Source organism: Lytechinus variegatus, chromosome 1 (genome assembly GCF_018143015.1).
Source record: "Lytechinus variegatus isolate NC3 chromosome 1, Lvar_3.0, whole genome shotgun sequence".
NCBI lineage: Eukaryota > Metazoa > Echinodermata > Echinoidea > Temnopleuroida > Toxopneustidae > Lytechinus > Lytechinus variegatus.
The window spans coordinates 74251175-74386505 of record NC_054740.1 but is presented as its reverse complement, the minus strand read 5'-3'; the positions used below and the strand labels follow the sequence as shown (position 1 = coordinate 74386505).

At 35.8% G+C, this 135331-nt stretch overlaps 5 protein-coding genes and 1 long non-coding RNA gene across 13 annotated transcripts; 3 read left to right on the top strand and 3 right to left on the bottom strand.

Annotated features, from left to right (window-relative positions):
• Positions 1 to 15059: 15059 nt before the first annotated feature.
• On the top strand, positions 15060 to 36229 carry LOC121422796 (serrate RNA effector molecule homolog). Of its 6 annotated transcripts, none has more exons than XM_041617999.1 (20): positions 15060 to 15222; positions 18180 to 18227; positions 18859 to 18987; positions 19179 to 19328; positions 19881 to 20078; positions 22605 to 22774; positions 23141 to 23267; positions 23756 to 23894; positions 24283 to 24366; positions 24695 to 24869; positions 25504 to 25727; positions 26066 to 26206; positions 26533 to 26886; positions 27330 to 27515; positions 27927 to 28080; positions 28836 to 28944; positions 29842 to 29995; positions 30368 to 30587; positions 31341 to 31434; positions 34234 to 36229. In XM_041617999.1, exons 1-20 carry the CDS (start codon positions 15101 to 15103, stop codon positions 34298 to 34300), a joined length of 3045 nt encoding a protein of 1014 aa, XP_041473933.1. In that variant the 5' UTR covers positions 15060 to 15100; the 3' UTR covers positions 34301 to 36229. The 6 variants fall into 6 exon arrangements, with proteins under 6 accessions (XP_041473933.1, XP_041473947.1, XP_041473940.1 ...); XM_041618013.1 differs by having other exon boundaries at positions 31341 to 31454; XM_041618006.1 differs by lacking the exon at positions 18180 to 18227.
• A 2689-nt stretch (positions 36230 to 38918) lies between these two features.
• Positions 38919 to 70735, top strand: LOC121422774 (nicotinate phosphoribosyltransferase-like). 3 transcript variants are annotated; one of them, XM_041617961.1, is made up of 15 exons: positions 38919 to 39026; positions 46321 to 46663; positions 50204 to 50414; positions 51003 to 51133; positions 51605 to 51720; positions 53203 to 53399; positions 54726 to 54866; positions 55161 to 55245; positions 58906 to 58941; positions 62634 to 62714; positions 63463 to 63565; positions 65141 to 65226; positions 66261 to 66332; positions 68234 to 68341; positions 69633 to 70735. In XM_041617961.1, the coding sequence occupies exons 2-15, from the start codon at positions 46354 to 46356 to the stop codon at positions 69708 to 69710; spliced, it is 1755 nt and encodes a 584-aa protein (XP_041473895.1). In that variant the 5' UTR covers positions 38919 to 39026; positions 46321 to 46353; the 3' UTR covers positions 69711 to 70735. The 3 variants fall into 3 exon arrangements, with proteins under 3 accessions (XP_041473895.1, XP_041473912.1, XP_041473903.1); XM_041617969.1 differs by having other exon boundaries at positions 38944 to 39018; XM_041617978.1 differs by lacking the exon at positions 58906 to 58941.
• Positions 70736 to 72297: 1562 nt separating this feature from the next.
• LOC121422790 lies at positions 72298 to 73567 on the bottom strand. The gene is made up of 2 exons (XR_005971189.1): positions 72982 to 73567; positions 72298 to 72374 (listed from the first exon to the last, which is right to left on the bottom strand). It is a non-coding gene; the product is annotated as an uncharacterized LOC121422790 (long non-coding RNA).
• Positions 73568 to 82940: 9373 nt separating this feature from the next.
• On the bottom strand, positions 82941 to 103665 carry LOC121422765 (pyrroline-5-carboxylate reductase 1, mitochondrial-like). Its single transcript, XM_041617949.1, has 6 exons — positions 103508 to 103665; positions 89910 to 89974; positions 87964 to 88143; positions 86208 to 86420; positions 85279 to 85371; positions 82941 to 84833 (listed from the first exon to the last, which is right to left on the bottom strand). Exons 1-6 carry the CDS (start codon positions 103581 to 103583, stop codon positions 84633 to 84635), a joined length of 828 nt encoding a protein of 275 aa, XP_041473883.1. The 5' UTR covers positions 103584 to 103665; the 3' UTR covers positions 82941 to 84632.
• Positions 103666 to 107027: 3362 nt separating this feature from the next.
• LOC121406546 (BTB/POZ domain-containing protein KCTD17-like) lies at positions 107028 to 113183 on the top strand. Its single transcript, XM_041597557.1, has 3 exons — positions 107028 to 107347; positions 108292 to 108439; positions 111232 to 113183. The coding sequence occupies exons 1-3, from the start codon at positions 107160 to 107162 to the stop codon at positions 111658 to 111660; spliced, it is 765 nt and encodes a 254-aa protein (XP_041453491.1). The 5' UTR covers positions 107028 to 107159; the 3' UTR covers positions 111661 to 113183.
• Positions 113184 to 114293: 1110 nt separating this feature from the next.
• LOC121422755 (galanin receptor 2b-like) lies at positions 114294 to 118423 on the bottom strand. The gene is made up of 2 exons (XM_041617937.1): positions 118176 to 118423; positions 114294 to 115695 (listed from the first exon to the last, which is right to left on the bottom strand). Exon 2 carries the CDS (start codon positions 115650 to 115652, stop codon positions 114345 to 114347), a length of 1308 nt encoding a protein of 435 aa, XP_041473871.1. The 5' UTR covers positions 115653 to 115695; positions 118176 to 118423; the 3' UTR covers positions 114294 to 114344.
• Between the last annotated feature and the right edge of the window lie 16908 nt (positions 118424 to 135331).

The following is a 135331-nucleotide window of genomic DNA, read 5'->3' as shown; positions in this document are numbered from 1 at the left end:
AGATCAGTCACAGAGCTTATGTCCTGTTGGCTATTGGGATGTGATAACCATTTAGTAACTTCTTGAAAGACTTAACCTATGATGAATTTATCCAGTTTAAAATCATTCCTCTTTTTTTTTCCTATGATTATTTGGATTTGAAAAGAAAATATATCCAAACAGTTTACACCCTTTTTAAATCAGTAAATCATTATCATCTTTTACCAGGAATCCAGGATTTCTTGTGTGTAAGATTTGATTATAAGTCATACTTTTTGTTCTTCAGAACTTTACTTATCTTGTTACATGTAACTCATAACCAACACAAATCCTCAATAAACTCAAGCAATTCTTTAAATGTTGTTATCTACTTCAACATAGTTTTGTGCAGTAAGTTCATGACATTATTCATCTCACCATTTTGTTATCACCTCATAATTGTTTGATTCAGTAGTATTTTTTATGAGCTGCATTTTGTTCATGGTTTGTCCTTTATATGCATATATATTTTGTGCTATGATTTGCTCTTTTGCAGCTACAATTCATATATATTAGATAATTTTGCTCCATAGGTGAAGCTTGCAACAATATATATTTGTATAGAAGCACTGCATTTTCCTTATAATTGAAATATTGAATGTATAAACCTTTAACACATACACAATGATTCAGAAAAATGTTGAATATTACCCCAAATTTACTCTAGTTATTTACTTTGAATATAACAAGGAATGTAACCATAAAAGTTTAAGGTATCTTTTGTGATTTGAGTATGTTGACCTCCTCCCTGATATCCTAATGTACATTTGAAATGTAAATGGCTGAGGTCAAATAGAAGATTTATGTCCTAATCTAGTGCTATATATAATTGAGATTTCACATTGTATTGTCACTTCCACATCTATGAAAAAAAGTGATATGAGAAAATGTGTTTTTTGTATTTTGATGTACTTTGAAGATTTCCAAAGCCAAAACTACTTAGCGAGTTCTAGAGAGTTGTATCAGTTCCTTGTCATGGAGAAAACAGAGATGTTGATATTAAAAGATAATTTGTATTGAGTTGTTTATTAGCTCCCAATTGTATTTAATGAAAGCCACTGGCCTATTACCAGTACATTGTATTGTTATGAATGTTATTATATAGTGTAATAAAAGACATAACTCAATTCATGTGCAAGAATTGCAGTATTTAGCAGTCATACTTTAAGTTGAATGAAAACAGAAAAAAATTAGATGGAATCAATAGAGGTTTACAGGTCAAGAAGGGAGAATGGGAGATAGTCATGAGAGGGGAGAGAAGGAAAATGGAATATAGCCTAGATATCAGCAAGGCCAAGAGTGAGAGAGGAGAGAGAGAGAGTGAGGGGAAGAGTTTAGGAGTGAAGAAACAATAATAAAACAAAAGAGCATGGGCTGTAAGTATGATGCTGGTCAATTTTCTAGTTGCATATATATCATTCGGAAGGTTGTTCCACTTTGTGACACCAGAAAAGGGCAAAGAGTTGGAACATCTCGGGCCTTTTAAAATTATTTTATTTGACTACCTAGAATTTCTCATCATTAGTGTGCTTAGAAGTACACTTCTGCATGAAAATATAGTATTGTAGTTGGGGCAAGTTTATGAATTAGTTTGAACCACGGGCGTAAATCCAGGGGGTTTGGGATACATCCCCCCCAACTTTTCAAAATAAAAAAAAATCAATCATCAAATGGTTCATACTACTGTTAATGCGTGGATTCGTCTAGTCAAAGTGCTTGAATTGGCCTAATTTTGCATTCTAAAAATGCAAAAATTTCAGAGAGGGAGAAGGCATGTAAAATCATCCCCCACGCACACACACTTTTCAAGATGAAAAAATAAAAATTTAAATCACCAAATGGTTCATACTACTGTTAATTCGTGGATTCGTCTAGTCAAAGTGCTTGAATTGGCCTAATTTTGCATTCTAAAAATGCAAAAATTTCAGAGAGGGTGATGGCATGTAAAATCATCCCCCCCCCCCACACACACACTTTTTCAAGATGAAAAAAATGAAATTTCAATCATGAAATGGTTCATACTACTGTTAGTGTGTGGATTTATCTGGTCAATGTGCTTGAATTTCCCTAATTTTGCATTCTAAAAATGCAAAAAATTCCTAACGCGGTCGCTCCGCTCCCGCGCTCAAACTATTCTTACAAGAATTCGGCCTTGTTAAGCCTATTGCAAAGGTTAAAATAAGTCCATTTATGAATATGTGATTCCAGTGATTTTCAAATATGATTACAAATTTTATCATATTGCTTTCACCCCCACCCACCCCTCTGCTCGGACCGGATTTACGTCAGTCGTTTGAACATTGTGTAACAAGCAGTTTTCCAAAAGAGTTTGCCCACTGTTGGCCAAGACATTTTATTAAATATTTCTATGGACGGGGTTTCTAATAAAGTTAAGTGTGAAGTTAAGTATGCTGCTCATTTATGGAGGCGATTAAGGTTATTGTAATTGACATCACTTTTTCCTGCCCATTACAACAGTGGAGAAAGTAGGGCATTATATCCCCAGTAATGCTGTGATAATTATTGTTCTGCGGAGAAGGTAGATCTCTTTTTCTTTGCTTTCCACTCTACCTTTCATTTCTCTTCCTTTGTATATTTTTTTACTCCTTCCACTTTTTTTCTTTCCTGTGCCCCTCTCCCTTCATTTTTTTCCCTTTCCCTCTCTCCCTCTTCTTTTCCCCTTCATTCCTTTTACTCTTCCTTTCCTTCCCTTCCCTTCACTTCCCCTTACCCCTGCTCATTCTCTACCTCTTCTTTTTTTTTGGGGGGGGGCCGGTGCAATGCCCCTTCGACCCCTCATGGATAAACGCATGTACCCCCCCCCCCTGGATATCGTCGGTAAATCTACAATCCAGTCGGGGGGGGAATGCAGAAAAGAATAGAAGAGGAAGGAAGGAGGAAGAAGACAGAAGAAAATGGCTGATAAAGGAAAGGGAAAAAGAGAAAGAGGAAAACAGAATAGGAAGGAGAAAAGGTGTATTTAGGCGAATAAAGGTTTGGGGTAATCTGCGCATATGTCGGTACAATTAAAGATGAGATGTTGTCCGTTTGAAGAAAAACAAAAAACATATTAGCGCACGACTGTGGGACTGCATGACGCCTGTCAAAAATTGATAAATTGTCGTTTCACACAGGGTTGTTACGGTTGATTCATTTATGTATTTTTTGCTCAGTCTGAAGATAAATGTCAAATTGCACTCTTCTATTTTTTTGTAATAGTATTTATTGAAATCATTCAGTTCAAAATCATACAAGTGATAATATATTGTAAAATGTTACAAGCATGTCGCAATATCAACAAAAACACAAAAGTCAAATAATTATTAATAATAATACAGAAAACTGTACAAAAATTACAGAGTATAACATTCAAATCATTAAGAACTAGGTATATACCCCATACTTAGACTTAAAAATACAAAATATAACAGAAAATGAATTTACAGCAACGCAGTGGAATCAAATGAAACTGAATGAGTAATAAGGAAACATACACCCTCCCACCCAACCGCCCCCCCCCCTGCGGCGTAACAGGGGTCGGTGGCCAGGGCCGGGCAAGAGCCAAAAATTTCCCGGTCATATATGAACAGGCGTAATGGTGTAATGAGGCGACAATTTTGAGAGGGCAAGATATTGCGTATCAGGCAGAATTTATCTTTAGCAAAAAAGTTGCGAGCGAGCAAAAAAATTACATTCTTAATACAAAAATCCAATTTTGTGATAGATTTTGACATGATATCCAAGGAATAACATTTTTCACTCTTCTTTCTTTCCATTCCTCTTTTTGTGGTCTGTATGCCACTGTGAACATGATTCTTTGCGAAAGTATAGCGTGAAGAGCAGAAAAAAAATACGAGGGGCACAGTATGTGCTAAAAAGCTGCTTAATACAAGTCCCAAGCGAACGAAGCGAGCGAGAATAAGAATCACATTTTCATGAGAATTTAACTTTGAGATATTTTTTGACATTATATTCAGTAAATAAAATCATGTCCTACACTTTTCCTTTGCTTTTCTTTCCTCCTTTTTTTCTTTGTTGTAGAACTTTTTGGGACCATGGCCCAACCTTTCCATACTCATATACGGCATGCAGTGCTATGGAGTTGGGGTCCGTCTGGAAACCCCGGAACTTCTCGATATCAAAGCCATTTAAACCTCGCAGATTACCGCTATGTTTAATCTAATCGCGGGTATATACAGAATATAGCTTTTACTCAACACATTTATTTAACCCAGTTGAACAAAATATTTTGAGGGGGCAAAACATAGCAATGTGGGAAAATTTGTAAAAAGTCGCCAGCGAGCTAGCAAAGCGAGCTGGAAAAAAAATGCCTATTGAAATTAAATTTTAATTGTGTGATAGATATCCATAATTGATTATAATCAGGAATTAACATTTAATTGTTTCAATTCATTTCATTATACGTTGTCTCCTAGAATTTCTTTTATTTCCCCACTCCCCCGTGCCTGTATACGCCAGTGATTGAACGTAAAGCTTAATGAAAGAAGGGTCCCTACATGGTGGGGACGTTATAGGGTCATTTTGAAGGTTATAGATCGATGAAGAGCCCCTACTGCGTGGGGTCTGGGGCAAACCCCCTGTATAGCTAATTTGCATAATATTTAGCAAGCTTATAGCAAAATGTTGTATGCAGTCCATCTTTCCTCCCGCTTTTTATTTTCTATCCTCGGCAGCCCGGTCATATCAAGTTTCTTGTCCCTTTTCTTTGTTTTAATTCCAATTTAGCTTTTGACTAATTCTATTCTACCTTCATTTCCCGCTATTGTTTACCATTTTGCCATCTTTTGATTTAATTCCCATCATGCTATTACATTATAGACCTATTTCGGAATGATTTGTTCTTTCGTTTCTTTTCCCGCTTTCCTTCCTTTTTTCATTAAAAATATTTTTTTCTTCTTCGTTTTCTTTTCACTTTCCCTTTCCTTTTCCTCCTTTCCTTCCACTTTCCCTTTCTTTCTCCCTCCCTTTTCTTTTTTTCTGTTTTTTTAATTTTCCCGGTGAAATTTATCTGCCAGGGGGCGAGCTTGCCCCCCCCCCACGCCTTAGGGGCCGTAGAACGGTTTTCAAAGTGGGGGCTGAGCCAAAAGTGAGTGGGGGGGGGGGGCTAACCATGCTAAAAATCGCAATCATATAGTCATTTTTGCATTTTTGTACATGGTTTTGGAAAAAAGTGGGGGCTGAAGCCCCCCCCCTGGTTCCGCGGCCCCTGCTCTATCATTACAAAAAAAGTTCACGTTGGCGTAAAAGATTCAACAAAAGAGGCTCAATTACAAAATCACGTAATAAAACACAAAATATCCACCGATTCCGCGGCCCCTGTTACGCCTCATGCCCCCCCCCCCCCCCCACATCCCATCCAAGCACAGGAAGCGCGGTCTGCTTCCTTCTCTAAACCAGCGCTTTGTAACTTTTGAAAAAGCGCTTGATAAGAAGGAATTTATTATATATTTATTATTATAAACCTATACCCCAATCCTACACTCGATCGATCCCTTTCAATCTGCATTCTGTAACCATGGATCTTACCATGATCTAACTTGCTGTACCTGAATCTTCACCTCAAATGCAAAAGAGCCAACCCGGTCGCCAATCACACCCCTGCCTCCCAGCCATTCTGGACCCATATCCCTCGAGAGCGCACATATATATATTTTAATTTTCACTCCAGATACAATTTACACCACGACCGCCCGATCCACTCCAAGAGGAATGCGACTTTACCAGACCAGCTCTATATCGCATTTAGAGTTTTAATGACTGTATACTTGAACTTACTTTGCCTCAGCATCCCTAGAAAATAAAATTGTCCCATTTTGTAAAATAGTTGTTCCCCTTGTTCCTCTCTCTGTTTAGCTTTTTTTCACTTTTAGTCTATCTTCTTGTAGACCTATATTCGATCGGTAGATATTTTGTGTTTTCTACTATTTTTTAAAAAATCATACTTTAGTAGGATTATTACGTGATTTAGTAAGATCCTCTCTAGTTGAATCTTCTACGCCAACGTGAACTTTTAGAGCAGGGGCCGCGGAACCGGGGGGGGGGGGGGGCTTCAGCCCCCACTTTGAACCGTGTACTTAAACGTAAAAATCACCATATTGTGATTTTTAGCATGGTCAGCCCCCTCCCCCACTTCTGGCTCAGCCCCCACTTTGTAAACCATTGCGCGGCCCCTGTATGAGGGTTGAAGCATGTTCCCACATTCTTTCCGTAGAGTTTTTATCTTATCACATGAAAAAAATATATGATATGTTTTTCTCCTTTACTTCAGAATGAACGTAAATCATCTGTTGTCATTTTAAACAAATATATATATTTTGTGTATGGTATATTTTCTAACATTTTGTATTGAAATTATCTGAGTCTACTGTTCAGAGTGGCTTTCGTGGTTTTAGAAAAAATCTTTTTTTTATTGTACTTTTCCTCAAGCTTTGCAAATGCTTGGGGGTGTCTTGCAATGAAAATATCCTACTCTTTAATTGAAAATCCAAAATCAACTCACTAGGGCCCTATATATTGTCATTGTATCCACTTCCGGGCTATATGCAGATAGGGTATGCGTAAATCCATATGAGTAACACATTAAATGGGACACTGTCAGGAAATAGGCCTTTTCAATGCATTTCTTTGTGCTTGTGTGAGTGTACAGGGTGTACAAATATGAAACAAGGAACTTGAAGGTAGCTATTTCTAAAAAGAAAATTCATATCATGCATTATAGGTTCGATGAGCCTATAAGGCGGCCATTTGTTCGACCCAACCCCATTCGATTTTTTTTCAATTTGATATGGCTGATTGACAAAACTGAATATGATTGAAAAATATCTAACACTGATTCTCGAAATGGTAACTACGGAGGACATGGTATATCGGACATTCCATACCTGACCCCGGCATGTCCTATCCAATGGTAGTAAACAGTGGCGTACCTAGGATTTTTCACAGGGGAGGCAAATTCGTCCGCCCAAAAAATTGACAACCCCACAAACCCCACCCCCCAAAAAAAACCAACAACCAAAGGTCTTTAAGCTCGTCGGGGGGGGGGGGGGCAGGGATACGTACCATCTAATTTCACGTTTATTTTTTTTTTAAGTGACACATAAGTCTATGGGGAACATAGTATACATCTCTATGGGGCACATGAGAGTAATTCAACCGCGCGCAAAGCATGCCGGACAGGCGTAAATAAAGATCACATGACTTTATTAATTAAAATAATTCATTAAAAATAGATCAAATGTTTGTATATCAAAAGAAAAACGATAGACATAATGCTATGTTCATACTCTTTCATAATCAAGGCGTTTGGGGAGGCTAGACTGCATTTTTGTATTTCATTTTAATTATTATTACCCACAATGCAGTTCTGGTTTTTGTGGCAATGAACTGGCCGAAATTATGGTTAGTCTTATTTCAGGCCATTTAACTTTTGATTGAGCTGGTCAAGTACCTGATTAACATATCAAGTCTTAATGTACTGTTAATTGTGACTAATGTCAGTGAATTAAAGCAAAATCTATCGAGGGATTGATTTTTAATGATTTTTTGATGAGCTATGATATAACACGTGAGTGAATGGGGGTCTGTAATACTCATGTGTGCCCTATATCGCGACTACACTTCTACACTGTCGTTGCTATGGCTGGGCGTCGTCTGCTAGACATCGGTGGTGAGAATGCTTCAAACAGTTTCATGCAAAGTGATAGGTTATGTTTAACAACATTTGATAAGTATGTAACTCGGCATTTAGTGCATTTATCGACTACGATGCTGAAATGACGCTTTCAAATGTATATTCAATGCTTATCATTTATCATGCAGAAATGCGAGTTTCTACTGCCAATATAGGAGATCTGGTCGGTTTGAGAGTGTGAAATGAAACAAGTACTAGAAGGAACTTCAAAATGATAAAGAACTTCTAATTATCATCAGGATTCCTATTTTCAATATCTAGAGCACGCAAAGAAAGAAAGATGAACAAAACATTAAAATACATAAACTTGTCTCAGTCAGATGTAAAACATCATAGATTGCGCACTTGAATACTATTCACTTCGTTGAAAGCTACAGGAGGGGGGGGGGGGGTGCTGAGTCGGGGTACATACCCCCATCCTCCTGGCTTGTAAGCAGGGCGGGGTTGATGCCTATAACACCCCCCCCCCCTTCTTCCTCCAAATTAACGGTTATAATAGGGAAGAGAGGCGAAATGAGCAAAAGAAATGCTTACACTCTTTGTTTGTTATCAATTTTCTTTTATTTACTTTGTTTATTCTTATGCGAATACATAGGTAATAAACCACCTCGAACGAAATTAAACATGTAAACAAAAAGTTGTAAATCCACACAATACATATTTAGCCCATTGATGGACATCAAGCAAGTAGAACTTGTAGCTGCAATACCATAGGAAGCGCACAAAATATATGAATGGAACATTGCATTTTTACATTAAAATGAGGGGTGTCTAATGAGACGTTTTCTTTTCTTTTAACACGTTTAGTCAGATTAGGTATTGAATGCAAGGTATCAATCTCTTCAGGAGAACCCACTCTTTCTTTTGAGACCAAAATGTTCAACTTTTCGTCATTTGACCCACAGTATAGGGCACACGAGAGTAATTCATCTGCGCGCAAAGCATGCCGGACAGGCGTAAGTAAAGATCACATGACTTTATTAATTAAAATAATTCATTAAAAATAGATCAAATGTTTGTATATCAAAAGAAAAACGATAGACATAATGCTATGTTCATACTCTTTCATAATCAAGGCGTTTGGGGAGGCTAGACTGCATTTTTGTATTTCATTTTAATTATTATTACCCACAATGCAGTTCTGGTTTTTGTGGCAATGAACTGGCCGAAATTATGGTTAGTCTTATTTCAGGCCATTTAACTTTTGATTGAGCTGGTCAAGTACCTGATCAACATATCAAGTCTTAATGTACTGTTAATTGTGACTAATGTCAGTGAATTAAAGCAAAATCTATCGAGTGATTGATTTTTAATGATTTTTTGATGAGCTATGATATAACACGTGAGTGAATGGGGGTCTGTAATACTCATGTGTGCCCTATGATATGATGGGGAATGCTTTATACCCCCATCTCACTAGATGGCGATTCCGCTGCGATCGTCAAAAATCGACAAAGCGTGGTATATCGTAGCTTGAACGTGGCTTGATCTTTTCAATCTTCTCCGTCGTACCTTGATCTTTTCTGAAGCGGCAAGGATCGCCACCATCTTCCTGGTCGCCACAAAATTTTGAACATGTTCAAAACTTACGTAGCGAGATCGCGGAGGTGCTAAAGCGCATCATAATCGAGTCAAGAGCGTATTACAAACGACATATTCGTAGCTGTAACGAAGCTCCAACGCACAAAGCGTAGTAGAAGCGCATTAAAAGCGGCATCGATCGCCCGTGTTTTTCAGGCCCGTTCCCAAGACAATTCTGCTACGCTGCTTCCGTTTACGAGGCGACTGCCTTGCGCTCGACACGCTTCACACCGTTTCCACCACGACGCTTTCCCTTTGGGTGGCATGTGGCACACGTTCTCAGCCCGCTGCAGGCATTCGCGTTGCGCTTTTGCTGCGCCGCTGATGACTGGCCAGCGATTGAGCAGCGACCGTCTGCGCTGCTATGAACCAACGTGCCGATGGTAGGGGATTATCACATTTTCAACAGATTACGAGGCGACACCACGACGTTTTCAAATATACTTCCCAGAAAAAGGACCAAAAAGGGAAGCTGCCCAATCTGTTATGCCGGCGGTCCAAGAGGAAGCGAACAAGAGGTTATGGTGGTGGTAGAGGAGGAGGAAGAGGAGGAGGAGGAGGTATAGTAGGAGGATGAAAATCTAACTGCTGAGCCAGCTTGAAAGAGAGAAAAAAAAGACGCTCGCATGTCTTGATGACGAAATGGGTTACCTCCGCAAAAATATATAAATTGAATATGTTTTAAAAATAGAATGAATTCTAACTACAGTGACAGTAAACAATATTAAAATTTTAATGATTCGATCACTGATGTATTGATTGGGAAAGCACACTTTATGGGGATTCTGGCATTGTGCCCCCCCCCCCCCTTATGAGTGCTCTCACATCAGTAGACTACTTCTTGAAAGCAAATTTGAAAGGAATTTACCTAACAATTTTGAGTGACAAACTTTTTGGGAAAAAAAATACACAAAATATAAAACATTTTTATGCTCTTTTATGAAATTCTGGATGCATCCCTCATATTAACTTTTAGGCTCATCGACATCTTTTGAGTGAAATTTTAATATATATTGTATATTATGACTTAAGTGACAGCCAGGATCGGACCCAGTATCTTTTTGGCCTCCTCCTTCTACTGTCCTCGTATCAGGTCCTCATATACAACTTCTAATTGAAGTTGTTGTATAATACTAAGATGTATAAGTCCAACCAAATTCTGGACATCCATCTTGGTCGGAGGTTGGCAATCGACTGAAAAATGTCTCATGTGCCGCGATCAATATGCCGATTGCTTGAAATCGTTTCAAGAGCCCATCATGAACGTAACACAATCGTTCCATTCGTACCACCACCGTACCGAGGTCCTAATTAGCGTATGGGCCTCGTTGTACGGTCGCTTTGATCGCAGAAGCAGCGCATCACATCTGCCTCAAATCGTGGCAAGAGAGTGGCAGCGTCGTACTACCAGCGTATTACCATCGCCTTCAGCGCAGGTCCGTCGCAGTGAAGTTGTAGTGCAATCGCCTCGCAGGCTAAAAATAGAATTCGAGGACGATTCTGCTACGCTTTGCGGGATTTAGACAGATCGCCATGGTCGCCATGAACGCCCATCCTAGTGAGATGGGGGCCTTACGCGCGTGACACCTCTAATCATCGACGAAAGAGGGCGACGTATCAAAGCAAAAAACAAGAACTGTTATAACCGCGTCCATTTTGATTGAGGTGAGTGATGAAAAATCGCTTATAATTTTAACGGATTTGTTAGATGTTGATGTTTGTATTCTTTGAGAACATTTTCATGGTGATTATAATGAAGCTGAAACTTAACTCTGGATCATGCTGTTTTGCCATTTCACTTTGCTTGGCGTATTTTTGATTTGACATTTTTCTACCTCGAGCGAAGTTCGTGCAGAGTGCAGGTTCCACTGCACTGCACTCCACTTCACTCCCGCTGCATTTGGCATGCACTCTACGCTCCACCTACGCCTACGGTACCCGACCTTCGTTCGAGACCATGAACTCGATCTGATATTCCGAGTGACAAAAGGTGGGATTTTAGGGGGAGAAAATATAAAATTCGTGCAACATCATGATCTCTAAGGTATGAGTTCGGCATAATCGTCATATGCATCCCCTACTAAAATTGAAATTATTAATTAAAAACATGATGGAGAAGGTTCAGAATAATCACTCATTCATGATTGTGAGTCCAAACGTGAAAACTATGTCTTTGCGCGGGTCCATACTTCGCAGACGGTCATTTATCTCAAAAACTAGCCAATATCCTTAAAATCTGACATCATCAACGTGAAAAGCGACATAAAATTTTTAGTGTAAATTTATTAGTTCAGTATTCATGAAATTAAAAATATTGGCAAAAGATCGGCAAATTTGTCACCGCTAGCGCCCGTTTTTAAGAAATAAACAAGCATCACGATATCACCATTTTACAAGCAGAAATCTAAAAAAATGTGATCAATCTGATGTAAATATTTCACTTTTTGTTTAAATTTCCACAAAAGCTTTGGTGCGCGAAGTTAGGTCACACTTTTCTGAATGGTTTTCCAGCACAGCCCGCATTCGCCGATCGGAATAGAATTTTGAGATCGCGATAACGGCAAAACCCCTTGACCTACATTTTCGTCCATGATTTTATAGTTTACGATCTTGCCGTCAATGTGGTAACTAATTCTTGAATGGTTTTGTATAAATTATGAACATTTTGTGAACAAAATTAAGCCTGATGAATATTTTTGAAAAGTGTGCGAAGTTTAAATTACTATTTCCTCATCTTATGTACATGTATATAAATTTTCTTTGCCAAAGTATTCTTGCCTATACACATATTTCTCATGTCAGTTTTTACAAAGTTTACTGTTTTTTAATGTTTGAAATATGTAATGAGTCTTTTTATTGTTTTTACTTTGTATACATGAACAATTCAGCCATTTGGCTGCGACTCATGTTTTTAATAAACCTTGAATTGAATTGAATTGTTTGGACACCCCATCATAACCTTGTTCTCAGTTACATCTCCATGTGTGACAAAATAAGGGTGGCAATGTTTGGCTTATTTTCTTTTTTTTATGGGACAAATGCTTGATTTTCTTACACTGTCAGTTTTCATTACACCTATTCATCATATAACTTGGCTCTTAAGAGTCTTATGTAAATTTACTTTTTTAATTATTTTTTTCTGAATTAAAAATAAAGATTGAAAAATGAAAATTTTCTTGCAATATTACTTTCCACCAATAGAGGGCGTGCACAAAAATATGCCCAAAATTCAAGTTTTTGAGCGCTCTGGTGAATACAAAAATTATTCCCAAGTTACTAATGAAAATTAAATTGCAACTGTTTGGAAATTAGTAATTTTGGTCACAAAAGTGATATTTTAATGATTTTTTAAAGTGTGCTCAATACAGCATTGGCATACCATAGTCCTACCTGTGGATTCTCCACAGGCAGGATAGTAGCAGTGAACAAGTGAGAATAATATATGATGGTGGGCCTAGCCAGGGAGGAGGCTTCTACTAGAGAGTAAAAATTATTTACTAACGTAAGGTTACTCTCATACGAAGCCAGGTTTTCCTTTCTATACATTTGTGTGTACCACCAAAAAATAAGATTTCTACTTTCTCTCTGAAAGATCTAGCCCTAAATCATGTACATGGGATACAACTTCATTTCCGACATTTCTACGCTATGGATTTTATTTTTAGACAAGAATTCATCAAAAAAATGAGAAAAATATCATGAAAAGATGGAAGACACTTGCCCGATGTTTACGCCGACATCTTGTTTTCTATTGTTCTTCACCCACGATATGGACGAGCTCGGACCCTCGCGCATGTGATGTGTCCGCACACTATATATTTGAAGCCTTCTTTTTTGTCTTTGACTTTGGATCACACTAAATATGATTATGAATTCAATACTAATAGTAGATGTTATCAATATCATCTTCTATTAATTATGTTCTCTATATATTTCCAAATATTTTGTGTGATGGGGGGACATAAATCTATGCACTTTGTTTTCAAATGATAAAAGCTATGTTAAGTGTAATATTTGAACAAATTGTCTTTAACTAATTTGTGACAAACATTCTAAAGATCATTAACCAGGAAAAATATCACAAAACTCACTAAATATGAAAATGCCGCCTTGTTTCCCGAACACCTCTTGATTTCGCCACCTGATGTAGAAGGGGCCCTAAAGCTACATGTACGCACTTGATTTATCATGAAAAAAACTAGTATTTCCTGTTCCTCAATTTCTAAAATATGTTCACATTAAAAATTGATGAAACTTAGCTTGTAAATTTTTCCAAACAACTTATCGAAAATTGATCGTCCGGACACACGACTGGGCCAGTATGGAAGGGGGTCCTATGGGTCCGAGAGTCGGAGTAAAGCTACATGTACATGACGTACACCCCACTCATTGGCATGCAGTTTCAATGGCAAAATGTACATTCTGCTCAATCTGCTGTGTGTGAACTTGTGCAGCTGTGATTAGGGCTCTCTCTCAAAAAAAATTTAATCAAATTTATAGATTTAAAAACTAGATTTTTTTTTGGAGAACTTTTTAAATCTGTCAATAGATTGAAAAAATTAGATTTTTATTTTGAGAACCCTAATCATAGCTAGTTTAAAAGCATTAAAAAGTACCTCATCTGAATCAGCACATAGAACTTTCTCCAACCATGGGCCATAGCATCGCAGTCGACAGAATCCCTGCATGCTGATCGTGCAACCCTCTTCCCTTCCTCGTCTAGCGCTGTGTGTGAGAATCTTTAGTCCGCACGTACCTCAAAGTGATGTTTACAGTAGGCTCCACTTCACTACCACTACACCTACCCGAACATAAAGGTGGTGAACTCTGATACTCCATGTGACAAAGGTGGGGGAAATATAAGACTCGTGCACCTACGCGATTTTAAAAAGAATAAAAAAACTATATCTTCCTATTTTCATTCTAGTTTCACTCTATATCCATCCTTAGGTTAGTCTCAAAATTGGTGATTTAGAGCCAGTATCCCCACATGTATTAATTCACTGCCGATTCCAAAACATAGCAAGCACAAATTGTGCATGCACGGAAATCGCAGCTCAAATTATGAAGAGAAATTAAGAGAGCAGTGTTGGCTCAGTCGGTAACGCGTCTGCCCGTTGAACCAAAGATCGTGGGTTGGAGTCCACCCCGAGCGGATGACTGAAGCTAGTGCGTTGTGTGTAAACGTCTCTCCCATGTTTCATAGATGCAGGCTATGTTACAATGGAAAATACTCCGTCCCTCGGATAGAACGTTAAATGGAGACCCCGTGTAGGAGAGAGTCACCACCTTTGCACGTTAAAAACCCACTGCACTTTTCGTATAAGTGGGAGGAGAGACCTGCGGGTCGTAGTGATTCAGTTCGCTTTTCACCTCCCAGGCACAGGTGACGCCCAAACAAATAATATTCATGATATGATTATAGATCGAGATCTGTGCAAATGCGAAACGATCCCGATTTAATAGTCCTCATTTTAAGTATATTGGGGGTGTGACATCATGAGCCCACCGGATGAATTCTCATGAAGACATGCCTAATACTATTTCACCAGAATAATGCAAATCTTTCAATGGGGCAAATGAGGCCCTTGTACTATTTTGTATAGCGATATTAAAAGTGAAAATCGTTCAGTTGCTTTGATACAATCACTGAACAGTAACATTCACTGGGTTAAATTTTAGTTATGTGTAGGCCTAATTAATTGTGTAAAATGCTGAATATTTAAAGTCAATTTCTCTCTCTACACAGATTGATCCATAGCAGTAGACCTGCGCTGTTTGAAAATAAAGATGGATAGTGATGAAGAATTTGATCGTCGTAGACAACGCCGTGATAAGTTCCGTGGTGAGCGAAGAGACTACAATGACAGACGAGAGAGGGATGACAGGAGAAGAGATGATTGGCAGGATCGGTAAATCTACTTTATTCAACTTCTTTGATATATTCCTTGGCTAGGCAGTTCCACGGTTACAGAGTGACATTCAGAAACAAATTTTTAGCATTCAAACAAAGATACCACCCATATTTAAATATGATAACTTTATTTGCAAAGAAATGGAAGGGGTATAAATGGTTTAACCACTGTAAAAAATAAAACTGCAAAAGTTATACATCTGGAAAAAAAAGTGAAAAAAGTCCTTCTCAATAATTTGCCAAAATGTTGGAAAAATTCACATTTCATATCAATGAAATGCATTCCCAAAGTAATTACTTTCTTAGGAGTGGTTTAAGAAGTCATTTATAGACAAGAAAGAAAGAAACTGTCCATATATTTTTGGCTGGAAATGCACAGCTTCAAAAGACCAAGTATCAACATACATACAAATGCACATGTGGGACTGTGATGTACTCGCCTGTATGTTTTTATGTGTATTCATTTGGAAATCAGTCTTTTGAGTCAAAAGAGAGGTCATAATTCCTCTTTTTAAAGGGGAATGAAACCTTTGGAACAAATAGGCTTGTGTAGAAACAGAAAAATCAAAGAATAAGAATAAAGAAAGTTTGAGAAAAATCAGACAAATAATGAGAAAGTTATGAGCATTTTAATATTGCAATCACTAATGCTATGGAGATCCTCCAATTGGTAATGCGACAAGGATGTGTGATGTCACTGATGAACAACTTTCCCTTTGGTGGACTATAAAATACCCTCAAAATGTCTCTTTTTGCTTTTTCTTATGATGATACAAACTCTCTATCCATGATGTATTCTTAAAAAAATATGTATTACATGCCCTCATGTAGAAAGAACACATGATCTATGGATAGATATGATAAAAGAGGCAATTCAGGTGAAATATATACTAAAGTAATGGGGAGAGTTGTTCACAAGTGACATCACGCATCTTTGTCGCATTGCCAATTTGCTATCTCCATAGCATTAGTGATCGCAATATTCAAATGCTCATAACTTTCTCATTATTTGTCCGATTTTTGTCTCACCTGCGAAGCAAAGTGAGACTATAGGCGCCGCTTTTCTGACGGCGGCGGCGTCAACATCAAATCTTAACCTGAGGTTAAGTTTTTGAAATGACATCATAACTTAGAAAGTATATGGACCTAGTTAACAAAACTTGGCCATAAGGTTAATCAAGTATTACTGAACATCCTTTTAGAGTTTCATGTCACATGACCAAGGTCAAAGGTCATTTAGGGTCAATGAACTTAGACCATGTTGGAGGGATCAACATCGAAATCTTAACCTGAGGTTAAGTTTTTGAAATGTCATCATAACTTAGAAAATATATGGACCTAGTTCATGAAACTTGGACATAAGGTTAATCAAGTATCACTGAACATCCTGCATGAGTTTCACGTCACATGACCAAGGTCAAAGGTCATTTAGGGTCAATGAACTTTGGCCGAATTGGGGATATCTGTTGAATTCCCATCATAACTTTGAAAGTTTATGGATCTGATTCATGAAACTTGGACATAATAGTAATCAAGCATTACTGAACATTTTGTGCAAGTTTCAGGTCTCATGATTAAGGTCAAAGGTCATTTAGGGTCAATGAACTTTGGCCGAATCGGGGGTATCTGTTGAATTACCATCATAACTTTGAAAGTTTATTGGTCTAGTTCATTAAACTTGGACATTATAGTAATCAAGTATCACTGAACATCCTGTGCGCGTTTCAGGTCACATACCAAGGTCAAAGGTCAATGAACTTTGGCCGAATTGGGTGTATCTGTTGAATTACCATCCTAACTTTGAAAGTTTATGGATCTGATTCATGAAACTTGGACATAATAGTAATCAAGCATCACTGAACATTTTGTGCAAGTTTCAGGTCTCATGATCAAGGTCAAAGGTCATGTAAGGTCAATGAACTTTGGCCATGTTGGGGTTTTTTGTTGAATAACCATCATATCTCTGTAAGTTTATTGGTCTAGTTCATAAAAAGTGGACATAAGAGTAACCATGTATCACTGAACATCTTGTGCGAGTTAGAGTAGTATTCAAAGTCAGCACTGCTGCTATATTGAACCGCGTGATGCAGGTGAGACGGCCAGAGGCATTCCACTTGTTCTCAAACTTTTGTTGATCTGTTTCTTTGATTTTTCTGTTTTCACACAAGCTATCTTGTTCCAGTGGTTTCATTCTCCTTTAATGCTTGCAAATAATACACCAGATTTGAGTAAATATGGACTGTAGAAGGGCATTTCATTGGTGTAAAATGTGACTTTGACTTAGATTTTCACAGTTCTGAGGAAGAATTCTTAGCAGCAACATTACGTATCGTACATGTAGCTCCCTGAGTCTGAATAGGCTGCTATCACACAGCTGCAGTGGCTTCATGCAAAGCTCACTCTAGCCGGCCGGGATAATAGCTATTGTATGCTATAGCGGTACATACTGTCATGAATATGCAAATTTTGCATGTGTGTATTTGTGTGTAGATCAACAAAAAAGGCTTGCAATTGCAATTTGTACCATTAAAAGTTGATAAATGCGTGCAAAACAGGAGAAAAATTGTGCTACTTTGAAAATTATTGGTTGCCCGATTCGGGCCACCAAAACTTAAAATTTTTTCAATAATGGTTGCCCGAGGTGAATTTCTGGTGGCCCCGGACCACCGGGCCACCGCTAATGTCGAGCCTTGCTGTAGGAGTGAAACCATGCTTACTTTTAACATACACTACACATAATGATAGCTTTCTTGTAAACTTCCAAGGGATAATTACTGATGTCTGACTGGAGGGTGCATCTCCAAAATATGAATGTTCAGATCTTTATAAGACTTCTATGATACATGTACATGTACAAACTTGTTCCTCTAAAATTGGAAATGTGGAAATTTTTTGCACCCTCCAGCTGGGGAGGCATGGAGTTGTACCTTTGATAATTTCTCTTCTCTTCCGTAGGCGAGGCCAAGTGGGTAGGATGTCTCCTACTCAAATGAGAAACAGAAAGTGAGTAAAATAGTGTGTGCTAGAGCAGTGAGCCAACTGCTCAATCTTTATTGGTTCAATTGTTTGTCTTTACTAACTTTAAGCAAGGGATGTCTCAGGTAGAAAGAACAAATTTTGATTTGAAAATAGTACGATGTGATAAGGAATGAAGGTGATTTATTTTCTGTTTTTCATAACACTGTATTCATTTTCATGCCAAAGTCACCTGGTTTTGATCAATAAGTAGAGTTAAAGTTCTTGGAATTTTAGAATTCTTCACTGAAGTAGTATTGCCTGAGTATTTACTGGTATTAACTTGAGCTGATGATATTGGCCAGATACCAGCCTGTATTATTTCCATATTGTTGCCTGCATAAATTACAAAGGTGTATACAGGTAAACCTTAAACCATGACTTGGTTTGAATATGTAGATAGACCTTTTTAATTTATCAACATAATTGAGGTGTTCTATCACGATATGAAACCAGAGCTCCAGTATTATGTACGGAACTACATGTATGAGCATCGACAGATTTATTTTGGTGATCAACAGATTCAGTTACATGTATATATATGTCATACATTAATTAAAAAATAATATGGAACATCTGTGTTGATTAAGTTGTTTATTTTTTATCTCTATGCATACAGTCGAAATTTCAGGAATGAATGGAGCCGCAGGGATTTCCCAGATTATGACAGAGGTCGGCAGGATAGATATAGCCCACCCAATAGGCGTCAGGACATGAGCCCTCCAGCTAAGAGGCAACGACGAGACTGGTGAGAGAGTATTTTATAAGAAGTCTTCATCAACTTATTCGGCTGTATTGGAATATTTTGTTGATCCTTTACCCCCTTATCTTGAGAATCCTTTTTATTATGTTTTCTGCCGAAATACAAGAAAATGTGTCTTTGCAGGCATATTCTTTCATGCGCATTAATAAAGATGGCATTATGTTTTTTATTTGTAGGGATGGAGGTAGCTATGGGTATGATAGTGGGCATAGCAGTCAAGGATATAGTGGATATCATGGAGGATGGAGTGGAGGAGGAGGAGGTGGTGGTGGAGGTGGTAGCGGAGGTATGAGAGGTGGTAGAGGAGGCCAGTATCAAGGTCAAAGGTGAGCTTTAATAATGAATGATCCAATCCTTTGAAGCAACAAGATTGTCTTATATTTTCAATCTTTAATAAAGCTAATTTTTTAGTTTCACCAAAGTCAATTTGATAAAGGGACTGATAATGTGTTGTAATGGAAAAAAAAAAGAAAATTGTTTTGTTTCCTGAATGTAGGATGGTTCCCTGTAATGTTTCCCATTTTACAAATATATTTACATTTTTTCACTTCATGCAAAAGATTGTGTATATCCCTTCCCAGCTTATTGTTATTTTTGCAACTTCATTATTTCTATTTCATTTCATGACTGACATTTTTGCGTAATGATCTTGAAGTTCACAGGCAGATTCTACCTGAGATCTTAAAAGTTATTTTTCCTGCAAGATATGAAGCAACTATTTTTCCACCTTTCTCTTTACATTTTGGTGAGGGAATGGCTTGTAATATCAATTTTTTTCACTATCCCTTCCTGTTTTTTTTTTTTGAGTTGATTGAAAGGACTGCATAATTTTTTCATAATTCTGAACATGTTTTAAAATATGGTTCAAATATTCCTAGTGGCCATGGCATGGAAGGGGACTCCGGTGGTCGAGGAGAGAGCAGTTCCAATCAAATGCTTAGTTTTAAGCAGTTCTTGGCCAAGCAAGAAGACTCTATTGATGACCAAGAGGCAGTAAAGAAGTACAACGCTTACAAGCTGGAGTTTCACAAGGCCCAACTTAGCGAGTTCTTTTTGGCTCATAAGGATGAAGAATGGTGAGTAGGGCTGGTCCCATGAATAGATATTGATGTATTGTATTAAGCTTTAGCACAGTGAGTTATTAGGTGTAGGGTTAATCACTATCCAGGGAGAAATAGTAGTGTGTATTCATTTGTGAATTTAAAAATTGTAAGGATAAGTGCTAGTGATCAAATATTCATTATGTTTTGATTATTGTGTGATTTTGATGATGCCAAAAGTCCATTTAATGCAATGTAATGCATTTTGCATTGTTGTAATCACAAATGTGTAAGTCAGCATTTCAGATGTTTAATGAGAAAACAAAATACATGGACCTTGAATATATCAGGTTTTATTTTTAGTGGAAAAATACTTTGGGCTTAAGGCAATTTTGCTTGTGAAATTCCAAACTAGCCTATTATGATGCAAGCTAGGGCCCATAAGTCAGGGTGAGGTCCAAGAAAAATAGCATTTTATGTTGAATAATACCATGAAAAATTAGCCCCATATATGAAATATTAATTGCTCCCAAATAATTCATGTGTATGCATGTTTCTGTGGTATGAGAGTTTGTGTTATTAAATCACAAGTGGGACCCTCTTAATAATGCCAACCAATTTATTTATTTACCAGTATGTACTGAAATTACATAAAATGAATGAAAACTGCATGTCCATGAAGAGATAGTGATCATTGATAGGAAGAAAAATATGATTGATAGAAGATTGAATGAAAATATGATGAATATGCTGAATTAGCTACAGTTAACTGTCTTATTATATTTTAATTATTGATTATTCAGATAATGTAAAGAAATGTTGATATGATTGGAATCAGAACTACAATGTTATAAAAACAGAAATAGATTATTTGTTATGATGTCTAACCCTCATACTCCACAGCAAAAAAAAGGAAGAACCATTCGTTTGTCTGGATACGTTAATAGATATGGCTCCTTGTACGACCCACGTCTTATGCTTTCTATTTATCTGCTTTGAGCCACCACTGTGAAACAATGCAGTGGAGCGTGGCTTCTACTCATATGTGTACTACTCTTCTACAATACGCGTACTACCCCTACTTCTACTATTTAACGCGTACTACCCATTCATAGTTGCGTAGAATCACACCGCGTTATGGTTCCGTTTGAATTGTTTAGTCACCATCGACGTTGCCGTGAGACAGCATGTTATCTGCATTAGCGACATCGTTTATATTGTTATATCCTACCACGATATTAGACACCGTAGAATGTTCGACAGGAGTGTGAATAAAACAACGTCAGGCCAGCTTCTGGGAGAGGGTTCATGTGAACTCCGGCATGGTGGTGTGTTTTCTTTTAATTTCAGAAAAATCGATTCTGTGAGTCATGTAGTGGGCTGTGGATTTGCCAGAGATGGGGATGCTGGTGGAGGAAAGCATAAGGTTTGATCATCACAATGGTTTAATTTAAGCTGCAAAGTGAACCTTGAATGAACTTGGGGTTTTAATCCTTTGGGAATTAGAGCTTTATACACAAGGGACATTACATTCATCAAGCAAGCAATGCTATGGGGTGACAATAGCTGTCCCTGTGCGATGACATATGTAGTAGATTTTAATTCATCTTTTAGATTTTTGACTGGAGACCTAGTTGACCTAGTTTTTTCTTGACCTCTACACTGTAATGACTATTTCATACCGACCTTTATAGAATATATCTGTACATGTATTTCAAACCAAGTAATGTCTTATTGTCTTCCAAAAGGTTGGGGTTAATATGATTAGGAGGAAATACTTTTTCTAAAGCCAGGAAAAAATGATGTCTTTGTCTATTATTATTTCTCCAGCAAGACTTGTCATATATTTTGTTCAAACAATGGTATATTTGAAAAAATACTTGTATATCTATTATTCATTCTAAAAGAGCAAACATTGATGTGTGTTGAAAATGATATTTGTAAATTCAATTGATATACTGTGGTATCCTTTCAGAAAGTAAAAGATACTGTGCTGATTATTTTTGCTTAAGCTCATTCAGCCATGATGTTACAAAGCGACAGACTCATAATGTAGAAAACAAAACTTGTAAGACACAAGATTATGACAATATCATGAGTTTGATTTTCGACAGACTTTTAAAATAATAGCATATAATGCAAATTCATTTAAATTCAGTTATTTTTCTTACCATGTATAAACACTCTAAAACTGTTTGTTGAGCTTTGTTGCAGTGTGTCTGAATGAGTCTTTAATGTCCTCAGTCTTTTCACTAAGCTTTTTGGTCACAAAATATCTCAAAATGCTGCTGAATACTGACATGGTCAAATTTTTAACAGACCCTATTCTGTGCAGACAGAAACAACTCAAACCTGTACTTATATTTTTCTGTTATAAATGAATAGCCCTAATTCTAGGTTGATTTGAGCATGTCTTTTTCAGTGCCATTTTTAGAATGCCATTTTTTCAAAAAAGAAGAAAATTGTTGATTAAATATCACTGTTTCTTCTATCTTCAGGTCCATTTACATGTACCTTTTGAGGTACTAATCCTTATGATTATTCATTTTTCTAAACATACAGGTTTCGTACAAAATATTACCCTGATGATTGTGAGCGGGAGCAGGCTGATGTTGAAGAGGGCATTGACAGACGTCTAAGAGTTTTTCTGGAGATGTTGGACAGGGGTGAAGTCAACAAGGTTACTCTTCAGGCTGATAAATCAGAAGGAGTCACTCGTCTTTTGGATGCAGGTATAAGATAATATTACATTCTTCTGTTAGATGTGCAACAGTATTCAGGGTTTTCTGAACTGACACCTGGTGTTTGACAAATTATTTTCCTTTCCCTTTACTTTCTCATAACACTTGTTAATGTACTTTCGTATGGTCCTTTATTTTTTTGAAACTGTTTAAATTTTTTTTTATCCTGAAGCTTTGCTATTCATTCTTGCTAAGTCCAACAGATGTACTCCAGGCTGAAAATAATTATATCTAATGAATTAGATAATTAGTGAGCAAAATGCTGAAAATTTCTTTATTTTTTTCATCCACTCGCCGTAATTATGGTCATGAATGTGGCATAGAAAACTCAAACATTTCTTGTTATATTCCTTTCAGTTGTGATTAGATTGGAAGGAGGTAATGATTTTGACCTCACCATCCTAGATCAACCAGAGTCAGCAAGATCCTTTGATAGAGACCGTACAATATCAGAGTCTCAACGGAGCAACAAAGGAGATGATAAGTAAGTAAAATATATGTCTTCATAATAGGTAATGTTCAGATGTAAACATTGGTCTTGACTTCATACCTTTCTTAAAATTTAAACTGTTTTTATAAAGCAATGATGAAATCATAGTTGACATGAAAATAAAAGAAAGGAATTGTTAATTTCAATCTTGGTGAAAAATTATGAGCTCAACATATTAAGAGTGCTGGATTATGAAGCTTATGGTTTGCAAAGAGCAATTCAAATGCTGTCTGTCATTAATTTGATATTAGTTGTCTTTCATGTTGTATAGGTATGAGGTGGAAAAAGTTGCAATGTTAAATTCAAAGTAAAAAGAATTTCATATATGATATCTCTCTTTTCCTGTGACATTCTGTTTGTTTTTCGGGCCTTATTTATGTATGCAATGTTTTTTTTCTGTGCTGCTGTGAGTCATCAGAAATTAGAAATCAATCAAATGATGAGCATTGTCCTGATTTGCATAATGATTCATTTTATATTAGACACCAAGATGACAAGAAAGAAGAAGGAGAAGAAGGTGAAGAGAGAGATGATGATGATAAGAAAGATAAGATGGAAGGAGACGGTGAGATAGTTGACAAATCCACTGATGATGAACCTGTTCCACCACCACCTAAAGATGTAAGTGCTATCAGAAGAATAACTTTATCAGTATTTTTACTTTGTGAAAACAGGGCTTGAATTGATCCAAGCCCATCCAAGTCTTTGCTATAATGCTCTCAATAGCATTTGAAAATCCTGGTGTCTCATTGAAATGTTCCCAGGAATATAGAAAAAATGACTTTGCCCTAAAAATATTGAAATGTACATGTAGGCTTTGGGAATTCGCAAATTGTCGAACTTTCTCATCTCTTACTATATCTCTATCCGAGCAATATACCTTGTGTATAGAGCACTAATTTGTTGAAATCCTGAGCTGTCTGAAATATCCTTCGACTTATACTTCTACCCCCAAAAGTAATTGGAGATTGGTGTAGCTTTTAATTGTTGATTTTATTGTTTATTCTAGGATGACAGCAAATTGTCCCTGCCAGATCCAATCCCTCCACCACCCCAGGATGATGAAAAGAAGGAAGACGATGATGAGGGAAAGGTAAGATGCTTATTGGTATCACATTTAATTTGATGCAAGTTGTATTCTTTAAAGATTAGAAAGTAATTAAAGTTTGTATAATTTTGCTCTACTTTGCTTCAGGGATGTTTATTTAACACTACCCAGAAGAACCATTTTCAATTATTTTAAAGCAAACTTGTTCTTGCCATCTTGAGAGTGTATGAGAGAACCTGATTTAGCTATGGAAAATGCAATGTAATTGATGAGTCAAGTTTTCAAATTGTATTAGGTATGAAGCTGCAAAAATCAGTTTTATGGAAAGCAAATCTTGTTTAATTGGCAATTTTGATGTTATTGTTATTTCCAGAATGGAGAGGTGGGCCGACAAGGTAAGAAAAGAAAGCGAGGCAAGAAGCGCAAGCATCGAGAGCCAGATTACAGTGATAGTGAGAGTGATATTAGTAGCAGTTCAGGTAGTGATAGTGAATCAGATGAATCAGGACATGAACAAGGAATGCTGGAGCCAGAACCAGCTCCTCCTGGTAAGCATTTGCTCATTTTCACCACATTTCCTGTTGTTTGTTTGTTAGAAAAAGCTTAAACTCTTATGTCTTTTATTGATTTTGACTTGAATATGTATATGCTCAGAATGTCAAGATGAAAATACATGATACGATTATCTGACCCCCAAGCCCAGTGTGCTTGTATCCAGACCCTATTTTTGCTGCGCAATTTTTTTTTACTGCGCCGCTCACTGAGTTACAAGTCTTACGCTTAACTTATGGACCCCCCACCCCGGCCATATGAACTCCCAAAATACCCCGGCCTAGATAGGGTTAATACTCTACTTAGCTATACAAATTACCTTGAATATATTCTTTCATAGTACGGTTAGTCAATGCCGTTTTTTAAAAATTAAAATAATGTGAAGTGACACATTTCAGATTTTTTCATTTAAAATTGATGTATCAATTAATAAATCATTCTTTTTGATGTGATATAAGATTTAAAGGGTTTGGCTAAATATACAAATTGGAGATTTTTCCAACTGAGTTTTATGCATTGAAAGTTAATGTTGTTCAAATGATAGACATTTGATGTATTGCATGATTACTTACAAAAGAGAAAATGTTTTTTAGACTGTATGTAATGAATGATGTTTTTTTTTTCCTCCAGGCTTAGAGAGTAGTGGTGAGAAGGGTGCATCAGAGAGTGATAACAAGCTTGAAGAGGGAGAAGCAAAGGAAGAAGGAGAGGAAGGAGAAGAAGGAGAGAAGGGGGAAGAAGAGGAAGAAGAAACAAAAGATCCAGATGAACCTAAACCCAGAGCACTTCATAAGACCTACTCTATTTTCATCAGGAATGTTGCTCCCATTATAAAGAAGGAGGAGATAGTTTCGGTGAGTTCTTAGGATGTTAGCATTGAACATTCTACACAGTTTTGGGCATGTGTTTCGGAGAATGTGTAGCATCATAAGACTAAGACCATCAGGACCAAGTATTGTAAAGGGGAAAGGGTTGAATAAACAAGATTACTATTCTATTTTTTGCATCCCAAACCACCACCCCTGAAACCACAGCTTGCCTAACAATTTGCCATTTGACTTGCTTATTTCATGTCCAACATCTTTAAATTCACTATCTCATTTTTCATATATTTTTGTAGCCCACACAAATCATAATTACCAATGTTTAATTGACACATCAATACTCATTCATTAATGAATGTTTTCTACAGCTGTGTAAGCGATACAAGGGATTCATGAGAGTTGCCCTAGCTGATCCTCAGCGTGATAGAAACTTTCAGCGTCATGGATGGGTTACCTTCGACAGGACAGTCAATATCAAGGAAATCTGTTGGAACCTTAGTAGTATTAGGGTAAGTAAAGGAGATTTGAAAACAGAATAGGAAGAGCCGACACAGGCATTGAATTTCCTTCAACATTTTCATTCTGATATTTTCAATGTGTTTGGTTTCTAAGTGTGAGATCTGAGTAAAATTTGAGTGATTGACAAGCTAAAAGAGAAAAATGTAAGAATGCAAATGTGTGTAGAGATAAGTGTGGACTGGATTAAATGGCAGTCATATTTTTGAAGATAAATGCAGGAAAGTTTGGTATTCCCCCCCCCCCTTTCATGTGACTTTCCTCTTTCCTGTATTTTCAAGACCTAATTTAACATCGTTTATTCTCATTCCTCTCCTAGCTAAGAGACTGTGAACTGAGCCCTGTAGTTAACAGAGACTTGGCCCACCGTATCCGTGCTGTTAGTGGCATTGCTGCACACAAGAACATTGTCAAATCTGATCTTAAATTGGCAGCACGCCTTGTTCAGCTGATGGATCAGAAACATGAGCTCTTCACTGGCGAGCCTGGATGGGACCTGAAAAAATGGAAAGTGAAGAATGAGAAGAGGAAGAAGAAAGAGCAGGAGGAAAAGGAGAAAAAGAAAGCAGAGGCTGCAGCTGCCGCAGCCGCAGCAGCTGATGGAGATAAGGGAGAAAAAACAGAAAAGACAGAAAAAACTGAAGAGGGAAGCATTGAAGAGAAAGAAGAAACTGTAAGTTTCAAATCAAGTAGAAATGCTTCTGCTTCTTGTAAAGGATATGTTAGTTAATGAATGAATATTCAATATTTATACTACAACATTGTTCCTGGTTTTGGTTAAAACTTGACAAAAGGTAGTGTACTTGCTTCCTACAGCCATGAGGGTTTTTTTTTTTTTGGGGGGGGGGTGGATACTATTTATGCAGCTTAAATAATCTTCCACTAATGTGAATTTGCATTCTTGCTTTTATTTTTTGATAATTTCTAAATAGTATACTGGTAGATGTAGACGAACACTGTATGTAACTTTCTCCTGGATATAACTTCGACAATTTAAAAAAAAGATTCTAATTCTATGCTTCTTACTTTGAATTTGTCATCTTACAAAATAAAAAAAAAACTTATGAAGGAGAGTCACTGGAAGTATTATAATTGAAATATTTATGATTCTCCCAGACACCTGAAGAGGAACCCAAAGAACCATTGCCAGCAAGGAATCCAATCCTTGAGAACATCACAGATTACCTTGTAGAGGAATTGAGTGCTGAGGAAGAGGTACTGCTTGGAATGAAGGCTGATGGACAGGAAGAGGGTCAAGAGATAGGGGATATTTCCTTTGAGAAAGACGATCATTTATGCAAGGTATGATTTTATACAGATCTAATAGAAATAAGTGACATATCAACCAATTTTTTCCTTCATATTTTATGTACATGTAGTATTCTTGTCCTTTTGGCTCTCTGGGGCTACTTGTTCATATATACCTCTTTTGATTCATAATAATTATGCCAGGTATTAAAGACATGAGGTACTATTGGCTTTATTGTAAAACTTTGCTCTTTTAGAGGTAATGCTTAGGTTGTCAGAGAGGATAGTCTCCATCAACAAAAGCTGTTAGACTAGACGTTATGAAATGCCTGAGTGTATGGTCTGTATTTGATTAAATATGAATTGGGACGAACAATTTCATTTTGTCTTCTTGCAATAGATATGTTACCAGAGTAACCTCTACGTACATTTCTACTTGTTTATCCTAATTGTTTTTAATTTTAGGTACTTGATCGTCTGTTGTTGTATCTTCGAGTGGTGCATTCACTGGATTACTACAATGCATCCATGTACAAGATAGAAGATGAGATGCCTAATAGGTGTGGTATCATGCATTGCAGAGGACAGAATCCACCCAATCGCCTCTCTCAAAGAGATGGTAAGTTTCCAGCCGCAAATTCAATCTCATTTGAAGATTGAATAATGCACAGAACAGTACCCCCCCTGTGGCCTTTGGATCAAACGAGCCCTTACATTGTGGATTCAGAATCTGGCATAGGAGGGAGTAGTCTCACTATGAATTGTATTTTAGGGTATTGGGACATAATCAGACTTGGCTACTGGCCAGTCATTTGTGAACAAAGATTACAAGGATTTATTATTTTTTTAAACAGCACGTTTAGATATGTGATAAATATGCATTTGACAGTATTCAATATAATAGTGTTAATGTATTCTTTGCCTATCTATGTTTTTTTAATGTTTGTATGATAATCGCACTGAATCAAAGTTCATTTAAATATGATCATGACTAAAGCAAGACAAGAGGGAATAGGTTGTGATCTCACTGTATCATATGTATTGCCTACGTGCAATGAGACAGAAATTTCAATAACTGCAGCCTCCACCTACATTATAGGCTAATGTGATCTAGACTTGATTCTGAATTTCAATTTTATTGCTTCATCCATCATATGTTGTTACGGGAGGCGCTAGGTTTTGGGGTCATTGTTCCTTTCTCTTTGTTTGTCTCCTTTTTTTTGTGATAACTAAAGATTAGTTTATGGATCAACTTCAAACATGTTGAAGTATGCTTACCTGAGTGAAAATGATCAGAATATTTTAATGGTTATCAACAGTGAAAATGTACCAGAAGTAGAAAGAACACCCCTCTGTTGTTATTTCTCTTTTCAGTGGATAATTGGCAGACCAATTTTGAGAACAAGATTCAACCACTTATGAACCTCAAAAGCAAGATGTCAGATGAAGAACTCAACAAGCTTGGGAAGAAAGACCAGGAACTATATCCTTTCAAAGCAATATATTCCTAACTTCCTACTCCTAGGGTGATTTCCTTTCTTCTTGGTGTTGTTTTACTGTGATGATGTTTGAAGATTTGCAAGGTGGTATGGACAATCACTAACGTGGTTTACAGTTTACCATCTAGTGAGTCCTGGAAGGATTAATAAAAGTTGGTAGTGGTAGAAATGAAATGGAAAGATCAGAAAGTTGAAGGTTTGCAAGGTAGAGTACCAGGTATTATTTTCTGAATGAGTTTAGTCCTTAAAATGGCTGTGCCGTCTATATTGGCAGTGCAGCTAAACCCGGGGGGGGGGGGGGTGATAATATCACTTTGTATCCTCAGGCAAAAAGTGTTATACAAATCCAGCTATTATTATTAACAGGCTTGACTAGTTGGAGAGACAAGAGGAGGCTGACTTGTTTTAGCAAGAGAAGTTGTAAAGCAGGAGAGAAGACTCAACTGTTGAAGTATGGACAGTCAACCTGCCCAAATCGTTGAGTCTTTTCTCCTGCTCTGCAACTCTTCTCGCTGACTCAAACCAACCATCTCTCATCTCTCCATCTAGTCAATCCTCTCAAATTTTTTGTTCACAATCCTTTTAAGGACTTGACTCATTTCAAAAAGAGTACCCTACCTTCAAACCTTCCACTTTCTCACCTCTTCATTTCACTTCGAACTATTGACTTTTCTAAGTCCCAGGATACACAACATGGTGCACCGATACCACTTCCAAGATTGTTGTATTGATTGGCATTTTTAATTGTATTCATATCAGGTAAGGTAAATAGTAAACAGAATTTTTATTAAGAAAAAAAAATGAGTACAAATTCTGTCTCAGTATTTCTTTAGAATTTATAATGAAGCGGATCTTTTTTTCCTTGACTTTTTGGTATGTACGGAGGTGGAAAAGTTCATCAAGGCCAACACCAAGGAACTTGCTAAGGACAAGTGGCTTTGTCCTCTCAGTGGAAAGAAGTTCAAGGGACCAGAGTTTGTCAGGAAACACATCTTCAACAAGCATGGCGACAAGATAGAGGCAGTCAAGAAAGAGGTTGGTCAAATGTGATTAATTAAACATGGAAACCAACCAATAGAAACTCAAATTTTATCTTTATTAATTTTAACAGAGTATATTGTATGCCTACATATTAATCCTTTGTAGGTGGGGAAACAGAATTTGCAATGGATTTGTAGATGAAATCCTGTTTTTGAGCAATTTTTGTCTCACATGCACTTACGAAATGTTAAGTAACATCACAACTGCCTACCCAGATCCAGTCATCACAAAATTGGTCTCAAATATTGCGCAAAAGGTAGTGAATGCTTTGTTAATGGTTTCTTGGGTTGTTTGATACATAAAAACCATATAAACCATGTTCTTTGATTTAAGTGACTACTTAATTCACCATTTGAATGCCTACAGGTGCTGTTCTTCAATAACTACCTACAAGATTCAAGTAGACACAAGGTTGTAGAAGCTGCTAAGCCGAAGCCAGTACAGTCTAGTAACAATGACAGTCAAGGATCAGACCAGGGATACAATGGTCAGAGGAGTAGTAGTGGTTACAGAGGCTACCAGCAGCAAGGAAGCTACGATGGAGGAAGAGATAGGGGCCAACAGGGTTACTCACAGAGTAGTAGAGGTATAGACATAGTGACATACTGTTACGAATTCTCATTTCCTTTGCTCTTTCCTTTATATTGCTCTTGTGTGCCCTTGCAAATCACGATATTTCTGGTTATTTTCATAAGAGGGCGAGACACAAAATTGCTTTTGCCTTGTTTTAATTTATTTTATTGTTTTGTAAATTTTTTATGTTAACATTTTTTTCTTAGTTTTCTCATTTTCTGTTTTTTATCTATTGTTTCTTTAAATGGAAATTGTCAGGGACTTTATTTTGACCATTAACAAGATGATTTTAATTGATTTTAATCAGTAAAAGGAAAATTAATGATGCATTCATGAATTTTGGCTAAAAACACTACTTGCATTGGATTTGTACACGAATTCACATTTTTGAGCAATTATTAGTCTGCATGCACTTACGAAATGTCGAGTAACTTTAGAACTGTGTACCCAGGGGTCACAATTTTTGTTCTGAAAAGTTGCGTGAGACTTCAAAGTAAAAAATCAGTGAGTGACGTGGTAAAAAAAAGTTGCGCAGCTGATTTCTTGCGAAAAATGTTGAGGGTTCTAATTAGGGTTAAGCTGCTAAAATGCCTTGTATTGGTAATAATGACTATTATTTCACTCAAAGATTCAATTATTATCCCATTACTTGCATCAGAAGAAGTTCCATAGGGCATGGAATATTCCTCCAGTGCTTGTATTGAATCTATGTAGACAACACTATTGAATGAATCAAATAATATTCTGAAACTTGTTTTTACTTCAGGTTTCAATCAATCTGGACGTGGAGGGTATGATCAGTCATATGGAGGAGGTGGATATTCCAGTCAAGGTGGTAACCAAAGGAGCTTTCAGCGAAGGTGAGACTACATGCTTTGTGGTGAGAATAGACTAGGAATATTCAGTTGTCTTCATCTATCGGACAGTATAGCTCAGTTCGGGCTGAAGATATTTATATCTAAATGAATATAGTAAAATTAACAGAACAAAATGCTGAAAATTCCATCAAAATGGGATAACAAATAAAGTATTTACTGAAGTTTAAAGATGTGCATTATTCCTATGAAACAGTTCTAGGCATGCCTTAATGAATATTCATTAGGTGGGCTGATGATGTCACATCCCCACTTTCCTTTTTCTTTTGTTATTACATGAAATCATAATTGTTTTTATTTTTCATAAATGTGTAATTGATGTGTCTCCATTATGATGAGATAAGTTGCAGCAATAAATAACTAATGCACTAATCAGTTGTCAGTCCAATAGTTATATTTCTAGGTCGAAATTTTTTGAATAAACCTAATTTCATGTAATAAAATATAAAAGAACAAGTGGGGATATGACACCATCAGCCCATCTAAAAAATATTAATGAAGACATGCCTAGAACTGTTTCACCAGAATAATGCAAATCTTCAAAATTCAATAACTTTGTTATGTTTTATCAGATTTTGATAAAATGTTCAGCATTTTGCTCTGTGAATTTTGTTCTGTTTATTGAGATATAAACATATTCAGCCTGGAGCATCCTTTTAAAGTATATGCTGAACAGCTTCCCCGATTGGAATGACAAGATTTCGCTCTGTGGTTTTGATTTATATGATTTTTCTAATCATTAGTCAAGAAGAGCAAAATGCATGTAAAATATGTTGCTGATATACTGTATTTTAAAAAGGTAAGGTTGATTTAATAACAAAAATATATTATGTTTAGTTTTTAAAAAACATTTAGATGCAATTAATAAACAGGTGGTTAGGGTTAACCACTGAGGTAAAAAAATGAAAACTTTCCCCAAAAGTTGCTGAAATTTCATATTTCACATCTTTATGTTCATGAAATGCCCGTCTATTTTCCATACCTCCTTGAAATTGTTTAGATTTAGTTGCAAACTATTGAAAAAATGAAGAAATATTCCCTTCTTTCTTGACTCTGAAGAGAGTTTTCGTCTCACCTGCATAGCAGAGTGAGACTATAGGCACCGCTTTTCCAACAGCGGCGTCAACATCAAATCTTAACCTAAGATTAAGTTTTTGAAATGACATCATAACTTAGAAAATATATGGACCTAGTTCATGAAACTTGGCCATAAGGTTAATCAAGTATTACTGAACATCCTATTAGAGTTTCATGTCACATGACCAAGGTCAAAGGTCATTTAGGGTCAATGAACTTTTGCCGAATTGGGGGTATTTGTTGAATTACCATCACAACTTTGAAAGTATGTTGGTCTAGTTCATAAAACTTGGACATAAGAGTAATCAAGTATCACTGAATATCCTGTGCAAGTTTCAGGTCACATGATCAAGGTCAAAGGTCATGTGAGGTCAATGAATTTTGGCCACATTGGGGGTATTTGTTAAATTACCATCCTATCTCTGTAAGTGTATTGGTCTAGTTCATAAAACGTGGAAATAAGAGTAACCAAGTATCACTGAACACCTTGTGTGAGTTATAGTAGTTTTCAAAGTCAGCACTGATGCTATGTTGAATCGCGTGATGCAGGTGAGACGGCCAGAGGCATTCCACTTGTTTAGTTCATGTCACGCTTGGTCTACCTACATGAAGGTCTAGATATGGACTACAATATTTAGTCCCACATGTAGAATTTTATGTAGGAATACGGAGTAGACCAAAGACGATGTTTATTTTAAATAAACTGGTAATTTGAACAGTATTTAAACATTTGACTTGGCCCTTATATTAACCCTATCTAGGCCGGGGGGGGGGGCCTCGGAGGCCCCCCCTCAATGAAACGCGCGATATTTTCGCCGTGCGAAATTTTTTTACCACGCTGCTCGCTGACTTTTACTTTCAAGTCTTGCGCAACTTTTGAGATCAATTTTGCGTCACCCGGGTACGTGGTTCCGAAATTACGCAACATAATGTAAGTGCATGCCAGACCAAAAATTGCTCAAAAACGTGATTTCGTGTACAAAGTCAATGCAAATTGTGTTTTCAACCAAAATTCATAATTGTATGATTATTTTTAGTTTTGCTAGTATAAATGTATTCATTTTATGCTTTTTATGATCACAGAAGAGTCCCCAACAAATTTCATTGAAAAAACAATGAAAAACAAAAGGTCAAAAAAACAGAGAAATACATAAGAAATTGCAAAAAACAATATAATACATAAGAAAATGATTTGATATCACAATTTTTTTCATGTACACTTGCTAAGGACACCACAAAGAGTTTCTATACCAAAAATTAGTACATTTGGAGCTCTATTTAGGGAGTTAGAGGAAAAAGTATGATTTCGCATACTAATTACGCATAAATTAGCATAATCACTTAATAGCGATTCGCATGAAATAAATTACTATACAACCTTGTAGATTATGTCCCAGGCAAGCCACGTGCCAATTTTCAGCGCGATTGCGCGGTCGACGGCCGAGTTCTTAGGGGGGCCCTGGGAGGCCCCCCCCCCGCCCATAGGAACTCCCAAAATACCCCGGCCTAGATAGGGTTAATGTTTAATCAACTACCAGTAAACAGGTTTTTGCGATTTCTCCTTGCCTTTCACAGGAATGTTAGTTTACCTCCTGTCAATCTACAACATTTAAGGTGTAGTGTGTGTAAATTTTTTAAATCTTACCACATTAGTATTTCAGGCCTCTTTCACTAATTAAACATACTTTTGTTTGTTATTTTTTCCAGGGGTGACCCACGTTCTCTTATCCAGTACCGGGACCTTGATGCCCCTGATGACAGTGATATCTTCTAAACCTCTTTTCATCTGTCTCTTTCTTCCGAGGATCACCATGTCAATTGGCCCTATCTTATTTTTGTATATATATCTGCTTCCTTTCTGTGTACATTACATTTATGATGGCATTCTCATGACCGTGTTTAAATATGAAATATAATTTGTCAAATATTGTCAGTTCAATGGTCAGTTATTTTTTCAGACACTAAGGTCAATGCTTTCCAGTTGTGTAAAGGCAATTGTCTTTGTAGTATTGATGATCATAGAGAGTTATGTGTTTTGAAGCATTATTGGTTAAGTGTTTTGTTTGGTGAAGTCTATGGAGTTACCATTATCACATTGTTTTACTTGAAGAAATATATATCTGCTTTTTTGGTAGAATGTAAACAAATCAAATCAATCAAATCATTTATTTCCACAATGATGATATGAAAAAACACATTACAAATATGAACAGCTGTCAGCTGTGAGTGGGATATCACATGTTTTTATTTACTTTTATCTGGAACACTCTAAAAATCAAATACAATTGAATAAAAAGAATGATATTACATAGGGTATTATCAGATAATTATCACCTGATCATCACTTTGAGTTGGTATATTACCATTGCTCTTAGGTTTCATTGCTTACCGTATTTTTTCTGTGTAAACATTAGCAGGTATCTCTTGCTGCTATTGTTTCCTGTTACAAATGTAATGACAAAATGTTAATATAAGGAACTTCTTTGATTTTCTTTTGCCAGATTTACTGCATTACTTATCTATTTTTAATGGCAATTGATAAGATTTTGGAACTGTGTAAAACTGCATACCTTAAATATTTTATCATAACACTTTATTTTGTTTGTGGATGGGTGCATTTGAGTTCTTAGAGTTTCAAGTAATATCAAGGAGAATTATGGAATTATTTCTTATCCAATCTTACCTTATACATCCAGATGCCACTATTGATATTTTGAAGAGTTGGCTAGCTACCTTTCTCTGACTTAGAAAAATGGCAAAAGTTGAATATAACACAATAGTGTGTCCGCCCCTTAAAGTATTTCAATTTTTATTATGAACTAGATTTACTATGATTTATGGAGGTTAGTCTTGAATCAATCACTCCATTGATGAATACACACCCTAAGTAAGCAATTGATCATGGTTTACATATCATGGTATCTCCAAGTAAAAATGTAGTTGGTATTTGATACTTGTTGCGTTATCCTCTTGTAGATGTTCGCCTAATTCTTGGAAATGTACTTGTATTGTGTTCTGATTTGTTTTCCATCCTGTTTGACACTTGAATCTCCATTGCTTTATGAAAGTAAACCTCATGTGTTCTAGTCCAAAGCCTTTATTCGAATTATATATGCAAGTTAATATTAGTTCAAATTTTGTTTTATATTTTTCGTAAAAAAAACTTATGTATGTGGATGAATATAACCCATCCACCATGCATAAATACAGAACCTTTGCATTCAAGATGCCTAATTTCCACTCAAGACTATACTTAAATATATGATGTTCTTCATATCTTGTCTCATTGGCTCACATAATGCAATACCATGGTCATCATTATACTTAATTTGACTTCATCTGTGTTGAATTGTTATGATTTGATGATGTTGTCTTCGGGGATTATATTGTACTAAATAATTGAATATGGGCTGTGATGTTCTGAGATATCAATAATTTTTAATTGTGTAGTTGTCCAGATGAAATATGCTAATGCTTATTTTTTACATTTGAGGTATTGTACATAGAAATTAACAGTGAATAGTTCATGCCTCAAAAAATAAACTCAAAATAAGTCTAAATGTTGTAATTGAGGAATGCATTGACAATGGAAATATCTACTTTATTCACTGAAGAGGACGTGTACATTAAAATCAATGCAGCGATATCATTCCTGAAAGAAAGTGAGTAAATTTGATGATAATAAAGTCAGTGATGCAAGAAATGTGTGAAGTATATTGTAATTTTATTGTGGATATACAGGTTTGAAATAACATTGTTTTCTTGTTAAAAGCTCTCATAGAAAATGTTTTCATTAGTTAAAGTCAGTTATAGAACCTAAACTCAAATTTTACCCTAATCCTGATCCTAACAACCCTGTGTCTTAAGAGAAATAAAAACTACTATTGCAGGAGGAAAAGCTCCTGTGGTAATGTTCTCTGCAGTTTTTGCAATCTCAGTGAGGGTGAAGAATGGACTGTTCATTTGCAAAAGGGAGATTTGTCTTTGTTTCAGCAGGCTTGACTGATCAGTCACCAGGTCAAATTTTGGTAAGGCCTTTGCGCAAGATTTATGTCCATGAAGCCCTATATTGCATGTGTTCTGTGGAATCAGAATCCAATTGGCACACTTCTCTGTTACACATTTCGCATTGAGGTTGCAAAAACAGTCTGTAAAAAGGGGTGGTATTCTGAAAATTGTCTGAATTTTTCTTGTAACTTGTAACTCAGCAAGATAACAGCTCGCTAAAATTCTCTTAAATTGGTATTCTGAAAATTGTCCTCTCTGTAAGGACGTCCCCTATTTTATCTCTGACACACCTAATATTTTATCATCAACCAATCAAACTTTTTATATGTTTCGGTCAACCAATAGAAGCGTCCCTTCTACAGAAATACTTAAGCGCAATGTTGACATTTGTCGTAATTTCCTTTGCGCCACCGACGCTTATGCTTGTACGCTACTGTGCTAAAATACACGTGGCTTTTCTCAGTGTCTTATTTTCTCTGAAGAGATTCATCATCTCGAATGCCAATTTTCAATTGCTGAAAAGTCTACCAATCTTCTTTATATACATCTTTCGAATGTCTACTTTTGTAAAACATGATGTTCTTGCGAGATGCAGCAAGAAATTATTGTTGACCGAAAAATATCGCATTCAACATTAAGTTACGATAGCCCCCTACCTCTTGTAAATTTTCTTGTATTTAGCAAGGAAGTTAACAGGATGCAAAGATAAGAGAAATTTTAGAATACTTAGTATACGGCCCCAGAGTTGTTCACTCGTGGATGTACATGTAGCTCCTTGCTATCTCTGGGTCATTGAATGCTCTGTATGTTGCAAGTTGAAAAACCCTGGAATAGAATTGAAACTAGATGTGTGCAAGATGAACGAAATGTAGGAAGGAGAGAATAAGAGGAGAGGATAGAAAGATGGAGAAAAGGATGGACTAAAGAGGAAGAGGTAGATAGATGAGATTTGGGCAGAGAGGAGAAAGAAATATTTGATTCATTTGACTAATGCGGTTAAGCAGTTGAAAGTATTGCTTTTGATCAAACCAAATCATCCATGTTGTATGGTACCAGTATTACCCTGATAATGATTGTAATGTTCTGAACTTAGTTACAACAGAGTCTAACTCCCACTTCCCTGGTTACAATCAATCTGTCAAGCCTAACACTCTATACAGTAATAAGCAACAAAATTTGACTATTCTAATTAAGAATAATTGGACTAATGTGAGAGCTGAAAAGACAAAATTATTGTGGTTTTGGGGGCCATTTGACTCCTATAGTTTGGACAGATCAGTATTTATTTGTTACTGATTTTTCATTATCGATGACAACACAACCACATAATATAATCATTGCTTTTTACTCTTGTTGAAAGTGACTGGCCATCAGGTAATAGATTGAAAGTAATCATTAAAATACATGTAATAATTTTCAATTCCATGGGGAGGAGCTAGAAGAACACAATTAGGTCTGGTTTGTGAGTTGCTGTGCATGTATCGAAAATGCTATTAAAGGTAGTGCAAAAGGTATCAAATTTTTTAGGAAAAGAGGGGAAAGGAACGGGAAGAAAAAAAAGTTTTTGAAAGTTTTAATCTCATTAATGACCGAAACAACCGTGCAGTGGCAAGAGTTTGAAAGGGTGCCATTTCAGCAACTGACCCTTTGTTTCACATGTTGGAAGGCAGAGCTACCAAGTCTCACGCATTATGCGTGAGACTCAAGCATTTTGGACTCTTGTTTATCCCCTAAAATCTCTGTCTCACGCAACTATCACAGCCTATCCCCATATACATTGTACACAATGTCTGTGATCTCACTCAGATTCACAGAAAATCTCATGCATAGCTGGTCTTTGAACTTGGCATCTCTGGGAAGGCCCCAAGTGCTCTCTTGACACCTGACTGAGCAAGTGGATGTTAGCATGTCACTTCATGATGTTTTTTTAGGGAGGCAATTTTAGGAAACTAATACTAGACCACATGCATGCCTTTGTTCCGAGCGTAATTGGCACAAGTAGATCTAGCGTTTTATTGTAAATTTATTGTTGGCAGTAGTGTATTCAAGATCCAGGTAATTTAGTTTTAATGTCCACCATAAAAAATACCTTAATCATAATTGCCATGATTTTTACTCGTCAGCCAGTTTTAAGAAAAAGGATTTTTGTTTTCATTTCACCTCAGAGTGAGGAGTAAAGACCCCCACCCCTCCCTCTTTTTTTTTCAAAATAATTTTCGCTGATACCTTGCAGCAGCTTGCACAGTCTTATTTGTTATGTTACATGCAACCTCTGGCTATAGTCGATACCATACTAGTACTCTGCTCAACATAGGTAGCTAGCTTAGTAGCTAGCGCAGCTAGCTAGAGGTGGATAGAAGTCTCAATCTATCTGCGCTGCGCCGCTGAGCTAGCTGCGCGCGTGATCGATCCATGTATTTGGAACCTGTATGGCTTTACGAGTGGGGGTGTAAACATTAGTTGAAGTCCATCCAAAATCGCCCGGTAAATATGTGAGTATCATCTTTTCTTCAAAGAGTGAAGGAGTGATGAATTTTTGTAGACATTCTTTTTATTGTTCAGAATGTTAAGTTTTATGAAATGATGGATTTAGAGATCTAGATCTAATGGTATATAAAAGGGAGCAAGGAGATCAGCCCACGGCATCTGCTGGGCTGCGCCTCACGCACGACTACCCCGGAGCTTCCCGTAGTTTAAAATTAATGGATCCCAATTAATGGCAGAGCCAGAGAGTCCAAACATCGCGCGGGTCCATACTTCGCGGACGGTCATTATCTCAAACACTAGCCAATATCCTTAAAATCTGACATCATCAACGTGAAAAGCGACCTAAAATTACCCTTTTTGGTGCAAGTTTCGTTAGGACGAGTTCAGTATTCATAAAAATTGACAAAAGATCGGCAAGTACCGGTATGTCACCGTGGGCGTGGCGTTTGGCGTTGGCACAGCCGGCCAGGAAGGATTGGAGGCGTCTGGGGAGTAAAAGCCTACTGGTACTCTACGTATAGCCTATAATATAGGGTACAAAACGGGTACAAAAGTAACAAAACCTGAAACTTTTGCCCCTGAGATTTCTACTTTCCCTCTAAAAGATCTAGGCCTAGCCCTAGTGCTGTAGCTCGGATTGTTTACCGGGCTGAATCCCGCCGAGTTGGCATTGACCGGCTCGGAGCTTTACGGGTCGGGTTTCACTTTGAATCCCTCGAACCCGGAAAATAAACCCGGATTGTTTGATAATATTTGAGGTGTCATTTGTCACCGCAATAAAAGTAGTGAAACTATTTTTAACAAGCAATCCATCCACCTAGTGTGATGGTCGAGGGGACAGGTCAAAGGCCAACCATCCCAACCTTATTTTCATTTTTTCCCCATCATGATCGGACCTCCTGTCTGAGTTATGGCCTTGTGTGTGAGGGATCGAGATGATATAGCTAGCGCTAGCCAGCTAACGGCGCACATGTGCAGTACCTGCCATGTGATATCGTCTGACTGGTCATGTGATTGGCTGAGAGTAATGGTTTCACTGGGTGAGAATGTCCAATTTGTTTACAAGTAAAGGCCAGTTGGTCCATTAGGCATGGTCATAACTCAAGAAGTTTTCCATTTGATATTATGACTGTGATGACATGCAGAATATTTCTCTCTTTTTGGTAAAATAATCTGTCCAGTTTATTGAGATATCTTTTATACCAGTTTTTTTCTGCTAACCATAAAAGCCCTCCCCCCCAACCCTGTTGTGTTGACATTTTCCACAAAGTCGGTGATCCGAAAATAATAGCTCAGCTGGGAGTGGGTGCAAAACAATTTGATTCCCATTTAAAGGATACATTAAAGAGGGCGCACGAGACGGACGAGAAGAGGAGGGTGCCGTTACCAGGAGAGAGAGAGAAGGGGGGGGGGGGCCGGGTATGTGTACAAGAGCAAAAAAACAAAAACAAAAAAAACGTGAGAGATGACTAAATGGATGATATAGGGGTAGGATGATATTGGACCGATTGTCAAAGTTTAATATGAAATAAAAATGTATTTTGATTCATTTTATTATTTAAAATATTTTTATTATATTATTACTGGTAGCTGAAGGCTAGAATCAGACAGATAAAAATAAATCATACACAAAAAATAGTTTGAGTAAAATATTCTATTGCTTCAAAGCAAATATGAAGAATGAAATACACTCAGAAATTAACTCTTTCTGCCACCTCCACCCCTCCGAAAAAAATCTGCCCTATGATAGACAGAAACTGTGAGAGCCTGTTTGAAAATTGGGTCACCAGAATGATAACATAATAAACAATGTGGTTTGTAGTCTGCCTCTTGATTTCACACACACAAAAAAAATCATCTCAAAGCACATGTTTCGTAGTAAATCACTAGCGGTGCACAGACTGTGCTGTTGACCGCTGCACTGGTGATATAAGCATGTGACGAATTTGGCCTTGTATTGTCTCCATCCCCTCTCTACATTACTACTGGATGATATAAACAGTGAATTAAATATTTTGGGGGTTTGTATCGTCTTTTGAGAACAAGGTCAGAAGGTGATGTCGGTCACAGATAAGAGTCAAGTAGGTCAAAACTTTGTACTTTTGCATGGACATAAATCAATTTTAGCCGGACCGGGTTACCGGGCCTCTCCGGGTCGAGCTATGATTCTGATAAGATTTACGAGCCGGGTTCGAACCGAGTTGAAGGAAACGAGCTACAGCACTACCTAGCCCTAAAACATACATGGGGTTCAACTTCATTTCCAACACTTCTGCGGTATTGATTTCATTTTTAAATAAGAATTCATTAAAAAAACGAGAAAAATGTTATGAAAAGATGGGAAGAGCTTACGGCCGTGTTTACGTCGCCATCTTGATTTCTTTGTCTTCTGCTTAATGCTTGGCGACAGCACGCAATCGCGTGCTGTCGCCAAGGGAGGGGGGGAGGTAAAAATTTAGTAGTAGGGCCTAGAATTTATTAAAATTGTTTTGACTAGGCCTAGACCCGAATACCGACGAAAAACAGTTCATACCAAGAAATCTGATAGGAAACGGATTTAGAACAAATATCCGTCATCATCGAATCATATGCCGGAGCTCGCAGTGGAAGTAGTGAGAGATAGGTAATCATTTAGCATGTTTTGGAAGAGTAAAAAAAATATTTCTCCTCCGCGACAAGAATCAGCCGTAAACTTAGTGTATCGTGGGTGGGTGGTCGGTTTCAAAAGAAGGCTGCAAATGTATTCGCTGTTCGCCGATACGTGAATTGAATCGGAGTTGCCCATCGAAACTGAATATGATCTGCTCAATTTTCATCACAAATGAGATGAAAACTAGGTAAAACTTATAAATATTTTCACAGATACAATGATTAGAAAATTAGGTGGTCGATAAGGGGTATAGTTCCAACCATACTGTAACCCAGAGAGCTCCGGTTAGTGCTGTAGCTCGGATTGTTTACTGGGCTGAATCCTGCCGAGTTAGCATTGACCGGCTCGGAGCTTTACGGGCCGGGTTTCACTTTGAATCCCTCGAACCCGGAAAATAAACCCCGGATTGTTTGATTATATTTGAGGTGTCATTTGTCACCGCAATAAAATTTGTGAAACTATTTTTAACAAGCAATCCATCCACCTAGTGTGATGGTCTAGGGGACAGGTCAAAGGCCAACCATCCCTACCTTTTTTTCATTTTTCCCCCATCATGATCGGACCTCCTGTCTGAGTTATTGTGTGTGAGGGATCGAGATGATATAGCTAGCCGGCTAACGGCGCACATGCACGCAGTACCTGCCATGTTATATCGTCTGACTGGTCATGTGATTGGCTGAGAGTAATGGTTTCACTGGGTGAGAATGTCCAATTTGTTTACAAGTAAAGGCCAGTTGGTCCATTAGGCATGGTCATAACTCAAGAAGTTTTCCTTTTGATATTATGACTGTGATGACATGCAGAATATTTCTCTCTTTTTTTGGTAAAATAATCTGTCCGGTTTATTGAGATATCTTTTATACCAGTTTTTTCTGCTAACCATAAAAGCCCTCCCTCCCCCCAAAACCCTGTTGTGTTGACATTTTCCACAAAGTCGGTGATCCGAAAATAATAGCTCAGCTGGGAGTGGGTGCAAAACAATTTAATTCCCATTTAAAGGATACATTAAAGAGGGTGGACGAGACGGACGAGAAGAGGGTGCCGTTACCAGGAGAGAGAAGGGGGGGGGGGGGATATGTGTACAAGAGCAAAAAAACGTGAGAGATGACTAAATGGATGATATGGGGGTAGGATGATATTGGACCGATTGTCAAAGTTTAATATGAAATAAAAATGTATTTTGATTTATTTTTTTATTAAAAATATTTTTGTTAAAAATATTATTACCGGTAGCTGAAGGCTAGAATAAGACAGATAAATCATACACAGAAAATAGTTTGATTAAAATATTCTATTGCTTCAAAGCAAATATGAAGAATGAAATACCCTCAGAAATTAACTCTTTCTGCCACCTCCACCCCTCCGAAAAAATCTGCCCTATGATAGACAGAAACAATCTCTGTGAGAGCCTGTTTGAAAATTGGGTCACCAGAATGATAACATAATAAACAATGTGGTTTGTAATCTGCCTCTTGATTTCACACACACAAAAAAAATCATCTCAAAGCACATGTTTCGTAGTAAATCACTAGCGGTGCACAGACTGTGCTGTTGACCGCTGCACTGGTGATGTGAGCAATTGCGATTTGGCCTTGTATCGTCTCAATCCCTCTCTACATTACTACTGGATGATATAAACAATGAATTAAATATTTTGGGGGTTTGTATGTCTTTTGAGAACAAGGTCAGAAGGTGATGTCGCGGTCACAGATAAGAGTCAAGTAGGTCAAAACTTTGTACTTTTGCATGGACATAAATCAATTTTAGCCGGACCGGGTTACCGGGCCTCTCCGGGTCGAGCTATGATTCTGATAAGATTTACGAGCCGGGTCCGGACCGAGTTGAAGGAACCGAGCTACAGCACTAGCTCCAGTCCGCGGCAGCGAAGCGGGCCGGAGCCCAGGAGTCATCCGTGTAATAGTCAAACATAACTCTCCAAAATAGGGTAGAATGGGGTCGGAATAGCACTTCAAAAGGGGAAAAAATAAATTATGCACTTACCTCGATTATATGGATGAAGGTCTATCGTGACACAGCTATCCGGACATCGAGGCACAAACTGGATCCTTAAAATAAGGAAAAGATAAAGACGTCTATGAACTGTGTCGCGTTAGTTTTGGTACCTATCGGCCATTTTTTTTTAATTTTGACAGAAGGAAAATGAATGAGACAGAACTTTTCCTTTCTTTTGAGGGTCCAGTTTGCACTTTGTGCCTCGATGTCAGGATATAATTATATCATGTTATGCATTAATTTTAAGTTTTGTTTGTTTATTCTTCAAATTGTATCTTCAGCAGATGTAATAAATTTTCATTTGCTAACTTATGTCTTTTTTTTTCACGTTAGCTGCTTGTTCCGTCTAGTCCCGGGATATTTGTGTCTTTTCAATATTTATAATGCTCGCTCGTTAAGCTAAAAAAAGTTCTATCAATCGTTGATGGCACGGTACTGGCACCATAGTACAGCCGGCCGGCCGACGGTCGACAATCATAGATCTACACCACACCTCGATTAACATTTGATCGAAGGCGTGTACGAGATTGAAATGAAATTTGGTATATATCAGGCCCATGTTTCTGTCAGAAAATGGATTGTTAATGTAAAGCTACATGTATGTAAAAGCATTTTCTGTAATTTTAGAGATAAATGAATTTAAAAAAATTGATTTTTTCGCATTGTTTCTGCAATTTTGTACCATGTATTGGTCTGTAAAACTGACCTGCGTAGTCCTACGGTACAGAATTGTTTTTGTACGCAGTTATATGCACGTCCGGATCATGGTAGTGTCCAATAATTTACAAGACTACATGTACACATATAGGGGGCAATGAAATGCTCGAAAAGAGCGCCCCACAATGTTGAGTAAGTAAACCTTCGCCAGCCTCTCGTATCGCCATTGTGGGATGCGTACAAAACATATGAGGGAAATTGTGTAGGTTTATAGACAATTTTTTTCTCCACTCTCTCATTTCCCCATATGTTTTGTACACAGTAGCGTGCCGATTTGCATTGTAGGTTTACTTATTCGCGCTAGTGGGCACCCTTCCCCATGAGCATTAACTGAGCATTTTGAAAAAAGCCGAAGTGCCCGATTTTCCCTTGTAGTAACTTTGCTGTAACCCAGGATCTAAGGATTTAACAGAAAATTGTGATGACATACCCTTTACACCCCCAAATACTTATAAATGGAAAAAGTTATTTTGGTAAAAATGCCAAAGATCTAGATCAAATCTACAGTACTTAAGCAAGTATTACAAATTATCACCCCCTTTCAATTCAAACTACATGTAGGTTTTAACCAAATATCACCTTTGATATTTACACCATATAGGTAATCTAGTTTTCCACAGCAATGTTTAAAACAAATTTCAAATGTGTTCTCCAATTCTCCGTAAAATAATCTGGCACAAATTTTGTGTCAATTAGGATAGCCATATGCTATGAAATCAATGTCTCCAGAACTTGTCCTGATTATACTTGTACAAACTGGTGCTATTGAAAATATGACTCTATGAATTTATGTGATAAAAAACATTTTTCTATATAGATACTCCACTTTCTCCATCACCCCTGCCTCATGAAATACATTCTGATGCCTATTGATTATCTTTTTAAACTATTAAGATTTCTATTACATGATATTTTTCACATTACCGGTACCGGTAAGTAGCTTTGTTGTTTAGATTTGAAATTAGATGTAGTTGACTAGGACAAGGAAGTAAATTGCACTACCGGTACCGATTGTTTTCATTGTCAGCTTTTGGAATAGAGTAATTCCACCACCCCTTTAGAGGTATAGGTTAATAATGTATTGTATTACTGGACACTATTATGATTCCGGATGCGCATATTACTGCGTACATAAAAAAACAGTTTTGTACAGTAAGACTACCGCAGTTCAATTTCACAGAGCAATACATAGAACAAGATTGCAAAAACAAGGCAAAAAAAAGCAAGTGCAATGCAAAGAAAACGCTTGATAGATATAAAATAATTTTATCGTATTCATAATTTTCATGGTTAATATTTGGAATAGCAAGTGCAAATTTTTCTTTATTGTATTTCCTCTAGTTGTCATTTTTAAAGCACTGAAATAAAGGTGTCTGGCATTAGGATACTCTGCCATATATGTACATGTGTATGCTCATGAAATTGGACCATTACTGTTTTTGTGTATCGCAATTCGTCACATGGATGAAATTTGCATTCTATTAAATATTAGTAGTAGATTGCCAATGGCAGTCTGTACTCAACAAGAAGATCTCAAGATCTCGGTGAAATGGTCTATGATGTATGATTTTGCCATTGGCGCAGGGTTGGCAATGTACTACATGGTATGTAATACTTATAAATGTTTGGTGTTTATAATATGAATCATTATGTATCCAGTCCTGCTTCAACAAATGTGAGATGGAAGATGGGGCATTCTTCCTTAGATACATGTAATCTTGGATTCATTCAGAGCTTCAGGTATATTTCTTTACTGCATTTTTTTAGGAGAGATTGATGTGGGCCATTTGCTAAAAAAAAAAAGGGTGCCCTTGTCTAAACTCTTGGGACCATGATTTCGTTTGCATTTAATAGGCCATAATAGTGAATGCAGTAGATCTAAACTTTTGTGATTACTCGGCCTTCTTTTTCCCATCCAGCAAAATCTAGGTCTGTCACAGTGAGAACCCAAGATGTCTGGGGATGCAAACCCCAACACATCCCTCAACAACAGCAGCAGCAGCAAAGATCCTGTGATGAATGGCCCTTCAGCTGCTGAGCTGCGGAGGGCAGCCAACTACCCCTATGGACTTGTCCAGCCCTTGCTCACAGATCAATACCAGGTGACCATGGCCTATGCTTACTGGAAGAGTGATCGGAACAATGCCAGTGCTGTCTTTGACTTCTTCTTTAGGAAGAACCCATTTGATGGAGAATTCACTATCTTTGCAGGACTGAGCGAATGCTTGAAGTTCCTCCAGGATTTTGAATTCAGTGATTCTGGTAAGTTGGATTATCTAAAGTTGCAGAGGTGTAATGTGCCCAAACTTATTGAGGAACTGGATATTTTATGCTCTGCACTTCTTAAAAGTAAAGAAGTGAAGTAAGCCAGAAAAAATTCCCATAATTCTGAGATAGATTTGTAGGTGTTGTTTGGTTTCACTTTTCTGAAGTTGTAATGAAGAGAGGGGATTTGTTGGTTTGCTTTACCCTCCCCCCCATATTAGTGGATGGATAATGAAAAAAAAAATGAAAATATGATACCGATAATACACAAAATTATGAGTGAAAAAAATAAGAGGAAAAGAAATGATTCCAATCCTCCAAAAATTCCAGGAATATTCAATCTAAATAGTGATTTTGAAATCTGATGCTAAATAATGATTTACAAAAAAGTTTCTCTCTCTCTCTCTCTTGGGATCAAATGAACTTCTGTACACTACCTAGTAATTTGCAAATGTTTTTAGATCCTGTATCAGTTGATAAAGGGTTGCTAGATAAAGCCCAAATATTATAATTGCATTACATGTACAATACGTGGAAGGTGTCAAGGTGAACAGGAAGCAATGATATACAAGATAAGGCAAAACATAAGCATCTGAAAATTGAAAACAGATCAGCAAAATGAACATATACATGCATCTAAATTTGAAAAATTAAAGTTTTGGTGTGGGGTCAATTTTAAACATTCTAATGTAGCTCAGGCTCATTGATTGAATCTTAAATAAAATTTCAATCATTTTAGTGCTCTCTCTCAATAATATTATCTTCCTCAATATTATATGAAATTTTATCAGAAAATAAAGATTGTTTCTAAATTAAAAATGCATTTATTAATGCCAACGGATCTGTGAAGAATATGATTTTGAACTTATAATTTATGCCTTTGAGCTACTTTTCTTGATTTGAAGAAAAATAGATTGTACATGTACATACCTTCAAGATGGATCTGTACATGTAGGCCATCTTGGGTAAAAGCAAAAGTTACTCTGGTCTACTCCATCTTGATTGAAGCTGAATATGAGTTTTGATAAAAAGAACCTAAACTCACAATTGTTAAAATAACTCTGATCTGTTTTAATAAGTTGAAAATACTGTAATTTTACCTTGATTATGATTTTATGATTTAATATAACATACAAATATAAAAAACAAAGGAAAGAAAGTATCATGGTTAGATTCAATAGATTCTTCTCGAACTATCTATTGGCATAAAATGTATTTAACTTTTGAAGTCTGTAAGAATAAAATTATACTTTGCTTTGCCAGAATATGCCATTTACTATACTGGTCCCACAGTGTGACATTACCTGAAGTCAATATTTTGGAATCAAGAATAAAAAAAGGATATAGCTCAGTTAATTGATAGCTTCCAACAAAAATAAAAATGAGATTAAGGTGGTAAAAAATAAAGATTGGCATTTTGCAAAAGAGATGTTTGAAATATAAGGATCTTTGGGAGGAAGTTTCTTCTTTTTCCTTTTTTAGTCTACATGTATGTACGTTTGGCAGGAAAACATTTTACACATAAACGGTCCATTGAGAGGCAGTTAAATGTTTTGATTCAGCCCTTATATTCAATCTTGATTGAAATTTACTTTGTTTACTTTACATGTATTTATGTTTTAGATATACAGGTATAGGCCAAATTCTTTGCAAAGTGATTCATTTTGTTATCCTGGTTAGTTTTGTTATTACATGTAGACCATAAAAGGTACAAAATAGAAAAACAAAACTTTTCATAACAGGAAGTACAATTTCTTTGTAGTTTGATCTGTTGTGATAACAAGCCACAAAAAGGTCAAGCAACTAAAGCCCTTTTTATGATTTGTCGGTTATTTTGTGAGACATCAGAAAAAAAAATTCCTGATTTCATTACCGGTATTTTATATTCAGGCAGCAAGTTTAATAAAGAAATAAACAACATACGAGGTAGATGCACTGTACAGCCAATTATGTGAGTTGAATCACACCTCAAACAACAACAACGACAGAAAAGAATGAATCTATAAACTCATCATGTACATACATGTACAAACATCTAGTCTTTACAGAATTCCATGACAGCAAATCAAGAACTGATGAAAAGAAACAGCATTCTGTGAAAAAAATACATTGATTGGCTGTATCATTTCATCTCCTGCCTCATGAAATATTCTGTCAATTGCACTCATAAACACCATTGAGTGTCCATGTCCATTTTAAAGGAGCTAGATGAAAAGATAAATTTTGCTTAATAGATTAATTAGGCTGTTTTAAATGATGCAAATTAGTGCATCCATTCTTGAATTAATTTCAAATTTGAATTTTGCTTTGCTGCAAGTAGATTCAGTAACTCTTTGGCTACATTATCAGAGTCATCATTTTTACAGTACATGTATAAAGTCAAGGATGTAATTTTGACATCCGACCATGGACATTAGCATTGGGACATTACCCCTATTTAAAGCAAGTCTGTTTTGCATAATTCATGGTTGTTTATTTTCAGACTAATTTCATTTTTATCTGTATTGATTTAAATGGAGTTGAGATTTTAGATATTTATCATGAATTCATTTGAATTTTTTTTAGAATTGTTTTTCTTGAAACATGTCAATTGTCAAAACACACACACAAAATCATTGGTTTTGTAAATTATCAAGGATCATTCTATGAAGTTTAAGTTTCATGTTAGGGTCAACTAGAGAAGACGACATGTACTGGTGTGCAGATGGAAGGGGGAGGATATTTATACATTTCTCTCCTTCCTTCACATTATAATGCCTCTAAATTATTTGATTCATTATGCCACCTACTAAAATGTATTTCCCTCTATACAGTGAAAAAATAAACTTCATGTGGGCCTCCATATTATTTCTTTTCTTTTTAAAGTGAATGTGTTTGGCACAAGAGTGTACTGTGCATGATATTTGATATTATCAATATCATGCAATGTAATTGAGTCAGGAGTCTTCATGATGATGGTTTGAATTATTAATCAGAAATTGATTAGAATATGGTCGACTGTCATTATGTACACATGGCTGCAAAATTATGCACTGCTATTGCCAAATAATGGCATACATATAATTATTATGGGTACACAATGTTTACACAGTTACCAGGTAAATGTTTAATTTCATGTACATTTAATCAATCAGTGATCACTATGACTCACATGGTCAATGCAGTACATGTCTCAAGTTCTGTCTTTAAAACTAATATGATAATGAGGTTTCCTTCCTACATATTTGTTCATATTTTTTGCTTTCATTTTCTCTCTCACTTTTCATTTGCTCTTCTCTTTCCTTTCCTGCCTCAGCTGTCTCCCTTATGTCCTCGGACTTCTTTCTCTTTCTACCCTCTTATCTCTCTCTGCCTTCTCTCTTGCTATCCTTTTCCCCACCCTCTCTCTATCTCTCTCTTGAGTAGTGTGATTTTCCCTTGGTATGTATTTGTTTTACATCCAGTGGAAAAATCAATGTACACACTGATTTCTTAAAGCCCTTTTATTAAACCTTTCTCATTGTTTGTACAGTACTTCACTTTTTTGTGTTGTTGCAGACATTGCATACCTGAAAACGACCCTACCCCCTTCAACAGAGGAGGGATTCTTTGAATATCTTAAGACCCTTGATTGCTCTAACATTGAAGTCTATGCCATTCCTGAGGGGAGTGTTGTATTTCCCAGAATGCCACTGTTACGACTTGAAGGACCTTTGCCCCTTCTGCAGTTGATTGAGACACCACTCTTGACACTTATCAATTTTGCAAGGTATGGATTGTCGCGTTCAGATTTCTCTATAAATGTAAATGTGTGTTTTCTTGATTGCAGACTCCATTATCATTCTATATACATGTAGTTGTTATTACATTTACATTGAGGTTTAGATTTTGATAACATTGCCTGCACTATGAAGGCTACAAAAATGTGTTTTGTTGAAGCATTGAAGTAAATATCGTAATTAATGATGAGACAAATTTACTGCAATAAATACATGTAAATTGGAAAAAATGTAAGTTTTCTGTAATATACAGGTGTTTTCACCTGTCTAAAATAATTGTTACTGTTTTTAATATTAAAGAAAAAATTATTTCAACAATAAAGATGATGGGATTCTCTCATCATTTACATATAGTTCAATAACAGAATGGAGTGCAATAATAAATATTTAGCTGTTGAAAGATTCAATGTTGAATTCAAATTTTAGGCAAATGTAAAGGGAAAGGGAGGGGAACCAATCTATTCTGAATTGTAGGAGATAAACCCAACCTTTATTTTTATCTCCAATTCAATTTCAAAATTTGAATATCATATGAACCTTTTATACTTGATCCTTTTGATCCCTCCCCTCAAACATAGTTTGGTAACAACCAATGCTGCAAGATTCCGGTTAGCAGCAGGTAAAGAGAAGGTACTATTAGAGTTTGGTCTAAGGAGAGCTCAAGGGCCTGATGGTGGACTATCAGCATCAAGATACTGTTATATGGGAGGTGAGAAAAAGTATCTTTGTCATTATATTCTAATCCTGATTTTTTTTCATGTATTAAAGAAAATGAGTTAGTTTGGGGAATGCTGACCAGACTTTAACTTTGAACGTATTTTATGTTATGCATGTAGGTGTTGTACTTGTATATAACAAAATGTATGAAAATTTGAAGTTCAATGTGTACTTTACCATAATAGATGATATAGATGACATGGTACAACTAGATTCTGCTGGCAGTCTGTGTACCACAAATAACATGCTTGGTCAGAGCAAAATTTGCTATGCATGTTTAAGTACATGTATGAATTTGTCTGTATCTTTAATACAAAATAAATCGAAAGTGAATGTAAAGGTCCTTGTTTCGCTATTATTTGGCAGTCTTATTTTCTGCTTGAGGGCCTGAATTAAAAAGTTTGCATACTTTGCTTTTCTGATGGAAATGTTGATTATTGTTTTGATTTACTTTAATACACAGGTTTCAATGGGACCAGTAATGTACTAGCAGGAAAGCTATTTGGCATTCCAATCACTGGAACTCATGCACATTCCTTTGTCATGTCATTTGGTGGACTGAGTGAAGTCAAGAATAGGGTATGTACTTATAGATGCATCTTAAAGGTACATTTTACCCTAATGATGAGCCGGATTAAAAAAAAGTTTTCAGAAAAATTTGAAGAAAAAATTGGTGAAGGTTGATGAAAATACATCAAAGAATAACGAGAGACACAAGTTTTTGACCTATAGAAATTGTGCCATGAAATGTCAGCAAATATTGTTCATGGTATGTTAAAATTCTGCATCTCAAAAGCTTATATCTAATTACCCTCCTCGCACCTATCTGTCACTCTTGTTATGACCCACTGCCTCAGATACATTCCTAAAATTCATCATATTCGCTTAGAGAAACTACATGTACTTCAACACAACAACCAACCTGCGGATAGCCAGTGATCCTCGAATACCGGGGGAAGAACAACAAAGAAGAAGAAGAAGATTGTAAAGTTTTGACATAATTGGCAACATTTTTTTGCCTAGAAAGAGTTCTGTACAGATATTCAGACAATATGAATTTGCCACCATTCTGAGCTACCTTCAAAGTTTTTTTAAATTTCAAAATATGAAGTTTTAATACCCAGCGATGATATTTCTCTTATTATTTAATGGCGTATGATGACCAAAATTAAAAGCAGAAAAATTTGATGAAAAAATCATAGAAGCATGTATGATAATTATGTGTCCGATGATTGATGCATTGAATGAACAGGTACAAGTATTCTCACTTTTCTGAGAAAATGGTATTTTATGGAATTAATATCACAAGACATTTGTGGGAGCTGCCCGAGTGTTGCGTGGCAAAATTAGATCCAGTAATATCCTTTGACAGATATTAACCAAACCTTCATCAGTTTTTCTTTGGCCAGAGCATACATCACAAACGTAACCCAAGCGCAAGATTTATACGCGTTGAGTCACGGTATGTGCGCGCCATGCATGATGCGCGACTACAAGGTAACAATTACGTCATAAATGTTTATTAAGGGGTACTTCGCCAAGGTCGTGAATAACCTGAAATCAGAAGTAGTGATAAGCAAACAGGCACATAAATTGTTACAAATAGTAGCTTGAATTATAAATTCTTCAGCCTTAGGTAATAATAATATTGGCTAGCTTTTCTTTTGGGAAACATGAAATATGTCGCCCTTAAAAGAACCATATTGCCCTCGTCTAAAGACTCGGGCCAATAAGATTCTGTTGCGGACGACATATTTGATGTACCCCTCAAGGCCAGTCAATATTAAATAATGATTACGACGACGATGATGATGATGGTGATGATGATGATAATGATGGTGGTGGTGATGGTGATGATGATGATAATGATGATGAAGATGATGATGATGATGATGATAATGAATGATGATAGTAGTGTTGAAGATGATGATGGTGATGATGATGACGATGAAGATGATGATGTTCGTTATGATGATGATGATGACTATTATGATGCTTATGATGGTGATAATTTAAGTGATGATGTAATGACAATAACAATTGTGCAAATCCTTTGTGCAGATGATTCAACCAGCAGATGAAAGCAAGACACCTGTTGACTTTGTAGAGATCTGTCTCCGATGTCGTAAGAAGATCTGTGATGTCATTAATGTTCTCCAAGAACAGACAAATGAGGGCGAGCTTGCTGCATTCATTGCATATGCAGTTTCCTTTCCTACAGGTTTTTTGGCACTTGTGGACACATATGAAGTACTCAAGTGAGTAAAAATGAAGAGTGACTTGACTATTCATTAAAGTAATTCTAGTTTTTTCAAGCATAGGAGGGATCACAAATCCAACATTCAAAATGAATTTCAAAATCTGGCTGATTTCTGAAATCATAATTTGTGTCCGATGACATTTTCATCGATCCTTCCTTTATAGCTGGCTCTGTGATTTAAAAAGACACATTATTTCATTAACAGAAAAAAGAAAACTTAGTCTTGATTAGACCAAAAGCTTCAGTCTCTGTATTTTGGTTGTTCCGCTGAACTGCGTTGGCTCACTCACCAATACATAGACTGAAGAGCTTGGAGGCCTGTACGTATAGACAACGTATTAACAGTATCGATAGATCTAACATTCGGTGGAAACCTGATTTGCGATCGTTTTTTGTACATAAAATGTCACATTATGAAAAAGAAATCACATCCACGTTTACGAAAAAATGTTTAAAGTTCAGAAATATCGTACATTAGACCGCAGTTACCGCTGATTCCTTCCAAATTATGATCGAAACATCGTCATCTTCGATCTCTTCATTGGTCAACGTAAGTTGCCATCTTGGATGACGTCATCATCCTACAGACTTATTTACCAGTCGCTATATATCGCGATTTTGTGCCGCTGCTTTGCGCTTGGAGAAGTGCATGCGTTCGGAACTTGTCGCTCGCATTGATTGGCCAGGATATCAAAAATTTAATCGGAAAGCCTTGATAAAAGCACAACTCGTTGACAGCTGCCATTTTTTCCTCTCTGGCAGAAAATTGAAAAAATAACCCGGGAAATAACTCATCGGTAACGTATATTTTAGATATTTTATAGAACTTACATAGTATCAATAAAAAGATTAGAGTCTTGCGAAAATAGTGAGCCTTCGTTCAAGATAATATAATGTCATTTAGAATCTAATAGAAATTAAAATCTGGACAAAACCCGTCTAACTAATTGCCGACCAGATTACACATGCAGGCTCGCACTAACACACTACCATCGGTGAATGGGGATCATAGTAAAATGTCAGAAATTGTTGAATAAATCCCCAGAAACAGCGGTTATTCCTGTCTAAGTCTTGATCTGCTCAAATTACTTAAACTTTAATACACAACTTTTTAGAACAAAAAGGCTGTACATGTACTTCTTCCTCTAATCAACAAATTTTGCATCCAAAATTATATGGTTTTGACTTAAATCTGATTCAAATGCTCCTTAAAAACTGTAATACTGATGTTTAATGGAATCTATTCAGAGTGGGATCTTCTTCCCTTGATGTGTGTTCACAATATAAATTGTTGATCTTTACATGAGTATTTTCTTGTTTTCAGGAGTGGAGTTGCCAATTTCCTAGCTGTTACATTAGCCCTTGATGAGGTAGGCTATAAGGCTAAAGGCGTTCGTATTGACAGTGGTGACCTTGCCTACCTGTCTCTCTGTGTTAGAGATATCTTCAAGAAAGTCGGAACTGAGTGAGCTATTTTCTTTTCCTTTTTTTTTAAAGTTATCACACAACACTGTTAGATAGGGTGATTTCAAGTACTGTGTTTTTTGTTGGTGTTGATAGAGTGAAAAAGGTACTAAACCAAGCTCCAACACAGCTGGGTTTAGAAGAACAAACGTGGATTAGTGCCTTGCCAAAAGACATTAGCACCGGATGGGATTTGAATCCTCAATCCTTGGTTTACGAGTTAAGTGACTGAACCACTACACCATGGCACCTCTACAAGGCATAACTATTCTCATTTTGTTTATATTGTCTATAGATTCAGTTTACCTTGGTTGGAGAAACTGATGATTGTAGCCAGCAATGATATTAATGAAGAAACATTATTATCTCTCAACCAACAAGTAAGTATTGCGTTTGTTATTATTAAACCTCATTTGAAATGATATGTTTGGTTCTGTTCCAACTTTCTTTCCCCCTAGATTTTCATAGATTTTTCTTGTATCAATGAGTTGTATATATTTTCATTAAATTTACAAACTTCCTGCACCAGTCAATTTGTATCCACAGTAATTTGTCTCTAGAGACCAGTTTTGATATCTGAATAGGCATCTCACTTTAAATTTAAAAGCCCAATGCATTTTGACCATTCACAGGCTCTTGAGATAACATATATTATACCTTTGAATAACAGTTACATCTTGGGATCATTCAGATAAGAAGAAAGTAGTTCAGGTTGCAAAATGATTTAGAGATAAAGTCCTATCAAGTTAAACCCTAGATAGACTGGGCTATTTCGATGCCTTAGAAGACTGGGATGTCAACCCCCCTTATGATCTCGGCCATCGATCGCGTGATCGCAACGAAAATTGGCACGCGCGTTATCCATGGCATAATCTACAAAACTTTAAGATCAAATTCTGCGAAAAATCTAATTTTTAGTGAATTATGCTAATTTATGCATTAAATCAAAATTGTGATCTAATTACGTAAATAATGCCTTTAAATTGTTAATTTTTGGTACAAAGACCCTTCATACGGATATGATCAGATATACTTTAAAAAAAATTCAACATCATATTTATTTTCTTATGTATTTTAATGTTTTCTAAATTTCTTATGTATTTCTCTGTTTTGTTTTTTGTTGTTTTGTCAATGGAAATTGTTGGGGATTTATTGTGACCATAAACAAGATGGAATTGATTGGTTTTAATCAGTGAAATTAAAAATATTGATGCATTTATGAATTTTGGCTAAAAATATTATTTGCATTGGATTTGTACATGAAAGTAAAAAATCAGCGAGCGACGCGTTAAAAAAATTTTGCACAGCGGATTTATCGCAAAAATGTCTTTTTATAGGGTTTTAAAGTGAATGTAAACTTAGAATTTGATTTTAATGTGAGATCTTACATATTTTAAGTCTTATAACTCAAACTTAATAAAAAAGGTTATAAACTAGAGTGGTTTTGGGAGGAATTCTGATATATTTTTTTTATTTTCGCATATTTATAATTTTAATTATACTAATGCATGTAGCTCTGAATATTATACAATCAGAATTACCATATAAAGAAAGAATAGCACTACATGTAGGTTTACAGAGAAAGCTTTATTAGCAAAAGATAGAATTTATAAGCACTCTGTTCAAGCATTCCACTTACACAGCCTTCATTGCAACTTAAAAAAAAAGTTTGGAATATGCTTTTGAGGTTTCTTTCAAAATTCACATGGCATTCCTCCAACAGTTGTTTCATATGTTCATTTTTTCCCCTTTTCTTAAAAGTTTATTTAATACTTTTTCTACATTGGAGTTCTTGGGAATTAGATTTCTCTAAAATAAAATCTTGTTTGTACAAGTATTTGCCGATACTATATCATTTTTTACTAACTGAGCAGAAATTATACTGTAAAGGTGTTTAATAGGGGAACAACTAACAAGAGAGCTATTCAACATCTACTTAGTATATTTAAAAATCTATAGTTCTGGATAATTATTCAGCCTTATATTTTCAGTATATTTTTCAAGCAGATTGCATTTCATTATCTGTAGATAGACTCACATATGTGATGGGTATATTCTGAACATTTCTTCTCCATTCTTTTCATCTCAGCAATTCCATTCGGAAGACATGTGTGGTTATGATAATATAAACACAGAGCTGGCAATAAGTAGGTTTTAATTCTATTTAACAGGATTTTCAAGGGGAAAATGACACTATATATAATTTTTCCTTGAGAAATAGGATTTATTAAACTTGTAAGAATGGGATTTTAGGCTTGATAATAGGATAAAAAGGAATAAAGAACAAGATTTTTTGTTTCACAATTCAGGAAGTCGGCTTCATGTACATGTATATGTTGTATGGTTAGAGAAAAAGAAAAATAACATTTTTTAAAAGCTCATACAGAATGAAAATTTCTAGATACATGCAAAATCTCATGCATATGCATTTTCCTCAGCATAAGTACTCTGTGGGAAATAGTATTCTGGTATTTCTCATCAGTTCTCTTTTATCACTTTCTGTGAAACATATTTTACACATTTTTTTTAAAAAGGATATGCTGACATTATATTTTCAGGATTGTATCATAATTCTGTAATGCCATGAACATGTACAAATAAGTTTAAGTTTTGATATTTCAAGGACATGGCCTATTTTTCATAGGGCTCGGTTCTTTATGCAGCTCAATTTTCATCAAGTCTCAAATAGTTACGTATCATGTGGATAATAAAATCTAAATAAGAAGGGGTTTGAAAACAGGGGCTTCATTTGAAAGAAGATAAACAGTTTGCTGAACTTTGAAAATAATCTTGAAACCTGATTTTTAAATGCTTCTGAAATCTGAGAATAAGACAGCAGATCACATCCCAGGTCTTAAGTTTTGATATTTCTAGGACAAGGCCTATTTTCCATAGGACTCAGTTCTTTATTGCGATGATTAGGGAAAATGTCTTCTGCCTTTTTAAAAATCAAAATTATTACTGCATGTACATCTACAACTACTATTACTGCTACTGCTGCTTATTAGGAGAGCAGAGTTGGATATTTAAATGAAAGGAATGATGAGAAGGAACTTTAAAAAAAATAATTTTGTATAACTTATTGGTAATTATTCGAATTGATTCAAATATTTACATTTGTATTTGTTCCAGTCTGCTTTCAGCCAAATGAAATAATGAAGTGTTAGATTGTAGTTTATATGGATACTATTTATTGTTCATGTTGTTATAATTTGACTTGTATTTTTAATTTATGATTATGAAGCGGATAATTATTATGGCATATGTGGTTATTACACGTAGTGATAGATACATGTAAATGTAAATCTTATCTAATGAATTGATTATGTTTATAACATGTATCGAGCTGCCATGTTTATTTCTATGTGAAATTATTTATTGTAGTGGCACAACTTTAATGCTTTTTAGTCAGCCTACATGTAGCATGTAAGTTTGTAACATAGGTCATCTACACATGTATAAAGAATCTAAATTTCATTTTCTATTGAACAAAATTGTTTGATGGTTATTCCTGTCAAAATATGAATAATATAGTCAAATATGAACAATATGTTAATGATGTCCCCATCGCAGCAGGAAAACAAAGTTGTACAACGTCATTAAAAGCAAAGTACACGTTAATGATGAAATCATGATGCTTTCTTTCAATGTGCTTTAGCAACAAATGGCAAACCAAAGTCAAACCAAAGTCATTCCTTGACTATCCTGGCGTAAGTTCAAGCAGGCAATCTATTGTTCGGGGGGGAGGGGGAGGGGGGAACTATTGTGCAATTCCCCCCTGGCCCCCTCCCTCCATTTGAATAGTAGGACATCATGTCTTTACACCCATGGAATCCACATGTTGTATGGCTTAAGGTTTGGTTATCATCAGAATTGATCTTCAATAATCTGTTTCAAAGATATTTTCATCCTAGCCAGAAATCAGATCATTACCCTTGTCCCACCCCTTTGAAAATTTGTTGGTTCTTAAAGTGTTGTGTGCAATTGACTAATCCACTCATACCATACTAAGCACCATATGTGTCCACATGTTTCCTCAGATGATCTCACAAACTATCCTTGCCAATAAAACAAAGGTGAGTGTGTCAATATCTCAATGCTTCCAACTAATGTCACCTTGTCATTTCTATTCTCCCTTTTAAGCCACTAATTATGTCACCCATTCTTCTCCTCTCATAATTCCCACATTGTACATCCACCTGATATTCAGGGTCCTACATGTACTATTCAAAATGTATGACTTTCAATTCATCCAAACTCACTCAGATTTGGCTTTTCAATGTAGCTTAAAGATAAAGCTTGAATATCAGGGTAGAATCGTATTTATTTTTGTGTGTGAAATTACCTGTATTGCTAATCTATGCTTTAGAGCTACTTGCCCATGCAAGTATTTTTAAGCAATTATTATTAAAAGCCACATCAATTGTTCTCAAGACTTTATCATGCTTCTGAACTCGTAGCTGCTGAAAAATGGATGAATGACTAATAAAAGAAACCCCACAATTCTATTCAAAGAGTTCTAAAGTTACACTTACCAAATGAAATTTATTTTGATTGAAGATAATTGTTATGCAATCAGAGAGTGCAATAGAAAGTGTCTAATACTGAGCTAAATTCACAGCTCTTAATTCTTAAAGTGTGCCCCCTACTCCCCTCAATTTTGTTCTTTTTTTTTATCTTTCTCTGTCTTTCTAAGAGCAAGATCAAATTTTCGATAGGTTTTCATTCAGATAAATGTATTTTGCCGTGCCTTGCATGCCATCACCATATATCATAACATACTAGTACATGTATCTCATTTTTCCCCCAATGTAATCCTTAGTTGCCTAAATCAATACAACCTCTGACATTTTTGACAAATGGTTACCATATCACACCAACCCTCCATCCTTTTTAAACCGTTGGCAAGTTAGATTACAGTATACTTCTTTCTAGATGCTATATACTGTCGCCTCTGCATTTTTTCTAAATTACTATTCAATCCCTTGTTTCTTGGCAAGATGCATCATTGTGCCATCTTTTGAAACTTGACTGCCAGAAGTGTTGTGTAATGTCCTGTAGATACATGTCAAGTGAATAGATGTTTTTCTTAAATGTTTCCCACCTTTGACATTCTTTTATTAAATTGGGCATCCGCTCTGCGATTAGGAGATAATATAACAAGGTTACCATGCTTGCTGTACATGTGTGGTCGTCCTACTAGACTATGACCAAATATATGGAGCTCATCTAATGCTTCTCTTTCACTCTTCATAAAACAATTCACAAGTAATAGTTATTTATTGTAATTTATTTGCAAGTCATTGTTAAAGCCAAGTACATATTTCATACAATGCAAACAAGGTGCAACTTATTTCTAATATACTGATTATACCTGCCAGGTTATCCAGCTGTAGAATGATAGATGAAACATAATTAATATTTGTTGTGATTAACTTTAATTTCATTGGCACTTTTATTAATGCAATTCATTCATCATCAGGAATATTATTGGTATATAATCATTTAGAGTTGCATTTTAATTCTTGTCATATGATGCTATCATTTTGCATGGGGATTATTTTGATCTAAATGCACTTGGTTGTGTGTACTTGTAAATATATACAATTCAACTCTTTATTTTATACTTTCATTCATTTTTATTGTCTTTCTAATGACAATTTCAACTATAAAAGGAGCTTTTGTTCACATGTATGTGACATTAAGATAGAACAAAGACTTATGAAATACATTTACATGGTAAGTTGCATAAGAATGTTAAGTTATATTGGATATCTTCCCTAAAAAAGAGAGAAAAAATACTTTTGAAATTTAAACAGTGTCCTGACTCATCACATTAGTGAATAAGTTTTAGTTGGTAGAGAACTCATGTCCTCTTGGAATTCACACTATTAAATATAAAAAATGAAGAAAAAGAGATGTGCTGAAATTTATTTGACTTTCAGTCATCAAGAGCAAATGCAAGGATGAAGAAAAATGACAGTGATAATGAAGTAGTAAAAGTTACTAAAATTTCCCTCCAATGGTAATTTGCATGGAAATGAGCTAAAGCATAAAAGTTACTCTTGCTAAATTTGCCATCAAATGGTAAACTTGTGTGGAATCCTTGCTTTTAATTGGATGTTAAGTATTACCACAATAGTTACTATTGGAAGGCAAAGTTACCATGATATAATAGTAAACCTTTATGCCTCATGGCCCTGATTAGCTATCATGAGGTATATGTAATGGTAAACCAAGGCTCAGTGCCAGTCTTCTTTTTATTTTTGTGTCTGCCCGTGATAAACTCTAATCAAACAATTTTACCTTACCTTTATGGAGTGCCATATTCTTTATTTTGTGGTACAAAAAATCTTTTTATTTTTGTTATTGCATTTTACTTTTTTGATATTGACTAGATACTCTTTCAAAATTTACATGCTTTGCAAGGCAAAATATAGTATTTATGCATTTTTGATGCCTAAATATAAGTTTCAGTATTTTCTTCATGAATATTTATTAATATCAATACACTTCATGGTATCATTAATTTTTTTTGGCTCTAAAAAATAATCGTAGATTCTAAAGATAACAGTGTGTGAATTGACCGAAACCTAAATAAATTGATATTTGAAAAAGATGCTAGTTGATACGTGCAATATGAAAATCAAAAGTTTTTTAGTTGAATTAAAATAGTTTCATGCAGAATCTGTGGTATTCAAATTGTATGAATTCAAAAACTCTGGTCTTGGTTTCAAGGTTGGAATCAACTTATTGACAAAAACATTGGTATGTGCATGTATGTTGCTGGTCATCTCATACTTGCACCTACTGTATGTATGTGGGTGACTCTTCACAAGAAAGAAATAAGAACCTTACATGAGATGAAAATGATGAATAAAACAATAGTTTTGTGGTTATTTTGAATTTTGATACAGGTTACTTGTAATGTATTCAGCGGAACCTGCCATTTTCCAAAATAATTCTCCTTATTTCTCGTGTGAATGTGTAGATGCCCTGTGATAGTATAAAACTTATATTTTACATTTGTATGTATCTGTCATGATGAATCTCTTTATCTATGCCAGTCCAATCAGTATTACATATTTCTGAAATTTTTCTCTTTTCCAATTATCAGTGTACTTTGTGAGAACGTGAACAATATCCTGAATGAAAAATCAATGGGAAAAAATCCTGTATTTTACTAATAAGTGAATTTTCAAAATGTTGGTTTCCATCGATTGTTATGGCTAGAGTTTTTTATTTTCATTATTATGATTATTGAAATATTTGAGATGTTCTCTTGCCAAAACCAAGATCTTTTTACTTTGAATCAGTGTAATATAGGATTCAGAAATAATCTTTGTATTTATTTTCTTTCATTCTTCCTTTCCCTTCCATTGGCAATGGGAAAAATATTTATCGCTTTCTCCTTGTTTCCCCTTACCATTTTGCATTTTTTGTACCCAAATTTATCTTTCTCTTTTTGTTCTTCCTATTTTTTCCCTTTTCTCCATTTTCCTGTCACTCTCAATTTCCACCTTGCCCTTTTATCCCCCTCATCTTCCCTCTCTCTCACTCTTGTCTTTTGTCTCTTTTCTGCCTCTCCTTCCTCCCTTTCTCTTTTTATTCTCTCCATTGTTCTCTTTCCTCTCTATATTATACCATTTTCTCTTTTCCTTTCGTTTGTCTTGTTTTTCTCCCTTCCTCCTTTCCAAATTTTTTTTTCCCGTAACCCTTCAATTTGTTACCATCCCTTGTGACATCCGTCATATTTAAACTCATTTAGGGTCATGGTATTGATGCATATGGTATTGGCACCCATCTAGTGACCTGCCAAAAGCAACCCAACCTTGGTGGAGTTTGTAAGGTGAGTCTGTTTATTGTAGGTGCTCAAAGAAGAATCTTATGGGTACTTTTTGTCAACTAAACATTATTTAAGAAATTCAAGCATTTAAGATTATGTGGAAGATGAAATATTGTATGAAATGATATTTATTTGCATCATCAAAAGTCAAACACATTTATTCATTAATTCATTTATTAAAATTTAATCAGGTAAAAAGATCAGTAAAAAGCCTCCTCAATGACCTGATGAGAACAAAATCCTGATTTTAACAAATAACATCAATATCATACATGACTGTAAATAAAATGAAATCCTGAGTCATCATCTGGGCAATGCTTAGTAATACAAACAAATATTTTTACATAAATTGATTACATGAAAATGACTAAAATGTTAAGTTTTAAGTTTTCACAGCGGAAAACTAGATATAAACTCCAAATCGAATAATTTATTCAATGATAAAAACCACTGAAATGAAAATAATGAATCAATAAGGGGCGCTTCAGGAAATAGAAATTTGGGTGAATCAATGTAATGTATGTATTCACAATACAGAACAATGTAAGATTATACAGAAAAGTAAGATGAATAGCATGCCCACACATGTGCTTGTATCAAAATTATACTTTGTTTTCTTTAATAAAAACCATTTGGTTTGCTTGATAGGTTTGAAACATCAGCTATTGTTAAAGTTTTTTTTGAAAAATGAAAAATGTACTAGATGCAATACATGTATATCGATTGACCTTCAATCTTGTCTGCTATATAGCTTGTACAAATCAATGGAGTTCCGAGAATCAAACTGAGCCAAGATGTGTCAAAGGTCACCATCCCAGGTCGCAAGGTCGTCTACAGACTGTTTAGTAGTGAAGGTGAGCATTATTACTCTTTGTGAATAGTCCAATTAGTTTGTGAATTCAGGTACAAAAGTGTATGTAAGTCACATCTTGCCATGTTTTTCCTTTTTCACCAAGTTCTATCATGCAATATAATCTTGGGAAGGCCTTAATTTCATCATGCCTGAAAAGAATGCAGAGCACAAATAACTAAATTCTGTTATAGAGGAAGACAAGATGAAGGTTGGCATATTGATAAGAGTTAAGACTTGAAAAGTCAACCCTGCAGAATTCTATTTATCCCAACTCAAATCATTGTTGTATTCAGGTCAGATCGGACAGTCTTATGTTCTTTTTCTCTGTTGAGTCAAATTTCTCCCAAGTCTCACAACTATCAGTTGTCCAACAAGTTTCTGATTATGTATATACTTACCAAGAGAAAAGAGTGAAAGAAATGGGAGTGAGTGAATATAGAAGACAGGACTGAGGTTTGTTAAACAATATCACCACCCAAATTTGAGATTTTTCCAACATACGGATCTGAGTGTGGACATACACATGAAAATATGCACATCATTCTGCTTTTTAACATGCGTTTAATGTTTATTTCTGTATATCCATATGTGACTGCATCATGGTTTAGTGGCTCTGACTCTCGCCTTTCAAACAGGGTCATGGAGTCGAATCCAAGCCATGGGGTGACGTCCTTCAGCAAGAAATTTATCCATACAGTGCTGCACTTGACCCAGGCGAAGTAAATGGTACCTGGCTGGATTAATTCCTTGAATGCTCCGAGCGCCAGTGATGGTTGCTCAGGGTAATAATAGCAGCACTTTTTACCCTCAGGCAAAAATTGCTTTATAAATCATGCTTTTATTGTCTCGCCCGCATAGCAGAGCGAGACTATAGGCGCCGCTTTTCCAATGGCAACGGCGGCGTCGTGTAAGCTTAAGTTTTTGAAATGTCATCATAACTTAGAAGGGCCTAGTTCATGAAACTTGGACATTAGGGTAATCAAGTATTACTGAACATCTTGCCTGAGTTTCAGGTGACATGACTAAGGTCAAAGGTCATTTAGGGTCAATGAACTTAGACCATGTTGGGGGAATCAATATTGAAATCTTTAATAACCAAGGTTAAGTTTTCGAAATGTCGTCATAACTTCAAAAGTGTATGGGTCTAGTTCATGAAACTTGGACATAAGGGTGATAGTGTATCATTGAAGATTCTGCCTAAGTTTTAGGTCACATGACCAAGGTCAAAGGTCACTTAGGGTCAACAAACTTTGACCATGTTGGGGGTAGTTGTTGAATTGGCATCATAACTTAAAAAGTTTATGGATCTACGCATGTAGTTCATGAAACATAGACATCAGGGTAATAAAGTTATTTTGCACATGTCTGAGGTCACATGATCATGGTCAAAGGTCATGTTGGGTAAATGGATAAAAGTATTTTATTATCATATGAGTGTTTTCTGTTATATGAATAATTATTTAATAGCTGTTTTCAAAGTCAGCACTGCTGGTATATCAAATCACGTAATGCAGGCGAGACTGCCTGAGGCCTTCCACTTGTTATTATCCAACTCTTTTTTGTTGTTTTTCATCAGGTCATGCATTGATTGATTTAATGCAGCAGGTGGATGAGGAACCCCCTAAACCAATGGAAAGAGTTCTGTGTAGGCATCCTTTTGAGGTAAATTCATTCATCATGCATGTTTATTTATCTTTCACATTTTGATAAACGTATTGTCATTCTAGTTACTACATTAATTGCTCTCTCTGAGAAGATTACATAGAACTGAAAATCATGTCAATCTTTGGTGACTTCGAATATATCTATTGGTTGTACCTAGAGCTGTGTAAAAAGTTGCTTATCGATTGAACATGTGAAGGAAGTACAGGAGAAAGAATAGTCATGCACATTGTATGAATCTGATGATCTGCACCACAATCATAAGTGCATTAACACGGACAACAAGTGTAGCTACATTTGCCAACTACACAGCTTAGGAAATAATTAAAATTATGTAAAGCATTTCAGTCAGGAGAAAACACAGTCATTTTTTTTTATTTGATTTTTCTGATCATTGAAAATAATTTGAAATTTTGGCAATCTGGAATTAAATTGCAATGGTCCATCTTTAGTGATGAAATTCCAATTTCTCTCATTAGGACTGTACTAAATCTGGTGGGTGTGTCATAAAAGCTGTTAAGAGTGACTTTAAAAATGACTGGTGATCCTTTCTTTTGGTAAATGGTATTCATTAAATGTTAATTGGTTATTATTTATCACGTGAGAAAGGTTCACCAGTTGATCATAAAGTCATTCTTAAACTTACTGCTTTATGAAACATTCACCTGGTTTTCATTATTATATAAATGGTTATTGGGTTATTATCCTGACATAGTTCACAGAAAAAAATTAAGATTCCACATATAATTTAGAATTATTCAGAACAGTGATTGTTGAATACATTTGAGAGCTGTGTGGTTTGTAACTCCACGAAGCTCCACTGTGAAGTGACAATAGACCTTCACTGCACATGAGAGCTTTAGAAGTTCTTTATTTGGCTACTGCAAAACTCATATGACTGTATGGAGAATTTTTGCATGTATGCAGATGACAGAAATAATACAGCAAGATTGAAAGAACTTCTTGTGTACACCATGGAGCCCTATACACATTGTTTTAATTGTATTTTTTTTCTAAACTTTTTTTTCTCCAAGGAATCAAAGAGAGCATATGTTAAAGCTGGACGAGTTGAAATCTTACACAAGCTATATCTCAAGAATGGACAAGTAAGTTATCATTTGTTCAAATAAGAAGAAGAAGAAGTAAAACATATTCATGAGAAGCAATGATACAGATGGTACAGATCTTTTTCAAGTAACACAAATTCATGTTGAGACATAGGAATGGGTGCCACAGAGATTAGACAAACACTCAAGTTCATGTACAAGTTCTTTTTACTTGCAGCATATGCGACATCATCACATTTGTCAGATAATGTTCAAAGGGTATAACGGTAAACTATTCAGTAGTGTTTTTAGGATGAATGTTCTTATTGGCTCTTGTGCATGTCTGATTAAACTTGTGAAACACCCATTCCCATTAAAAATTTGAAACAAACCATGTGATTTGTTAAATGCTATTAAGCATTTCTGAAGCCTTAAATTGGTAAAGATTCAAGTATGTGAATTTGAATGAACTCCCAGTTTCACTAATGTGCAGTGACTATTATAATCATTGAATCTTTAATTTTCCCCTTTATCATAATTAGCACCTTCTTTTTTTAATGTCTTTTTTTGTTTAAGCCCCCACCCCTCCTCCCCCCCAAAAAAATCATATGGAGACAGCAGGAATTTTTTCATTTTCTTTGCTTGAAAAGTTATTTTATAAAATATTAGAAGAAATGAATTTGTTTTATATTTGTTTGGATCATGACTTTTTAAAATCAAGATTTTTTAATCGAATTTTTCACCCAGAAATATGAAATATTTTACCACATTGTTAGCACATCATGTGTTTTATGATATCCTCTTTGGTATTATCTGACAATGACTTCAAAATTTGAAAAAGAATAAACATTAAAATTACCAAAACATACTACAGGGTCCCTTCTTACAAAGCATCGTGATTGGTATGATCAATCTTAACTATATGAAAATCCATGAATATAACTTTTCCTACAGAAAATTTGCATACTGTATATTTTTATGCCCCTAAAGACGAAGTCTGGAGGGGGCATTAAGTGTTGCCCCTTTCCGTCCGTCTGCCCTCCCCCCAATTGGGTTCCGCGCAATAACTCAAAAAGTATTTATTTGATTTAAAAAATTTCGGTGTGTAGGCAGATGACACCAAAATACAGGCTAAGTTTGAATTCGGAGTCCGCAGGTCAAAGGCCACAGCTCATTAAATATGCGAATTAGTTTCCACGCAATAACTCAAAAAATATTTAATGGATTGTAAAAAAATTTGGTGCCTAGGTAGATGAAACCAAAATACAGGCTAAGTTTGAATTCAGAGTCCACAGGTCAAAGGTCACAGCTTATTAAATATGCGAGTTGGTTCAAAGGTTTAAATTTTTCATTATTTATATATATGCATATTGGTTAAGTTCAACCATAATGAATGATTTTCAGCAGGGAGCATGATAACTTATGAAAATTCAACAGATTAAAAAAAAAATTGGGGTGTGTAGGTAGATGACACCAAAATACAGGCTAACTTCAAATTCGGAGTCTGCAGGTCAAAGGTCACTGCACATTATATATGCAAGTTTGTTCAAAGGTTTAAATTTTTCATTATTTATATATATGCATATTGGTTAAGTTCAACCATAATGAATGAATTTCTGATCATGTTAAGCAGGGAGCATCTGTGTCCTTTGGACACGTCAAATTTCTAGTTTTAGTTAAAGAGGAGCACACTGGATTGTAAAGATAATAAATGTCTGAGTATACATCATACCTTAATAACATTTGGAGAAAACACACATTTATATATTTGTGTTGGCTTTTCATAGTTGTGGTGAATCAGGTCAATCACAACTCTTTGTAAGACGAGGCCTAGGCTCTTGTCTTTATGCTTTATACCTAAAATGTAATGTTCTGTGAGCAATTAATCATCTAAAACAGTTTTGCCATATTCCTTTACTTGTATGGATGATTGTTCTTTTGGATACTCTCTTCCCCTATAGCTATGCCAAACACTGCCTACTCTTGAAGAGAAAAAGAAATTGGTTCAGGATTCTCTTGATTCTCTACGACATGACCATAAGAGAGCACTCAACCCAACACCGTACAAGGTAAGTATAACATGCAAACTTGATATGTGTCCATATGAGGTGAATTATATATATATTTTTTTTTTTTTGGGGGGGGGCTGGTGCATATTTAAAAAACTGAAAATGCATGTAAGTAATTGGTAAAAAGTAATTTATTCCCTTTTTGCTAGTTTAGGACTTGTTTTGGCATTTTATTTGTATTGAATTAACGACTGTCTTAAGTTTTTGTTAGATCTTATGTTGAATTAAGTTTGAATTCATTGAAAAAATAAAATAAAAATGTATATTCATAAAAAATAGATGTTTCATTGAAAAAATATTTATCTGTAACATTTCATATCCAAACTGTCTTGTTGAAAAAGAAAATACAAGAAAATGATGTTTCTTTTTAGTGTGGAACCCCTTTTGAATTGTGGAATAGGATAGAATCTTCACTAGTAAGTTTATGATATATGAGAAGAGCTTGTATTAAGAAAAACAAAAACATTTCAGAGAGGGTGCTCAATTTCATTATCAGCCAAAATAAAGTTTTCTTTAACCCTTTGAACCCTGAATTATTTGGGGCGGCCGTGACCTATACCCTGAATTATTTGCGCATATCAACCGCATTCATAAACTCCCATGATTCGAGATCCGACGGCATCTTCCTCCCGCCAGTATCCAGACCGAGCCGGCTGAAGTTGTTTAGCTTCTCGTAGACCTAGTCTACAAACAGAAATATAAAATTTAGTGTCTATTTTGGGCTCAAAATCACTGTTTTTACCAGTCATATATATTAATTGCTTCCCCATAGTAAGCATGTGACTTGCCGCCTATTACACCGTGTGTTACCACACATATGACACGAGCAACCGCAAAAAAGTGGCATATTTTGGCCATATTTGATGCTAGATCCTTCTGAAATCATTGCCGATCTCGACTGAAATTATCGACTAAATATTCCTACACTTACTAGAAAGATTTTGTCATTTTAAAAGATCACCTGACATTTGGAATCCATGTTTTTGAAGTCACATGGTTGTAGGCCAGTATTCCGGCCTATCAGGTATTTGCGTGATTACTATCGGGTTCAAAGGGTTAAGAATCAAATGAATTTATGGCTGTTTCACTTTTTTAGATGGGGTCTTTAAATGATAATCAAATATAATTCACATTTTTGTTTTGTTACCAAAGTTTTGACATAAATTCAAGGTAAGTAATAAAATGTCAATCCTCTGACATCCCTTCTCCTCCCTGATACAAGTCTCCCATTTATCTCTCATTAACTCCTTTAAATTAACTCTCTCTCTTGTTTAATTTTCAATTTCCACAGGTATCTGTGAGTGACCGGTTGTATCACTTCTTACATGACCTATGGCTAGCTAATGCTCCGATTGGTGAACTGTACTAGGAAATCCTTTGCAAGGTCAAAGGTCTTAATATTTTTTTTCAAGTATGACCAAATATGGCATAGTTCTGCTGTAAACACAATGCATGTAGGGTAAAATTTATTAGACCAGCAACTCTCTTTCAAGCATCAGCAATATGATTGTGAATTAAGAGTATTTTTCTGTAAGGAAATGTTTCAAGACCATTTATATTTTTCTAGTTAATGTATGGGGTTTCTTTCTTAGTTTTTCTTTGGTCCACTTGTTGTAGTCATGATAGATTTAATATTCAATATAGCTTAATTGTTGTTCAATATATGTATATTCTTGTGATTTGAATGAAAGCCGCATTGAATATATCGCTTTTATAAAGCTTAGCTCAGGAGTTCATTTTTCTGTCATATCGGTTCTGTGCAGCATGATTTGAAATTTGTTCAATTGAATACATGGTCAAATTTATTCCCTCTACATTTGCAGATGCCTATCATCATTAGTGCTTTCTTGATCATGAATTTAATTTTAATTGAGGGGGGGGGGACGTGAATGGTTATTGTGACAATCAGTGATTTTCAGTTTTATTTGCTCCTATATCATGTGAACTAACATTCACTGCCTACTCTACTGTTCCAATTTAATTGCCATGATGTATTTGTTATTCATTTTATTTATTTTGTCATTATTTAAAAGGGTAACCCCATCAGTAATTGAAATACTGTTAGATCTGTATTTTTTTATTAATATAAAGATGGAAATCATACATGTATGCCTGGTTTTAGAAAGTTGTCAAACTTCTCATCAAAATAAGGATATTAACATGAGAATTAATTATGCCTAATATTTTGGTTGAATCTCATCGTTATTTGTTGTATTTGATGCTTATATTTGATTGGACCAAGATTTTTCCCATGTGGTATTGGATAAATTCGAGATCAGGGAATGGATTCATCAAACTTTTCAGCACTGAGTTTTCAGCTCTGACAATATAAGTGGTATCTTTGGGATTTGATTAGCTGAGTAGCATTGGTCTGATCCAGTTACCCTAAGTAATAGTGCATGAAAACTTGTATGTACTCACAGGCTTCATAAATGAGTGCTCTGATGGCTTTTGGGGATGATGCAGTCAAAGACATATTAATGATAAGGAACTGAGCCTTGTCTGACTTTGTGTGGTTTAAGAATGTCAAATTTTCCAGGAATGTATTTGTACATGTAAGTCAGGTACCAGTAGTTTTCTTTAAATGGATTAATGTGTGGTTTAAAATAGAAAAAGAGTTTGCTAGTTTCCTGTAGAATATATGCCTCAACTTTGGTTTTAGATGGGAAATACAGTTGAGGCCAGAAGTTTACATACACCCAGGAAATTCAAAGAAAAGCTGACATCTGTCAAACATCATATAATTTACTGTATCTTATAAAATATTTGTGCTATCATGACAAATTTTATATCAAATTAATGAGTATGTCATGCCCCTCCATCACATTGCTTTGTCACCAGGAGCTGAAAAATATTTAGGTGAAAATTTTTTCCCCAAAATCTTCATATTTTAGACAAATTAAAAATAAAATCTTGACAAAAAACTTTTCATATTTGTGCTTGTTACTTCTCAAAACAAACATTTCAGATTACACATTTTTGTTCAGTGGTGACATATCATGATAGTAAATGTAATATAAATCATAGATTTGACATTTATATATTTTTATGAAACAATTTTTGAAAATATAAAAACTAACAATACAATGGCATTAATATTACTTTTTTCTTCAAAGAACATTCCACCTGAAATATACTTTGATCTCGACGGTATTCCATTCATGTGGAAGAGCTCATTATGCTCTTTCATTTGATACCAAATTCTTCATGGTAGTATTTATATTTCTGAAGATATAGTAAATTTAATGATGTTTGGCAAGTGAACAAATTTCACTGAATGCCAAGGGTGTATGTAAACTTTCGGCCTCAACTGTATATGTAAGGAATATGTATGTATTGCAAGTAAAAGATTTAAGTAACGCATTTCAGCTTTTCATATTAAAGTTTAGACAAAAATGTGAAGTACAATCATCATTACACATCCTTCAAAATGCATTTTTCTTAAGATTTTATAGTGTCTTGATATGATATCTGATTCCTTTTTGTGTTCACTTTTAAAACATAGAATTCAACGCGTTTAAATTTTTGGGCATTTTGTTGTTAAAAACCACATTTGTAAAAAGTATTTGCATGGAAATCAAACTATGTATACATTCAAATGATTCTTTTAATAACAGATTATTTATTAGTTTTCTTGCGCCTGTTGCATAAAGAGTTGCAATTGAGCGCAGCTCCACAAATCAAATGCAACTTGATTTTTAGCCAATCAGATATTTAGGACTTGCGCATGATTTTAAAGTCACAATTAAATGCAATTCATCTGCAACAGGATCATTTTGTGTTGGTCAAAGTGACCAATCCCAAATGCCATTGAATCATGTACTGACTTGTCCGTTTCCTTTGGTTATATGCATTGTTTATATTGTACTGTACATTTATATTCAAATTTAAAGATTATTATATTGAAATTTTCTATTGCACATGTATTTTTCACCAATAACTGTAGATGATTTTTCTTATTAGATGTGCACTAGCGTGCGATTATTAACGTTTATGAACAAGATGAAAGTGATGAGAAAATACTTGTGTATTACTTTAAAGGACAAGTCCACCCCAACAAAAACTTGATTTGAATAAAAAGAGAAAAATTCAACAAGCATAACACTGAAAATTTCATCAAAATCGGATGTAAAATAAGAAAGTTATGACATTTCAAAGTTTCGCTTCATTTCACAAAAACAGTTATATGAATGAGCCAGCTACATCCAAATGAGAGAGTCGATGATGTCATTCACTCACTATTTCTTTTGTTTTTTATTGTTTGAAATATGAAATATTTTTATTTTCTCGTCATTGTCATGTGAAATGAAGTTTCATTCCTCCCTGAACACGTGGAATTCCATTATTTTAACATTTTGTGCTTCAGGCAAGGAGGTCCCAATCATCAAATTTGTAAAGATTAAAATATTGTATAATTCAAACAATAAAAAACAAAAGAAATAGTGAGTGAGTGACTTCATCAACTCTCTCATTTGGATGTAACTGGCTCGTTCATATAACTATTTTGTTAAAAATAAGCGAAACTTTGAAATGTCATAACTTTCTTATTTTACATCCGATTTTGATGAAATCTTCAGCATTGTGCTTGTCTGATTTTTCTCTATTGATTCAAATCAACATTTTTCCGAGGTGGACTTGACCTTTAACAATTGATTTTTCTGGTCCATGGTGATGGTGGTGTTGAGACAACAAAACAGGCTGATGAACTATCATCCGTGGTGAGATTAGAAATGCCTGGTAAAACACAGTTTGTAGATTGATTGCATAGTTGATTTGTTTGATTGATTTCAAAAGATGATAATTTAATCAATCATAAAAGTCAGTCATATGATCAATCAATATTTTTTGTGTTATTGGAACTTGATCACTAATACACCATCACCATATTTGTAACCATGAATTTCCATGTGCCTAATGGTTCGGGCATGCGCAAACAACCAAATATAGAATAGGATGAATATGAAAATGCAATATGTTCTGCACTTTACCACGCACAACGTGATATCAATTTCAAAGCATGCAGCTAGAGATTGTTTAATCACTCGATTCTAATATAAATTTTCTCTAGATGTAGTATTAAATTGTCTGCAGTGACAATCTGTCAGAATAATTTAAAGATGAAAAACCTTCAGAATTTATTTCTATAACCAACTAGCACATCAATGATGTGGAGCTCATCCGGCATCTCACAACACAATTTTACACAATTTTCATTTCAGCCCAGTTGACACTGTAGTGAATTATATTGGTGACATAAATTGAGAATATAGAATTGAAATTGATGAAGAAATGACATAGAAGCATTTTTTGTGATCTATGAATAAATTTCATATGAATTAAGTATGAATTATTATCTAGTCAAAGTTTCTTAACTCTGTGTGTAGAAACTTGGTGAATGGTAGCTCTAAGATGGAACAAAACCAAAATCAATCAACAAATAAGTAAGCAATTTTTGTGAGTTTTGAAAATATATGAATAAATAGAAGATTCAATGAGTTTCAAAATTCTATGTTTAAATTTTGTATCACCACCTCGAGCTATCATATAAAGCAAACAAAACTGAAATTGATCAACAAATGAAGAAGAAAAAACATTTTTTTGTGATATTAGAATAAATAATTTTCCAGACAAAATTTCAAAATTTTGTGTAGAAGTTTGGTGGTCCTCATGAAGTTCTACCGGATGGAAGAAAAAATATCAAAATCTGTCAACAACTAAAGAAGAAGAGGCATTTTCTGTGATTTCTGAATAAATTTCGCATAAATTAGCATAAGTAATTTTCTACTGAAAATTTCAAAAATCTGTGTAGAAGTTTGGTGAACCTCATAAAGTTCTACAAGATGGAAGAAGAAAAAAAGTAAAAATAGGTCAACAATTAAAGAAGAAAAAGCTTTCTATGTGAATTTTAAAAAAATATGCATAAATTAATTTTGCATAAATTAGCATAAAAATTGTTCTGGTCAAAATTTCAAAATTCTGTGTAGAAGTTTGTTGAACCTCATGAAGCTCTACCAGATGGAAGCAAAAAATTCAAAATCGGTCAACAAATAAAGAAGTAGCATTTTTTGTGAATTTTGAAAAATACGCATAAATTAGCATATTTAATGAATTTCAAAATTCTGTGTAGAAGTTTTGAATGCCCCACCTAGTGCTATCATATAAAGCAAACAGAATTGAAATCGGACTTGAAATGGCGAAGTAGTAGCATTTTGAAATTGTGGACAGATGACGGACGCCACGCCATGGCATAAGCTCATTTTGCCCTTCGGGCCGGATGAGCTAAAAATTGGGCAACAAAATTGACAGAACTTTTAATATGTAATTATCATCTTGTGAATTTCATGTGTAGTATAAAAATAGCAATATGTATGCTGAATTTATATTTAATAAATGTGAAATGTGAATAAATCTTTTATCTTGAGTCATGTCTATGTTTTATTGTACATTGATAGTACAAGTAATTCTCCAGTGAGTTGTAATTTCTTTGGAAACATTGTCCAATTTTATTAGACCATTCATTACAGATTTATCAATTTAACTTCCTTTAACAGGGTGATTCCATACGTGTCGTACGGGACATTTAGAGAACATTTGACAGTTTTTGACAAGAAAAAACAAAAAATATTCCAGTAACTATAGGTGATCATCAAGTACTACCAGAGTGTTAGAAAAACCAAGACTTAACATGACTTGAATTCACATACTGTATAATACAGATTTAAAATAGTAATGTGTCGTACGGACGCAGAAAAAGTGGCTTTTTTAGAAACCTCATGTTTGTACTCAAAAGTCTGTGAGTTGGGCAGATAAATTTCATAGAAACTGAACTCAAATTGACACTCAATTACCCAAGAACAAACACATTTATAAAAGAAACCAAAATAAACATTCATGAATAAATAAAGCAAATTATAATTTTCGAGAACATTGTGGCGTACGGGACATTCAAAATGTGTCGTACGGGACATCTCTAAATTGAAGCCAAACTTTCTTTATGTCACTTTGACTTCTTCAATCACATTATTTGGCTGATGATGATAATCCTATCAAACTAAGACATTCATTAGGTTAGAAACCGCTATTAGCTGAATATTTCTGTCAATATATCATAAACAAAATAAAGTGTCGTACGGGACAATTGTGTGTCGTACAGGACACTTCTGTGTCGTACGGGACACTTGTGTGTCGTACGGGACACTTGTGTGTTGTACAGGCACTTGTGTGTTGTACTGGATAAAAAAATGAACTTTTTATCAATCAGAAGGAGCATTGCCCCTAAATTCTTCGTTTTTTATGAAAAATCTTTTAATAAGTAGTCATTCAGGACAATATAATTAAGTAACCTCAATATATACATTTGGGAGCAATATGTTATAATTTTTTACATGATGGGAAATGTACAAGTGTTCACATCATTTTACGAGCTGAAAAAACTTGACATTTTGTGTGAAGTTATATTTCAGGGAATTAATTGATGATTTCCAAACACTATCAAAAACAATGAATGAATGAAACTTTGTGTTAATTATGGGGCTAAAATGTTATAATTTTTTATATAAAATGTATATCTACATGATATATGTCACAACTGTCACTTGTAATTCCACAATTTTTTTTTCTAAAGAAATGCCGTTCTACTTTTTCAAACCCATCTGCATTTCATGAAACCATATGGTTTGTCTTATTTTCCAGATTTTTTTTACAACTTGAAAAAAGTAAGGAGTTTCAATACTGTATATAAAAAATAGTGATTATCAAGGGAAGTCCAAATAGATGATCATGATGATTGATATGTATTTTTTGTTACATCTTATAATAATTCCACATTAGCATGCAAGAGGAAGTCATCTTCCAGGCTAGGTTGAAATAATTATAAAAGTTTTCTTTTCATGCTCAATGAAAAGAAATTTTCCTGCTCTGATCAGTGAAAATCACCAGTTTAGCTGAAGGGATTCACAAAAGAATAAGCCTACATGAAATCAATTAAAATGTTTAGAATCACCTATTTCATGCTCTATAGAGATAAAAAAAAAGTACTATTTCAGTTCACTTTATGTTAAATCAATTTAAATATGCCTACAATTTATGGTTTCTGAATCCAAATCCTGCAATTAAATGCATTATTATATTGTGTGTCGTACGGGACAACTTTTGATAGGACAATAATTGAAAAATGAAGGGCAGTAATTAGATCCTTATGGGATAAATCGATCACCCATGGGTCAAACAAAGAGAAACTGATTTTATGAAATTGCATCATCAAAAATAAAATTGTAGGAAAAACTTTTGCATTGTCATGTGTCGTACGGGACATTGCCAAAAATAGGTTCGGAAAAATCAGGGCTGCCCCTATTATGGATTATGAAAATGTTGTAGATATTATTTGGAACCATCAATGATATATCATTCTATTGACCTGCAATATTTTCAATCTTCTCTTGCATTGCAAATAATTGTTTCAGGCTGTGTTTGTACTTGACTATTCAATTAGGAAAATTATTGAAAATTTAAAGTTCCATTGTTCCCCCCAATTAAAACTATATCTGTCTTCACTTTTGGTTAAAACTCATAATTTTCATAAAATTTAGGTATCATAGTAAAATATTACACTACTTATGACTTATTGAAAGCATGTTGAAATTTATGATATTTTTGAAGTTCTAGTGTGGAATCGCCCAACAGTATTTTGATATTTTCACTCTGACAGAAATCGTTACATTTCTTTTTTAGTTATGTTCCCATGGCACATACCATTCATGTCTGCTGCAGAAAAGCAGTCTGTCAGAATAAGATGAAAATAGCCTTTGATATTTCTCAAATCACTCCTTGTGCAGGTCTATTTCACATATAGTAAAGGCCAAGATTGTTCTACACAACACTGGTATAAGTAAAAAGCATACTATATAGGTTGAAAGAAAGTGAAAGAAATGTGATAAAGGCAGAGAGAAGGGGCGGGACATGAACTTTTCTCTTTGTCCATAGAGAATCCCATTTCAAGCTATATCAGGTAATCAAGACGCTCGTATATACATGTAATGTGCACTTCCTGGAAAGGTGACAGACAGAAAAACTGGCGTATGTCTGTATATAGCATGACCATGCCAATACAGGGGAAAAATTCTGGGAAATCCTTGTGCATTCTCTTGAATCAGTTTTCAGTCACAATGAGCTTGAATTTGTATTCCCTATCAAAACACAAAGGTTGATTTCCAATTTGTCTAATGCCAATGCGTCCAATTGCCAACCCGTCTACTACCATTTGGTCTATCATCAGTCTACTCACCATGTGGTGTACTTTCATTTAGTGTAATGCAATTTCGTCTAATAACCAGTTGGTCTAATAGCCATTTGGTCCATATACCATTTGGTCTAATTAAACTTAAGTTTAATTGTGCAAAACGAATTAAAAGAAAATGGGTATTAGACCAACTGCTTATTAGACAAAATGGTAATAGACAAAAAGGTATTTAAACGAAGTGATGATTGGACCAAATGGTTATTGGACAATATAGCTGGTAGACAAAATGTTGATGGATGGAATGGCATTAGACTAAATGAAGGTAGACCATTTGGACAAGTTGACAGTGGACAAATTGGCTATTTACCCATGGAAATAGGGGACTATCATTCTCTGATTAAGCTGGTCAATAGTCAAAGTTCACAGCTCATATATTTATTGACTCATGGGGATAAAATGGAATATTCAACATGTTTTTACCGTATTTTAACTCACATTAAAACAAAGGCTGGGTTTGATTAAGAGTGCAATTACCTTTCCTTCAAGGTCTATTATCCCATTTAAAGGGGAATCCAGCCTTGGCCATAAAATGTTGTGTTGGGAAGGAGAAAAATAAATTAAACAGAATGGTGAAATTTTGAAAGAAATCGGACAAGTAATAAGAAAGTTAGAGCTGCTTTAAAATTGAAATCACTAATACCATGTAGATTTCAAATTGGCAACTGGGTAGGTAAATTATGACAAGGGGCAAGGACAACTTCCCCATAGGCCATGTACTTTATTATCAGGGATTTGTGGTTTTCTCCTAAGTACCAATTCCCCTGGGGCAGTAATCTAAATATAGCCCAGGTAGTATATTGTTTTATGTCCTCATGAAAGAAAAATATAATTTGAAATAAAACTTTTGGGAAAAATTACATTTTAGCCATAATATGTACTAGAGTACATGGAAGAGTAGTCCTTGCCTTACATCACTATGACATCACACATACGGCCAATTTGAAGTCTCCATGGGTATAGTGATTACCAATATTTACAACTTTTAAAAATTCATAACTTTCTTTTTGTTTGTCCAATATTGTTCAAACTTTCACCTATCACCTTGTCTGATATTTCTTTTCCTGACAAAAACAAGTTTTTATTTGTGTTGGATTATCCCCTTTAATGTTGAAGTAAAGAAGGCTTTTACTTCAAGTGCACGTTTAGCTATCCATTGACCAGCTAATAGTGAGAACATAAGGAATATTCTTTTAGAGATAAGTTGTTTATTTCAATTGACCTTTAATACTTTGCTTGAAATGCTCTTTCATATAACCATTGTGTTATTTCAGTATCAATTACATTCATATCTACATTTAAAATTAAAATCTTTACTACAATGTACACCTATAATACAAGGCACAATTAATGATTACATAGTGCAGAAAAAGGCAAGCATAATTTCAATTTCATAACAAATAGAATAGATTCTGATAAAACAAGATGCATAAAGCATAAATGCCTTAAATTAAGTGGTGTCAATTTCTCTTGGTAGATAGAAAACTCAGTGATGCTGGACTTATAAATCATCTACTAGTAGTTATCAAATTTTGATGAAAACAGCATTTGGATGAAATAAATTGAAACACACCCTTCGTGAAATTCAATACGATAATCTCACTTCAAACAAACATGAAAATATTAACTGTTCATAACCAAACAAATGGAACAAGTGGAGCGCCTCTGGTAGTCTCACCTGCATTACATGATTCAATATAGCAGCAATGCAGACTTTGAAAATGACTTCAGAATAATCATTCACATAAACACCATTCATATGATGATAAAATACTATGTTTCTTGACCCTAAATGACATTTCACCTTGATCATGTGACCAAAGACTTATGCAAGACGATCAGTGATACTTGATTACCCTTATGTCCACATTTCATGAACTAGATCCATGAACTTTAATAGTTATGATGGCAATTCAACAAATACCCCCAACATGGTCACCAAAGTTAATTGACCTTGGTCATGTGACCTGAAACTCAAGCAGGATGTTCACTGATGTTTGATTACTCTTATGTCCAAGTTTCATGAACTAGATCCATATACTTTCAGTGTCCATCTTTAAGATTTTGTTTTGATTACCCTCACATAATCTAAGTTCTTTGACCTTGGTCATGTAACCTGAAACTCAGGCAGGATGTTCAGTGATACTTGAGTAGTCCAATGTTCAAGTTTCACCTGATCCATGAACTTTTAAAGTTTCAACAAATACCCCCAACATGGTCAAAGTTAATTGACCCTAATTGACATTTGACCTTGGTCATGTGACCTCAAACTCTGGCAGGATGTTTAGTACTTGATAACCATTATGTCCAAGTTTCATGAAATAGGCCCATACACTTTCTAAGTTATGATGACATTTCAAAAACTTAACCTTTTGGGCAATTCCATGAAATTGTACATCCAACTCAGTGACATGCAAATGAGACAGTCCCTCACTATTTCTTTTTTTTTATTGGTTGAATTATACAATAATTCATTTTTTACAGATATGATGATATGGACCAACTTGACTGAACCATATAGTATTAAACAATGCTAATTCCACATGTTCAGAAAGGAAGTAATTGTTGATTCACTCAACAGGGAGAAAATTGGAATATTTCATATTTCACATCATAAAATACAAAATGGTGGATTTTTATAAAATTGCCCTTTGGTTAAGTTAAAATTTGATGTTGAAGACGCCAACACCCCTGCCATCGCCGCTGCCTTCAAAAACACATAAAGGAACACTTACATGTTTACCTATCCTGATAAAAATCAAAGGGAAAAAAGCGAAGAGAAAACAAGAAAGAGAAAAAGTTCAAAAATTAAAAAGAAAACAAAAATGTCTAGTCAAACAAGGTAAACTAAAATAAACCACAAACAATTTACATACTATTAATATACCTATGTCACTTCATAACAGCAATGAAATGTAACACAGTGAGTCCCACAAAAAACGAAACCGAGATTTATCGATTATTTATCATAACTTAATCAAAAATACAATCGACAAATGACCTACCATTGTAATGCTTCGAATCTCCTTTTTCATCTGAAATTACTTAGATTATTTCTCATTCACGCATGAGTGAGCAAAAACAATTTGAAGAGGGGATACCAAAAAGTCATTTGGCGGGCTGTATCTGGGTTTCAAAAAGAAAACCACATTTTTAAAAAGTTCAATATCTGCTCTTTAATTTGATATCTCAATTACAGAAACAAAGTTCTGGTTATTTGAAATAAGGCTTGAATTACAATTATTTCATAAAATTAAGAGGTTCTACAGGATAGCATTCAAACTCACTTGACACTACGTTTTGTTGATGACCAGCCATGCATTAAGTCTTTTGTTAACCGTGCTTCTGTGGGAAACCGGTGAAAACACGGTTATTAATTGAAATTATGGAAATACAAGCATTGTTTGAGGGAACATAACTTTTATACTTCTTGACCATTTTTTATGATTAAGGTATCAAATAAAAGAGCAGATATTGAACTTTTTAGGCATGTGATTTTCTTTTTGAAATTCAGATACCCCCCACCAAATGAGTTTTTGGTATCCTTTCTTCAAATTGTTTTTACTCAGTCATGCGTGAATGGGGAATAATCTAAGTAATATCAGATGAAAGAGGAGATTCTAAGCTTTACATAGGTAGGTCATTTGTCTATTGTATTTGTGATTAAGTTATTATAAATCATCGCTTAATCTCAGTTTCCTTTTTTCTGGGACGCACTGTAGAATACTCAACCATGAACAATAGGACGGGTTACAATGGCAAATAATACTGAAGTTGTCTAGTCTGACCAACAGTCAAATAGCCATTATGTTTCAAACAAGAACATGGCACCATGTAGCGTACATAAGAAGCGCAAAGTAAATATTTCCTTTGGTATAGATTACTACAAAATCTAATCCAATTGCCTGTTCCAAGATCTTTAACATTGCTTTGACAAGATCCATTTTCTACTACTAATTTTGTCATGTTGCACTTCAGTCCAAGCAGTACATGGATACTAAAGTATGAATTGGTGAAAAGTTTATTTACCTGAAACGACCTAATATTTTAACTACATGTACAACTTCGGCTCATGATCATTTGGTCTCGTATAAGCTCATTCAACCAAAAAGGCTTTAGCCTGAAAGTAAATCAATTACATAATAATGAGAGAAATAATTGGATCAAAGAGTTTACTAATTACAAGTGAAATGGGAATAGACCATCTAGGTAAATGTCATAATTAATGATTTGTATTCTCATGGCCTGGTTTAAATTTTGATGAAGGTTCATATACAAATAGCCGAAAGACACAAGGATGATGGTACAAGATTTTGCATGACACGAGAGAAAGTTATGCTCTATTCAACGAGGCGTAAATAGAGAGTCTTTCACGGAATCTGAATTTTGGTACCATTGCATGAATTGGAATATTCACTATTTATGTTGTACAATGTTTCAGATGTTAGCAAAAAATATGAATACGTACTGTAGAGAACAATAGATCCTGCTGTAATACAAGAAAATGAGGAAAGAATTATTGAGAGGAAGAATTATTGCAAGCAGAAAAGCAACATCCCTGAGCAACATGCCTAGCTAATGATGATCCAAGTGTGATGTATTGAAATACATTGAAAATTAGAGTCCAGTCTCAAATACAAAGTATAACAACTTATCACTTTTCAATTACTGAGTCTACATAAAAAAATTGAATTTTACAGATAAGTAGTTTTGGCACCTCTCTACGTAACATTGCTTATAAAGAAACCTGTGAATGATTCTCTAACAATTTGGTGATTGCCTGCCAAAGAGGTAAACAAAAATATCCCTTCCTGAATCTTTTTGCAACATTCCATTTGTGGGAAATGAATTCACACTTATTTTTTTTTTTCATTTTAAATACTCAATATTTTCCAATTATTTCATAGACCAGACCTTTTTAATCTGGACACTTGGATTGTAAATTTTACCCAAGATAAATAATGAAATAAATTCCAAAGGTAGATAATATTCCCGTAATTTCCTTTGCAGTTGAAGAATTCAATACAATACATCAATGCAGTAGTCCTACTGTACAGAGCTGCCAACATTTAAAAGTAAAAAGTAGTCATCCAGAAGCTTAACCCTAAGAAGACTGGGGGGGGGGAGGGATGATTCTACGCATAAATTAGCATAATTAATGAGCAATTAGATTTTTCGCAGAATTTGATATTATAGTTTTGTAGTTCATGCCATGGGTAATGCGCATGCCAATTTTCGTCACGATTGCGCGATCGATGGCCGAGATCATAAGGGGGTGGAGGGTGATTCAGCCCCCCCCCCCCCCGTCTTCTTAGACGTCAAAATAGCCCAGTCTATTTAGGGTTAAGTCATAATTTTATATGTGCCATGCAATATTATGAATTTCTTTGAAGAGGGCATGCAAAAAACAGATTCCTTAAAAAGAAATGAATACTCTTTCTTTTAAGGCTCAGATTCAGAATCAATGTCTGGTACTCCCTCTTTTGCGTAAATCCATGATAAATCCATGACGAAAGCAAACCACCATATCAAGTATTCAGAGTGATGTGAAGAATAGATGCATGATCATGCGAATAATGAGCATCATTGGCCATCTTCAGATGACTTTGCCACTGCCAAATGTATTACTACATAGTAATGTTAACATACTTATTTACCCTCAAAAGTGTAATAATTATGGTCAAAAGTATAATGGCATAATTTGACATGAAAATCATTAATATAATGCTAACTTTTTCTTAATAGTTGGCAGCTCTGAGTACATACATGATTAAAATGAAATTGATACTGCCTGACAGTATGTACAAACTTAGATACACTTCCTGATCACATGTTATTAACAGAAATCAATTTAAGTTATACATGATTGGTACTCACATTTACTTAATGAATTCTGCTTTTTCACAGGTGTCATCAAGTATAATTAAATGATGTCCAATTTAAAAAAAAAAGCAAACAGAATATACAAAACAAAAAACTCATAAAAAGAGACAAGACTAATCTATTAAAACATAATTTACAGTAAATAAATCAATGTGGCACTCAATTATTATTAAGTTTTGAAATTGAAATACTGTAAATAAAGCAATTGGCACAGGCAAAATTTCAAAGGCAATGACATAAAATCGGTATTACACTAAGTATTATCAAAGGAAACCAAAAGGAATGTAAGTAATACTTAGAATGAAGTGTGACACCATAAAAAAATGTCAGATGATTAAAATACATGAAGAAATATGAAAGAATTTCATACACATTTAAAATTTGAAATTCATTGAATTCTAATGAAAATGTGTTACCTACGTAAGATAAAAGTCATAAAAGCTATGACAAGATTTTTTGGAACATGATAAATTATGTGTCTCATATTACACATAATGCACTTGTATTTTCAGCCTTATCTGTTAAGAGCACATCCACAGTGAACATATGCCTTGCCAATATCCTTATAAGCATGGACTTTGTTTAAGAAAGTGAATAACTTTGGAGTCCAGTTTTACTTTGTTGAACACAACACTGCATAGCCGTGGTTCACAGGAAACATAATGGTAATAATACTGCCATGATTAATACCATTTTGTTTTTTTTATATTTAGCTGTAGAGCCCTGCTACCATGGTATTTACAACTGATAGCAAATTTACCAAGGAGTATTAGGATCCTCACCATACAACCTCAATAAGAGTAGCATCCCAGATTTTTAATCTTAATATTCACCCAGGACTCAACCATTATCTAAATCCCACCAACAGTATCTATACCCGAACATAGATCAGTTGCTAATTCTGGGACTAGAAAAACCTGAACCTGGTCATAGAACAGTGTCTACACCTGTAGTTACATGTAGAACAGCGTCTATCATAAATTAGAAGTGCTGTAAAACATAGATTGAGGACAGTGCATGCCCAAGACCAGCTTCCAATTCGTAGCCCATATAGCAAGATAACCAAATGAAGCCAATGAACTTGCTCACACAGATACTGCCTTGCCTCTGCATCTATTTTTTATCGTAAAGTTGCATTGCATTGAGACGCCTTGCTTTCAGACATGCTGCTTCTACAGCCTCTATCAGACATCGTCGGAAGCCACCTTTCTCCAGTTCATGGATGGCATCAATGGTGGTCCCTGCCGGGGAACATACTTCATCTTTGAGTTGGGACGGGTGTTTACCACCTGTTAATACCATCTTGGATGAGCCCTGCATCGGTAGAAATAGAAATTAACCTATCAAACATTAAGTTATGATAGCAGTTGGGCGTTTCATATAACTAGTCCTAAGTTACGAATAATGATACATGCGACTGAACATGTTCTTAGGTGTCAGCTACATAGGGATATATCATTTAGAACAAGAAATGGCCACCAGTTGTGAGTTAAGCCATTGGTAACTTAAGAACAGGTATGTGAAATACCCACTAGGATTGTATTGTGTAAAAGTAAACTACCCCTTGAAACAACAGTGAAAGAATCTAAAAGTAAAATTGTCAAATGAAAAAATATTAATTTGAAATGCATTTAACTCGACCATGCTTCAGGACACATGGTTTTGGATCTTTTTTTTTGCAATATGAGGTACAGACTCCTTTCAATCAGAACTGCATATGAAAAGAAATAGTCAAAGAATAATAATCACTTTTACTTACCAATAATGCCTGAGCGCTAAGTTTGATAGCAACATCTCGAGGTAGTCCCATCTTAACTCCTCCATCTGCTAAAGCATCAATGGCCACATATGCCTGTCAACAGTTATAACAAGAAAGATTACTTCAAGAAGGCTGGATGAAAGGCACAATCCTAACAAGGCTTTGTTCCAGTATGATCAACTGACATCAAAATAGCATCTTGCAGTGTACTTCTACTACATATCACGTTATGCAAACATGAAGTACAGAGGGCAGTATTTGTCTATAAATGGACTAAGTAGTGTACATACAGATATTGGCTTAACTTCAGATTCTGAACTAAAGTTCATGTGGTGTATGGTCTCAGAATTGAACACAATATTTTTTTGTTGCATCCTTGAAAAATGTTAATGCTAAGTGACTGTGAATGGTTCATTTGATATACACTTCTATTTTCATTTATAATGCATTATTAATGCTTGAAAGTCTCCAGCAAACGAGCTACTTATTAAAACAATGTACAATGGAGAAAAAAAGAAAACCAAGTACTACTAATATTGTTTAATCAAACTACAAGGACAGGCAATGCTGCAAAGAAAATGCTTAAATGCTCCAACATGCAAATATTCAAAGCTGATGGTTCACCAATGCTTGAAACATCAGCGTTCTACATGTAACCTATCAGAATTAAACAAGTTCTAAAGGCCTGGTCACACTGCCCGAGCGTTGTTGGAGCGGTCGTGGAGTGGTAGGGAGAGAGGGTCGAATTTCGCTCACAAAATTGGGGAAAAAAAATCGAAAAAACAACAACAAACAATCGAAATAAAAAATGGTGAATGGTAGCGAGCGGTGATGATTTTTGCTCTCCGCTCCATGACTGCTCCAACAACGCTCGGGCGGTGTGACCAGGCCTAAGTTACAGGGCTGCATAAAATATTCAAGTAACTTACATATGCAGGTCCACACCCACTGACTGACATAGCTGCATCTATGAGTGTTTCATCCCCTTCTAAGCAGATCCCTAGCTGAGAGATTAATGACTGGAACATTTTCCCATCACCCTCCTGGACATTCCTACCAACTGAGAAGATGGTTGCACCCTCCATGATAATAGATGGTGTGTTGGGCATGGCACGGATCACTCTTGTCTCATCCGGCAAGCTCTGCAAGGAAAACAAAACACACAAAAAAAATCCAGAAATATTTGAATCGATATAAAAAAAAGCAGCACAATACGCTGAGAACATTGAACTTTCACTATATTTCAACTTAAATGAATGTTTCGCATAATTAAAGAGATCATCTAAACAGTCAAGAGTTGTCATAAATCAGCAAAGGAAAGAAAAAAAAAACCCTCACATACTGTAAATTTTGGGGAAAAGGAAATAGTAATATATCTGCCTCACACTCAGCTCAAGCCATTTCTTTCAAATTTTCATTTCCCCTCCAGGTCAATTGTGAGTATATTACAGCATTGTGTGACAAATCACTATTATTGGATTGTCATGTCATGATATCAAAGTTGGTGGTTGTATACCCTGCACCTCTACAGCTGGTCATAAATGCATCAGTGCTCAATAATCTCTGAACAGCCAGTTTGAATTTTGATTTTAAATGAGAATATTTTGCGTTCATCTGGTAAGTAGAGAGCATTTACAAGCAGCCAAAGAAAAAAAAACCTAAACATTTATACAGAATTAAAAGTTTCTCATATCCAGCTGGTATAAGGGAAGCTATTATCTATTATATCCAGCTAAAAAAAATGGCAAAATTATTAGTCTTTCAAGCTTTTCTTCGTCCTGGAGCTGAATATTTAACTTATGATGTTTTGGATGTTTCACAAAATCGTTTGGAAGTAATACATATGACTTTATGCATGACTAGTTGCCCTTTCTTGTGATAAATAACACATCCATACCTAACTTCGCACCTTTGAACATGTTCCAGTTGTGCATAAAGGTGATCAGAACAATATGAACAGTTTTAACAAACATCCACCATGACTGGTGATGAAAACTCATACAGCATATCAATGTAGACATGTAAAACTACTGTTTAGTGTGTGATGTGTTGATTGCGATGTAAGGAAGGGCCCTATCATAGGGTATACAATGTCCCTTAACCTCTTGCATTCATTTATTACCTACTAAAATTCAAAGAAAATCACACTTAATACCATTTTCTCGCTGACCAGACGATACATACGGCAAGACTTATTATTTTCTCAACTTCTCAACGATTGTTCTATATCGACTTAATAAAAATCAGTACGCTGTAAAATGGTATGAGTGGAAGTGATATAAAACAAATATACAATGACCCATTCTCGGAACAGGCTTAACTATTCGCACTCAGGAACATCACATAGTACTATGTGATGTTCCTTCGATGCGAATAGTTTTAGCCAGATCCTTGAGTGTCATTGTATATTTGTTTATTATTGGCTTCAGTACATGAGAACATATTTAATGATCTCACAAATATAACTTTTAGGCAGCCAGTCCTTACTTTGCAACCAGATCTTGAAAACTAGGTTGATAATGCATCATACTCTGTATCTACCAATTACATAGGCAGGCCTTGTCAGGAGCAGTCATTTCTAGGAGATATTTCCTAAAAATAATACAAATGGGGGAACATCCCTCAAATTTCAATAATAAAATGCTCTATTTTTTGATAGACTCAAATATTCTTACTCAATCTTACACTTTCTAAGTAGTCTAAGGTGATGCCCGCTGCTAGTGATATTAAGAGGTGGTCTTTCTTGATATGTGGGGAAATCTCTTTCAGTACCCTTCCAACAATGTTTGGCTTGGTGGCTAAGAAAATGGTATCAGCAATCTGGAGGAGTTGCTCATTATTTGTGGCAGTCTTGGTTCCCAAGTCCTATAAGAAAATGAAATAAAAGATGCAAGTTTTCTGTAATTTGATGTCAGGATGAACATTTGCTTTTTTTTAAGGAGCTGGTGGCATCTTGGTCATTTGAATGCCATACAATAAAACAATCCTTTATCATTAGCTATTCTTTATACTGAGCAAAATTGAGAGTGATTAATAAAAATTATACTTGCTTATAAAGCGCTTAATACTTACTTTGTCAGAGGTCTCTAAGCGCTCTACAGTATATCCAGCATAATTACCTTGGCTTTAGCAGTGCATCTATGACATGCGCTGCATTTCAAGAAATAAATTCCTGCCAGGTACCCATTTACCTCACCTGGGATGAGTGCAGCACATTGTGGATCAATTTCTTGCTGAAGGAAATTACGCCACGGCTGGGATTAAATCACACTATTAACTAAAATCATTAGAGACATGCACAAAGCATCTACAGGAGAAGATGAAAATAATATCAGTATGTAGCATTAAAGTTGAATATTATAAGCATGTATATAACTAAGACAAAAAATGAAATGCATTACACACATGGATAGTTTCACATCAACTTTAGAAAATTTGTAATTAAAAATAAATGAAACACTTAGAATAGGTAAAGTGTAGTTCCTAACAGAGATTTAGTGTATTCATTCAGACTATGAGATAAAATACAAAAATGGACTTTAGATGAATTTATCATTAGTATTTGTTAATGTTTCAATTCAAACAATGGTTCTAGAGATATCTTTTTTAAACAACTAAAATATAGGGCCTAACATAGACAGGAATCATAAAATTATAATGGAATTCAATCAATACCACGATGTGAGAGCGAGAGAATCGTGATCTAGTGGTTACGACTCTCGTCTTTCAATTAGAGGGACGTGGGTTCGAATCCCAGCCATGGCGTGTTTTCTTTCAGCAAGAAATTTACCCACATTGTACTGCACTCGACCCAGGTGAGGTGAATGGTACCTGGTATGATTTATTCCTTGAATGATTTAGCGCCTATATGGTGGCCTAGCTACAGCTGGGGTAATAATATGATACCAAGCATCAAGCGCAGTAGAGTATATAGTAGCTGCGCTATATAAATAAACCATATTATCATTACTATTAATACATTTATGTTGTGAGTTCGTCCATGCAACACTGGATGGGGGTGGGGGATTTGCCGCTGGTGTGATTGTCACACCATATTTCAACTCTTTCAAAAATCGTTTCTAATGGATAATTCTAAAGGGAATTTAAAACATTTCAATAAATGGCAGTGAAAATAAGGTTGATGTCTTGCTTTTAAATCCTTCCTCTCATTTTTTATTATAAATTTTGAAAATGATTGATGTTGATTTTCAATTTGTATGTTACTACTTTAACTCACATATTTATGAATGCAATTTTTTCAAGTAAATCAAAATAGCTTTTAATAAAATATATAAATGCTAGTCAGAAACTTTCAAAAAGAGAACATATTGATAGGACACATTAAAGAATATCAACCCATTCAGGTAACACTGGGAAGATGGGGTGAGAATAAACAGTTATGACAGCCCTGACTATCTTCAATCTTTAAGAAATCGGGGAGCGGGGGAACAATGCTTAGAACACATTGCAGCATTACACCTCACTGTTGAGCTCAAATAGCAAGCATTTCATCTCTTTGATAACCAGACTGTATATTACAAAATATGCTTTACATAACAATTAATAATACAGGCATTTTAATCCAACCTGTTTTTCAATATAATGCAAGTGAAAAAATATGTATAACTTACTGATAATACTTTAAGATTGTGGCTGGCTGGATCACTAGCTACTATTCTTTCTGCAGCAACAGCATCTAAAATGTAAACAAAAAATAGAGAAAAGAACTTTTTGTTTCAATAGCAAGCTGTAAATGTTAATAGTTGATAAACACACATAATTCAAAATAGCCGCCAAAGGCTACACCAACATTAAATTTACAAAGACTGATTATAATCAATTGGTATTTATAGAATCATGTCTGTGAAAGAATAAATGACTATTTTTTGTTTTCAGATTCAGACTTGAATGCATGGATGTTTGTACCAATCTGCCTGTCAAAAAAGAAAGTTAGGTACAGGAAGAAAACTAAGGAGCAAACATCCACTCTCAGGTTTTGCGAACTGTGAAGTTTGCCCATCCTAGTAGCAGTAAAGAGCCAGCAACAACACACATGCAGTCAAACCTCTGCAATACCTCATACCCCCCCATCATTCCAAACAGTTTGAGAAGAGTCATTTACACAGACACCTTGCAAAACCCTGAGTATGTTGGGTCTGATAACAGAACGGAACTGCCCCTGGCAGTCTTGCATGCATTCTGCAATAAACTGCAACAGCAGTGTTGATGTGACATTGAGTGAAAATATCTGATATTCTCTCTCTTCAAAATTTACAGTTTGAACTTGGTCAACTGTCATGTGAAACATTTTACCAGCCTTAAGAATATTAAAGGAAACGAATCAATGGATTTGAACTATTCTTAATTTTGGGGTAAAATATCAGTCTTCATTCCATTATGTTTTAACGTGAAATGACACTTGACTTTCATTCAGTGACCAGACATTTTTTCACATAATTGCTGATATGTTATACTTTAGCTTCAAAGAATATGAAATGAACTGTAGTTTAAAATGTGCATTTTAAAATTTTCATCTTTTATGACAAGATCGTACATTAAGTGCAATGTACATTGATCTCAAATGACCTTTGACCTTGTAACATGTGTTTGGGGTCTGGTGCACAAGCATTCAAAACAAGGGGTGTTGGTGTTGTCACAACCAATTCCTGATTTCAACACCATACATGAATCCACCCATTGTGTATCCAAGCTCTCACTCGATTATGACATTGGATTGTAAAGTTAATCCAATAAAATTGTTAAAATATGGGAAAAAATCCTTTAAAAAGCTGAAATTCTGATTTTAGTCGGGAGAATATCATGCCTGGTTATCGATATATTGGTGCTGATTTTACATGTTTCCACTGTTTTTTTTATACTGGTTTAACATAGTATGAGTTGAGAGAGGATTGGCCAGTAATTTTGATTTATCCAAAATTTATTGAAAGTTACTGTCATTTTATCTTGTTTATTTTCAAAACAACTACTAGCCCAACAGCCAACCAACTCTGAGAATTTATGCTTGCCCATGGCCACACGTCATCATCACTTGTGCCAGGCAAGCGGGTTTGTCACCCCCTGGTTATCTTGCTCTCCCAGATTCCTGTTCATGAAGAACAGGAAAATATGATCTACATTCTGCTCAAACTTCAATGAGGCTGGAGGCTGAATCGCTGTATCACCATTGACCAGTCTTTCAATGCCACCCTTTTCCTTCAAAATCAGTGTTTATGATACTGTTACGCAACTTGCTCTTACGCATTACATATTAAGTAACACGTGCACGCCCAGCCCTCAGCCTCGTCCAAAACTGAAAAATGCACCCCTTACTCACTCATTCTATGAAAAAGGTTATAACTTTGTTCTAAGTTATTCCTCCATGTGGTGAAATAAGGTTGGCAATGTTTGGCTTATTTACTCTTTTTATTTGGGACAAATGCTTGATTTTTTTTGACACTGTCAGGTTCCAGTATGGCAGCGAGTCCAAACTTCATGCGTGTCCATACTTCGCGGACGGTCATTATCTAAAAAAACTAGCCAATACCCTTAAAGTCTGACATCATCAACATGAAAAGCGACCTAAAATTACCCTTTGGTGAAAGTTTCTTTAGGATGAGTTCAGTATTCATGAAAATATTGGCAAAAGATCGGCAAATTTGTCACTGCAGGAGCCCGTTTTGAAGAAATAAACAAGCATCACGATATCACCATTTTGCAAGCAGAAATCATCAAAAATGTGAGTTAAATATGATACTGATTCCATAGAATTTTGCCATCAATCTGATAAAAATATTTCACTTTTTGAGCTTGAGTTTTTGTTTAAATCTCCACAAAAGCTTTGGTGCGCGAAAGTTAGGTTACACTTTTTCTGAACAGTTTTCCAGCACAGCCCGCATTCGCTGATCGGAATAGAATTTTGAGATCGCGATACCGGCGAAACCCCTTGACCTTCTTTACATTTTCGTCCATGATTTTATAGTTTACAATCTTGCCGTCAATGTGGTAACTATTTCTTGAATTGGTTTTGCATAAATTATGAATATTCTGTGAACAAAATTAAGCCTGATGAATATTTTTGAAAAGTGCGCGAAGTTTGGACACCCCATCATACATCTATTTATCATATAAATTTGCTCTTATTAAAGTAAATTCAATTTTTTAATTATTTTTTCTTAAAATAGAGATTGAATAACTACAATTGCCTTGCCATATATAACTTCCACCAATAGAGGGCATTCACAAAAATATGCCCAAAATTCAAGTTTTTGAGTGCTCTGGAGAATACAAAAAAGTAAATTGCAACTGTATGGAAATTAGTATTTTTGGTCACAAAAGTGATATTCTAATGATTTTTAAATTGCGTGCTGTGTACAGCATAGGCATACCATAGTCTTGCCCCGGGGACCCCGACACGTCTTCAGTACGTGTTCGGGCTGCCGCAGTAAACCATAGTCCTACCTGTAGATTCCCCACAGGCAGGATAGTAATGAACCCTCGGGTGTGTGCTGTCGCCAAGCGGAAGACAAAGAAATCAAGATGGCGACGTAAACACGGCCGTATAAGCCCTTCCCATCTTTTCATAACAAATCTCTCGTTTTTTTAATGAATTCTTCTTTAAAAATGAAATCAATATCGCAGAAATGTTGGAAATGAAGTTGGACCCCATGAACATGTTTTAGGGCTAGATCTTTTAGAGGGAAAGTAGAATTCTCGGGGGCGAAAGTTTCTGGTTTTGTACCCATATGTGGAAAAATATAAAGGTAGGACTAGGAGTGCAGGCGTTAGTGACCATATGTACAGTATATGACTTTCACTCCCCAAAACGCCCCAGGCTAGCCAGGCGTTAGGGGAGTAACCCTACCTACATAACGTAGGTAGATGAATTTACTCCCCAGACGCCTCCAGGCCAGGCTAGCCCCGCGGAGGCGCGAGGCAGACTGCCAAGTGCCGGCCAATGCAATGATGACCCTAGACCAAAAGCTTCGGTCTCTGTTAATGTTGGTTGTTCAGCTTCAGCTGAACTCCGTTGGCTTCATTCACCAAATACAGAGACCGAAGTTCTAGCGCGATCTGTACAAGGGACTCAATGGCCATGTTTAAGATCGGACAAAACAGGGAAGTGAATTTGCGTGACAGCCGAGGTAAGTCTGTTTTTGTTCCTTTTAACTTGATTTATCTCCGTTTTTTGGCAATTAAAAAAAGGGAATATTAATTTGCATTTTGGTTGCAATAATTTTCAATTTTTTTATTCATTAAAGACAAAAATTGAAGAGCCCCGACGGGGGGATTTTGCATTGCAAGTCCCCTAATGGTGGCTGCACGATAGCGAGCCGTCTGTGTACGAGGAGAAATAAAAAAAAAATGTTAAAAAACTCCTCGAAACAGACGGCTGCCAGCTGTCTATGATGACCCTAGACCAAAAGCTTCGGTCTCTGTTTTGTTGGTTGTTCAGCTGAACTTCGTTGGCTTCTCTCACCAAATACAGAGACCGAAGTTCTAGCGCGATCTGTACAGGGGACTCAATGGCCATATGTTTAGAATCAGGGACAATCAGAGTTGTCCCACCCATTACGAGATTTTTTTCTCACAAATTTGCATCTATTTTTCCGTAATTTCGAAATTTCTTGTAAAGATTTTCTAGAGATATGGTCTGATGGTAATGTTCTTCACTTTCTATTACTTTTTTTTCGCTGAAATAAAAAAAAGTGTAATTTTAGGCGTTTTTCGACAGCTCGCGATTCCCATAGGCGCGCGTGTATTAACTGTGTCGGTGCTCGGCTCGGCCCCGCTCAATAACTGGCTTGACTTTGTGATCATTTCTCCTCAAAGTACCACTTTTATCGCAGAAGATGGACTTTGTTGTATTCCATTACCTCCATTTTCTCATCACAAGGATAAAATTTGGTGTATTTGCACGATTTTGATCAAGTTTTCACCTTTTTCTCTCTGGTCGCAAGAAGCGAACAACCGATGAACGGTCCGCTGCTCTTTATCGTAATTCTCCGTAGCTCGGCCGCCTAAACTGGCGGGGTGGGATTCAGACCGAATCCACAATGGAAGTGGGCGTGCACAGCAAAGAGCTGAGCTTGACTGAGTGAGAGTGAACTCGAGTTTGAAGCTTGGCAGTGTCGTATAGGCTCTGCCTTTTTTTGTAAATATATATTTTTCAATTTTTTCTACATTGATTTTCCCTGGTTTCGAGCTCTAAGATTGTAATGATATAATTATGCTTCAATTTCTTTGACTGAGTGTGACTATGGTGTGGATGTTTGAGTTGCTCAAAAATATTTTTACGTGGGTGGGGGCTCGGGGCGATTTCACTCTTGCCCCCGAAATGCGAAAAAAATATATTCGGGGTGTAGCTGTGTGGGCATGCCGGGCTGAGGCTAGCCATCAATATTTTTTTTTTTGAGAGAGAGAGGGGGGGGGGGCTTAATTTTTCACTTTAAATTGATCATTTTTAGGCCTTTTTTTTCCATTTTATTTTTAATATTGAATTTCCGTGGTGTAGAGTTGAGTTTTAAGTTGCAATAATCAATATGCTTTAATTTCTTTGACTTTGAATGTGACTGTGGTGTGGATGTTTGAGTCGAACAAAAAATACTTTTACGTGGGTGGGGGCTCGGGGCGATTTCACTCCTGCCCCCTAAATGCGAAAAATATTCGGGATGTAGCTGTGTGGGCATGCCGGGCTGAGGGTAGCCCTCAATAAAAAAATGTTGTTTTTTTTTGGGGGGGGCTTAATTTTTCACTTTAAATTTATTATTTTTAGGCCTATTTTTTGTACATTCTATTTTTCATATTGAGTTTCCCTGGTGTAGAGAGTTGAGTTTTAAGTTGCAATAATTAATATGCTTCAATTTCTTTGACTTTGAGTGTGACCGTGGTGTGGATGTTTTGAGTCGAACAAAATACTTTTACGAGCTAGGGTGGTGGCTCAGGGCGATTTCACTCTGCCTCCGAAATGTGAAAATGATCTAAGTGTATCTGTGTGGGCATGTCAGGCTGAGGGTAGCCATCAATTAAAAAAAGTGTTTTATTTGGGGGCTTGATTTTTAATTAAATTAATTATTTGTATTTTTTACAGGATTTAAAATAAAACTGATTTACTTTCTTTAATTTCATTTCTTGGTCTCAAGGGTGGATGTCAGGCTGCCGGGATGGAATTCAGCCACAATTGCCAATGGAAGTGGACATACTTGTACAGTCGTGAGCTTGGAGACTGAAGCCTTGCCCTACAGCTTAGAATATTTTTTAATCAAGTTTTAGGCCACTCAGTCTTATTCCCATTTGAAATATAATCAGGGCCGGATCCAAAATTTCCCTACAGGGCCGGGGGGCATTTTGTCTAGGAATTTTTGACAAAAGGTCTTTACTGCCAAATCACAGTAATTTTTTCTCAGGAAAAATTTGACAAGCAAAAAAAAAGAAAAAAATGTTGTAAGTTGCCTTTTCAGTACTTTTTAAGGGGGCGAATGTGCCCCCTCCCTCGATTCGCCACTAGAACTTATGTCCATATTATTTAGTTTTAATTTTTACAGGAGGAAAGAATACCAAATTAAATAAGTTTTATGTTTTGCATTTTTACCAATTATTGTTTATTCAAGTAAAATGTATTGTTCCAAAATGCATCACCTAATTAACTTGTTTGAATTTAAAATGCAAACCTGAATAAAAATGAATTATGAACTTTGAATAAATAGAAAATAATATGTTATATTCTGTAAATTGTAATATTTTCAAATCATATTTTATCTCCATTCTTATCTTATCATTGTCTCCCTTTCTCATTATGTTCATCACTCTCATTTCAATTAAATTTATATTCTATTACTGGAATAAAAAAAGACAATACTCAACAATGAAACATCGATCAATAGAAAAAAAACAAAGAAAAAGAGGGAAAATACAAAGAAATGACAGGTACAAGGGGGGGGGGGGGTAACAACAAGTCATTCTTGTCTGGGTTTTAAAAACAGGAGAAGAGTCGTCAATACAATATTGCAAATAGCAACTATGAAGAGGGTTTGGTTTTTATCAATAATTTTTGCAGTTCCTTTGGAGTGATGTTGTTTTTGTTTCACCCATTCTAGAAAGTGAACTTTGTATCTAACACTAAGTTGCCCTAGTGTTGTTTTCCAATCTACATTTTCTAGTTCCTTGTATCATGTATGGATGAAATCATTTAAGGTGTACCAGTTAGAAAATTGTTGACTTTTGGTATATATTTACATTAATCATGCAAGTTGCAGGTATGATCACCTTCTCAATGACTCTTAAGACAAGCTTCTGCAATTAATAAAATATATTGTATTTACTAGATAATTTGAACAACTGGACCAAATTGTGGCAAGATTAATGAGCTATATATAAGTGACAATGGGGAACCCGAGGTTGATAATGATATGATTTGAGCAAACTAAACAATAAAAATTTGATCAAAATCGGATAAGGAAAACAATATTATCGCTGCATTTTAAAGAATGATTTGTATTTTTCTGGTGAAACAGGTCTGGCGTTTCTTCATGGATATTTAATATGCAACCTCATACATGATGTCATATCCTCACTTGTTCTTTGTATTTTATTATGTGAAATTAGATTAATTTTTTAAAGTTGAATTCAATAACCCCACTATTTGTTATCAGATTTTTATGAAATAAGCACTTTGATATGTGAATGTTGCTATGTCTACATTATTCATATATAAATATTTTCATCCCGGAGCATCCCTTTAAATGATTTATTTATTATTTCTTTTTCTCGAGAAAGAGTATAGTCTCTACAATAAAACAAGTGGAATGCCTCTGGCGGTCTCACCTGCATCACGTGATTCAATATAACAGTAGTGCTGACTTTGAAAACTACTATATACAACTCGCACAAGATGTTCAGTGATACTGGGTTACTCTTATTTCCATGTCTTATGAAATATACCAATACACTTAAAGAGATATGATGGTAATTCAACAAATACCCCCAATGTGGCCAAAGTTCATTGACCTTACATGACCCTTGACCTTGATAATGTGACCTGGAACTCGCTGCAGGATGTTCAGTGATATAAGTTATGCTGTCATTTAATAACCGAAGGTTATTAAATGACAGCATTAAGATTTGATGTTGATGCTGCTGTCGGAAAAGCGGCGCCTATAGTCTCACTCTGCCATCACGTACGTGAACCACCTATAGGCTATGTATCAACTCAGTGGAGCCCGCCATTATAAAAGCCCTCTCGCGGTAGGTCGCCAAGCAATCTTGTTAGCGACGCATGTGAGCACCGTCTTGCTCACTCTCCAAAATGTATGCGATATTAAAATCCTAAAAACTAATGGAATCGTTAAAATTTAGTAAGGCTATGAATACTTATCATTTACATTGACTATCAGTGTATCAACCTATATCAGATTTACAAGCAAGTGTGGATAAGATTTCGAATTACCAGTAATTTTGATGAGTGATACAATATGCCAAAATTTATGAAAATATATAGCGTAAATTTCATATAGCATTTCAAAATCGTTATTTTCAATATCTTCACAATTTTTCATTGTTTTAAAAAACATCTTATTACTTTAACTATAATTTTTCCGAACTGATAACGTTGGTAGGCTATTTTCTCCATCGCTTAAAATGGAATGTCGGGCTTTCGAAATCAGGTTAATTTTTGTTATATTTCTAAAAGAAAATCGTTAGATTCGAGCTACTATACCATTGTTCTCCCGAAGAAGGGTTATCATCTCATAATGTTGTGTAAATGATACATAACAATAAAACTTACGAGTGTAGCAATCCATGTTGGATAACATTTTTCAGTATGAGTTTCGTAATGAAGAGAAAAAATAGGTTCATTCTTAGCACGCGAGCCGCAGAATAATAAATTTTAGCGTGTGCAGACAGGGCTGATCGCCTTGACTGTCCGTTCGGATTATCCAGTCCGATACCGCGTCGGGTTGTATATTCCACGTACCTTTCCCCTTGCGATGACCACTGTGCAGTTTTAGTGTTTAATTTTGATACTCAATCTGTGAAATTAATAGTTTACCGATATCTAAAAATGCTTGGAATATACCTGACACATAAATTATTTCATTTTCGGTAATTATTATTTCTTTCCTGAATTACAAAAAAGTCAAACTGCCTAGTGTCAAGAATGTGTAACATTGACTGTATAAAATTACAACATTATCAAGGTTTGGGAAATATCTTGTTAAGTTTGCCCAATGTCATCAGTATCTCACGGTATATGTTAAACAGAAAATATAGAACAAGTGTATATTTTGTAAATTCCACGGCCACCTATACCATCATGCGACATATATGAAACCGACGTGCATGGCCGCCGGGGGGGGGGGGTACTCAAATTATTTTAAAATCAAAGTAATAGCAATTTTATAGATCTGCAATATTCCTATCCATGCTCTCGTGATAATGACTTAAAATCATGGTGAGTTGCAATGGGGAGGGGTCGATGAGGGATACTGAAAAGGACCAAAATGAGATTGCAGGCCGGTAGAAATAAGAGGGGCAAATATTAATAGGTTAGTTTTATTGGGAGGAGAGCTTGACCATAACAGAAGGGAAGGAATAATATGAGACGGTTGAAATTTAGATTGGGAGAGCTGATCTTTGAGATATAAAATGTCACAAACACAAAAACAAAAAAAGAGAGAACAGGGAGATAGGAGGAAAGAGAAGCTCTTGCAATAAAATATATCAAACAGGCACTTGTCTGGGGCGAAAGTGAGTGATGATAACTTATGCCCGCCCCCCCCCCCTCCCTCCACTCCCTAGTCAATCTTGGTAGCAGAGACACCGAGAAGATGATTGATGAAAAAGGGGCTGTTGGGACCGGAGAAAAAAATCAGTAATCTTGAACAGGACAGCTTGAAACTTATAGTAGGATCCTCATATTGTATAGAATTATAATTATGATAAAAGGTAAAATTCCACGATAAACAACAGGAATTAATATTAGAAAATAAGGTTATTTGAAAGAGAGTGGGAAAAGGACCCCCCCCCCCCTTTCTCCCGATCCGCTTGAGACACCTGAACCCGGCTCCCGGCCCTTCCTCTTCTTCTGTATATACCATCTCTTTAAGTTCGTGAGGCGGCCGTGGAATTTACAAAAAAATACAGTTGTTCTATATTTTCTGTTTAACATACAGTGAGATACTGATGACATTGCATGGGCAAACTTAACATTATATTTTCCAAATCTTGACAATTTCTATCATGATTCTTGACCTATAAGATTGACGTTTTGTAATTCATGCAGGAAAGAAATAATAATTCTCGAAAATGAAATCATTAATATGTGTCAGGTATATTCCGAGCATTTTTCGATATCGGTATTTCACAGATTGAGTATCAAAATGAAGCACTATATAACTCTACAGTGGTCACTGCAAGGGGACAAGGTACGTGGAATATACCACCCGACACCAGTATGGGACTAGATAATCCCGCGCGACACACCAGGGGATCAGCCATGTCTGCGCGCGTTAAAAATTATCGTTCTGCGGCTCGTGTGCTAAGAATGAACTTGATTTTTCTCTTCATTACGAAACTCATCCTAAAAAATGTTATCTAACATGGATTACTACACTCCTAAAATATATTGTAATGTATCATTTACACAACATTATGAGATGATAACCCTCCTTCTGGCAAACAGTTGGTATCGTAGTTCGAATCTAACAATTTTCTTTTAGAAATATAACAAAAATTAACCTGATTTTGAAGGCCTGCCATTTCCTCATAAAGCCGAGAAACAGTAAACAGTAATCTATCAACGTTATCAGTTCGGGAAAATTATACTAAATGTGATAAGATGTTTTTTAAAGCAATGAAAAATTATGAAAATATTTAAATTAAGGATTTTGAAATGCTATACAAAATTTACACTTAACTCAATTTTGGCACTTTGTATCACTCATTAAAATTGCTGATAATTCGTAATATAACCATCACTTGCTGGTAAATTCGGTATGAGTTTGTACACCGATAGTCAATGTAAATGATAAACATTCATAGCCTTACTAAATTTTAACGATTCTATAGGTTTTTAGGATTTTAATATCGCAGACATTATGGAGAGTGAGCAGAACGATGCTTACATGCGTTGCTAACGGGGTTGCTAGGCGCGAAAATCCGATTTAGCTCCGCCCATTTTTTACACTGAGTTGGAGGGATTCACGTACGTGCCATCCAGGTGAGACAAAAATCATGACATGCAGTGATGAAAAATAAAGCAATAAAACGAATTTAATCAAAAAGAAAAACCACATGCTATGTAAAAGAAATTCAATTTAAAATCATAAATTCGTCATTTTTATTGAATGAAGAATTTAATTTATTTATAATTGGAAAAAAGGATTACCCCTATTTTCTTTCAATGTAACCAAAATACTTGTAGGGCCTAATATGATTTTTCATCACATGACATGATTTTGAACAAAAATCAAGCATATTTTTGGGTTATGTGGGACGGAATCTACATGTGCTTCGGACATTTCTTCAAAAAAATCATCTTCTTATTCTCTTCACCATCCCCACACCCTCACCATCCTCCCCCCCATCCTCCCCTTGGCGCCAAACTGTCCGCAAATTTGGGGGACCACAGGCTTAAAATTTGACAAACATTAAAAAAGGTTATCGCCCAAATGTAGGGTAATTTTTAACCCCAAAACAATTGACAAGAAAAAAGAGGGGGTTTTCAATAATAAAAGGTCATTTAGTCCTAAACACATGTATCATTTCAATTGTGAATGATTCATTATTTTGTTCTCCATGAAGAAAAATAGTAGGGTGGACATTTGGTATTGTGTCCCCCTATTTTTGGTAGGGGGACACGTCCCCCCCCCCCGATTTCCTCCCATAATCATCCCTCACATCCTCGTCCTTCTCACCATCTCATGCACCCCTCTTATCAAGAGTCATCATCTCTCTTATTTATATCCCTCATGCACCTCCTCTTCCCTCTCATCATCAAGGCCCACCCCTTATCATCGCCATCCCTCACATCCTCATCTCCATCTCTTTCCCTTTGTCCCTCTCATCATCCCCCCCCCTCATCAAGAGTCATCAAAGATCCTCATCCCTCTTATCATCACCATCTCTCACCTCCTCGTCCCTCTCATCAAGGCCCACCCCTCGTTATCGCCGGTATGCTATCATCGCCATCCCTCACATCGTCGTCCCTTTTACCCTATATCCAAAACTCTGCTCTCTACACAAAGGAAACTCAATATAAAAATTAAAAATGAAATTGGCATGCCCACACAGATACACCTAGAACATTTTCACATTTCGGGGGCAGGAGTGAAAATGCTCGGAGCCCCCATCCACGTATTTTTTGTTCGGCTCAAACATCCACACCACAGTCACACTCAAAATCAAAGAAACTGAAGCATATTAATTATTGCAACTTAAAACTCAACTCTCTACACCAGGGAAACTCAATATGAAAAATAAAATGTACAAAAAATAGGCCTAAAAATAATAAATTTAAAGTGAAAAATTAAGCCCCCCCCCAAAAAAAACCAACATTTTTTTATTGAGGGCTACCCTCAGCCCGGCATGCCCACACAGCTACATCCCGAATATTTTTCGCATTTAGGGGGCAGGAGTGAAATCGCCCCGAGCCCCCACCCACGTAAAAGTATTTTTTGTTCGACTCAAACATCCACACCACAGTCACATTCAAAGTCAAAGAAATTAAAGCATATTGATTATTGCAACTTAAAACTCAACTCTACACCACGGAAATTCAATATTAAAAATAAAATGGAAAAAAAAGGCCTAAAAATGATCAATTTAAAGTGAAAAATTAAGCCCCCCCCTCTCAAAAAAAAAAAAAAAAAAATTATTGATGGCTAGCCTCAGCCCGGCATGCCCACACAGCTACACCCCGAATATATTTTTTTCGCATTTCGGGGGCAAGAGTGAAATCGCCCCGAGCCCCCACCCACGTAACTTATTTTTGAGCAACTCAAACATCCACACCACAGTCACACTCAGTCAAAGAAATTGAAGCATAATTATATCATTACAATCTTAGAGCTCGAAACCAGGGAAAATCAATATAGAAAAAATTGAAAAATATATATTTACAAAAAAAAGGCAGAGCCTATACGACACTGCCAAGCTTCAAACTCTAGTTCACTCTCTCACTCAGTCAAGCTCAGCTCTTTGACTGCACGCCCACTTCCATTGTGGATTCGGTCTGAATCCCACCCCGCCAGTTTCGGCGGCCGAGCTATGGAGAATTACGATGAAGAGCAGCGGACCGTTCATCGGTTGTTCGCTTCTTGCAACCAGAGAGAAAAAGGTGAAAAACTTGAACAAAATCGTGCAAAATACACCAAATTTTATCGTTGTGATGAGAAAATGAATGGACATGATGGAATACAACAAAGTCCATCTTCTGCGATAAAAGTGGTACTTTGAGGAGAAATGATCACAAAATCAAGTCAGTTATTGAGCGGGGCCGAGCCGAGCACCGACACAGTTAATACACGCTCGCCTATGGGAATCCCGAGCTGTCGAAAAACGCCTAAAATTACACTTTTTTTTTGTTTCAGCGAAAAAAAAGTAAAAATGTGAAGAACATTACCATCAGACCATATCATATGTCTAAAAAATCTTTACAAGAAATTTCGAAATGACGGAAAAAATAGACGCAAACTTGTGGAAAAAAATCTCGTACTGGGTGGGACAACTCGGCCCGCGGTCCGAGATGTCCCGTGGTCCGAGTTGTCCCGTCCCCTATATATGTTTATGTACTTAAGATCGCATAAAACGGGGAAGTGAATTTGTGCGACAGCCGAGGTAAGTCACTGTTTTTGTTCCTTTTAACTTCATTTTTCTCCGTTTTTTGGCAATTGATGCCAAGCAAGAGAGAAGCTCTGGAGAGTCTGGTCACTATAATTTTCAAAATTTTTATTCATTAAAGACAAATATTGAAGAGCCCCGACGGGGGGATTTTGCATTGCAAGTCCCCTTATGGTGGCTGCACGATAGCGAGCCGTCTGTGTACGAGGAGAAATAAAAAAAAATGTTAAAAAACTCCTCGAAACAGACGGCTGCCAGCTGTCTATGATGACCCGTGCCCGGGCCGCGCCGGCCCGCTCCGAGTCCAGAGATGCGAGACCTCTGCAGTCTGCCCGCGTACCGGCAGCAGCTAGCAGTCGCGGAATTCCAATTTTCGAGATTTTATCATACGTACTTGCAGCCAAAAGCCCCTTTGTAATTGTTTGGGCTATTTTCCCGGCTCCGATGAACCCAACTGTGCCAAGTGACATGGTGAGGTGACTCGATGAGATCCTACAAAATGATGTTAAAATACTACGATTCAGCTTAATCCAAAACGATTGCGCAATTTCATCACTCAAATTGCGGTACGTGGTACGTCCACGTGGTTCATGGGTTCCTTTGGTTCATAGTCTGTAAAAACAAACTTATTAAATGTTATATGTATAGTGTGCGCCGGAGTGTGCGTCCCCCATAATTAGTATACATCTCTATGGCGTCCCCCCACCAAAAAAAAATGTCCCTCTGACATAGAGCCGAATTAATTCCAAAATATATAGTACTCTCAATTAAATGCAGTAGAAAGCCCATTAAACAGAGGTGCATTAATTTTAGCCCATTCCCAAGTTTAATTGCTGCATTATTTCTGCATTGTTGTCTACATGGCATGTGGCCCATTTTTATATCCAGGATCTGAGCCCCTGAGCAGGGACATTTCCCTAATCAGGCGCGGATCCAGGAGGGGGCCAAGCCGACCCCACCCCCCTATTTTTTGGCAACCTGCATAAAAAACTATACTCTTTAACTTGATAGATCAAACAAGAAAAACTGAACATAAAGAAAAGTAAGAAAGAGGTATTATACCCATGATGTGTATTTTACAGCCTCGTAACGGCCGGCCCGACCCGACAAGAAAAGGTGAGGGGAAGAATTGGAAAACTAGACTTTATATTAAAAAAATTTCGCTCGCGCTTCGCGCTCGCATTAATTGCATGTGTAATGAATCCCATTCAAGAGGATTAAATGGCACTTAATATATACAGTTCTGAAATCAATTTGCACACAATATTTTAGCTCGCATATCAAGCTTTCTTATTTTGTTTGAATATAAAATGTTCAGCTCGCGCTGCACTCTTGCATTGTTTTATTTGTGAGATACCTATCCTCTTTGGAAATTCTTACCAAAATTTCTCAAAATGCCCCTTTATCATGTCAGTATTTCAAAAATTTAAGCTCGTACTTCGCGCTCGCATTTAATTGTTGTTCTTTATTTAAATAAAAACGCGCTTAGACTGTCTAGTTTTCAGGTCGGAATATCAAAAATTTTGAGCTCGCGCTCCGCACTCTCATTATTTAATTGGTGATACTTGTATCCTCTTCGTTAATCACTAAAAACAGTCGATCCTGATTGAGTCCCTTTTTACGTTACTATATTAAAATTTCGGATCGCGCTTCACGCTCGCATTGATTAGTTAGATACTTATCTTTGTTCATGATTATAAAAACTGCTCAGAATCTTCAGGTCTAAGGATGATCGACATATGAAAAAATTAGAGTATCGATATATCGTAAATATGAGTATAGTATCGCATACCTGTTTATTAACATATCCTTATCTACCTTGTTTATAACAATAAATACTAAAACTTCAGTCTTTAGTTAGGACTACCCCCTAAAACACAGATTTATAGCGGCCAATCGACAAATATGTTGATGAAAATATTTTTCGCCCCCCCCCCTTTTGGCGAAAGCTGGATCAGCCCCTGCTAATCCCATCCAGGCTCATCAAATCATGAACTTGGGGACAAGAAACAAAAAAAAAAAAATGTTTGTTTGATGATTGATAAGGGGAATCGGACTAGTGCACGTACCAACTTGAAGCAGATGTTCTAGTCTAAGCTGAACAATGAAGGGGAATCCACATTAGTCACACTTGCAAAAGGGAACTTTACCAGTGAGGGAAAAAAAGGGAATATTGAATTATTGACTTGACATCAGCAGCTCATCAACTAAAAAGTTAATGAAATAAGTTAAACATGACTCCGACATTACCTGTTTATTATATACCCAGGACCAAAATCCAGTCAAAACCAATTGAAACCAGTTGGCCAACTGGTTTCAATATGGAAATTGGAACAACTGGTTCCAATTGAAAACCAGTTACCAGTTGGTTCCAGTTAAAACCAATTGGGCAACTGGAACCAGTTGGCAATTGGTTTCAATCGGTTTTCAATTGGTTCCAGTTGTTCCAATTTCCCCATTAAAACCAATTGGAGGTAACTGGTTTCAATTGGTTCCATGCATGCAGTTGAAACCAATTGGAGACAACTGTTCAACTGGAACCAATTAAAACCAATTGGTTTCCAACTGGATCAAATTGGAACTTCCAGTTGGAATGAACTTAATTAGTTACAAATTAATTAGCATTTGCACTAACTATTGCTTATGCCAACACAGAAGTAGTGTTTTTTGTCTATTAATACCAATGTAAAGGGCAAAATACAGACTTTCATATGTATATTCATAGAGATCTTCAAATATGTGTATTTTTATTTGATGTAATTTGGTAACAATGTGGTATACTAATTATCTTTGAATCTGTTTTAATAACATTTATGAACATGGCTTTCACTGCTAAGTATTCTAAACACTTATCTGAAAAAATTGTGGTAGTTCAAATTGAAAAAAATTTAATAGATACATTGTAAATTATGATGAATCTCATAAAACATTAATCTGTCCACACCGGCAGGATATATGCAAATTAACTTGTTTAAATTGGATCAAGTTGGGTAACTGGAAAATTTCCAATTGGAAACCAATTAGAAATCATTTCCAGTTACCCAACTGGATTCAGTTAGGATCTCCAGTTACCGTTCCAATTAGAATTCATTTCCAGATCTTTCCAGTTAGAAGTCATCTCCAGTTACCAACTTGGTTCCATCTAGGATTTCCAGTATTGCAACTGGTTCCAGTTAGAAATCATTTCCAGTTGGAAGTCATTTCCATTTATCCAACTGGTTCCAGTTAGGATATCCCGTTGCCCAACTGGTTTCAGAGGTGCATATACTCAACTGCGCTTTGATACTTGATATCAGTTACACCGGCTGTATAAGCCGCCATATCAATAGGCGCTTAAGCGTTCAAGAAAAATCCTACCGGGTACCCATTCACCTCACCTGGGTCGAGTGCAGCACAATATGTATAAATATCTTGCCGAAGAAAATTACGCCATGGCTGGGATTCGAACCCACGACCCTCTGTTTCAAAGTCCGAAGACTAATCCGGCCACTGGGCCACAACGCTCCATATATATATATATATTATATATAATATATATTATATAATATATATATGTATGTATACAAATTATATATAAATTATCTTCTTTTGGGGGGGGGGGGAGAGTCGAGGTATTGCGTCTGTAAATGATCGGTTTGACATGAATGTTTGTGTCAGAATATTGTTACACCCCCCTAGTTTTCAAGGTACTTCAACACTGAAGCAGTAACCAACCATAAAAAACAAAATATAAAGATTAAATGATCGAAACTAATTATTAATAAACTACGAAAACAAAAGATGCACGTAAACAATGCGCCTACTCTCGGATATACATGTTGGGTCAAAAGTCTATCGTTGATTACAACGTGGTAGGATATAGGCATGTATACTATCAACATGGTACTGATGGAATTTTTCCTGATCATTGCTTATTGAGAAATAAACAGCCCTATAACAATCTTTTATAGGTCTACATAATATAGAGCTCTTAAGCTCGGGCTTAATCGCACAATCAGGTTAAAGTGCATGCATTATTTTAATGAACAGTCTATGAACCTAGAAAAATGACTAATTTCGAACCCGGAGACTACGTTACACTCAGCGTTGGAGGGGTGGAGTACACGACCACCGTTTTAACATTGACATCATTCACAGATTCGATGCTGGGAGGGATGTTTAGTGGCCGAATTGAGGCAAAAAGAGACCATGCCAAAGGCCATTATCTTATCGACAGGGATGGTGAACTTTTCAGGTAGGTGTATACATAGGAAACGGGCCCGGTCGGGGGGGGGGGGGGTGGGGGTGTATCAGTGCCGTAGCGTAACAAGGATTTTCCAAGGGGGGGGGGGGCAAATTCGTCCACCAAAAAAATTGACAAGCAAAAAAAACCTGGTCGGGGGGGGGGGGGCAGGTCTACGTTCCTTGCATGAGTTGTGACTCGTCAGGCAGACTGCCCCCCCCTTAGGTACGCTAGTGGTTGGTATTCAGAGTTTGATTAGGACGGGCTGCCGTTCAGGCTATCGAGAACCTGGATCAAGATATGTAAATACTAGTAGATATAGATATAGTACTATACATATATATATATATTATATATATATATATTAATGAGGCAAAGTGGTGATGCATAGTACTTAGTTCCAACTGAGTTTATTTTGAAGTCCAAATTTTCGACGTCAAACATAATACGTCTTCTTCTGGGATGCATACAAGAAAGCTCACAATGACAAGAACTGAAATAATAACATCGTTATATAATAATAATATCGTATATATATATATATATATATATATATATATATATATATATATATATATATATATATATATATATATATATATATATATATATATATGTATATATATATATATATATATATATATATATATATATATATATATACATATACATATATAGTATATGTATATATCATATGTATATATGTATATATGACATGTGTATAATTATACATACGGTAAAATATGCATAATCACTTTGAAGTATAATAAGAACACGAGGAGCAAGAAGAAAGCCCCCTCTCCCCGGGTTTATAAACCGGGGTATATTCATGCATTTCACAAATATTAACTCACGAATAGATTCCCTTTAACGTTGCCACAAACTATAACAGTAACAAAATATTCACAAGACCATCAATAATTACAAAGTGAATGATGATTCTCATATGTTTACAGGTACGTTCTAAACTTCTTAAGGAATCGAACGCTGGGTATTCCGGAAGATTTTAAACAACTTCATATGCTTCTATTAGAAGCAGAATTTTACCAGATAGAACCGATGTGTGATGCCCTTCGACAATTGCTGCAAAAGCCAGATCCCGAGGTACATTTTTTTTTATTTCTTTATAAATATAAATATATATATACATATATATATTTATATATATCAAACATAATAATTGTAAATGTATAATCTGTAAAATTGAGGGTAGACTTTGTTATTCTAGTTTACAAATTTCGAAAGAAAAACGCTTTAATACTGTACATGATTTACTGTCCTCCCAATATTCGCCCAATCTCGGAAAATTTATCTCTATACCATTCAAGCCTTACACAAACTTATGCAAAAAGGCTAACCTTAAAGGAAACCAAAACCCAAGAAGAGAAGCAATCTTATTGGAAAGAGTTAAATGAGAGGAACAATTTAAAAAAAGTTTCATCAAAATCGGTTATGAAATAAGCAAGTTATGGACGATTAAAAAGTGATGTTGTTCTTACTATGTGGATCCTAAAATTGGCAAACGTGCTTCGAAATGGCTGATTATGTGGACAACTCTCCATTTGTTTTGTACACATATTTTCAGATTTTCCCCTTTATTTTACATATTTCACATTATCTCCTCCTGACCTTATATGGTGTGGATTATATTTTCCCATGATATATGTTGTGCTCAGAAGAAGGCAAGATGCAATTTAAATGATAATGAGGAAAATCTGAAAATTTGTGTACAAAACAAATGGAGAGTTGTCCACAAAATCAGCCATTTTGAAGCACGTTTGCCAATTTGAGGATGCCCATAGAAAGTACAACAAGAGTTTTCAAATTCCCATAACTTGCTTATTTCTTAACCGAGTTTGATGAACTTTTTTTTAATTGTTCCTCTCATTTTACTCTTTCCAATAAGATTGCTTCTCTTCTTGGGTTTTGGTTTCCTTTAATGTAAATTCTCAATCTCTTTAGTACACGTCTATTGATTCACCGCCTCCAAGATTATTCCTATAATATTCATGGGTGTCGATCGGTACTCTTGGTTGGGGGGATGATTGACACAATGATCTAGTGGATGGCGATCTTTCAACATTACCCCCCACTAAAATCACAAGTTAGGACATTTGGGAGTGATTGATATGCACGGTGTTCTTGGAAATTCCTTCATTGTTGCAGTGTACTGTATTTATATAATTTTTTTGAAAATTCAATTTGTATTATAGCCTATTCTAAGCTCATACGAAAGAAAAAATTGCAAAAATTGTCTGGACCATGTACAAAGTGATCTGTTTATTGAGCATGATGTATACAACTTCTCTCTTAAATCAACCCAACTGGCAATATCTTTTTTCTCCTTAATGCAGATTCGGACAAATTAAATTAAGACTAGCACAAATTACAAACTGTGTGGCTTCTCGTGCGCAATCGGGCTTACCGTTATTCCTAAGACGATTTTAACCGTGGATTTTAACATGTTTTAAATGCTTTATAAGTGCATGAAACAAAAACAAACATAAAAACAATAAAAACTCAACTGTCATGTCATGATATTTCTCCAACATTTTCTTGAACCATCAGTGTGTAATATCAGCTAAATGAAATTTACGTACCGCATGAGTGTGCTCATATAGAATGCAAAACTGTCACCCCTTTCCAAACTAAAAAGATATTTTGCCAAAATAAGAAAAAATCAATCAAGTTCAGTTATCTAAGTCCATAACAATAACGAGAATAACATGGAAAAAAAATCCGATGTTCATATCCGAAGATACGCTTTAGTTTAGAGAGAAATGAATTATGATCATTCTTTCTGAAACCATTAATTGATTTCACTTATTAAAAATTGTAAGAATATGATCATATTATCATATATTATGATCATATTATCTACCCCTCTGGGATTTACGTCCATGGGGTTTTCCCCGTTTATCTTGCCACCCTTTTACTCCCGTTTATTTTTCCACCCTTTTCAATTAATTGATTTATTAAAATTAATTTATTCACCACTAGTGGGATGGAACACCCTATATCAACAAAAGTTATTTTTCGTCGGGGTCCTTTTATGTCATGTGTTAAAAAATATCATATACATAAACATTTCATTCTTTTTCATCTTGAACCTCCACCCATCTGTTTGAAAGTCCTGGAAAAGAATGTTTTTATTTAATAACAATATACACAAATTGCGAGGGAAACAAACTGATTGATGGCATACTATAACCATCACTATAATCATCATGATCAAACTTTTCATTTTTTTCATCATCATTATCATAATTTTTCTACCCTAGATTATGGGAGGGGGGGGGGAGGGGGGGGGGGATGATAGTACAGGCCATCCCCCACTTGAAATATTGGGGGGGATATATACCCCCCCGTGATCGACACCCATGCTTATATTTCTGTATGTTTTACCTTTGCCTTTTTGTCAGGTTTACTTTTAATATTTTGTTTTTGCAATTTGTTAATCTCTTATCGGGCGTATTGAAGTTTGATTTGTATTCGTACTATCATACTTGCAATAATTATTATTGTATGTTTTCGTAACCGACAGGCAGAAGAACAGCGAATGCTTTGTGTTTAAAACGAAATAAATATATGAATTAAAGCGTTATATGATTACAAGGAATAATGTTGACATCGCGCGATATACGTAATTTATATCCCTACATAATCATTGCTAAAGAATTGAATTTATTAGTGGTACATGTATTATGAATTTTAATGATAGGTCATAGTAATAACTTTTGGGGGGTTCTAATGCATGTCGTATTCGGCCGTTTGTTGTGACACTATCAGCAAGATTATAATAAAGGTAGAGGAAACAAATTAGTATACCCTTTATTTTTGTTTGAATAGGTTGAAGTTAATTTTAACCGTTAATTAATTATCGTTTCATTTTTTAGGTAATCGAAATTCAGGTTAGATCGTTCCAAGATGCAAATCAATGGAGTCAAGGTGTTTGGAAACATGAAGGGAGCAAAGCAAACGAGTTTCATAGATGGAAAATATACGGCTTAAAAGAGACCCTCGGGAAGGTATCTTGTCTCGAAAGCATATTGATTAAAAAACTTAAAGGACTATCAACTACTCCTCAAGGAGACATCGAAAAAGGTTCCATGCGATTGGAATTTCTTGAAACTGCGTTTCACGATCAAACAAATACACCCGAGGGTTTCGGTCGCTCAAAGATGTTCCTAGAGATTGGGATGCTTGGGTTCACGCTCAAAGCAACAGACACCCACTGGCCAAGTTTGCCACACAGTATTAACAATTATACAAATTCCGATGCATATCGGGCATTGTGGCAACAATGGATATTCACTAGAGTGTAATATTGCGTCAGAGACGGAAAAGAACAGGATGCAAAAACATAACACTAGTGAATATTCTTCATTCCCTCCCAAGTAATTAAAAAGAAATGATTGAAAGATGATTATATTAGTTAAATTAAAGAAAAAACAAAGAACAAATGTAGACTCCGTTCACAAAATATCATTTTTTGCACATCAGGCGTCTTTAAGATAATTTAAGTATACTAATTCATCATCACATCACCACCTCCACCGACATCGTCATTGTCTTCATCATCATCATATTATAACCATCGCCACGATCATCGCATTTTATTAATATCTGCCCATCATCGCAATCTTATCATCATCATCTTCACCACTACCACCACCACCACCATCATCATCATCATCATCATCACCATCATCACCATCATCATCATCATCATTCACCACCATAATAGTAATTATCATTTATTTTCATACACCTCTTCCTACTTTCCCCATCATCATCGTTTTCATTATCAAAAAACCTTTCGTTAATATTTGATATGGTCAAAATCTTGAAAATGTGACTACTCTCCTCAGGGGCGGCGGAGCCGAGGCGCACTTGCCCCCCCCCCATCATTCCATGTAGGGAAAAAAATGCATGTCTTTTTCAAGTGCCCTTTTTCCAAAATGAACTGTGCCTTTTCTCACAATGAAATACTATTATTGAAGTAAAACAATACATTTTGGGTAAGAAAATCACACAATTTTTGGCTTTCGCTTCGCGTACTCATTCTGTCCTTGGTTACAAAAAGTGCTTAGAATTTCCAGTTTTCAGATTTGAATTTTCAAAACCGCTCGCTCACTACAATCACTCGCGGATAAAATAAACCCTATCAGATATCACTTCAAAAATAACTAAAAACAAAACTAATTCACGCAGATGATAATATCATGATGAAAATATCCGTTTACAACATCATGCTCATTTTGACATATCATAAGCGCTTTTTTGCTCTAATTGCCCCCCCCCCAGCGAAATTACGTTTCACCGCCCCTGACTGTCCCAATGTCATGTTCAAATGTGGTTTCGCGGTGATACTCAATGAAGTATACCAACTAAATATTCTTGTCAACAGTTCGATTAATCATCGATGTCATTAATGAAATAAAAACAATACAGTACAATACAATACAATTCAATTCATACAATTAAAAGATTGATGGCTTCATTTTCATAGAGATATTACAGTTAAAATTAGTATGATTAAAATGCCTTGGGAGATCAAACTCAAATAAAAATATGTACATCCCGAACTTGATCTCTGTTGATCATCTACGTACATCGATCATTTATTTTTTTTACCAGTGCGAGAAAAAATTACCTTCCCCATTGTCTTTTTAAACGGTGAGTTATACTAAATTATTATTGTTTACAAGATGAGAATAATTGCGCGCATGCTCATCTTCATAAAATCGACTACAACTTCCATCAACACAATATACTACTACTACTACTACTACTACTACTACTACTACTACTACTACTACTACTACTACTACTACTACTACTACTACTGCTACTGCTACTGCTACTACTACTACTACCACTACCACTATAGTGGTAGTGGTAGTAGTAGTAGTAGTAGTAGTACTACTACTACCACTACTACTACTACTACTACTGCTGCTGCTGCTACTACTATCTGACTACTACTACCTGACTACTATACTGCTACTACTACTACTACTACTACTACCACTGAATGCTACTTATACTACTACAGTATTGATACCACACAGCTGCTGCTGTTTATCTTAATGATACGTATAGAAACTAAAAGGTAATACTAATTATGATTTAGGTAGATATGAATATTACATTGTATATATTAGCTGTAGTAAATGAAAACTAGTTAGCACGAGGAATTGAATTATCTCTGGATGAACAACATGGAGAAATGTGAATATTCCAATGCAAAAACATTTTCATTGATCAAACCCTGATTACAGAGATAAAAAACACTGCTTTTTGTCAGGTTAATCAAAACATTATGTCAATATGGCCAGACATTCCTGTTCTGCTCTGCATTTATTTACATTGTATGAAAATTATTAACAGGAATGAAATAGAGAATGAAAACTTGCCAATTCTTTCGGGCGACAGCAATGAGACATCAATAAAAAAGCAATTATCACATTATAAAACAATTGAAATTATCAGAGATATTGCATTGTCTACTGTCTAATCATTTTGTTATTTTAAAGGATATATTTTTCATTCAAATTCAAATTGAAATGAAATTAAATGTAAAAAGAATCATTGAAAACATGACTAATTAATGTCTATTTGTCGTACTTCTTATTTCCCAAAACATTTTATGTTAAAAAATATATGTCACAATTCTTTTTCATAAAAACAGTGTCATTAAGAATGTTAGCGACTTGTTGAATATTTGTACATTGTATTTGATTTATGAATGATTTTGATAAAACATCTCTCAAAAAGTAACAAACCAATTATTATCTCAGTGTTTTCATTTCCAACTGACAATGAAGCAAGACTTGATAAGTCTTTTGTCGAATGATTTATAAAACATAAATCAGAGATCCCCCTTCTCATCTCTCCAAAAGTAGAGTATCTTGTGGAGGCCTTAAAAATACCCTAATGTACTTTTTACCATCTACGGCACGCTAAATCCTCAAACTTCCAAGTCAGAATTTGTATTCGAAGTGCTTTACGACACCTTTTCAAACAAAGGATCGTTTTTGCCAGAAGTGCAGGTGAATATGTCTTTGAGAGCATTCCTGAATTCAGGATACCTTGCTGTGTAAATGACTGGATTAGCACAAGAGTTATAGAATCCAAGCAAGGTAAGAAATCGATGAAGGGTACTGTTCAGATAAGATTCCGGAACCCATCCAAGGTTGTAACCAAGAAAGGCAATCTGGTTTGGTGTCCAGCACACGATGTAGATTATGATGACAATCAACATCAGCTTCAAAACGCGGTTTCTTGCCACGATGTGAAATGATGGCGCTTGGCTTCCTTTCGTCATGTTTGTAGCATTGTTAACGTCTTTGAAGATGCGGAACTGTTGACTGAGGTTACGAGCGATGAGAACCTGGGTAACGAGCATGGTAAGACAAGGAAGAGCTAGACGAAGGCAGAACCAGTAGTAGGCAATTATAGTTTGTGCGTTGTCGAATGTATATTGCTCGGCACACTGGTTCGTTTCGGCGTCTACACCGTAAACGATGAAAGCAAATAGTCCAGACAAGATAGAGAGGAACCAAATGATGACGATGAAAATTGAGACACGACGTCGAGTGATCAAGCGTTTAAAATGAAGAGGGTAGACAACTGCGATATATCTTTCAACAGATATAGACATCAACAGGTATGTTGAAGCCATTATGGATGCCCAAAGTAAGCTTTGTGTGATGATAACTCTACAATAGATCTCACCTATCCAGTTTTTCGGAATGTACGCTGGCATCGGGATAGGTACGAGGAACACCGAAGTTAAGAAGTCTGCGCATGCCAGGCCAGTTATCAAGGTATCCGTTGATCTGCTCCGCTGACGACGCTTAAATAAAACAATGATAACCAGGAAATTACCAATGATGCCAACGACTGCAGAGAGGAGCTGTAGGATGATTACCCAAGACCAATTGATTGAGTACCACGAAAACCCCATGCTACCCGCACTGTTTTCATTCCATACTCCTTGAGATTTGGTTAACAGACCCTTAGTAGGATCCGTTGTCATTTCGTAAGTCCACCATTCCCATCCTTCATTTGTGACCAACTGCGTCGCATCGCTCGTCGTTGGTAGATATTCCTCAGATCCCTTGCTGAATGTATCGGTTTGATTAATTTGAAAGGGATCAAGATCAGATGATAGCGGAGTATGTTGACCCAAGTCATGCAAGGTTGAATTGTTCTGTAATGTTTCGTTGGGATGAGCTCCGACACGCAGAAACTTTGTGACTTTCAACAGGACAAACACCAACATGACCAATAGTCGGGTTTTCGGGGGCATCCTTACTCTATAGCTGCAAGCCCGTGATTTGAGGTGTTGTCAACTGAGTGATCAAGATCGAGAGGGAGAGAGAGAGAGAGGGGGGGGGGGGGAATAGAACAAGGAGAGGAAGAAAATAGAACGCTTAGCGATTTTGATTTGAATATAGCCATCCATGCATGGTACTAGTACATTTTGGTTCTTGAAAATGGGCTAAACATTAGGCTTATTATATAGTGTAAAAATACCGCATACATTCGTAATTCCGAAGCTTCGTTATTCCGAAGGTTCGGTTATTCCGAAGGTTCGTTAATCCGAAAACGAAATAAGGTTCGTAATTCCGAAGGTTCGTTAATCCGAAAACGAAATGAGGTTCGTATAATTCCGAAGGTTCGTAAATCCGAAAACAAAATAAGGTTCGTTGATCCGAAAATTAAATAAGGTTCGTATTTCCGAAAATGAAATTAATTCATTTTGGTAACAAGAACGGTGCTGTTCTTGCAAGATAATATATGATATTATGCAATGATAAAGTAACGAACGATTTGTGTGTTGTGGCCAAAGCATGTATTGATTTAAGAATAGGCGCCCGGATCGAACATATGCTAAATTTCGATTTTATCTGAGCAAATGCTGCCCAAGCAAATGGTTTAAAGATGCAGCTAGGGGATTAAGTGTGTTGGTCGCATGCGAGTAACCTCCAGATAATAGGATTTGTATTGAAGGGGATGTCATTTTTAATAAGAGCTTCTCCTGAAAATTAATCTAAAATGTATACTCTAAATAAAGTATTTGCTTTGAAAAAAAGGAATTTTCCATTTTGGAAAAATAGCATTTCCCCGTTATTTTTTTAGGGGTACAAGTGCCCCCTGCTACCACCGGCGGATCTTACTTTCAACAATGGGGGGGGGGGAATTTTTTCACCCATAATTTCCCGGATCGGCAGCTTTAAAGTTGATTTGTTTGTTTGTTTCTTTCTTTCTTTGAAAGGAAATTCCTAATAGCCAATAATTATTATAAAATAAAGTAAATATATAATAATATCATAAGCCCTTGTTAAATAATGCAAGCACGAAGCGGAGCTATAGTTTTCGTTGAAAATGGGAGGGGATGTCATTTTTAATAAGAGCTTCTGCTAGTAATAAGAATAAAAACAATGCCTTGGTAAATAATACCAATGTTATTATTATTATTATGTCTTATTAGGCGTACATGAAATTTCAAAAGTTTGAGCTCGTGATTCGCTCGCAACATCTCAATAATGCCCTTTTAACAGTAATTAAGTCCATAATTGACCAAAAAGCGAGTTTTACAACTTCAGATTTGAATTTTTTTCCAAACCGCTTACTTGCTACGCTTTCTCGCGAAAAATAAAACCTAAATATATATGTTATCAACAGAAATCAATAAAAAAAACTTTGCTCAACTTAATTACTACAAAACACAAAACTTCTTTACACAGATGATATTGGTGAAAATATCCGTTTGCACCAAAATTCCCTTTTTGGCATATAAGTGCACTTAAATCAATACATGCTTTGGCCACAACACACATATATCATTTTTTGTTAGTTATCATTGCATAATATCCTGTTATCTTGCAAGAACAGCACCGTTGTTGTTACCAAAATGAATTAATTTTATTTTCGGAAATACGAACCTCATTTAATTTTCGGATTAACGAACCTTATTTCGTTTTCGGACTAACGAACCTTCGGAATAACGAACCTTATTTCGCTTTCGGACTAACGAACCTTCGGAATAACGAACCCTTTTTCGTTTTCGGATTAACGAACCTTCGGAACAACGAACCTTATTTCGTTTTCGGAATAACGCCACAAATGCTCGGATTAACGAACCCTTTTTCGTTTTCGGATTAACGAACATCGAAGTATAGGCAATTCACGTGTTTCGGAATTACGAACCTTCGGAATAAAGAACCTTCGGAATTACGAACGTTCGGAATTACGAAGTGTAACCAAAAATACCATCCCAAAAGTTTCAAAGTATTATATCTACATGATCAATTTTAAAACCTGGAAGATGTAAATCTTGGAGCAAAAACTCTCTGATATCATCATCGACATTACAGTCATCATCAAGTGTTAACTTGCCTTGCTGGTACACAATATTTGCATTAAGACGCCTTAGACAATCAGTTGTTTATTTAAAAAATGAACAGAAAAATTAAGTGAAATATTGGTGAAGGTTTGATGATAATACTTCATCTCGCTAACCAATACATCTCTTACATACGAATGGTTATGTCAAAATTAATGTCTCATTTAGGCCTACTTACTGTTGAATCCCCCGATGCGAATTATGATAAATGTAAATGAATTAAAATCAATTAAAGATAATACTAGAGCAGACTGCCTGCACTCAGACGGCTCAGTAAGCCGGTAAACCATAAACAACTCCACGGATAAACTGTTTGCAGCTGAAAATGTTCAAATTGTAACATAGAATGAGATCATATCGTAACATACAAAATTTAAAATATTGACGGGAATTCAGAAGGTTAATCTGCTATCGAATAATTACCTGTGTTAAGACGTCAAGGTGTTATTCGAAGACTTGTTAAAATGCTCGTTCTGTATTGATTTTGAAGTTACGTCATCAAATAACACGTTTGATTTCAAGCTATTTTTGAAGAAAAATTAAACCCAAACGGAGCACTTTTCTCCGGCGTGCTCCCTCAAGATGTAACCGAACTATGCGTTTAATAGGCCTACAACATTATTTTGAGCACGACGATAGTCATTGGTGCGTCAGACGACTATAGGCCTACACATTTCTCCGCTGAATGATCTGATGTTCAGAGTGAGATTGGACTATAAATGTTGTCACTATATACACACTATTATGAGCTGCCTCATTGATTCTTACTGACCATTCGAGACGAAGTTAGGCCTCTTTTCATTTCAAAGTATTAACAAAAGAATATAAAGGCTTTGTCCAAGGTACATCGTCTAGTACAAGATCAATCAGCGGGGCCCGGTTTATAAAGACTTTGCAATTATGGTAACTACCAGGGTAAACTTGATTTTGATTGGCTGCTGAGCCATGTTACCATGGTAGTTGCCAAAATTTCAACGCGTAGTCAACATGCAACATGGTCAAGGCCCAAAATAAATAAATTTCGAAAACAATTTGTTTCTGTCTTTCATATTCAAAGAGTAGCAGAAAAGTGTTTCTCGTACATTTTGTACATGCAAAATCAGTTGCGTAATGAATACCCCAACCCCAAGAAAACAAAGGGGGGGGGGGCAGAATTTAGTAATAGTCGCAAAGGAGGAATTAATGAAAATTTTATTGACAGAGTTTAACAAAGAAAAATCATATTTTAACTATTTTCCATCTATTATTTTCCTTTTCCCTTTTTTATCAGTCGTGGAAGCTTTTTTTGGGGAAGGGGGCGGGGTCTCCCAAGCCTCTCCCCATCCGTAGGCCTACGCTTGTACGTGCACAGTGTATAGTCCAGTGCGTGACGTAGGCAGGATGCCAATAGAATATCATAAAGTCCCCGAAACAAATTTTACTGCTTCCCGATGCTCCCAATGTGGAGGAAATGGTATTTGTGTGCTAGTCTGCTGTGCAAACCCTTCACTCGGGCTAAGGGTCTGAATGTGCAGCCTATACTTATGCCTTGGCTACCGAAGGCTCCAGCAAGTTCGTGTATGCGCTATCTTTGCGTGGAGATACACTCGTTGATCAGAGTTTCAATCAGGGTCTGTGCCTGCAGCTTATTGTGTTTTTGGGGAGGTATTACAATTTAGTATTCAACTGAGAAAAAAAAAATCATTTGAGAATTGTATCTTCATTGCAATGAAATTTGAATTAAGAAGTAGAAATATGTCTTTTTGAATTGTTACACTGCATGTATGACGGTGATTTAGCAAGATTCTTGGTTCGTCGAGGTAGGGATGGGTGTGATGAAACGACGCTTTTTCATACGAAAATTCAATGCAGAAGCCCCTCCTGGGTCCATCAGGATCGTAGACCACGCATGGCTTCAACAGCTCCATGCATGGTATTTGTATTATTGCTTTAATATATATTTCATTATGCACAAAAGCTGCCTAATACCCCATCTAAGCTGGCAGGCTTCTCGACCTAAATAAAAGATAATAATGCATTGGGTTCTTATATTTATTCACATAAATGGGTATCGGTCAGTATTCACGGATGGGGGATGCCGGGATGACTGACACAAGTAATGTTCCCCACGACTTGCACGAGGGAGTTAAGTGGCTACTTCTAGAGTTTTAGCACTTGTCAGTTTTATTTTCACAGGACTCACTGGATACGTACTTCGTATAAGTCATAAGTACTAGATCATGCAGAAAAGTGAGCGCGAAACGCGAGCTGAAATTTTTTAATATACTGAAATGAGCCATTAAGGACCCTTGTTGGTTTTCACTTTTCGGCCCCTTTTATACCCTCTTATACACTCTAAAAAATGAGTAAAAATGCCCCCGTGAGAGTAGTTATGTGTCCAATAAACATTTGGCATTTTTATTTATCCAGTGTGATGAAAAATTTGCCCATTCTAAAGTAATTGCTGCTTATTTTTTTTTGAAAATGCTGGATAATTACGCTTTCCACATTGGATAAAATACTCTCCCAAATTGGCTGGACACATAATTACCCCGTGCTGGTTAGAATTTAAGTTACCCAATATTTTTTTTATTGTGTAGAGTTAATTCTCATTTCTTTTGTACCTTCTCCACTTATTTCACATTTAAGCCTGAATAAAGGATTATTAAAAAAATGAGTGACACTCAAAAGAGTGGTAAAATAAACGAGACACGTTTATATGCGCTAAGTTGCATGGGGGTTCAATATTATTTTGGAAGATGTATATTTTATTTCATCCATTGCACCATATCAATGGTTAGCGAATGGTGGTGTGCTTGATTTTCACGACTAATTGTATAGTCAAATCAATCAATCGTAGAAAAACGTCCTCCGTTGGTTGCTATTGATTTGTGTTACAGGAACCTGGAACTTTTTACTTTCTCCATCTTTTTGTGTCTAACAGTTTTCGAAAGGAATTGTTTCATTCGATAACCATACACATAAGATATTTACGAGGAAAAAAACCCGATGGTCGTAATACATATAGGCCTGTACATTATTATCTTCTTGTCATATTTACCAGTCTTATTTTCTTATTCTCCCGTAATTTATTGACCGGGCTTGTTCATATACTGCATGTAGGCCTACCTCCACCTGAACTAATGGAAGTATATCCCCCATCTCCCTAAAATTTTGTCAAAATTAGCAAATCATTCGACAGAATCTACCAAAATTTTGACCATTATTTTGGGGATTAGTTCTATTTACTAAGTGGTATTCGTGGTTCTGTACTGCATGTATCATTCATCGCGCTTTCAAATATTAACAAATAGGGCAATTTTAGCATTTCAAGGAATATCGTGCACTATAAGACCTGAATTGGAGCAACGGTTTTTTTTTTTTTGGGGGGGGGGGATTAGGGAGACCGCCTCCCCTATCTTTTCAGTCGACCTAGTGGGAAAAACCCACTAAAACAAAGAAATTTTAAGAAGAAAGAAAAATATGCCACTGGGTCGTGTGGTCCAGTGGTTAGAGCATTGGACTCATAATCGCAAGGTTGTGAGTTCGAATCCCAACTCTGCCATTGTCTCCACTTTGATAAAAAGGCCCGAGAGGGATATCTGTCGTCTATAACGTCAGCCACTATGACTGATTAACCTAGACGTAAAATGTTTCATAGGTATAATTGGTTATATACCAGCTTGGCGTTTACCAGCAAAAATGTATAGCATTTTGTCTTGTTCTATGATATCACCCCTGATGTGGACATATATACCCTATACCTACTAACTTCATCTTGACGAGTGTGGCCGGAGGTGAAGGAGGGATATCAGCCTTACATTTAAATCGAAACTTGGGCCTCGATCGGGGAGGGGGGGGGGGGGGGTGAAAGGGCAGGCCTACGCGTAATACACCAACATGATCAATGGTTGTCGATGAAGCCAACCGGCGGATATTATAAACACTGTTTTCTATAGTGATCACGGGAGGCTCCTGGATATTCGATAGGAGGGGCCGGGGGGGGGGGAGGGGGTTTGTGACCTTTACGACGATCTTTTGTGACGTCAAATTGTCCCAATTGATTATGGGTATTTAAGGGTTCCATGACATTTGCTCCGGCGACAATTGCTCCGCTCTAAATTCCACATCTAATCGAATGACTAACTTCAACCACGCCTAGGTTTATTATTAATACTATTATTTTGTTTGGCGTCACCTGTGCCAGGGAGGCGAAAAGCGAACTGAATCACTATGACCCGCAGGTCTCTCCTCCCGATATAACTGATTGGGGGAATGCAGGTGGACCACTACACCGGGGTTTCCCCCTACTCTTATACGAATAGTGCAGTGGGTTCTTAACGTGCAAAGATGGTGACTCTCCTCTACACGGGGCCTCCATTTAACGTCCTATATCCGTTTAGGATTAACACTATTGCAACCCAACCTTAATCCAACATCTTAGACGAAAAAAAAATCCCAGAGCACTTGCCGCAGGAGCAAATGCAGCGTCACCGTATTTAAAGGGATGGTCCGGGCTGAAAATATTCACGTCTAAATAAATAGAGTAAAATTCACAAAGCAAAATGCTGAAAACTTCATCAGAATATGATAACAAATAACGAAGTTATTGAATTTTAAAATTTGATCAATATTTAATTTGTGAAATTTCATATAAAAATAAAATACAAAAGAACAAGTGGGGCTATGACATCATCAGCCTACCTAATATATATTGATAAAAACATGCCTAGAACTGAACTTCACCGGAAAAAAGCAAATCTTTAAATTCAATAGCTTCGTTATTTGTTATCCGATTTTTATCAGTATTTTGTTTTGTGAACTTTACGTCATGTATTGAGATATAAATATCTCCAGTCTTGACCGTCCCTTTAAGAGACCTCTCATTTTTGTTCGATTTTCTTCACCCCCCCCTCATATCCTCATATTTCATTACTTCAGAGATCAGAGGGAGGCGGTCGATCGCCCCATCCCTCCCCCTTTGCGACCCCCGTATATCTCTGTCAACAGGCCTATATATTTTTTTTTCAAACTCAAGTGTATTTGTTTACTTTGCGCAGGTCAGAAAAAATCCCGTCTACATTATGGTACAGGAGGAGGGGCGTCAGCACTTCCACTTTGATTAAACGTAGAGGGTTGTGTGATTTTTCTCATAAGCCCCCTCCTCATCAACACACTGTTCTTTCATAGTCCCCTAACCTCTGCACTTTCAAAAAAGTTACCGCATCGCGGGCCACCCAGGGGCGAAAATCCCTCCCAAAAGGTAGGGGGGGGGGGGGCAAGGGGCTGCAAAATTTGACAAAGCAAAAACAAAAAGGATATAACCCGAAAATTTGAGGTCATTTCTACGAAAAAAAATGACAAGCAAAAAAAAAAAGTATCATCCAAAAAGTAAGGTCATCTCGTCCTAAAATGTTTTATTTCGATTTTGAATGATGTATTTCTTACCATCATAAAAGACCCGCACAAATAGCTAGTAGGGGGACATTTGATATTTTGCAGTCCCCCTACTAATTTGAGTAGGGGAACACGTCCCCTGTCCCCTGGGATTTCCGCCAATGCAGCCACCTACATTAAATCTAATAATCGAGTTGTAAAAAAGTGGGAACGTATATTCCCAATTATTTTACTTCACACTATAAACTTTCGTTATATTCCGATTATATTCCACACGCTTTAGTTGAGCAACCATGTATTATGCTATTAATCACTGATTGAGATAAATGGAAGAGTTCCTACGACGTGGCACGTACTCGGCAGAGTGAAATTCAAAGAACTAATTACTTAATGGGTATTCCGTGACATACAATTCACACTGCCATTTATTATGCAAATCACAGTTGCTTGCTTGACATGAAATTGCCTGGAGAGGCTGTCAGACCTGTGAGCGTTGAAAAGGACCGGGAAAATGAACCCATTGTAAATCAAGTTTGTTCAGCCACAACATCAATAGGTTCATGCTGTGAATACCATCTTTTTTGAGCTACAGTGCACGGATTTACTGGTCTTTTTAAATATTATTCCCCTGTTATTCATCAACAGTATCGTCAGTGCCGATATATGTCACGTTGCAAAACTGAGGTAAGCCAAATCACATTCCCTTTTTTCCTGTTTTTAAAAAGATATGCGATTATAATAGAACAATATTTGCAATGAACTACACTATTGAGATCAGTTTTATGTCTTTCTCATAATCTCATTTCAAGGTTTGTATGGTCAGGCGAAACATGCGTATTGAAATAGGTCAGCGCAGAGTGGCATATTTTTTATGAATAGGGCGATTCCGCACTAGAACTTCAAAAATATCACAAATTTCAACATGCTTTCAATAAGTCATAAGTAGTGTAATATTTTACTATGATACCTAAATTTTATGAAAATTATGAGTTTTAACCAAAATGAACACAGATATAGTTTTAATTGGGGGGAACAATGGGGTTTTAAATTTTCAATAATTTTGCTAATTGAAACGTCAAGTACAAACACCGCCTGAAACAATGATTTGCAAAGCACGAGAAGATTGAAAATATTGCAGGTCAATAGAATAATATATCATTGAATGTTCCAAATAATATCTACAACATTTTCATGATCCATAATAGGGGCAGCCCTGATTTTTCCAAACCTATTTTTGGCAATGTCCCGTACGACACATGACAATGCAAAAGTTTTTCCTACAATTTTATTTTTGATGATGCAATTTCATAAAATCAGTTTCTCTTTCTTTGACTCATGGGTGATCGATTTATCCCATAAGGATCTAATTACTGCCCTTCATAGTTGTCCTATTAAAAGTTGTCCCGTACGACACACAATATATAATGCATTTAATTGCAGGATTTGGATTCAGAAACCATAAATAGTAGGCATATTTAAATTCATTTAATTGATTTAACATAAAGTGAACTGAAAAGTACTTTGTTTATCTCCATAGAACATGAAATAGGTGATTCTAAACATTTTAATTGATTTCATGTAGGCTTATTCTTTTGTGAATCCCTTCAGCTAAACTGGTGATTTTCACTGATCAGAGCAGGTTAATTTCTTTTCATTGAGCATGAAAAGAAAACTGTATAATTATTTCAACCTAGCCTGGAAGATTACTTCCTCTTGCATGCTAATGTGGAATTATTATAAGATGTAAAAAAAAAAATGCATATCAACCATCATGATCATCTATTTGGACTTGCCTTGATGATCACTATTTTTTTATACAGTATTGAAACTCCTTACTTTTTCAAGTTGTAAAAATAAAATATGGAAAATAAGACAAACCATATGGTTTCATGAAATGCAGATGGGTTTGAAAAGTAGAACGCATTTCTTTAGAAAAAAATATTTTGTGGAATTACAAGTGACAGTCGTGACATATATCATGTAGATATTTATTTCATATGAGAACATTATAACATTTTAGCCCATAATTTACACAAATTTTCATTCACTCATTGTTTAAAAAGTGTTTGGAAATCATCATTTAATTCACTTAAATATAACTTCACACAAACCTCAAGTATTTCAGCTCGTAAAAATGCTGTGAACACTTGTACATTTTCCATCATGAAAAAAATTATAACATTGCTCCCGATTGTATATATTGAGGTTAATTAATTATGTTGTCCTGAATGACTACTTATTAAAAGATTTTTCATAAAAAAGGAAGAATTTAGGGGCAATGCTAGTTCTGATTGATAAAAAGTTCATTTTTTTACTCAGGCTGCCCAGGGGGGGGGGGGTGCACTATGCTCCTTGCCCACCTGAGGATCCCCGCCGATTTAGTTGGTCAATCGCTCTGTTCGAGTGATGGAAACTATTTCCACTGTAAAAAATGAAGTGCTATTTTAGCACTTACAATGCTTGTATAGTGACTGCACTATACGAGTGCTAATTTTCTAGTTCAAATTTAAACTAGAAAATCAGATCAGCACTCGTAGACAGTATAGTAGGAATAGTGCAGTCACTATACAAACACTGTAAGTGCTAAATAATTAGCACTTCATTTTTTACAGAGTATGTCGCGAGAAAACTCAGAGGAGATTGAAAGGTTTTATTCACGAGGAAAACCTTGCAGACATACTCATCGAAGGACGCGATCGATGCTATCAGCAGGGCCCTGGGAACGATTTTTTTTAGTGTGGGTGCTGATGTCAATTTGGAAAGCAAAAAATAAGAATAAAATAAAAAGGTTTTACTTCGAAATGAAGAGGTCGGCATTTTTGCCCGAGAAATTTGACAAGCCTAAGGATACCTTAGGAAAACAATACGCGCAGCACCCCCATATATAGGAAAATTCCCAGCTTCCCGCTTCCTAGAGTCGTTGCTATCACCTGCACTAAATAAGAGGCGAGAATTTCTTACATGATTTTTCAATATTATTGAATTGATCATTTTTAGAAAAAAAATCGCCCTTCTTTTCTTTATTTTATCGTTATTAAAGAATCTTCTTACTTTAAGGGGTACACGAAGGCAAAAACTCGCCCCCTATCTTTTTTTTTTTGGGGGGGGGGGGGCATGCAGGCCCCTCTGATTCCTTCTTCCGGCGCACAGCGAGTCAGAATGGATCAAAGTCCGCTAACACATTACTCACTCATATTTGCCGTCAAATTCGGTTTCGTTACTCTCACCCACAGTCATGACAGTATTCACGGAGTATTCCATAAAAAATTTCCAAAGACCGATGACGTCATCAAAGTGATATTTTCTGATTGGCTCTCCACACTTTGAGAATATGTTTTTTCATACTACATTAATTATCCCACCCCCAGAAACGCAGAGAGTAATTTCAACTATATAAAAAAGCAAACACCAAACAAACAAATTTATAACAATAAAAAACAAATGCGTGGAGTTTACAAACAATGCAATTTTGTTATACCAATCATTTGCCAATTAAGGAGTGATATTTACTTGATTATATATACCGCTTAATCAAACAGGGTGCCCTACTGAGAATCGAAAAACATGATACAAGGCAGGGACGGATCCAGGATTTTCTAAGGGGGGGGGGGGGTGGCCGGAATATTTGATAGGCCCCTGTTGCACCCACAAATGTAATAACACTTTACCCACAAATGTAATAACGCCACAAATGTAATAACACTTTACCCACAAATGTAATAATTTTTGATCGCCCACAAATGTAATAATGACTTTACCACAAATGTAATAAATTTGAAGGGATTTTTAGCGAATCCGTTCTAAACTAAAATCCTATAGTAATGCGTTCATATAGCACAAAAGTGCAAAGTCTTTTTTTCAGACCAGGTTAAAAAACATCAAAGTACAAGTCCAAAGTCTTTCTTCCAGACCGGTTGTTTAAAAAATTCTAATATAAATCCAAAGTCTTTTTTCCAGACCCGGTTGTTTAAAAAATATAATAATAAAAGTCCAAAGTCTTTTTTTCCAGACCCGGTTGTCTAAGAAATTGTGATATAAGTCCAAAGTCTTTTTTTCCAGACCGGTTGTTTCAAAAATTATAATATAAAATCCAAAGTCTTTTTTCCATTCCGGTTGTTTCAAGAATTTTAATAAGTGCAAAGTCTTTTTCCTGACCCAGTTATTTCAAAATTTATAATATAAGTCCAAACTAAGATACGATAATGATATTCCTGTGGAAAAAATGGGAATCGAGCTTAGTCTTTTCTCCAGACCCAGTTAATTAAAACTGGTGGAATTAATGTCTTTGTTGTTGTTTCAACTTATACGGTGTATATTGTGAATATATGCACTAAGAGTAAATTGAGAATCAAGCGTAGTCTTTTCTCCAGACCCGGTTACCTGTTATTTAAACATTATGAATAACAGTTTAAAACAGTATAAAGACCCCATAATCTTATTAATGCTGGATATATAGCGTAGTCTTTCAGCCCGACCATTTTTTTCTTGAAAAAAAACGCTAATAGTAAGAATAAAAAAAATCAAAGTTTAAGACCAAACAAACCTTCAACCTAAGAACCTGTTTTAAAAGAGCTTTAGAGTGTTGTCTTTATTCCAGACCTAAAACAGTTACGAAAAAAAAATCTGCTAACATATTAAGACCTTATATTCTTATTCTCGTGGAATAACACGAGTTTTAAAACGTACTCTTTCCTCCAGACCCGGCTATTAAAAAAATAGTAACTGAAAAACTTCGAATCTAAGACCAAATTTCCAAAGTTTCACCCAGTAAAATATGTCTTTTTTTAAATAATACTACTACGTCTACAAAACATTGTAATAACGCGTGGGTAAAGCAGACATCCTTTCTCCAGACTTGGTTACTATTTGAAAAATAAAATAGTTTTTACAAATATTCTAAAACGAATACCCAACAATCTTATTACTGTGGAACAACATGAAGACCGATTGTCGAAGATCGACTTTCCTCCAGACACAATTATTTCAGGAATAAAAAATCAATAAAACTCAACCCCAACAACGAATCTAAGAACCAACAATCCTCCAAATTAAGACCATGCATGTAGAAAAGCACACGTTTAAAGCGTTGTCTTTATTCCAGACCCGGTGATTTAAAAATGATTTAAACAATCCTAAAAACAAAAGACTCATATTCTTATTCTTGTGGAATAACACGAGTATTATGCTTAGTCTTTCGTCTGGACCCGGTTATTCAAAAGATAAAGAAATATTGGAAAAAAATGACAGCTGAGACCAATCTTCAAAATTAAACCCACTTAAAATGCTTGGGCTTAGAGTTTTGTCTTTACCCCTCACCGACGTATATTATAACTTTTGAAACGACCGGGTCTGAAAAAAGACTTTGGACTTGCATTATAATTTTTTAATTAACCGGGTCTGGAAAAAAGACTTTGGACGTATATTATAATTTTGAAACAACCGGGTCTGGTAAAAAGACTTTGGACGTATATTATAATTTTGAAAAAACCGGGTCTGGAAAAAGACTTGGACTTGTACTGTAATATTTCATTAACCGGGTCTGGAAAAAAGACTTTGAACTTTTGTGCTATATGAACGCATTACTATATAGGATATTAGTTTAGAACGAATTCGCCAAAAATCACTTCAAATTTATTACATTTGTAGGTAAAGTCATTATTACATTTGTGGGTAAAGTGTTATTACATTTGTGGGCGTTATTACATTTGTGGGTAAAGTGTTATTACATTTGTGGGCGTTATTACATTTGTGGGTAAAGTGTTATTACATTTGTGGGCGTTATTACATTGGTGGGCGATTATTACATTTGTGGGTGTAACAGCCCCCTCCCCAAAAAAGTTTTCACCCAAACCTGAAGGTCATTTCGTCCACAAAAAAAAATTACCTAAAAAAAAAGAGGTAAAAAATCAGTTGTATCTGAACGACGTATTGCCATTAAAAATAAATGCTGTAACTTTAAAGGGGAGGGGCACATATTTGTAAGAATGGCATATTTACATGTAAAGTATTGACTATGGCTCGCCTTCATTAGGGGGTGGGGCACGGGCCGGATGTGCTCCCCCTTTTGAGAGCCATAATCCAATTTTGTTATGTAAATATACCGGGGTTTTTTTTCTTTTTTTTTCTTTGTCAAATTTTCATCGAGAACATGTGCCCCCCTCCCTTGGAAAATCCTGGATCCGCCACTAATACAACTGAAGGAGCATCGGCGGTGGAAGCCAAAATTTTAGGGGAACCACCAAAAAAAATTTGACAAGCAAAAAAAAGAAGTTTATCGACCAAAATTTTAGGGGGGACGCAGGAAGCAAGATAAACATTGCTAAAATTATTCAATCGTTAGCTACTTTCAATCGAAGGACCATGATCCTGTTTTACATATAAAACAAAGTATAAACATTTATCTGTTGAACTTTCTGAAATATTATACAATTTTCTTGTGGATACGACGTTTATAAGTTTATAACCCAAAATGTTGAACAATATTGGTCACTTTATTAAAAAAAATGATTTGGAACATTATCTGGAAAGAAAACTTGCTTTCGTTGAAGATTGAAAGGCCAATTTATAGGTATTATGTTTGTTTACTATTAAACATGTATCTAAAATTCTTTCCTGCTATATTCATATAATGTTGTCATTTTTTATGTTTAATTCTAATGTATATCATCCTGTTGTTTTGTTGAATGTACAGTGACGATGTAAATGAGAACATACCAAAAAATGTATTTTAATATAATGAATGGATACAAGAAATGGACAAAATTGGGACAGGCGAGCGGGGGACAAATGACCCCGACCCGTTTGAAAGATGCCACAACTTGTAAAAGTTAGGTAAAATAAAATATTTTGGTTGGCACGAAGGAGAAAAAAAATCTCAGAACAGCCAGGAAGATGGGACTTTGTCCCATCTCTTCGGGACTGGCAGCAATCTTTACAATTAAGTTATAGGCCTAAACCAAGTCTTATATACACCCATGCACTAAAATGATCAAAACTTCCATATACGCATTTATAACGATTTTTTTTATTGAAACTGTATGTTGATATGAAATTACAATGTTAAAAAACAAGGGCAGCGGAGCGAAGTTGAAGGTTGGGGGCACAAGAAAGAAGGGCATCTTTTCTTTCGATTAAGGCACCATCTCTAAAAAAATGAGACTAATCTACAGTGGCGTAAAATTAGATGTGTCGTATCGGGCTAGATGTGTCGTATCGTACAATTAATAAGAAGTAAGCAAAAATTTGACAGTTTTGTAACGAAAATCCAATTTTGTAATAGATTTTGGCATAAGTTTCAACAAATACTATTTCACACTTCTCTCTTTCCTTTTTTTTTTGGTCGTGATTTTTTGGGGCGGGTCCCCCAGCCCCCCATCTGTACGCCACTGCTTATCTACTCCACTCACATGACTCATGAAACTTAAGTCAAGTATAATTTGGTAAAAGCTAAGTGCTCCATGAGGGTAATTATGGAACATTGGACTTAAATTTCGGCATTATTATTTATCCAGTGTGATGAAAATTTGATTCTAAGGTAATGGCTGCTTATTTGTTTTTTTTTTACCTAACTGGACAATATGCTTCCCGCATTGGGTAAAATACCGTCTCGAATTGGTTGGACACATAATTACGTGGTGGTAAAAAGTTTACCCAATATTTTTTTTCCTTCATAAGTAGCAACATATAAAATGGAAATATTAATTTCTTGTTTCAAAGGTTAAAACCTTCTAAGGTAAAATGGGCACATAACTCGTTTATGAGTGGGACTTTTCTTGGGTATAAAAGGGGGCACTGATAAAAGAAAGGGCACCTATAAGAAGGCAAAGGGGCACTTTCTAAAGGCATACAACGGGTTATTCTCAGGAAAGAGGAACGGACAGACCACGTTTGTGAGAGACAATTTTCTTGGGCAAAATTTGGCACTGCATGATTCGAGAAAGGCACTTACATGTAAGAACGGGGCATTTGGTCACACATAATGGGTCATGCTCAGGCCCGGGGGGCCACTTACATTGACGAGTGGATACCATGCGCGACCAAAAAAAACACGTAAAAAGGATGTCTTTTTCACGATAGGGCACGTTACGTACGTAACGTGATAAGGGTGTCAAAAACACTAAAATAATGAAAAAAGGGTATCTATTTCACTAGGAAAATTACGTGTTTAGGGTCGACTTTGCGGGGATGATAAAACAAAATTAAAATGTATTATAAAGGATGTCCTTTTTGCTCCAACACTTCGTGTTTAGAGTCCGATTTGCGCGAGGTGTAGAAGCTGGGGTCGTACAAAAAACAAATAAGGTAAAGCCGACGACCGATCGAAGGACCCGTAACAATAAGTCTACAATAAAACATTCATGTATTTGTTTAGGGGTTCATTTCAGGTAATATTTGCCAAGAATATCGTTTTGTTTCCAATACTTGTTAAGGGTAGGATTTCACACGCCAATACTTGTTAAGGGGTGCATTTTCAGAATATGGAAATTACGTGTTTAGGGTGCTTTTCGAGACCCTATGGTCGCGCATGGTATCCACTCGTGAATGGAAGTGGCCCCGGCGCTCAGCTAGGTGAGAACACGTTCGAATGGAGCCGAATTAGCATTTATACGAGAAAGGGCTCCTTAATTCAGTACACTTAAAATGGATCCTCCTCGGTGTCTTCCTCATGTGAAAGGGGCACACACGTTCGCGAGGGGGCATTCAATTTCTTGCATAAAAAGGGCACTTTTCAGTGCATTTCCCTGAGAACTTTTCTTTCCTTTCTTTCTTTTACTTTTCGAATTAACTGACATAATTTGAACAAAGAATATATTTTGGAAAAAAAAGAAAAGCATGTTTATAAAGCAACAATAGTCAAGACTGACTAGCCCAGGACCAAAATCCAATTGAAACCAGTTGGATTTCCAACTGGTTTCAATTGGTTTCAACTGGTTTCAATTGGTTTTAACTGGAATTGAACAATTTCCAGTTGAAAACCAATTGAAACCAGTTGGGCAACTGGAAATCCTAACTGGAACCGGTTGGGTAACTGGATATGACTTCCAACTGGAAATGATTTCTAACTGGATCCAGTTGGGTAACTGGAAATCCTAACTGGAACCAGTTGGGCAACTGGAAATCCTAACTGGAACCAGTTGGGTAACTGGAAATGACTTCCAACTGGAAATGATTTCTAACTGGAACCAGTTGGGTAACTGGAAATCCTAACTGGAACCAGTTGGGTAACTGGAAATCCTAACTGGAACCAGTTGGGTAACTGGAAATCCTAACTGGAACCAGTTGGGCAACTGGAAATCCTAATTGGAACCAGTTGGGTAACTGGAAATGACTTTCAACTGGAAATGATTTCTAACTACTGGAACCAGTTGCAACTGGAAATCCTAAATGGAACCAATTGGGTAACTGGAGATGACTTCTAACTGGAAAGATGGGTAACTGATTTCTAATTGGAACCAGTTGGGTAACTGGAAATCCTAACTGGATCCAGTTGGGTAACTGGAAATGATTTCCAATTGGTTTCCAATTGGAAATTTTCCAGTTACCCAACTGGATCCAATTGAAACCAGTTAATTTGCATATTTTCTGCCAGTGTGCACAGATTAATGTTTTATGAGATTCATCATAATTTACAATGTTTCTATTTAATTTTTTTCAATTTGAAGTTCCACACTTTTTTCAGATTAGTGTTTCCAATACTTAGCAGTGAAAACCATGTTCATAAATGATATAGATTATAATTAAAACAGATTCAAAGATAATTAGTACACCACTAACTGTTACCAAATTACATCAAATAAAAATACATATATTTGAAGAACTCCAATATGAATATATACATATGAAAGTCTGTATTTTATCAATGCCCTTTACATTGGTATTAATAGACAAATAACACTGCTTCTGTGTTGGCATGAGCAATAGTTAGTGCAAATGCTAATTAATTTGTAACTAATTAAGATCATTCCAACTGGAAGTTCCAATTGGATCCAGTTGGAAACCAATTGGTTTCAACTGGTTCCAGTTGAAAACCAGTTGCCCCCAATTGGTTTCAACTGGAACCAATTGAAACCAGTTGCCTCCAATTGGATTCAACTGGTTTTAATAGGGAAATTGGAACAACTGGTTCCAATTGAAAACCAGTTGCCAACTGGTTCCAGTTAAAACCAATTGGGCAACTGGAACCAGTTGGCTATTGGTTTCAATGGAACCAATTGAAAACCAATTGAAACCAATAGCCAACTGGTTCCAGTTGCCCAATTGGTTTTAACTGGAACCAGTTGGCAACTGGTTTTCAATTGGAACCAGTTGTTCCAATTTCCCTATTGAAACCAGTTGGCCAACTGGTTTCAATTGGTTTTGCTCTAATTGGTTTCAACTGGATTTTGGTCCTGGGAGTTTGCCTATTCAAAATAACAACAACAACAACAGCTTCAAATACGGTAGTGTGTGTGTGGGGGGGGGGCCGGTACTGCACCAAAAAGTATAAATTATATAAAATCACCTTTATTTTGGAGCGAAAACCATTAATTCTTCCAATGTATTTTTCATTTTCATTTTTGCTGGTGATACCCCATACACCCCCCGGCCCCGGGCCCCAGCCAGTAGGCGATGTAAAAATAGACGGTTCCCCGGCCCCCGTAATTTCACAGGGCTTATAATTTGTATGTATACATCGATATTTGCTGTCACGCGGGAAGCTTAAGGGGGTAGGGGCACATCTTCGTCGGACGTTGCCTCTGGCGCGGCGTATATACCCGGAGCGACTAGAATCAGGGTACTAATGGATAATTCGTTTTTCATACCCGTTCAGCGTACAGCGAAAACGGAAAATCAGTACGTGGTTCGGTCTTTGAAAACAAAAAACGAAATCACAGCGTGAAAACCCGTGCTGTGATTTCGTTTTTGTTGATCAAAAACAGAATAGGAAATCAGAAATGTTTTGGGCTCTCTCTGATTTCTCATTTTATATTTGTGTTTTTATGTATCAAAAACAAAAGCAGAACACGCTCTCCGCTCCGTGATTCCGTTTGTAAAAACGAAAGCAGCGAAGACGAGATCAGAGACTCCCTTTTCCAGTCCCTGCAACGTGATTTCGTTTTTCGTACAACCTACAGGCATATTAAAGAGCGCCCTCCAGGAGGTGAGGCAAGTTTCAATGGAGATTTTAATAAACTGTACCACACATATTATGTTGAAGCCAGTTTAAAAGGAGGTGAGGCAAGTTTCAATGGAGGTTTTTATAACTGTACTCTAAATTATGTTGAAGCCAATTTAAATGGAGGTGAGGCATGCAGGTTTCAATGAAGCTCAGTTATTTAAAAAGAATCAACTGTACCACACATTATGGTGAAGCCAGTTTAAAAGGAGGTGAGGCAAGTTTCAATGGAGTTTTTTTTCAAAATAATAAACTATGTAGGCCTACTACACATTATAGTGAAGCCAGCTAGTTTAAAAGATGGTGAGCTAGGCAAGTTTCAATGGAGGTTTTTATAACTGTACTCTAAATTATGGTAAAGCCAATTTAAATGGAGGTGAGGCAGGTTTCAATGGAGGTTTTTTCGAATAAACTGTACTACACATTATGGTGAAGCGGCACCAGTTTAAATGGAGGCGAGGCAAGTTTCAATGGAGGTTTTTTATAACATACTCTAAATTATGGTGAAGCCAATTTGAATGGAGGTGAGGCAAGTTTCAATGGAGGTTTTTTCGAATAAACTGTACTACACATTATGGTGAAGCGGCACCAGTTTAAATGGAGGCGAGGCAAGTTTCAATGGAGGTTTTTATAACATACTCTAAATTATGGTGAAGCCAATTTGAATGGAGGTGAGGCAAGTTTCAATGGAGGTTTTTTAAAAAGAATAAACTGCATGTACCACACATTATGGTGAAGCCAGTTTGAAAGGAGGTGAGGCAAGTTTCAATGGAGGTTTTTTAAAAAGAATAAACTGCATGTACCACACATTATGGTGAAGCCAGTTTGAAAGGAGGTGAGGCAAGTTTCAATGGAGGTTTTTTAAAAAGAATAAACTGTACCACACATTATGGTGAAGCCAGTTTGAAAGGAGGTGAGGCAAGTTTCAATGGAGGTTTTTATAACTGTACTCTAAATTATGGTGAAGCCAATTTGAATGGAGGTGAGGCAAGTTTCAATGGAGGTTTTTTAAAAAGAATAAACTGTATCACACATTATGATGAAGCCA

Bases quoted from the DNA above. Each gene is read 5' to 3' on its own strand.
- LOC121422796 (XM_041617999.1), top strand. From the start codon at position 15,101: ATGGATAGTGATGAAGAATTTGATCGTCGTAGACAACGCCGTGATAAG. The intron at 23,895-24,282 runs GTAAGTGCTATC...TGTTTATTCTAG, and splicing joins TTCCACCACCACCTAAAGAT to GATGACAGCAAATTGTCCCT. The intron at 31,435-34,233 runs GTGAGACTACAT...TATTTTTTCCAG, and splicing joins CAAAGGAGCTTTCAGCGAAG to GGGTGACCCACGTTCTCTTA.
- LOC121422774 (XM_041617961.1), top strand. From the start codon at position 46,354: ATGTCTGGGGATGCAAACCCCAACACATCCCTCAACAACAGCAGCAGC. The intron at 62,715-63,462 runs GTGAGTCTGTTT...TCTGCTATATAG, and splicing joins ACCTTGGTGGAGTTTGTAAG to CTTGTACAAATCAATGGAGT. The intron at 68,342-69,632 runs GTAAGTATAACA...CAATTTCCACAG, and splicing joins TCAACCCAACACCGTACAAG to GTATCTGTGAGTGACCGGTT.
- LOC121422765 (XM_041617949.1), bottom strand. From the start codon at position 103,583: ATGTCACTTGGCACAGTTGGGTTCATCGGAGCCGGGAAAATAGCCCAA. The intron at 86,421-87,963 runs GTAAGATTGAGT...TTTTCCTTGCAG, and splicing joins CCTTAGACTACTTAGAAAGT to AGCTTGCCGGATGAGACAAG. The intron at 84,834-85,278 runs GTAAGTAAAAGT...CTACCGATGCAG, and splicing joins TTAGCGCTCAGGCATTATTG to GGCTCATCCAAGATGGTATT.
- LOC121406546 (XM_041597557.1), top strand. From the start codon at position 107,160: ATGACTAATTTCGAACCCGGAGACTACGTTACACTCAGCGTTGGAGGG. The intron at 107,348-108,291 runs GTAGGTGTATAC...ATATGTTTACAG, and splicing joins AGGGATGGTGAACTTTTCAG to GTACGTTCTAAACTTCTTAA. The intron at 108,440-111,231 runs GTACATTTTTTT...TTCATTTTTTAG, and splicing joins TGCAAAAGCCAGATCCCGAG to GTAATCGAAATTCAGGTTAG.
- LOC121422755 (XM_041617937.1), bottom strand. From the start codon at position 115,652: ATGCCCCCGAAAACCCGACTATTGGTCATGTTGGTGTTTGTCCTGTTG.